The sequence below is a fragment of the Diadema setosum genome, chromosome 20 (genome assembly GCF_964275005.1).
Source record: "Diadema setosum chromosome 20, eeDiaSeto1, whole genome shotgun sequence".
Lineage (NCBI taxonomy): Eukaryota > Metazoa > Echinodermata > Echinoidea > Diadematoida > Diadematidae > Diadema > Diadema setosum.
Window position 1 is genome coordinate 895,493 of NC_092704.1, and position 144,179 is coordinate 1,039,671.

Here is a 144,179-nt window from a genome sequence, read left to right on the forward strand (position 1 = left end):
GATTGAAATGCATGTTGATAATGTGTAGATGTGGGGTGTGTCTCAGAGCATCTGTCTCTTCAAACACAAAATAGAAAAGAAAAATGAATTCCCCATTTGTTTGTGTAGTGTTTTTAGCACTCCAAACACAGAACCAGTATTGATATCATGGTTCGTGGCAAAAGTGAACTATAGTTTTCATTTTATAGGATTTTCAGAAATCATGCTCATGACCTTGACAAGTCATGACATATATTCTGAGGGTGTGCAGTTGAAATATCACACATCATATGAAAATAAACTATTCTAGTAGGGTTTTTCCCTTGCTTTCAACTCTAGTCTTAATGACAAAGATACCTCCTGTCACCTCAAGTGAATTTTTAGTAAGACCTCTAATGTTGTCAAATGTTGCTGAGCGCACAAGCACAATTGTTTTGATTTCCCTTTTGAGGCTATAAGCTGTAGTACATGCTGAACAGTGTATCGCACCTAAAATGACACTCAGAGAATCTCATTCCCTTGGACAAAATCATTTTGTACAGAGGTAAAGTTGAAAATGGTAACTGAATTAAAAAAATGTCCAATATCATGATGTTAAAAGGAGGAATGTTAATTGAAGACCAGCTGCACAGCCTGTCATGAAAATAAGAAAATACAAGTAGAAATAAACAGATTCTATATTTCTTCTTTCTTAATCATAGTATGACTCAATAATGTTGTTCTTACACTCTCCCTGAGGTCAACTGAATAGGAGAGGCAGATATATAGACATATCCTTAGAGTAGGTGCAAAGATAACCATTAACCAAACAAATGTAAGTACATATAAGGCATCCATGTGAAAAGGAGGTTTTCCCATTCACCTTGCATGCATAATGTCCCATACGTAAGCAAAATTTAATAGTTATAAGATGACCAACAAATTAAATTTCAACATGTAGTTTCGCTAATCTGGAGTTAAAATGAATAAACTAGAACTTCCTAATGTATGACTGGTCAATGTCAGAAATCTTCAGAAACAAACTTAAAAAAAACCATACTCATATCCTTACGTATGGGACACTTCGCTCTGGGAAAATGCATAATTTGCATAATTAATCTGCTGACCTTGTTTTACCAATTGGAAATTATACTAGCTCATACAGGGGTCATGTCCATAGAGGAACTAGGTCAAGAACATATTCAGCTGATTTTAGATGGATATTTTTCATTTGTCCCATCTATACGTAAGGTTTGTTTTTGATTTATGCAAATTAAGGCAGTATTTCCTGCATGAATTTGCATAATTCAAATTTGTTTTTTTTTTTTTTTTTGGGCTGGAAATATACAATTACACTCTTTAGCTACAACATGATATTAATTCTTCTTTTTTTTTCAAATTAAATCAAGATGAATTTTGAGCATCTTAGGGGACATTATCTTGGACTTGCCCACATGCTAACTTCCATTTTAATACCTTAAACGGTTGTTAGTTACACTGTCCAGTGTTGAGAAGGTATCGAGTGATACCTCCCCTGCTATATAGCTATTAAGATATAAAACTCCCTTGTTCATTCTCTTAGCTGAATTTGAATTTGAAGTAGCTGGATGGATACAGCGTATGTGTTAGCACAAACTATTCACCACATTCTAACTGTAGACAGTGTAATTATAATAAGCAATTTCAATTTCAAACGCTCTTCAGTTAATGACCATACTTTGCTGTCAAAGTTAAAATTCCTACTTTTGTCTAAAAACTAATTTATAGGATTACCACTGCACAAGCCTCAGTAGTCCAGATAGAAAATTTTCAGTCTCGGAAAAGTTGTTCTATAAGTAGGCCTATAGGCCTCCTACACGTTTGTTTATTTTTTGTTAGTTTGTTTTTGTTTTTGTTTTTTGGTTGAATCGTATTCTAGAAGGGTATTGAAGTAGATTTAACTTGGTTGCCACCTTGGTAACCCTGGAATTTGTTGTTGTTGTTGTTGTTAGCCTCATTAGCATAGTTACGTTATTATCATAATAAACTATGTAATATATTGCTAATTTGAAGCCTGAAAACTTAGAAAAACCACTTTTAAAGGGTTTCCTTTAACGAGGAATTCATTCATGATACCAAGTTTCAATTTCAAATGATGCAAGTGTCTTAAATATTTAACTGGCATAACAAATGAATTTGCATATGTACAATAATGAAGTATGATAGACGTTTATGACGATATACCATAATGTGTACCATAATATATGACCTGAAATATAGCACAAGTTTTTGTTGTTGTTGATTCATATTTTAGACACTTAGAAGGGTATTGAAGAAATTGAGCTTGGTCGGGTTAACCAGTCTCATTAGCATATTCAGCTAATTAGTGCAATTTGTAATATGTTGTTCATTATTTCACTGCAGAAATCCGAAAACACAGGGATATCTCTCTCTCTCTCCTTAAAATTTTAGGTTTACCACGTTCTGCACAAGTATACATAGGGCCTACTACAGCCCGTGTCTGTGCATGAGGATTGTACGGCTGCCAAGTGACAACATGATCGAGTCTGGCCCCATGAACGCCAACAAGTAACGTTAAAAATAAACATCCAAAGCAGAAACAGTCCAAGCTGAAGCTTTCGCGCCACCGCTGCATCACCTGATCTGATCATGACATGTCGAAACAACCTTATCAGCATGCCACCTTTCACCTCCTTGCCAACCTCCACGTTCAAAGACAATAAGATCAGAATACAGGCACTAAAAGGCATTTCATGATTCTATAGCAGATAGCTATTCTGATACATGTATATCTATACATCTATACACGAAATAATGTTCATGAGTACAAAATGAAGTTCTATTAATTCCTTGCGAGCATTCTAACGGGAGTAAAGAGCTAGCTTTGCTCCCGAAGTTGGTTTCTTTACTTCGAAGGTAAGGCTGAGAAGGGCTTAACAATAAGTAAGTCACAGAACCCGCCTTCAACTCTCATGTCCTTACCTGCTTTTGTTGTGTCTTGAAAGGATAGCACTGTCCACCACTAACAATTTGGACATCGGGGCATATCAGAAACTGAATTTTCTGCTTCTCCTGCTGCAGGTACTCATACGAGTGAAGTGTATAAATTATGTCTGCAAGCCTGATACTAGTACGCGCACTCACCGCACGATATCTGTACGACTTCGGAGGGATGAGGATAACGTGTCCGTTAGGCTGCTTTCACATAGAAGTATTCGCTATTCGGTATTCGCTATTCGAGCACTGAATACACCATCACCCGCACCGTCAACTCACCATCCCATGTAGTGAGGATTTCTTCCTCCTACATCGCAGCAAATCTTATTAACAATTTCTAAACTGCATCAGAATGTCAGTCTACATGCTTATTTTTGCTAAAGGGCAAATCCAGACCAAAATTGTCATTATTTCATAAACGAGAGACGGTATACGCTGCAAGAAAATCGAACAAGCTCGATTCCCACTTTGCTATACTTTTCGCAGCTATTCGTACTTTCGAATAGTGCCCTCTTATGTGAACCGGTGTGAGGAAATCCTATCGTTCGATTCAAGCTATTCGCGTGCCCTCGAAAAACGAGCCCGAATACCCGAATAGTATACTTCTATGTGAACGCAGCCTTAGCGCGAGTTCGTCGTGGGGAATCCCAAAGACGTTCGGGGTGGGCAAAATTGTTGCTGTTATTGATGTTGTTGTTGTTGTGTTTGAGGCGCGTCATTCACCTATGTATATTTGCGCCTTCATCTGCAATATCAATGTTTTACATGTAATTAATTCCTCAGAAAATGGACTGAATACTTCACAATTATTTTTAGGCGCGGTATCTGTCTGCTGTCATACGGTTAGGGTTAAGTCCTGGTGCATGCTGGTGACAAACTCTGGTCAGTCCGGCTCGTGGTTTATTGCTAATTGGTCAAATATCAGACGGTTTACTTCCAAGTTTGTCTAGCTCCACTATACAGCTAAACTCACTTGGTCTACTATCAATTTCCTCTACTGCTCGTTTGGTCTAATCCTCATTTGACCTAATGCCCAGTTTGGCTATAATATCGTTTTGTCTATAATATCGTTTTGTCTAATGACCAGATGGTCTATAAAACAATTGCAATTTTTTTCTCCTAGTGGATTTTTTTTTTCCAATTTTGTCCAGTAAATTGTGGGGATTAGACGAATATAATGGGCATAGCCCGCATGGAAGTAGACCAATTTCAAGTTTCTTTATTTCTTTATTTCACCAAAGTGAGGAACATATTAAAAAACAATACATATAAATATTCGGATACGATTACAAACATATCAATAATACACTGAAAAGGAAAAATACAACAGAAATAGATTGACAATATACACATACATAGGTTTAACAGATATGCTATGGTAGGTAGCAGCCAGAAAGGAAATGTCCCTTATTTTTAGCTGACCTAAAATCATTCGTTCAATTTCAATTATCTATAGTGTGTTCAAATTGAAGTAAAACGTAAGAACAGGGCAAGACAAGACAAAACAAAACACACAATGACAACAAAATACGGGATGTCTTGAATCATAAAGAATAAAAGATTATACTCTTGACCTCAATGAGTTTGGCTATAATTATAAAAAAAGAGGTTTTTTGTAACCAGATTTAGATGTATTCAAAGATTTGTAATGATAAGGCTAAGTGGTAATTGGACTATGGCCAATATAGACAAATTGTTTGTAGACAGAATGGGGTTATAGAGCATGCCGGGATTGAGACTGCATAGACGAAATGAGAGTCACCCAAGTGACAGATGGGAAAAGATGGGAGTGCATTGCCGGCTGCATGGTCCCCACCCTCTCAGTGCTGAGGGGTACTGAGCATGGTTTTCAAAAGTGAGGGGGGGGGGGGAGCACTTTCGGGTTTCGTGCATCACACACACACAAAAAAAGGCAATAGTAGAACACATCAGTGAAAGTTTGAGGAAAATTGGACAATCCGTTCAAAAGTTACGAGTATTTTAAGTATCTGCGCAGTCACTGCAGGAAGAGAAGACTACTACAGTGTATGATGTCACATGCGTACAACTATATAAGGAAAATAAAAAGAGAATTTCACAAAACTTCACTTTTTGAATGTAGTGCACATTTCTTCGACTTGCTACTGACGTATGTTAAGAGTAAATTATTCCCCCTGCCTTCTGAAAGAGAGAAGTCGAGTGTTCTTTTGTTATGCGAGAAAAATGGAAATGTTAAATAATCTTTATTCTCGTCTTTATATCGTTGTACTCCTGTGACATCACAAGCTATAGTAGTCTTTTTATCCAGCCGTGACTGAGCAGAAACTTCAAAAATTCATAACTTTTGAACGGATTGTCCGATTTTGCTCAAACTCTCACTGATGCATGTGTTCTACTAATATTGCTGCATTCACTCAACCCACATGTCTATGAAGGTGAACTTGTCCTTTAATTTCGCGAATTTCGCTAGCGCCAAGATTCACGAAATCAAAATGCATGCGAGATTTCTTGTCTACATTATATGCATTGAACACTAGTGGCTATTCGCGAAAATTTTATGCCGCGAAAAGGCCGTCTGCTCCAATTCGCGAAAATTTCGTGCCGCGAATATATTAACGTTTTATAGTATCTCAAAACAGACATCCCAGGTCCCTCCCCTTTCATCTCAAGTGCAGTATAATGTATGGGTATATCCTGGCAACAGTGGCGTAACTACGGGGGGGGGGGGGGGCACGTGCCCCCCCCCCCCCATCCGCTGGGGAAAAAAATAGAAAAAAAATAACAAAAAAAAACCACCTTACCAAAATGGTAATTCAAGGGTTAAACTGCTTTTGAAATCGACATGAAAGGGTAATCAAGAAATAAGATATTCTTCTAAGATTTCTTTTAACCGTAATTAAAGAGGTATAGAGTGTGAAACATTGTTCAAAAAGCCCGGAGCCGACAAAAGATTGTGATTCAGCGTGATTCCTGGTTGGCATTCTGAATATAAGCAGGATGTGCGCAGCGCACTCAGAACATGCGAAACAGCAGAGAGAGTCGCAGCAATGTTGAGCAATGTGATGTAGAATGTACACCTTTATACCTTACGCTTCGTTATATCAAAGCTAGATCATTGATTTCGCAGTGTTGCTTTACATACTCAGTAGGGACCTACTAGTCTATATTAAAATGCCTTGCATTGCCAATAATAAGACTTGCTCTGGGTAATTTCCTAACTTTTCCATGTATATAAGAAATACACTAACACAAACACAAACAATTAGGGGATGCTCTATAAAGTGCAGATTTTGGACATCCTTCCCCCCGCTTGGTCACTTCGATGCCCCCTCGCTTGTCATACCTCCCCCAATCATGAGCATGAACCGACACCCTTGACTACCAGTGGCGGATCCGGGGGGGGGGGGGGGGGGGCGCTTCGCGAAAATTTTCGCGGCATGAAATTTTCGCGAATGTATGGGTACATATCCTGGCAACAGTGGCGTAACTACGGGGGGGGGGGGCACGTGCCCCCCCCCCCCCCAATCCACTGGGGAAAAATAGAAAAAAAAAAAAAAAAACCCACCTCACCAAAATGGTAATTTAAGGGTTAAACTGCTTTTGAAATCGACATGATAGGTTGATCAAGAAATAAGATATTCTTCTAAGATTTCTTTTAACCGTAATTAAAGAGGTATAGAGTGTGAAACATTGTTCAAAAAGCCCGGAGCCGACAAAAGATTGTGATTCAGCGTGATTCCTGGTTGGCATTCTGAATATGGTAATTCAAGGGTTAAACTGCTTTATGCTGCACTCTCCTGATGTTGCTGCCAGTAAATTCCAGCAGTTGCGCCCGTAGCGCCCCTCTTAATTTCCAAAGCGAAAAAAATGTAGCTACAAACGGCAGTTTTTAGACTGTAAAATGTCAAAATTTTCGAGCTCGCTCGCATTTAATTGTTATGCAATTCTCCTAATGTTGCTGTCAGTAATTTGTTGTTTCACACCGTCATTCCATAATCCATGTATAAGGAAAACTTACAATGTTGCGCAATGGCAGCGCTGTGGAATGTATCACATTCCGTTATGTATTGTAGTCCCCATTAAGTCTGCAGGCTGACAGCGCACGCACGCACAAGCATACACACCCTCAAAATGACTTTTCCACGAGGTGCCCCCCAATGTCTTGACCCACGGTACGCCACTGCCTGGCAATTCAAGCTGCCAGGGGCATTGTCAATAGGAGATGTGTGTTGTAAGCAGAATGCTATGGAATTTCAGAACTCATTAGACACCAAAATGCAATATGAAAAAATAGGTTTAAAAAACGAAATCTAATGACGCTTAAAAAAAAAAAAATCATAGTCCCGCTAACAGTACGATTTCAACGGTTGGCAGCCCTGCAGGTATATATAGGCGCGCAGGTCTACTTAATTTCTTATTGATCGAAGAAGGTTCATGTGTTACATTTACCTTTGATTGTCAAAATGAAGGAGAAAAGTGAAAGAGTCTCCACGCGGGAAACACGTACAATATAAACCATCATGGGTAGGCCCTCTTATTTCCCATCTATGATGAGGTCCACTCATACAGTGGCCGTACACATTTTTGGGTCAGTGATTAGACCTAGGGAACTGAGCAGAGAGAAAAAAGTGTCTTTTGTGTTATGTTATCAGACTATATGGAATTGACTATAGAGGGAGGACTATGGGGACCAATGTTTCTACTTATCAGAATGATAAACTTGAATAAAGAATGTGCTTTGAAAACTAACGATCCGTCGATTTGGTGAATCGAGCGTAAGTTCAATAATGAATGTAAGTCCTGTTACCCTCTCAAGGACATTTGAGCTTGATTTCAGGAAAAATTAGATTGAGCGTTGCTTGCGATAAGTTGCAAAGTCGTTTACGAAACGCAATTTGCGATTGAATGCAACTTACACTTAAACATTATGAAACAGGCCCATACAGACAGCTATCGCGCGCTTTATTTTTAGCTCGAAATGTTCCGAAACGAATTTGAATTGTGAAACAGTGGTGGCACTGCATGCGCAATATCATCATCAACGTCTCTCGCTATACGTAATGACCAATCTGCGAAGAAGGAGTATTTTTTACGAATTTGAATGACGACATTTTAGATTTGATTGACATATGATAGAGATTCCACTAATCAAAAACAAATTTGAACAACAGAAAAGTTGTTCATAATTTTATAACGAAACAGATTGGACTATATTATTTGTGATAATGATAATGATGCGATGATGATGATGATGATGATGATAAACATGCAGCATTTTAATAACGCCATGGAAAACATTCAAGGCGCCCGACTCCCTCACAGTATGGCACATACTCACAAAGTTGCTGGAAAGATAGTTTATATTATAATAGTTCAAATTTGAAGGTATTGACCGATTCGGGTTCGTTGAGGGCAGCAGACATTTTATGGCACTGGGCGCAGCCATGAGCTCAAATTGCGGTGTCTCAGCCGACCCCCCCTGCTCTCCCCCACCCCCCGGGCAACATGTTTATCGCGCACTTGTAACAAAGGTTCGCGCACTAAGCAAGCATTTGCGCACTCAGTACGAGATGCCCATTGGCTAAAACAACCACGCATCAGTTTTTCATTCTGCGCGCGTAAGAGGGGTGGGGAGAGAGGAGGGGGGGTCGGATGATACACCGCAGTAATGGCGCTGCCCATGCCAAAAATACACATAGCGCGTCACAGAATCGGTCAATAGGTTGATGAAATTCCGAAGCTGGATTGGCAGAGACTTCCAAAAACGTGCCTTCAGCAACTGGAGAGAAGGCTCTATACAACATGTCCTCGTTATATCTGATTTTACGAGGGTATTATTGATGCTCACTCGAAGAATCAGAGCTGCACAACGCAGTTCTCCTGCATGGCTGAAGCTGACGTACACTGTGATTATGCTCTATTAAAGGCGTAATTTACCATTTGCAGATGAAGCAAAAACCCAACATTAATGCTTTGAAATAGTTCTAAAATGTGAGTTAGGGATAGAAACAACCACTGTAAACATGGTAAAAATTTGAGTCCGTATACGCGTATAATCGATGTTAAGTATTGTTAAATACACAAAATGTGAACAATAGTTGTAATAAGAATGCTTCCAGACTAAACCGTTGATATGTACAGTTATGGTTTATTGAGAAAAATGCTGATATCTCCTAACATTTTAGGCTTTTTTGCAAAATTTTTATATGGTAGGATGTTTTGTGATACTATTGTATCACAAAACATCCTACCATATAAAAAGTATACACATCCTGCATCATAATGTTATTATGTGGTATCTTGAACATTTTTTTAAATCACTGCTCCCAAAGGTAAACTGGACCTTCAATAGAGCAATGATGAAATATCACGGTGGCCCGACAATCTTATGAGATTTGGTAGCCCGGGAAATAAAGGAAACATCCCTTAGAATAATAATAGATTATGTGAAAATTGGCAGGAGTAGAGAGTGTAAGAGTAAGGAATATATATAAGAATAAGAGTAAGGAGTATAAAGTGCTTAATTCAGTGTGTCATGCGCAATCCAGAAAAGATAAAAAATGAAATAATTTTATCAAACATTAAAGGTCAAGTTCACCTTCATATAGACATGTGGGATGAGTGGATGAAGAAATATTAGTAGAACACATCGGTGAAAGTTTGGAGAAAATCCGACAATATGTTTATAAGTTATTAATTTTCAAAGTTTCTGCGCAATCACTGTTGGATGAGAGGACATACAGTGTATGATGTCAGATGCGTACAACGATATAAGGAAATACGAGAATTTCACAAAACTTTGCTTTTTGAATACAGTGCACATTTTCTTCAACTTGTTACTGACATATGTTATTTTAAGGGTAATACTAAGTAAGTATCGTTCTCCCTGCCTTCTAAAAGAGAGAAATGGAGCGACCTTTTGTTATGCGAGAAAAGTGAAAATAATATGATGAATTTTCTTTATACTTTCTTTATATCGTTGTACACATGTGACATCACAAGCTATATAGTAGTCTTCTCATCCAGCCGTGACTGCAGAAACTTTATAAATTCATAACTTTTGAACGGATTGTCCGATTTTCCTCAAACTCTCACTGACTTATTCTACTAATATTGCTGCATTCACTCAACTACATGACTGTCTATGAAGGTGACCTTGTCCTTTAAAACAATTAATCATGATGACTTTATGAAAACTGGCAGGTATAATGGTTTCAAATAATTTAGGCTATTATGTGACTTAAGTCTATAACGTACTCGATAATGAATGGAGGCATGATTGAACATTTTTTTCCATGACATCATCATCCATAAAAATGATTACAGGATATATATTATGAGTGGATACATTTTGTATAGTTAAAACATGGTCGCGAAATTGGTCATGAGAAAGAAAGTGTTTGGCCGAATTTGGCCCTATGAGACTGAGTTTGGCCCTAAAGATATTATACATAATATAAATCTGGCATTGTAGCGGCACTGCGAAAAAGCTGAAATACCATAAAATATGCAGTTATCACTGCAAAATAATGAGTCGGTATGAGTACGTTATTCTCCCCATTTCGCGATAAAAGAGACGCATATACAAAACATTGCACACCACTCACAAACTTTAGGTGGCCCGATTTGGCCTTCAAGACATATTCATTTCTGAAATGATAAACGTAAATAATGAAAATGATGGAAATAATGATAATAATTATATAGGTTTTCCCGATCAATTTCATACTTTTGTCATTCAAGTTCCTATTCCAAGCATTCAATTTCACGCATTCCACGCTCGCAGCACTGAACCAGCAATCAAATTCAAAATTCGGTCATTCGAATTCACTATCGGAGCATTGAAATTCACTGTCGGAGCATTCAAATTCACTATCGCAGCATTCAAATTTAAGAAAGGAGCACGCATTTCAGCAACGAGCATTCAAATTCATGTCAAGCTGGCGACGGAATCTCGTCGGTCATTCAAATTCGTAAATGGGCAACCCTGTTCCAAATTGCTGCATTCAATTTAAAAGAAGGCCGGAATTTAGTTAGTTTAGGGCCATGTATGTGTGTCTTTTTCATTTAGCTTTGAATACATCGGATGATGAATATCACCTATTTTGCAGTAGAGGTCCACCTGTTCGTTGACAAATATGAACTCGGGCTTCACGAAAAGGAATATACAGGCACATGTCCCTCTGATATAGGACGTAAATGGAGGTCCCATGCATGTGTGACCAAGGAGGTTTTTTCAACCTCCTTGGTGTGACAGAGTCACAAACTACTCATGCACGCAAAAAATCCCACTTCATTTATTTATCGCGAAGAGCAGAGTGTCTAACACGGTGAAGTGGTTCCACCTTATATCCAACTGGACCCCATAGAAGACCAGCTATTGCAGCCATCTTCTAAGATGGAAAATGAAACAAACAAACAAACAAACAAACAAACATATAGGCACTGTATATGCCTATACAGTAAAGAGCATGATACGGAAGGTTGGTTGACACCTTCAGAACAAAAAGCAATTTCGACTAGGCCTGCATTGAAACTGATAACATGAACATTGTATATACGTCTTATTTGTTGTTTATTGCTATCTTATTGGTTTACTTTTGCGGGACTATGTGAGGTCATTGTGTGTCAGTTTGTCTTTATTGATGCATTACCATTATAGTTTGGGCGTTGTCAGCATGCATGCAGTATCATCAAGAAATACGATTAGATTGTCGTTGTATTGTTTGGATGCACTGCTGATTGAACCTTATACAATTTAGCATTTTTTTACATGAAAAACAAAGAGTACATGAACAGAGAATGTAGAACCTTTAAGCATTCATTGGTTGTGTATGCCATTTCTCCTTTCTTAAAAAGTCTATCCCACTTTCCTCGTTAAATTGATCGCACGAAGTAGGAACTTGATCGCCTAAAAATGAAACTGAACGATCCAAACAAGCTCATCGGGACTATCACATGACTATCGTGTGCAAATTTGAATGCACGAGTAGGAAAGGCAATGCTCGCATTTGGAAATTGAACGCCCAATCGTGAATTTGGTTTCACAAAAACGAAATAGAACGCCCATAAATGAAATTGATCGCTCGGATTCTGAATTTGAATGCCCAAATATTTCCGCGTGCGTGCGCTGTGTGAATTTGAATGCACGTTAAATGAATTTGAATGACCAAAGTATGAAATTGACCGGGAAAACCTATATTAATAATAATAAAAACAATAATATTAGAATGATAATGATGATAATAATAACAACTTATAAAAGCTGGGGTTCCCTCCTCAAAAATAAAAAAAGAGAAAAAGAGACTCAAAAAGGAGTGGGCTTTTAACACCTACCCCCCCCCCCCCCCTCCCCCCCTCCCCCGGAGGGTGGGGGAGATTGCACATTGACCCTTGAACTTTTGAGTCTTCTGCTAAGAACAAGCTTCACCTATAAGAAAAAAAATGAAGTAGAAAAAGAGAAAAGACAAAACGACAAAAAAAAAAGAAAAAAAAAAAGCGTCGCTCCTGGGTGGGCTCGAACCACCAACCTTTCGGTTAACAGCCGAACGCGCTAACCGATTGCGCCACAGAAGCTAGATGACGTGTGGGCACATGTTTTAAAATATATACTATAAGCTTATAATTTATCTCGTTTTGCTGTCTTTGTGAGAGACAGTTATTGCGCTTGTAGGATATTTTGTATGGATGATTTATATCTGATACGGATTAAAGGAAAATCTACCGTATTTCGCCGTAGATGCTCGCAGAAATTGCAACGAACGCAGTCATACACAAAACGCAACATGCAGCAGCTTTTGGCTGCTAGATCCTGTTCGGCGTTCACTGCAAGATGCTACTATGTAGTATGTATGCTGCACGCCATGCGCTGCACTGCGCTCTATAATCTTTGCCATTACAATGTTCTAGCATTGCATCTGCAGAGATCAGTGGCTGCGTGCACTGGCTGCGTGAGGTCTCTTGTGTGTCACATACGCGCGGATAGGTAATAAACGCGCGCGGCATAAGGCAGTATGTTATCGCTAAAGAGGTTATTGCACTAATCATCATACATACTACAAAGTGTGTACAATAGTACAACAAGCAGGCTTTTCGTATCACGTCTCATTGACATTAATGATTTTTTGGAGTAGAAGGGAGGTTCCTGTCATTTGGTATCAATACCATCATTCTTCGATCAATTTTTTCTACATTTTATAACTTCATTAGGCTATATATTTACTTTTGTTTACCATTTTCTTCTTTGTTGAAATGTTTGAATATGTATATGCATGTAAATATGTGATATTTTTTCAGTTTTGAAGCGCCATGAGCACTGAAAAGTGGACCTGTGCGCTATACAAGTAGCCACTATTATTATTATCATTATTATATGGGCCTATCCCTGCATGTCGGCTGTACAAAAATGTCTTTGCACGGCGTTTGATCAGGCTCTTCAGTCTCTTTTCCTCTACCCTATAGCCTATCCCTGTCACAAAGACACACATGATACCCTCACAGCTTTCGCTCAACTTGTTCTAGTTTTATTTCGAGCCAACAGAAAAAAAAAAAAAAAAATCGAATGTGTGTGAACGTATAACAAAATCAGCACCATTGCTATCGGTAAGATGCGACCTTTATTAAAAGAAAGAGAGGGAGAGAGCCCGGGGGATTGCTATGGAACATACTGTACATGAGTGAATATACAGTAGCCCCTTTCCAACTGTTAAACTTCTTGTTTCTCATCAAGCCTAATGATTATGTTCAGCAACTGGATGGGGGTTTGTCGTGTGGTGTTTCTAGAGGATGCAATTTGTGTTATGTGCTCGTTCTGATGTAGAGCTGGTGTTGACTGAATTTGATCCATCTCTAGTTCATTTTCGTTGAGGTTGATGCACAAAACTAATATTCTACGCTGTGTCTTGGTTTATAACCACAGATCTTAGCTGTGTTGATATGTACCGGTATAATGAACGTGATGAATGAAGCAAATCATGCGTATTCCATGGCTTGTATCGGTGCGTTGTTGAGAGCATGGGTACATTTTTTTTTTAAAGTAACGCCTGTAACGACGACTAGTTTTATATTAACGATGGACTGCGTGTTTGCGAATGGAGTGCTGAAATTTTGTTCAAATGTCGTCGTACATTCGCAACGTGTTTCTTGACTTTGCAGCCGCTCTCTCCCCAATGGCTCCGGGGAACATGAAGTCTGATATCATTGGATTACAGCAGCGTTCGAAGCTCAACGGGAAATCCTTTGCAACTCGTAAATTGTACGTGAAAAACAACGAAGGTCCGCCATTAGAGCCTGTCTCGTTGGCCAACAAAATGGAGCAGCCGCAGCGTGGAAGAGATACGCTGCTAAACAACGCGCCCGACAGTGACCCGTCTGTTGTTATGAATGCTACGGCCATGAGCGACGTTTCAAACGTCGCACAATCGGACCACACAAAGGAAATGCTCATTGAAGGCGATGGAAGATGCGTCGTTCCTGAAAACATCGGATCCCTGAATAAAGTGAACGGAGAAATATCACATCTGAAAGTCCTGTCTATGCTTCATCTTGATGTTATAGAACAGCAACAGCGACAAATTCAGAGCAGTGAGAGAGAAGTGCAGAGACTACGTGCTGAAAATGAGACGGTGAGCTGGCTGTTACCATTGCGAGTTTGAACTCTTTCCCCCCTGAAATCATTGTAATCTAATGACGTAATATAAAACAGTACATGTATGATGAAACACATCGATTTCAGTAATCTGACATCGACATTTCACGCTTTCCTACATTTTACTTCCACCCCATATTGTGGTATGTATGGTACACTTTTGTTTTATGACAAAATTATGATTATCAAGAATCCTGGAATCTGGATGTGGAATAGTCAATAGTCACACACAAGTGTGTAAAACCAGCTGCCAATTTCTATTATTGTATTTATGTAACGACTCTCAATGCCGGTCTTAGTCTATCTAGGTAATCTACTCACTGTAAAATAGAAAATTATGAAGAAATACCATTTTGGAGTGAAAGAATATTATACATGGGGGTATCAACATGCACCACGCACTTGTCCCTCATGTCTAACATTTGCATGCCTGAAAAAAAAAAAAGAAAAAGCGTATCTAGACTATATGGTATACCATGGTCATGAGGTTTAGATTTTACATTGTAGCTACAAATCGGTAGCAAATGCAGCAAATTTAATGAAAAAGGAGTTCAACGATCATGAGGAACGAATGCGTATGCATGTGAATGTCCAGTCAACCAGCCAGGCGAGCGAGGGAGGGAGTCTCTTCCCACCTCGAGTCAACGGTTTGCATGTACGTAGCTAAGGCTAGGGGGGTCTGGCCCTGGCCTGGTTATAACTTATATTTACTCAATATCCCAATGTCCATGTTGAACTTGAAGCGTCTGTGTATTATTACATGTTTTTAACCCAAGAGGAGAGACTATACATATAATGTAGTTGCATTGAATGAACAGAAACGTTTATGGTTTTCATGGCCTGCCCCACCCTTCCTTTATTGACCCCCGGCCCCCTGACCCTATTGATTTCCCCATTTCAAGCAAGAGATGTTGCCATTTTTTCCATCACAAAGAGACAGCAATTTACAGGTTCACTGCACTGAGCTGTACCTTCTGGGCACAGCATAGAATATTTTCACCACATTTCTGTGAATGGAACTATTGTGCTGCCCTCTAGAGTCTGTATCGATTTAGAGGAACAATTTCATTCAGGACACTGGCTAGAAGTCTACAGTATCAGGATGATAGACTTATATGCCAGGATTTTCTTTGCAATTCTGGAAAATTCACTGCACGTCATGTACATGTACAGCAGCAGTCATCTTCTACCTTCTCTATTGTACATGTTTGCGGGGATGTAGGAATCTGTAATTACATCTAATCAAGTGAATGTGATCAGATAGTACATGTAGTTCCATTCTTCTAATCAATGATTGAACACTCATCTACTGCTTTGCTGAATATTGTTGTTTGAGCATCATGACATTTTTACCTTATACGAACAATTACAAATGTACATCCTGTAACTAGGGTAAATACATGTACAACGTACGTACATACAGAACACAATTGAATTACCAGTACTGTGCATGTCATTTACCCCACAGATTCTGATATAATAGCACAGAAGGAAGTGCATAGTGTATTGTTTTGAACAGTGTTTTTGTAATTCTGAGCATTATCTGGAGGATTTATGGTTGTGTTCAAAATTCTTTATTTAAAAGCAAAAATTTTCAGTGGACAGTGTCTGTACATGTATGTATTTTCCTTTGTGTATATTTGTTTGTGTGTCAGCATGTGTGGAAAGATTCTTAATGCAGAGATGACAATGAACTGTTTCTTTTTCCAGTATTACAATTATGTGATACATTTTCTTTTATGGAAATTCATTTTTGTACAAATTAATGATATATATGCAAGCTTACTGCAACTACAGTACAGTAAAAAAAAAAAAAGATACTGCTTGTTCACAGAAAAGATAATACTGCAATACATGTGCTGTTCACAAGGTTAGCATTTCTGTCAAGAGCCCATCAAGTCTGAGGTCTTTTTGCCTGTGACAAAAATTCTGATAAACTAAAAACTCAGGACCCCTTTGACCCCATCTTTTCCTCCACTTGCTCACTGTTATTGGATTTAAGCTTTCTTTTTTTTTTTCAGTGCCTCAGCTTTTGTGCTATGACTACACGTTTGAAATACATGCCTTGTATCCTCAGGCCCTCTTACTTTTCCCTACAGCTGTATGTACGATGAAGTACAGTTCAGTTGGAAAATCAAGTTACTACATGTGTCATTATACACTTGTACTGATCAACAACACACCATTCAATGTGTTACTTCCACATGAAAAATTAAGAAATTATTTAACAATAAATTGTTCTTGTAGAGTAAACATGGTCAAAACAAAACCATGCATTTGCTATGTACCGGTACACACACAAAAAAAAAAATCATGGTTTTTTTTATTTCACTATACTTTATGTTAGGATTACCTATTTTTATCTACTTCTTTTTCTTTTTAGCTAAAATGTCGCCTGGAACGAATGAATAGGAGAACACACCTTGCTGAGAAGAGTGAGCAGAACAGCACAAACCAACGTGGGTCTGTCCGGCAGAGGAAACCAATTGACTCCCCACTCCAGAAAAGGTGGGAATCAATACATCAGCAGCTTCTTGAATATTTCCATTGATACAAGTTTTGACAGAACTGGCAGTCAATGTGGAAGCAACTGGCTTTGCAGCTGGCTTTAGTCCAAAATTGCCACAAAAAAAAAAAAAAAAGCAAAGGAGAGAAATGTACATGGATCTATGCTAATATACTGAAGTGTACTGAGAAGTATGGATTGCGATATGTATTGCATTTTTTTTTTATTGAGTTCCATGTATATGTAAAAAAAAAGAAGAAGATAAAATTGTATTATTACAGTCTATACTTTTGAAATCACACACACACACACACACATAGATACACTTTGTAAATACCAACAACACTTGATGTTCTGCTCCAACAGACCATGGTCTCTTTCAACCCTGCACACAGTTATACAAGTGTACATTTAAAGGTTTCAAGAAGTGGTTTTACAAAGTAGCAGATCTAAACTTAAAATCAAGATGGCTGCCTAGACACTGTTTGTGGCATGGTTACTCTCACAGTAATCTTTATTTCAGAGCTGTTCCTTGTCACTACTTTTTAATGACTGTCAAATTTAATTGTGTGAAGCTTCCACATATTTACTCTATACTGTATGTTCTGATGATAACATTTTTTTCCAGAAAGCGTAGATCTGATCAGGACTCATCGGTAAACAGTCCCAGTCGTTCAGCGACCAAAGAGACTCCAGCAAAAAGTACTTCAGGTCTGAGAGAAAACAAGGACATTCTCAGTTCCAGTGGCACCTCGCAGACCAACAGCGTTGAACTCAATAAACGGCAGCGGAGGTCTGAGAAGTTGTCCAAGAAAGACGAAAAGAAAGGAGCGAACCGACAAGACAGCAAAGAGTCCAAGGAGTCCAAAGAAGAAGAAAAATACCATCGCACAGATGTGATGTATCCATGTCTGAGTGATCTCCGTGTCCACCAGCCTGACCCAGACTTCCCTGATGAAGATACTGTGGTCATGGGTGAGTATGCGAAGGGCGCCCTCTCTTGGCTGATCACAATTTTTCTGTTACAACCACTGATCTGTATGGAAAGTAAATATGGATATTGTCACTGGCCAATCACTTTGAAGCCACCATGCCACCATCTTACCACAGACATTGCCCATACACTTGTGTATGGAGCTCACAATGTCTCTGCTTGAAAGTACAGGCAAGTCCCCATAGAGTGTTTGTGGTTACATGGCGGCACGGCGTCTTCATTTGTTTGTACAGCGTGAATGGGCCAATGAGATATCTAGATACATGTGTACATCAGTTGTTGCACCACCCCTTTTTAAGTTATTTCCCATGAAGTTATATTTGTTTTGGGAGCAGCTACATGTAAGTGGTTATTGCAAAGCCTGTGTAGGTTGGACCCCTGCAGTAGGCATGCCATCCCTGGAAGACAGTCCATACCAGGCATAAAACAAAATTGGTTGAATCCCTGACATGAGTTGGGTTCATATGGTAGTTACAGGTATGCATACAATGTAGTGTTATACATTATCAAATTTACATTGACTGACTGACTGACTGCCTGTCAAGAACACAAATCTCCAACTGCCAATGTTCAATTTTCAGTCTGTGTTATTCCAGATACGGCAGTGTGGAGTTTTGATTAACCTCAGCAATATTTGATTTTTGATTGTTTTTAAATTTCAAAATGAAAGTAAAACATTGTTCATCCATATTTTTATTTGTCATTATATTTTTGATATGCTTACAGAAAGGTTGTTGAACATTTTAGTTGTGTGAGCTTAAATTGCACTTACGTCATTATGTTATCTCAAGAAAATTAATATGTGTATCAAAATGACGAGAAGAAGAGGCTCTTTGTCACACCAACAGTTTATTATGTTTCATGTGTATTGTATCAGGATATCACACCTAAATCTGTTTGAGATCTGATTAACCTGTTGAGGATGAGCTGATTTTGCGATGGCATACATTTCCCATTGAAACCTGCTTGAGAATACTCAGGACTAGTTTTTAATGGTTTAAATAAAATTGCATTCTCGTTTCAGTCCCTTCTTGGCGTGTGGTCACCAACCAGACGGGGAGCTGCTCCGATGGGTCAGAGGTAAGACCTACCTTATTAAATCTATGCTGGTCTATGTGATTGCCCAGTTCAAAAACACAAAAAAAGTAGGCTAAAATGAATGCCCACTCTTTTACATTGGTCAAAAAGAGTGAATTTCTCCCAAGAGATGTTTTTAACTTGTTGGCTCTTTGTGAGAATTTAGGTAGCAAAGGATTGACTAGAGGATCATCAGAATACTTCTGTATTTCTACTCATAGGAATGTTTCAGACCAGCTCAGAAATCTTTCATTGTCATGAAACAATCTAGAGGAGCACTCTGAGAGCGCAGACCTCCACCAAGCAGCTCATTTCCATTGCTGATCTTATCTTTTCTTCCATAGAGATCAGTGATTTCCACCCATATGCGTGCTGGAAGTCGCCCGATTTCCCAATATAGAAGCCTTTTGTTACATCATCAATTGCCAGCTGCGCGGAAACTAGCAGAAACTAAGGGAGCACGCACTTTAGTGAGCGTATGAAAACCTTAAAAATGCGCAACTTGAACTCTTAAGTTCATTGACCCTATCTGCCGAAATATCGAAAATCATTCATAAAATGCATAGAAAGTCATGGATCACTACCAAAATTGAATCATCTGTTCCTTGTGCCATTCTCAACTTTTCTTGAAAGTTTCATCCAAATCTGTTTGCAACTTTTTGAGTTATTTTGCACATGGACAAACAAACAAACCAGCGGTAATGAAAACATAACTTCCTCCCTTGGCGGAGGTAATAAACTGGTATAGATGTAAGAGTGACAAATATTTGCCATGAATTTGTAAATGATGATGCCAGCTCCCTTCCTGAACTCTTCTTCCATCTCTAGGAGTGTGACGATGCATCCTTCGAGCGACGGCACTGCAGACTGGAGCAGGATGAGCGGAAGAGGAAGAGATGGGACATCCAGCGGATACGGGAGCTGAGAGAGCATGAGAGACTTGTCAACAAGCAGAAGCAACGGGAGTACGCCCAGTGGGAACACATACTCACCACCTTCTACCCAGATGATAATGATGGTGGGTTGACACATTGACTTGGCTGAAGTATAGTCCTGAATAATGACCCGCCTCCTCTCTACATTCACTGAAACACTATTAAGTATTATCATATGAAAGTTTTATCAAGGCTGTTGATAACAAAAAGATAGAAAATATAAGAACTATAGGGCTTTCTGTTACACAACATTGTAAATATTTGTGTGAGAGAAGAAAATAGTTTTTTATAACCCCCCCCCAAAAAAAAAAAAAAAAAATCAGCAAGCGAGCACTTAAAGCAAACTTTATCAGAAGAGGAATACATTATTCTAGTAAAAAATAACACAACAAACAAACCCTCATGCTATTGGTACATATGCTACGACAAGAATATGTCATGCTTTCCAAGATGTATGGAGTTGTAACTCCCTCCATCAGATAAAAACGTTTGATCCTCCTTGTAAAATTTGTCATAGTCTCTCAATCAAAGCTTGCCTACTGATAACTTTGCTGCCTTGTCAGAAGGGAGCCATGTGGAGAAATATCACTAGTGTCTCATAAAGATCACAAAATGCTCCATCTTACCTGTTTATTAGTCAAAAAGATTTTAAGATATTGGTAAATGTGCCTTGGAATGATGATAGTTAGTGTTGCTTTTGGATGATTTGTCAATGTTTGTTTGTCAATGTTTTGGTGATTTGAGCATGTTTTTGTGCAGACTTAATCCCAGAACCTTTATTTATGAAACTTCTCAGTATGCATCCAAGAGCTGCTGTTCAATCACAACGTACCAAAGATATTTAATCATTTTAGTTTTCAGAATTCAGATATTAGTCCAATTATTTTTGATTGCCATAAATGTGACAAACTTAAGTGTGATAAAGGGGAGTAGATTCTTGGAACACAAAGGACGTCTTTTTTCAACATTAACTGAAGTGTGAAATTACTTTTATTTGACACTGACAGCGGAGTACATTGAGATGTGTGAAACCATTCCCGTCATCACATTTGGAGTCCAAATACCATCTGTCAAACCAAGGTGAGTGTTAGCACAGAGCACTATCTGCAGAACGGCCTGAAAGAAAGCAAATGATATTTCAAAATCTTTTAATGTTCTTGTTTTTTTTTTTCTTGGAAGGAATCTATCAAGCCTTTTCGTTTCTTTTTTCTTTTTCTTTCTCTTTCTTTTTTTTCTTATTTTTTTTTTTTGGGGGGGGGAAGAAGGTTAATGTCCTAATCAATTTAGAATGTAAATACTTAAATACCAATAGTATGAAAGTCACATTTTCAAGTTTCAAGATGTTTGTACATCAATCATTGTGAAAGTTTGCTTGAGACTTGATTCAATGTTGTAAAATTGCTTAACATCAAAGTTAATCACTGAAGTGTTTGTCATATGTTTTGACATTCATAATGTGAATCTTCTGATGTGGTAATAAGCCTGATCATATTGTCAATGTATCCTGATTTTTGCACTGCAGTGAGTTTGAGTTGCCGTGGTTTGACGCCAAGCAGCGAGAAAGAGATGAACAGAGGCGGATGACGAGGAGAAGGGCGTGTCGCAGATAGCATCCCTCCGTAGCCACTCATAGAAAGACTCTTAGTTAGGCTCACCGTCAGAGGGATTGCCCGAGTCAGACAATCCTTCTAACAGGGTCATCATGTGAACGAAGAAAATCAAAGTTGTCAGAGGGAGATTTGGAACCAGAACGTTTGCCACCCTTATAGCGTCAAGATTCCAGCTCTACAAATTTTTGGGAAATGTATCATGAATTTCACTGTGAGTTTTCATCCTGTGGTGTCCAGCTGTAACAAGCTGCCGAACTTCAGTCCGTCAGTTTAGCAAGTGATTTGTCCACCTCAGACAGGTGTCTACAGGGTATAACCGTTGACCTTTGACCCCAGTCTGTGTGTGTGCAGGTGTACATCAAAGTACAATGTACAGGGAAGATTCTCCCTTTCAAAAGTACTTGATGATTGTGAACAGACACATTTTGTCATGTTGATACACAATCTAAAAGTCAAGAAGAAAATATGTGCTACTTAAGTGGAATATTCTGTAAGTGGCTTAACGGTTGACTGCCATGCTACTAAAGACAAAACCCTTGCATATTCTATAGCTTGATGTTTTTGAAGATGGAGTTAACATTTCTTACATAAGATGTCCATGCCATTGTCATCTTAGAATCTTTTTGCAAGCTAGACACAATTGTAATCTGTTTCCCTTGTTTGGTGTTTGACATTTATCATTATGACAGCAAAATAATTGACTTGCAATCACATTTTAGCCATCGTTGTCTACAGGAATGGTAGTCTCTTCTAATGTTGATGTTATGTGTGGATTTGTGTCCCATATCAAACCTGCTATTCATGTATCCAGTATTCTATTTTAACTATCATGCCAAAAAGTCATTCTCTTCTTCTGGAATTGATATCACAATGTGAAATGTTTGTTCTGAAGTTTGTTGTAAGATAGTTGGTAAGAAAAATTGAACAGTTGCTTGAAGAGGTCATAACTAAACCACAACTTTAACTGATGTGAGCTTTATTTCATTTAGCACATATATAGTTCACCATGCAGTCTGAATGGGAAAATAATGCCATTGGTTAACTCTGTAATTCAAGATCATTATGAACTGTATAATACTGTCTATCGTAATGAGTGTCTAGCTAAGCACACAAAGTACCTGTCTCCTTCCAAAAGGAATGACCTTCTGGCTTTTCACATTTTATGTCTACATTTATGTTGAGCGTGCCTTTCATTAGAAAAGTTCATTTGAGTAGATAACTGGGAAATCACCATTGTGATTGGTTACCAATGGAAAATTGAGTGAATCATTATAGTATATTTCAGTTTAGTTGCACATCATTATTTCTGAGTTATTGCCAATATTCAAAGTTGCTGAGACCCAAGAATATACATCAAAACAATGCATTTACACATATTATACCCGCTTAATTGCATTAAAAAAAATAAGCCTTTACATTTAGCTTAAAAGGTTTTTTTTTTTTTTCCATTTATAGTGACTGATTCTAAACATTAAATCATAGTCATATAGTCACATCAAGACCTACAGAAACTCTTGTCCTAGGGAACATCATGCTTACGAAATAAGGTCTAGAACAATTGTGGAGTGTAAAAAAAAAACAACAAAAAACAAACAGGTGAAAATGACCTTAAAAATATTTTTTCTCTTGAGAGGAATTTGTCAAAGTCAGTATTTCTACCATTACTAGAAGTTGATAATGATGTACATCTGTATGAAGAGCAATTACAAATGCATTTTCTTTAGTTCCAGTATATTTAACATGATTCGGGTTAAATGAAGAATACCAGCAGAATCTATGACAAGGTTGTATGCACTACATGGTCAGTACTGATGGAGATCTAAATGGTGGTTTACATAGGAAAATCTTGGCACTTTGTAGAAACAGTGTTATGGGATGCAGGGTTTCTCCAGACAGTCTTATTATTTGCAGTAGAATTTGCTATTGGCTTTTCAACTGAACCAATACAGGAAAACTGCTGCCTGTTTTCATGCACATAAGTACCACTGTAAGAAGTTTATGTAACTAATATTTGGGTTACTGAGCATAAAAGCACTTTATGTAAACATGAACTGTGTGTGTGGAAAAGAAGGTTTGAGTTGTGAAAGAAGATATAACTGAATGTATTTTCACTTTCAAATAGGATTATGCAAACTTACCAGAGTTAAAATCTTGTGAACTTCTTAGAAAATTCCAGAAAACACAAGCAGTTTAGAGTCATACTTTGATTTTAGCTACAACCATTAATTCACCTCTGATAGTTTCTGTCTTTAAAGATTTCATGTTAAAGATCCAGTAGCATTGGAGTCATTGATGGCACAATGCATTCACTGCCCACCTTTGAAATTTGAAAACCACAAATTGCACTGGTCAGTGAATACATATACACTGTATATGTATGTGCATTGAGGGTATGTTAATCAGTAATGGTAGACTCCAGTAAAGATTCTTTGACTGTGTGTATACTCACGCACAGATCAGTGATAAAACTGTACACAATTTGTTACTGCGATTCTCAAGTACAGCTGTATATCTAAGTTGGCCCAGCTCCCCGACTCGATGGTGTCCCCATGTTGACTTGGTCTTTAAAATGAATATATCAATCTTCCTAGATGGTCATTGTTTGTGACTGATAGAGTTGGTCTGTGTGACATTAATGGGCACCACATGCAGTGCTGTTTCATGGTAGACAATATATTATCACTACGTGGTGTTGAGACTGCTATTGAACGTAGTGTGAGTGGGGAGATCTCCAAATTCTTTCCAACTTTGGTCTCAATGATTGTCCAAGTATAAGAGCTGGAGTGGGACAGTGGAAAAAAAAAAAAGAAGATTTTGTCGGGACCCAAAAATGATGTGAAATCATATCATTTGTGACCATGTGTGATATTTAACTCTAGATCTAGGTCATATTCAAATTCATGTAAATATCTTTGTCCATTTGTAAATATTTTATGCTTTATTTTTGTTTTTACAAGATCAAAGCTTTGTATATAAATTGTATTTTCTGTGCCCAATGAAGAGAATAGAAAAGTCATTGTACAATTAAGAGAAGAATTATCTAATCAGATTACTGCAGTATGGGACCAATGGAAAGCTTTCAAGTCAAATATTGTCATGTTATTTTTATGGATTGATTTATTTTTTATTCAGGTCGTGGCTGTCAAGCATTCATGACATCAGAAAAAAAAAAAGGATAATACAAACTTTGTTTCACAGTGCTGCTGGATATAATTCTGGTTCCCATAGTATCAACCTGGCATTAAATTTTATGTGAGCAGCTAAAAGTCACCTTCACTTGGTGTCAGAGTTACACTACTGTATACGTCATATATTCAGCGAGTCTTATTCTTGTTTAGTTTTTTTCGAAATGAAATTTCCCAACAGTTTTGTGAGTGATTAAATTTGAGATCATGGATTACATGTATGTCAGTGGACTGAGGAGTGCGTGCATCCATTCACACAGTAGGCAGGCCAAGACTTTAATACGTGTAGGCCTAGTAAATTATATTAGTATGTTCCTTGTTCATCTACTGAGCAGTATGGCTGCATAACAGTACATTTACATATACAGTTTGGATCACAGAGTCAATACAGATTTTTTTTTTAGTGTTATTACATTTGCAAATAGCACCCAGGAAACAAAAACCATGCGAAATATGTGGCGTATATAGTACTTCCACTTTCGGAAGAGCTAAAGTCCTTCAACATTAAAAGTCTTGTGTCAATCAAAAAATTGCTGATGATCCGTGGCAGTAGCCAATCAGCTTCTCATGTTGCCATGATACAGTGTAGTTTACATGTACTCTGATTATGAGTATTTATGGTTACATGCTGTTAATGCTACATTTACACCATGTTCTCAGCAGCCACAGCAGCCCTGTTTATCTGAAATGTAGTGTGTGCTGTGGGAAGGTGGGATATTCTCCCCCCCCCCCCACCATATTCTAGTCTCGTTCATTCCAGTCCCTGCTTAAGTGAATGCATAGCTATCAGCCGCAGTTGTAATGGAGTCTGGTCAGGCTGTTATGTCCGCTGGGAACATGGTTCAAATGTGGCATTGGGATCAATAGGTTCCTTTGAACGTTGATGGCGCTTTGCTTTAGGTGTTCAGGTCATGATATAAGAATGACCTTCATTAAATGTACCTTATATTCCTTAGGTAAGTAAATAAACCATCATTGCATTCACTAGGCACTTGATGTACAGATACGAGGCAGTATTTTTTGACTCAGTTGTATTTGCTTCTAAGCTGAGAAAGCTTGACATATCGCTTGTGTAATAAATTATCTGAATGTGATTTTCTAGTGAAAACAACAACAAAAATGTCTGATATTGTGGAGATGTATACACATACTTCCCAAATCTTATTTTTCTGCACAGTACTTACTAAGACTCACACTCCAGAATGTGTAATAGATTATTGTACTTTACACAAAATAAAATCTTACTGTAGAAATAAAAATGTTACTGTAAAATACCTTTTACAGTCACCTGATTAAAGTGAGGATGTGGTTCTCAGATGAGAGGATGAAGACTTAGAAGACAGTAAGAAATGTCTTTCAAGGAATTTTCTCACACTGAAAACAGGGGTGTGGAGTCCATTTAAGTAATCAGATGTAAGGCTTAGCTTGCATATTTGTAAGTGAAGCAGAGATGAGTGTAAGATTTGCACAAATGTACAGCTGAAATGCCCTAGCCAGTCTCTCAGTAACTATATCATTAGAGGAGATTGGTTACATGCTATATAAAACTCCATTTTTTCTGCTGTATTCTACCATTATGTCTCATCAAGTCTTTTGATTCATGTTCAGAGGTCAAGTAGTTAAAGTATTATGTTTTTTGTTGTTTTTTTTTAAAGCTGTTTCAGATTTTTACTTTCTTCAGTTGAAAGATATGTACATTTAGCGATGTATCCAGTAACATTCTAGTTTCTGTCAAGGAACTCGTCAGTTGATCAGCTTCTGTATTGTTTTTGATAAATGTTCACCAACACTGGCGTTGATATGTCATTAAAGTTAAGGTTGACTTTTCTTGTTCCTAGTAGAGGAAGTCTGCAGTGTCACTTTGTTTTTGCTTGTCATATTCCTTGGCAGTGTGATACAGTTCTCCCTGCATAATCAAAACCTCTAGAGTTAAAAGCTTGTAGTTTCACACATTTTCATGGGATAATGTCGTGAAAGAACGAGTCCATCTTAATAATAAACCTGAGGATTTAGTAATGCAGTCAGTATAACACATCAGTGAAAGCTTGGGGAGAATCGGACATTCAGTGTAAAAGTTACTGCTGGATGAGAAGGCTACTACACTTTATGATGTCACATGCATAGAGAGTATAGAGAATTTCACAAAATTTCATACATGTATTTCGAAAAAAGGTACACATTCCCTTGACTTGTTAATAGGGTGATATCTTTTCCCCTGCCTTTTGAAAAAGGCAAGTAAGGTGCACTTTTATTATGCAAGGAAAGTGAAAATATGTTAAATGTTCTTCATATTTTTTTAAAGCGCATGTACAGTATCATTCTGCTCATATAACATCACAAGCTGTAATAGTCTTCTCATCCAATGATAGCGACACTGAAACTTCAAAAATTCACACTTTTGAAAAGATTGTCTGATTTTACTCAAACTTTAATTGATGTGTTCTACTGATATTGATGCATTCTCTCAACCAACATGTATATTTAAGGAAGAACTTGTCCTTTAATGACCACACATGTGAACTATGTACGTGTAACATAGGCAATAATGTCATTATACAAGCCTCTCATTGGTTTTTACAGCTAGAAATACCAATAAGACAGGGAGGTGAGACAAAACATCACACCTCCCGAGTTAAAGGGACTGTACAGTTGTGGTTGAGGTGAGGATTTAGCTTTTAACGTTTTGCGAGATATTCAGAAACCACTCTATGAGATGTCAGAGAGCATGCAATTCTAAGGGGTATCATAAGTTTATTTGATGAAAATCAGTTTTGAAATAGCTGAGATATCCAAAAACAAGGTGAAACAAGAGATCCTAATAAAAGGCGTGGCCTGTCACCTTTTATTATTATCACTTTTTTGGATATCTCAGCCATTTGAAAACCAATATTCATCAAATAAACATTGAATCCTTCTTAAAATTACATGCTCTTTCATATTTCATAAGAGGTTTCTAATTATCTCACTTAGGAATGTTATAAAACTGAATCCCCACCTCAACCAGTACTGTACAGTCCCTTTAAAATAATGGTCAAAGAGTGAAGAACTACGACTGCCTTCTGAAGTTCTTGGTGATACAAGACTTTAAGAATTTGATGGAAATGATAGGACTTATTTTCCATGATTTCATGTCAAAAAGGGAATGTACTATAATGATGCTTTTAGACAGGTCAATTATCAGACCTAATGGTACCTGGATATTCTGTGACTGGATGAAGCGTTGGTTAGAATTGGCTGAGAAACTGTGTGTGTGGTCAGAACAATGGTCAGATGATAACTTGAAAATCTAACATATAACTGTTCTTTGTAACTATAACCTTGACATAAGAATTGATACATAGACATGATTTATATTAATTGGTCCTTTCCACTAATTATGTACAGTGTACATGGTGAACATAGATTTGGGGTAAAATCTTGTGGTTTTGAGAAATAGTATAACAATTAACATGGTCAGAATTTCAGCATTGGCAATAGCAAGGGGGGATTATGGTAATTGTAGTCCAGTTGTGTTTGTTTGTGTGTTGTGTGTGTGTGTGTGGGGGGGGGGGGGGTTCAGCAACAATCAAACATGCCATGCATGTGGTGAAGATACAAGTGACTCCTGTTGTAACAATTAAAGTCCCCTTTCATCATTTAAAAAAAACCCAAAAAACAAAACAAAACAAACAAACAAACAAAAAAACGCTATAGCCAATCAAATAATGGAGGACCTATGTAAAGATACTACAGGGGTTGCCTACATATACTGTATAATGAAAATTTTGGTGCCAGAATTTTTCAGTGTTATGACAAAATTTCGTGACCTTCTTCATGTTGGCTACAGCAGGAGCGCACTGTAGGCCAATCTGACAAATATCACATTCATTGCTTTCTGTCTTGTTGTACCTGCATATTATGGTACATGTATATTTTACCGGGTAGGCCTATACGGTACTCAGTATTTTTGTTTTTGCATAATGATGACATCATACTGATACTGATATAATTTGATTGTGTGTGTGCGTGAGAGTGAGTGTGTTTGTGTGTGTGTGTGTGTGTGTGTTTCTGCTTTGTGAACAAACTTGGCAAGAAATAAAAGATTAGATTTGAGGAGAATAGAATAAATATCAGTGACTGGAATTTAATCATGATGGGGATTTAATTTTTGTTATAAATATATCATATATTTTTCCAGATCAATATAGTGCTTCCTTCAATGAATGAAATTTTAATGATGAATACAGATTATAAAGATCAGGAAAAGGAATCAGTGACAAAAACTTGTAAAATAGAGTTATATTTTTTGAAATGGGAATGTAAGTGTAGTATTGTAATTTTATTGAACTCATTTTGTATTATTCTATTCAGCGCAGTTTGTAGGATGTGAAGTGTTTGAGTTTTTGTTGTTGCACATGGTTGTATGTTTGTTTGTTTGTTTGTTTGTTTTTTGGTCTTCCTACACACCCATGCTTCCCTGGCAGCAGCACTGTACCACTTACGGGATTTAAGTATTTGAGTGAATGAGAATGTGAGCGGGTTCACCGGACATGGGGTTGTTATGGGTGGGGAGTGGGGGGGGGGGGTGCCTTAATTGTTCCCACTGTTCAATTTGATGTGTTTGCCTTTTCTTCATCCTTTTTTTTTTATATATACAAAACTCTTTTTCATTCGTAATATTGACAATATGGAATTTGTGTTGTCTTAATGAAATTTGTATTATTTTGCAATTAATTAATTTGTATATTATTGTTCATATGAAAAAGAAAGAAAAATAAAAGATTGACAAAAACAAAATACTACACTATACAGATTTCCTATTTCTCACACATACCAAACAACATTGTTACAATACATCACAACTGTATAAATGCATTGGCGAGATTTTTGTAAAACGGACGAGAACCAATCATGACTTGGCAAAAATGAGGATTGGGGTCCTATCCAACGGCTTACTAGCCCCCCTCCCCCCCCCCCCCCCCCCCCACACACACACACACACACACACGATTGGAAATACTAGTAACGAAAGAGAGGAAAAATATCGAAACGGCTTGGAAAACAAATATGCTTATCACCCTGTGTGTTACGTGAGCGTCAAACCAACGAGGGTAACGTGAAACTAAGTTTTCGATTTCAGCCTGTCCCGTAAGTCTGCTTGAGTTGTTTTTAATCTTTTTGATGGTTGAAAAGTGGTCAGTGTAGCATGTGGGAACTATTATGTTATTCGTTCAGGGTTCATACATTATTTGTCAGTCGACAGTAGATCTGCTGTTGTTAGAACTTGAAGTACCGGTGACGGTGCCGCTGTTGTTTCCCTTGCTTGCCGTGGCCTTACCCCGTTGCCTTCCCCGCTATCGCTGCTGGCAGGTCCATGCCCCGTCGCGGAGCGGAGGGGATCATCGGGAGCGGTTAGGAGCGCGAGCGTAGTGACTACGAGTGCTGGGCTGGCTGAAACATACATGTAGTCCCCCTATTATTGTTTCCATGTGCAGTTTTCATCATCATTATCATCATCGGTATACGGAAGTAGTAGGTAGTCCTGTCGAGACTTCCGGTCTTTCCTTCTGGTTGTAACAACGTTAGGACCTAGATTCTACCTAACCAGTTAATAGAAGTAAAACTTGGTGTAGCACTGTACCTGTAGGCCCCTATCAAGGTTGACATGGTTGAGGGGTCTAGATATCGCGCACGAAAATTTGTGATGCTCTTATAATAGAAATTATTCCACAATCGTACCTGAATTTCTCAATAAATATCACGAAAATGCAGAAAAATCACCTCCCAGAATCTCCTGATGATACGATGACGGAGTAGTGCGCTGTTGCCGTTTGTATGTCGGACTTAATTTTATGCGTTCAATTTCTCGGGGTATACGTAAAGGTCGCGCAGCTGCCCTACACTGTATGTAGTTTCTTGCGTGAAATTGTCTGCCCCTCTCTGTGGCTGTAATGTGCTTCGGCTTTCGTAGAATATTATAAACGATTGATCGAACAAATTACGAATTCTACCGGCTACGATCATACGAACGAGACAAGCGAGACGACACGTCTAGGCTACAACATCCTTAAAAAAGATTTTAAGCCATTATAGGTAGGTAAATTACAAGGTAAAAAATTGGAAATTTAGTGCAAAATTTGTTCCAAAAAATTTGAAATTTAGTGAAAAATTTGTTCGAAATCAAAATTTCTTACCTGCTTCCTTCTCATGTTTAGCGGTTGTCAGGTATGTTTATTCCATATGCGTATCGGCAAATTTTGCGCTTAGTCCTACGCGTAATATTGCTTGCTGTAATAACAGTTATGCTATGCGCGATCATTAAGTCCCTGCGCAAGACCTAGTACCCTTACTATACATACGTGCGTGTGGGTGAACGGACTAACTTGTTGGACCCTGTTGTATAGAAACTCTAACAGTTAGATCTACATCCCTTTAAAGTTTAGGGAAGAGATTGGTGTAGACTGTAGGGAGGCCGGAGGACCAGCGCTTGTCCACCCTGGACTTGAAAGTATTGAGCGAAGGAGCTGAGATTACCGATGATGGGAGACTGTTCCAAGACTAAGAGTCGACCACTCTTTGACTGAAACTAACGTTAGTATTTCTTCTCAGGGTCGGGTCGTACTACATTTTTGTTTGAATAACTTCTGATGATGTCCTCTTGTGCTACCATGAGTCCGAAAGAAATCTTGGGCAACTAGGGGTCAACGTTCACAACTTCATTCATTATCTTATTCTTATATAGATCTACTTCTAACGTAATAGACTATATAGTAAATGTCACCTCTCCTTGCCTTCTGTAATGTTGGGAGTACATACCAAGGCTTTACGAGTCTCTCCAGAGAAGGTAAATGTGTGAGATCTGGGACTAGTTTCGTTGCTCTTCTTTGGACTTTTTCAATCTTCTCTGCTTCTGCTTTGAACCTTGGATGCCAAATCACGTTACCGTACTCTTAGAAGAGGACGTACGAGAGTCATGAACAAGATTGGTAATGTATCCCTGGAGATCCTAGGACTGAACGTTCTCTTGATCAGTCCTAACCGCAGCAGCGACCCCAACACTTACCAAGTCTGTTACTGGTTACAGCGCCCTGTGCCGGGGTTAGATCAGTCCCATCATCTGATTGGCCCCGTTCACAGTTTTGGCAACATGTTCTTGGAAGGACAGTTGGTTGTCGATGATGACTCCAAGGTCGATGATGACTCCAAGGTCCCTCTCCATGGCAGTCTCCTGTTTTTATTTGCTCTCGTTGATGTTTTTTTTTCTTTTCCACCGTGCCCGTGCATTTATGAAAATTCGCTTAGCTATTCCATTTGCTTGTGATCAATGTGATGTACAGCCGCACACATTGTTATCTAGATCCAGAGAGGTGGAAGAGAGTCTCTGTCTTTTCACCTCCCTACTACTGCTAGATCTAACTATAACCAGTGGGCATAACTCAACTGAACAGCCCGAACGCGCGCTCCCACACAGTCTAGGAGCGCTCCGGTTCCAACGACACAACGTGGGTAGAACATCCCTATTGCATTTTAGAATAGCTTACTGCTCAAGAAGAGTATCGATCTAGATCTAGATCTAGAAACATTTTTACTATTGTCTATAAACCCTAATAGTTGAGGTACGGTAGAGCCTACCAGTATCACAAGAAGATGTTGCCCTTCTTTATACAAATTTTGAAGAATTTATTAATTTTTCATCACACTTCTTTGAATGGCAATTTTTTTCAATCGTTATCATTCTAGCACCCAATTTTCTTCACTTAGAAGCATAAAGTTCCAAAACCAAGGAATTTAATTCACATCTTGTAGTTGTACTGACATTTCCACCATGTTATGCTAGTTGTGCTAACAACAGTTATTTCTTCTGTTGATTGAATTTATTCAATATGATTACGAGTGCTCTGTATTGGCCATTGCCAAGAAGACTATTAAATAATGATACTGGTAGGTTCTATACAGCAAGACTAGACTTTGCCCAAACTGGTTGCCTATTAAAACAAGCTTATGACTATGTAATGTCTGGAACTGAACCAATAGCATTTAATAACACCAAGCAATCATGCATGCACGTGGACACTGACATGCACTGAATTCCTTCACATAATTATACACTCAGACTTGTGTACATTTTAGCATACGGGTCTGTCAAGTCTATATGGTGTTGTGGTCTGACATACTGCTGGTACAGTGTACTTGATACCCTGCTCGTGACATGTTCCATTAAATGAATCTAGCTGTGACAGTTTGTTTTTCAAAACAACCATACATGATAACAAACTGCAAAATTTTAAGAGTAATATGGCATTAATATTATGAGTTTTGCAGTTTTGTTTCATGTAAAAAGCTACTCCACCAAGCAACTATGAAATGACGAATACTGGTTTTTCCAACCTGTCTCAGAAATAATGATTTTGAAGAGATTTGAGGCAATATGATATGATGAAGTATTATCTAGTAATAATGCAGGCCACTTTAGACATGTTAGAATTTATATTAAGAAAAAAAAAGAAGAAAATTTTTAAGAAGATATTTAAAGGAGAATCTAGAAAAGAAATTTGGAACTTCTAATCCCCCAAAGCAATTTAAATAATTTATGATGTCAGAGAGTGATGCAAACTTGTGTTACAATTTTTTTATGTTGTGTATTGTTGTCAGAGGAGTAGCAGGTCAAAAAATAAAATGATGAATTCTGTTCATATCTCACATTTTTATGACAGATTGCACACTCCAGCCCTGACAAGAGGTCATCTCTACTCGTCCAAGTGGCACAGTGTAGTCTCATTCTCCAGACTTTTTTCACCATCAAATCCACCATGGCGGATGCACCTTTTTGCCCCGGGAACACCAGTATGTTGCCCATTTGGGTAGACAAGGGTTTGTCAAGATGCTTCATGGAAACCCTCATCTCATCAATCATGTTCTTCATTGTCGTCGTTTTGGGAGGAATCCAGGTAATCAAATCAGTCGCAGAGCTCTTGTACACAGGAGAGGATTAATGCATTATAGTTGTATGTCCTTTTAATTAGTTAGTGCAGTCTAGGGTGAAGACTAATGTATGACCATTTGGCACAAATATTCAAATGTGAATGACGTGCCTCTTAAACGCAACAACAACAACAACATCAACAACAACAAATATTGGAAGATTGAGGGTCCGGGTCCCTTCATGGTTGGGAAGCCAGTGCATTCAGATGAACTTGTTATCAATCAAAGGGAAAATCATGTTTATCAAGACAGAAAGTATGTCTAACATTGAAAATCATCAAAACTCTAAGGAAGAATAGTGATATGCAAGAGTTTCGTCTTGTGACCAGGGAGGTGTTACAGAGATGGAGTGGCAACTCTTCGTAATTCATGCAAACACATGTTTGGGTTCAAGGCGTTACAATGGGATGTCTAGCATTCCATTACGCTTTGAAGTCATGCTCAGCACCGCTCTAGTTGCAAGACGAAGTTCGGAGATGAAGAACGCATTTCACCTTTCGTTGAATTACAAGCTTTATTTCACGGCAAAATTTTATATGAAATACTCGAATTGATTTAGAATAGTTTAGGAAAGAATTCAATATTATTAACATGTATTTCTAGTTTCTTCGTAATTCGCAAATCGAAAGGAAATGAAAATTAGGCCCTCTTAAAAACGCAATTTTTTCATAATGCATACATTTCTGCATGTTAATTTTCTATCTTTTAATAAGGGATATTTTGATCTTTCAAATAAAGTACTCCGTTAGAGCGTGTTCCAGCGTGTTTTTAAACTATTTGCTGTTAAAATTGTGAGTTTTACACTGCATTTTGATTCGCTGCTCCAATTCAAGGTACACAAATTCATTGTTGCCATCACATTGAAAGAGAGAGCGAATTGCAGTAGGAGCAAATATTTCTAGATGTTAGAGCGCTAGTCCCGATTATTGATGGTCTCTTTTGTCAAAGCACATGGGTAACACCTGTAGTTGAACGCATAACTTCTCGGCGGTGCCGCGCATGACTTCAAAGGAGAGCTTTAGTTGCCTCTCCTTCTCTAGCACCTCCCTATTGTGACTAAATCATGACAGTGCTGTGTATGTCTGTGTTAGCGTGGATGGCAGCTGAATTCCCTTGACTGCTTGGGAAGGCGTTGTCACAGAGTTGCACAGGGAAGTGAAACTTTGTGACATAAACAATCCTCTCCTATGACAACAAAGCTTATGATGTCTCTTTAAAGCTTCTGACTCAGTGATCCTTAAAGTGAAAAGGTGATGTCCATAAAGAGATCAGAAAGAAACATGGAAACTGTGCATCTCACTAAAAACAAAACAATAGAATACAAAGCATTCTAGCTTTAGCCTTTTTTGTTGCATTATTTCAGTGTTGTCAGGATCATCTTTGGTTTAGTCATTTACATTTGATGTCATGAAAATGTAAATTGTATGAGTCGAAGTTTTTGTAATTTGACGAATGATAGGGTCATTGTTTACCGGTTCTCTGTGCATAAGTGAAGATTATAAAGCTATGTCTTTGCAATGCTTATCTTTCATGACTGAGATTTAATTACTCTTTGCACATTACACAATATATTGTTCTTCATTTTAATCATCATTTGATGAAATGTGTATGATTACAAATGAAATCAGAGAGGGTGATTCTAATACTTATATTCCTGTGTTTTGTTTCCTGGTCTTTTTATCAATGCCATTAGGTGTTGGTTTTCTGGAAGCGAGCAGTGAGTGTGGAGGCAAGGTTCCGGATGAACCCCAAATGGTTCCACTTTCAGATTGTCCTTACTACAGCCATGATCATCCAGTACGTTGTGAGAATAATCCTCTATGCTGTTCTTCATGTTCCGCTGAGTGGCGACATAGAACTCGGCACCTGTTTCTACATTGCAGCCTACATTGTCTCCATTTTTGTCATCTTTCTGGAACGCACTAAAGTCCTCTCGTCAAACCGTGTCAGGGGTCATGGCTTCATCCTGCTCATGTTTTGGACACTGGCTTTCCTCAATGAGAACCTAGCCTTCATCTCATGGGAGAGCCCCCACTACTGGTGGCGACATGAAGGCAGCTTTGAACAAGGCCTGCTGGGGCTTTGGGTGTGTCGTTATGTCCTCACCTTCCTCCTATTTGTGTTAGGTCTCAGAGCTCCAGGTCTTCCCAAGAAGAGCTACGTGCTGATCATTAATGACGACGCTCGGGAGATGGTGAGTGTGGCTTGCAGGGTCCTTGTGCCATCTTCATTCATGAGTAAATCATAATAGTGGTATGTCCTGCCCATGAAATACATGTTCATGTTAAATCTTTTGTCCCATTCCTTTATAAGGGATCTTGATTTATAAGAAAATGACAATGGCAAACAAGTTGTAGATTTATGATTTGCAGTTGAAATAATGCAGAGCTAGATCATACTATCTTTATTCAAATTCATGAAATTCTTCCGTCGAGATGTTTTCATTGCAACTGATTGACAAATCAGATTGACAAATATACGTTGAGGTAAGCCAATTTGTCTTTCAGTTGCAATAGATGGTCTTTGTAGAATCAATAGAAGTTGTTATTCCTTGTACTTCTGTGACAGGTACTAGCTCACCTAGATTTCTGTTGATTGTCATTTGTTCCACCGAAGCCAAACTGTGATTTTTCAAATATGTCAACTTGTGATATACAGGGCCTCCAAGCTTTCCTTTCAACCCTTTCTTACCTGTGTAGACCAATGAACCAGCGTCCAGTGGGCCTGAAAATCCCTCCACCTGGGCCAACGTGTGGTCCAAAGTGCGTATGATCTGGCCCTATGTCTGGCCCAAGGGTAACTGCCTCATGCAGCTACGAGTCTTGGTCTGCTTCATGATTCTTGTAGCTGGCCGTGTCATCAATGTCTTTGTACCCATCCTAAACAAAGAGATAGGTATGTATCAGAGCTGGTGTTATCTTGTAGTGCTTAGATCCATCAGTTTGTGGTAGAAGTAATCTACCCCATTAGCAAAGCTCTCTCTTTCTCAAAATGAAAATATATGAATTCATTTCTGTATAATTTCATCACTTCTGATGTATTTGAATAAATAGATTTGTCTAATTTATTTGCCCATTGCAATGTTCCATAATTTTGCACTAGACAAATTGTAATGTGATGAAAAGGCTTTGCCTCCACTATTTTTACTCTAGGAACCAATCTGGAAGTGTTTAGTCTCTTGCAGTTGAAGGAGTTGTACAAATTATGTGGAATTCCCTTAGACAGTATGCCCGTCTACTCTTCAAATTAAACCCAACACTATGATAGATTTTTAATTCATGAGAAGAAATACTAGTCAGTTGTTTTGTGCTTTTTGTTATTAAACTAAAAAGAAATCTTTCAGCATTGCCGATGCATGGATAGGAGATAGGCATGGCGAGCAATTATTCAATCCTTGGAAGAGAATAGGGACTGACGTATTTATCATTCAGTAGGATAGATGTGGAGATGTGTCTTTCATCAGTATTGTAAGATACAGTCATACAGATGTAATTCACATGTCTAAAGGCCCTTGTGCTGATGTGCTGTGCTGTGGCTCAATGTACGTGTGATTTTCAGTTCAAAGTTTACCGGCTGCCTGGTTAGTTACCTAAAAGCCATCTCTTGCCGTTAAGTGCACAAACTCTTGCTACAAGTGGGTGATAGCATGTTTACAGTGACTATCGTCAGTAAGGCAACACGCGCCAGAAAAAATTAACACAGAGCTCTCAACAAATGACATTGAAAATTCTCTGGATCTGTTCTGTGATATAAGCTGACTAAACATAGACAAGAGAGCCATAAGTGTACCCGAATTCCCAGGATAATGTTACCTTGTGACTATAGTAATCTCTTCCCCTCTGTCAAATGCAACATTGGCCTAGTGTTTCTCTGAATTCCTCTCATATTTCAGTTGATGCGTTGTCTGCAACCGGTCCTGGAATGCCAAAAATGCCCCTGAACTTCATCTTATACTATGTTGCCTGCAAACTTCTGCAGGGTGGAGGTTTTGGTAAGATTTCACTCAAACTAAGTTTCCTCATCAAGTCATTGAAGACAAGAGAGACTGGCTTAACATATTGTATTTGCTTGATTAAAAAGATTCTTTGTAATGCTTGTTCATGTGGATGAGCAAACATAATAAATTTCAAAAGATTTACTAGGAAGGCCAAAATGACCATTTTTGTCCTGATTTCTGTACGGACTGGTTTGATTATTATTGATAGTGAAATCAGTTGTTGAATTATGTTTCTTCTTTGCAAGTTTCTAGTCTAAATCATAACTAAGTAAATAATTCATGAATATTAATTTTACCATTTACTTGATTGATAAAAGTGAATTGCGTCTTCAAGATTTTAAATCAAATGTTCACGGTTTCTTTTTGTAAAAGCAGAACCTAGAATCTTAGTTGCAGGATCTTTTACGTGAAATGTTTTTTGACATTTCTAGTGCCCGGAAAATTTGTCTTTGACAAATCTGAATCATTTGTTCAGTTGAAGTATTTTGAAGGAGAAAAAAAAAAGTATATATAGATACGTGTGCACATATATGGAAATAATGCGTTTGTTAGAATTGATGATTCGATGTTTTTGCAAATGTCTGTCATATATCACAGGGAGCCTGGGTCTCCTCAGCAACATGCGATCGTTGCTGTGGATACGAGTCCAGCAGTTCACTACCAAGGGTATTATGGTGCGGCTATTTGAACACCTCCACAAGTAAGCATGTGAAGATGGTCTGAAAACGGAGCAGAGCCTTCTTCTAGAAAATACTGTAAAGCAAGAAATATTCATGACATGACAGGGAATAATTTTCCTGGTATCGCATCGCAGTTCGCTATACACATTTTTATACTACTGCTACACAAACTAACTTTTGTGAAGCAGTTTTCTTCCATACAAGTGTACAGAATACCATTTAAAATATTATTCATCAGCTGAAATTGCTAATCAAATTTAAGTTGGAAAATTATTCCCTGCATGAAATTTTTCATGAATTGGAGCCAGCTGCCTTTTTTGGGGGGCACGAAATTTTCATGAATTGCCACTGGCATCCAATGCAATGTAGTTTAGACAAGAACTTTCTTGTGAATTTTAATTTCGCGAATCTAGGCTTTTGCAAAATTCGCGAAATCAATATGCACATGAACACTTCTGATTTTACAGTAAATCATTCCCACATACCCACTCTGTCTTGAAAGAAGAGAAATGCACCTAATATAGGAAAATTTTGAGTTTTGATGTGTAGATAATTATTTTGGTATATTTACATGCTGGTATATGAAAGTGATTCATTTGTCAGCCAGTGGATAACATAGACACAGGTGCTGAATACTATCTATATATATTATCCTTTGCTTTTGTTTGCAGTGTACAAGTTTAGTGGCACAACTTTGAATATTTCAGTCTTGAAAGAACCGTCAGGTGAAGAAGGTTTCTGGGCATATGATTAAAGTTTTTTTTTTTCCTTATATTGGTTTTGAGTGATAGTTGTGCTGTTATTCCTCTTTTTTTTTTTCCACCGTAGTCTTTCCTTGAGATGGCATCTGAACCGAAAGACTGGCGAGGTTCTGCGTATGATGGACAGAGGAACGACTAGCATCAACAGTTTACTTAGGTGAGGCAAAGCACGGAAATACAGTACAGTGGACTCCCATTATAACAAAGTCCTCAGGACTGACAATTTTCTTTCGTCATATCCAAATTTTGTTATGACCGAACAAATAAACAATAGAAATACATAGAGTGGATAACGTTGCGGTCTGAATTTTTACTTTATTGTAACCAAATTTTCGTTATAACCGTGTTTGTTATAACGGGAGTGCACTGTAGCTGAAATATGTACTTAGCACTATAAATGTAAACCAAAGATATTACTTAGCCCGGTTTTATCTCTGATATCCATGTAAGCACACACACTGCTGAAGAATCTTGGCTGGAGTGTGAGCTTTAGTGTAATATATTTGCTGATGGGCAATTCTATTCTAGCAGGCTTGTGCTGGTCATGGCTTTTAAATGTACCCCTGTGAAAGGCAAGTGGAAATCAATTCAATCGACCCAACATTTTTTCAATATGCTATCATCAGGTTGTTAAAGGGTATGTACAGTTCTGGTTGAGGTGAGGATTTAGCTTTGAACGTTTTGCGAGATATTCAGAAACCACTCTATAAGATGTCAAAGAGCATGCAATTCTAAGGGGTATCAAAAGTTTATTTGATGAAAATCAGTTTTGAAATAGCTGAGATATCCAAAAACAAGGTGAAACAAAGAGATCGTAATAAAAGGCGTGGCCTGTCGTCTTTTATTATTATCACTTTTTTGGATATCTCAGCCATTTGAAAACCAATTTTCATCAAATAAATGTTGAATCCTTCTTAAAATTACATGCTCTTTCATATTTCATAAGAGGTTTCTCATTATCTCACTTAGAAATGTTCAAAACATGAATTCCCACCTCAACCAGTACTGTACAGTCCCTTTAACTTAATAGAGAGCAGAATGTTTGCAGGAATAAATGCCTCAAACCCACTTTTCAGACTTTTAGCAATTCAGATGCATTGAAATTTTCACAGTTTGATGTACTTCTGACTCTTTTCCAGTAATCAAATTCATGAAATTCTTCTGTCGAGATGTTTTCACTACAACTGATTGACAAATTGCCCCAATGTTGCAATGAAAACATCTCGACGGAAGAATTTAATGAATTTGAATTATGCAGTACCCGCTGCATGCTATAAGGATTAGAACCAACACTTGCTGTTGGGCAGAAGCTCGGTGGTTCGAATCCTTCTCGAGTATGTACGTCCATGAAAACACTGATCAATTTTATTAAATAGTGCTTGTTTATGTCAATGTAGGGCAATTTGTCAATCAGCTGGAATTTTTTCCATTAAGTTTCAGATTTTTCCAGATATTTTTTCTGCAAGTACTGTCTCACCCATGTACTGTATACGCCATATATTTCGCGAGTCTAAATTTTCGCGAATCGGGAATTCCCAACAATTTCGCGAGTGGTTAAATTCGCGATTGTGGAGTCCTGCACTGACCAGAGAAATGTACACGCGTACGTCACATCCACATCGGGATCAGAGTCAATATTTTTGCGCATTTTTAATTTCGCGAATAGCAACAGACTCGCGAAATTCGCGAAAATAAAAACCTCGCGAAATATTCGGCGTATACAGTATATGACACCGATGGCACTTGTGAAATAAGAATGCTTTGTCTGCATATTTTGTTTGTGTCTATGTCTATGACAATGACGACTTCGGAGATGTTATCTGTGGTTTTTATTTTTTCCGTTGCCTAGTTACATCGTCTTCAACATCCTGCCCACCATAGCTGACATCACCATCGCTGTGGTATACTTCATCACAGCTTTCAATGCTTGGTTTGGTCTCATTGTCTTCGTCGCCATGGCTTTCTACATCTGTAAGTACTAATGAATGTATTCACAGCATCTCTGCACAGATTAAGAGCTATCTGTTGTACATGAATACAATAATTCAGACGGCCCATTGATTACAACTGCAAAATGGTGGCATAGAGGCTGAAATCCATCACAGTCATATCTTTTTGTTGGTATATATAGTCATAAGATTAATGAAAGAAAGAGCAGTACTTAACATCTCAAATCAAAGTATTTTATACCTATTAAAATTGATCCACTAATATGAAGAGACATCTATGAACATACTCCCAGTCACAGATACACATGTGCACCTGTAAATATTGTTGCACATCATGTATACTGTAAAAAATGATATATTCACGGCATGAAATTTTCGTGAATTAGAGCCGACGACCTTAATCGTGGCATGAAATTTTTGGGAATCGCCACTGGCATTCAATGCATATAGTGTAGACAAGACCTTATGTGTGCAGTTTAATTTCGGGAATCTTGGCGCTTGTAGAATACCACTGGCATTGTATCCAAATAGGTTGCTAGTACTTATAGAGTTGATCCTGTCAGTTCTGCAAGGCATCTGTCAGTTATATATTTATTCCCTTCAAGCATTGATCCAAGGCTGCAATACATTGTCATTGTCTAAAGGAGCTGCATAATCATGCGTATTTCCATTCAACTTCATGATTTCTATCATGCATTGCACTATTGTGTATAGTATGATCATTCCATTGAAATATGATAAGATAAATATCATGGTTTCTGTTACAGTTGCCACTGTTGCTGTGACGGAATGGAGGACCAAATTTCGCCGAGAGATGAATCTGAAGGACAATAAGATGAAACAGAAGGCGGTGGATTCACTCCTAAACTTTGAAACTGTGAGTCCTCAATTTACTGTTTATCATTAATACTTTCCTTATTGGAACTCTACTAGCAAAATAGTCAGTCTGTAGGAATGATCATTCCTTGCTTCCAGTGAGTTAACCCTATTCTAACTGGGGGGGGGGGGGGGGGGGTGGTCAAATTGACCCCCGCCCCTCGACGTTTCGCGCCACGATTCCGCAACGCGTAAATATTTTGCCGCGTCGTTTCATGACTTTTTTCATTAAAGTCTCCCGCATATTTTGAGACCAAATTTGCGACGTCCGGGTACACCGTTCTGAAGTTATGCAATGTTTTGCATATGCATGTCAACCCGAAAACCGCTCGAATTCATGATTTCATGTGCAAATCCAATGCAAACTGTGTTTTTTTGTTTAACTGATATAAATTAGATTATTTCAACTTTTAACCATTGAAATAAATCAATTCTAATGCAGATAAGCTTGAAAAAGTGCCTCCAACAAATTTTGGAAAAAAAACATTAGAAAGCAAAAGATCGAAAAAACAATAGAATACATAAGAAATTAACAAAACAATAAAAAACAAAAGAAAATGATTTTGTTTGCGCCATTTTTTTACAAGAAAATTGTTTGATGTGTCTTGAGGAACTCTGACACAAAAATTTAACAATCCTTCAGTCTTTTTTATGGAGTTATAGGTGAAAATATGATTTCATGCATTAATTTGCATAATTAATTCATTAAAAAATATGAAATCAACATTTTTCTATTGTATGACCATGTAATCTTGTAGTTGACATCCGGCTCTATGTTCAGGCAAAATTTTGCGGCGATTGCACGATCGGCGGCCGAGATCTGAAGGGGGGGGGTCAAATTGACCCCCCCCCCCCCAGTAAAAACTTGGTCTCAAATAGCCCAGTTAGAATATGGTTAATCTGTGCAGAAAAATAGATGTAATCAAACATCAAACATACTTCGGAAAGTCAAACCCAAGTCAGGTATCAGCCGATTAGAATTGAGCATTCAGAGACTTACGTTGGATTTTCGGACTCTTATGTTTGGTCTCAGCTCTCTATGCAACAGGGACCAGGCCCCATTTACTGTTCATTTTCACTCTTCAAAGATTATTTATCATCCAATTCCTGTCATTCCAAGTTGTTTCCTAAACAACTGTGCAACTCTAGGTCATGTGAAAGAGGAGTAGGCCATTGCTGTTACAAATTGATGTACTTTGAATGTGCTTTGTCTTTGAATGTGGTATCGACGACATATTTTGATGGAGTATGATGGTAAGTAAGTAAACATCATAATATATGTTGGATACAATATACCAGTAGATCACCATACACTAACAGCTTGCAATAATTACCTCAGTGCTGCTAGTCCCATAGTTTGCCATTTGCTAATTTGAAATTACAATATCAACATTAATAACCACTGGTAATATTTCTAATGAAGATAAAGATTGGAAACTAAAGCAGAGAGCTCCAGACTCTGTAGTGCATGCAGGCATAATTGTGAGACAACATGAAACTTTCTTTTACCATGCATTGTTAGGTCACCTGGAATATATTGCTGTGTTGAAGTTTTTGTAAATTTTGTGCTCTGCTGAACCATTTTGTAAATAATGGCAGCAAACGTTTGTAGAAATGTTTGTGGTCCAAAAATGCATTCATCTGCTGAGTAGATTGTATATAGGGTATAGAAGCAAAGTTTGTTATATGGACACAGTGAGAAAAATTAATCTTGTAAGCATTCCCTCATTTAGACACTGTCATTATGAGTGTGTCATGTGATCACTTAATCTATGCAATTCTACATCACAACCAAAAATACCATTTGGAGGGATTCCTACAGGCCATGTCTTGTAATTGTGTTTTATGACTATAAAATAAACTGCATTTGGGAATAGGAGCTCATTATACTTTTTGTCTCTCTTTACACTAAAAAGAAGGTCTAATATCTATAACTCAACTGTTTTGAATGCTTTTTTCTTCATCCATCATTGACAGAAAATATATTCTTTTTTTCATATTGCACAGGTGAAATATTACAACAATGAACTCTTTGAAGTCAACATGTACAACGAGGCAATCGTGAGCTATCAGGTAAACTCATTAGCTATTCTCTTTCAGCGATGCAAGCCCTTCATTTCAAAGAATCAAGTGGAATTCTTTATCGAAGCATTGCCAGGGAGAATCACCTTGAGAATGGATTAGTTAATGATTAGTAGGCATAATGGTATCTTCCAGTCATGGTGTCAGGTGACCAGTCACATGAGTCATGGGAAAATGTTGGCACGTCTCCATCAGAAAACATTGGCAAGTCGTTAAGCTCTACTCGAAATTAGCTTAGTGTGAGAATTTTGGCTTTGAGATACAATGTAGTAGATGGGTCACATTGATTATGATGATGTATACCAAGTAGTCCATCCAGATGTTATAAGCCTAAAAAAGAGATTATTAACTCTTTATGTGCCACGTTTGCACGTCCGACTCAGTCGACGGCGTGCCAACTTCGCATATTCTGCTCAACACACAAAGCCGCCAAAACCGATCGATAAATCGCTAATCCCGTGGTACAATGACAGCGTTTCTTGCGCTTTTGTTCCTCTCACATACGGCTTGCATTCAATGTGGTGATTGATTATCAAGCAGTGTTCCCAGCTACAATTGCTCGTACATTCTAAGTTTCTGTCACGGTTTTATGTGCAAAAGTCATACCCTTACAGTAATGTAGCAGCTGGCCATTCAAAAGAAAAATTGAAAATAGATTTGTCATACAATTTATATCGAAGCAAAGTTTGTCATTCCTCTTTGACTTTGCTCACTATTATGTCCAGCTTAACAGAATTTTGTAGAAGTTATACAAATCGGAAAAACAGAATTCTTTCTCAAAGCATGACTACCTCCGTGTCTCAGAATAATGTGGCACACAGGGGGGTTTCCACCATGGCACATGAAGAGTTCATCATCTGTGCTAGATACAATGTAGTAGTATTTTGTGAATGGAATTGCCCATTTTGTATCAGTGGGATGGAGTAATGGCAGAATATGTAAGACTAAAGATTTTGTTCCCGCCCCTTTTAGATTGAAATCCTTTATGAAAATATCCAGCTTTTCATATCCCTAGGTTGATTGTAAATCCATGGAGAAAACATAATCATCTCTGCATCCGATGTTGTTCAGTGAGATTCTCATCTCCAAACTAAAGTGAGATCCCGTGTGTCTTTTCTGCCCACAGGTGAGTGAGTGGAAGTCGACGGCGTCTCTCTCACTGCTGAACTCGGCCCAGAATCTTGTGATCAACGCAGGACTTCTTGTTGGTTGTTTGCTGTGTGCACACCTTGTTACAGAACATGAACTCACTGTAAGTGGCAAATAGCCAGCCCATCTCCGCAGGCTTCCTTATCGAGCACAAGAACAAATCAAACATACCATGGTACTACTGTAAAAGCAGAAATTTTAGCTTGCATGTACTTTTGCAAGTTTCACGAGGAGCCGAGATTCACAAAAGTAAATGCACATGAAAGTTTTTAGGTACACAATTGTGCATTACATCTCAGGTCAGTCTGAGCACTCTCAAAGTCAACTAGTAAGCATACTTTTAGGGTGTCGAGTACTCTTTTCTTCTTCTTTTTTTTACGCACTTGGCTTTATTCTTTATTCCGTGTCGACCAGCAGTGTGTGTTCAATAAATCCCTGTATCACTTGTACATGATGTATATTTATAATTCTATCATGGTTAGTGGTTCTTGAATGTGGCTCCAATTTGCAAAAGTTTCATCCAGCGAATGCTTCTGGTTTTACAATATGTTGGTAAAATCATCTCACTAAAATTTGATCCATCTTTAGGCTTCGTCATGGGTTTTTTCAAATGATCGTGGATGAAAAGGACACACTGCAATATTGTTCTCGGGGATTCCCTGTAAATATGTTTTGAGTATCGATAATTAGGGTGACTGAAGTGTTTTGTTTTGTTTTGTTAATTTATTAACACTAGCATACATCTCTTTTTAATACAAATTCATATGGGAATGCAAAAATTATGATCACTTTGTATTCATGACAAAGCTGTGTATAAATAGAAAATAGAAACATGTTATTTTCACTCCCTGTTTTCTGAACCTTTTTACCACCAGGCTGGGGATTATGTGCTCTTTTCATCGTACATCATGCAGCTGTACAGCCCTCTCAACTTCTTTGGAACATACTACAGGTGAGTGAATAAACTTTATAATTATGCCATTGGATAGTGGCATGGGAGCAAAGGATTTCAAGCAACCTCTCTCTCTCTACCTATCTGTCCATCCGTCTATCTATCTATCTATCTATCTATCTATCCATCCATCCATCCATCCATCCATCCATCCATCCATCCATCCATCCATCTATCTATCTATTTATCTATCTATCTATCTCTATATACCTAGCCATCCGTTTATCTGCTGAGTATCTGTGTCATGAAGAAACTCTTGCATCACTTAAGCTCAGTCTAACATGTAACATGCTGCTGTCAAAATTTAATGTTAATGTAAGAAAATACATTTTCACATTTGTGTACAGAGGAAATATGAGAAGTACATAACGACATGTTTTTCATAATGATTGAGATTTTGTTGTGATGTTTTCAACTAAACATTATGGCCAGGTCAGAGACAGAGACTGTTTTATTTGAAATGCACATTTTTCAATCATTATTTTTATATTTGTTTGTGTTTGTTTTTTCTATTGGTCAGGATGATCCAACAAGCCTTCATAGACATGGAGAACATGATTGATTTATTGGAGGAGAAGAAAGATGTAAGTTAAGTTCCAGTTCTATTTTCACAGTGATAAGAATGCCTTTGTTTCAGGGACTTCAAGTTATTGCGACTTAGCTCTTACAACTTAATTTGTTTTAGTCCATGTCATTTGCATTTATGGTGAGGGTCATTTTGAACAATATGTTTTTCATTGTTGTGGAATAACTTTTGCCACAAGCTTTAAAAATGGTATAAAATGTTGCAGTCTCGGCAGAATCTTCAACAGTATTGTTGCAGCTTTGAGTCTTCACCAATTGTTGCAGATATGAGTCTTCAAGTCATTTTTGGCAAAATGCGACGTTCACATATCACTTGTGGCCTGACAAAATCTTGTACATGTATGTAAAATATGTCAAATGTTCAGGAGAATGAAAAAACATGGCTGCCAAGGCATTATGATAAATGTGATTGCCTTTCCTTTGACTTGTCACAATGGCTTCATTTCTGATGGAATACAACTAGGACGTGGGCAGGATATCACTTAACTGATTATCTGACAATTAATCTAAAAAAAGAAGTGATTTTCACCAAAATTTGAGGTACAAGGTCTTGTCACCCCATTGATGTTATGTCTCTGTTGATGTCCTATACAAGGCTGATTGAAAAACATGGTAATGTTTCATAAAATGGTTATCAAGTCTTTAATTTTATGGAAGCCATTAGAATTTTATAACCCAAACAGCTGTATGATATTTAAAGGATATGGAATCAGAAGAGAAAAGATGTGTTGAGTGGTAGAAGGTTTACAGTGCACCATGTATTCTTTTTGTGGTACAGTTCAGCCAGCGATCAAGTTCCCCCTAGATCGCGATCACGGGCGATCAGTGATCGCATACGCGATATGTTGCAATCAATTGATTGTATGCCGAATTGCATACAATCAATGATCGCGTATGTGATCACTGATCGCCCGTGATCGCGATCTAGGGGGAACTTGATCGCTGGCTGAACTGTATGTACCGGTATGTGGCCCTGACCACATGCATACCCAAGAAAGAATGGTCAGGGCCACATACAAAAATGTACATATCCTAGAAAGAATATATGGTGCACTGTTAACCCGTTGAGGACGAGTCTCGTGTATTACTGGCAAGCGTCTATGGGAAATGCGTGTTGTAGCAAAATCAGTCTGTCCTCAATGGGTTAAGCCTTCTATCACTCACCATTCTACTGCCACAAAACCTTCAAAAATTTCAAAAGATGCATCTTCATGTATATGTTGATTGATAATACGATGAAGATCAAATATCATTGAAAAACAATAAGTGCATTTCCTTAGCATATTTACATGTTTTCATGAACCTGTGAGCAACTTCTTATGTACACTGAGTGAAATGACAATGTCTTCATACATGTAAACTTGCCAAGTTTTACTAGTTATAGGTTTCATATAATATAGTAAAATGCTACATTCACACCATGTTGGCGGTGGCTGTTTGCCCGAAACGTAGTGTGCCGTTGGTAGATGGGATATTCTCTCCTGTTTCCCCTCCTTATTCTAGTATTGTTCGTTCCAGTCCTCGCTGTGGTGAATATGTGGCTATCAAAGGCCATTCTTGTGGTGTCTGGTCAGGCTAGACTATGCAATATTTTCTGTTGCGTCCCACTACGGACCGCCTCCAAGTTTTGTTACGGCCTGTTATATGCTGTCTCGCTTTGCTATGTTCTCCATGTTTTATTACAGTCTACAAGGTTTCTCATTAGCACGGGGACTGCCTTGGCAAATTTTTTGACAGTTTAAAAATCTGACACGGCAATCACGCCCTGTCACATTTGCCCATCCTGTCCCATGGCGTTGTCACACATCCATTCCGTTCTGTCCATGATGGCCTGAAATGTGACCGCTGTGGCCACTGGGAACATTGTGTACACGCAGCATGACCAGTTACAGCAGACTAAAACTAATCAAAGGCAATACCTTAGTGTCCAAGGTTACCTTTCCTTTCAATTCTCTCTTGTTTGATGCCAGATTGCAGATGACCCCAAAGCGAGGGATTTGGTTGTACGTCAGGGTCGAATTGAGTTTAAGAATGTGAGCTTCTACTATAACGAACAGTAAGTACCCTGTAGCTGTCTTACCCTCATCACTGCCATTATCAGTTAGTAACCTTCTTGTGTACAATGTTAGTCGCAAGTTAAGATTGTAAGCCTAAGATTGTGTACATGGATATTTCTCAACTTGCCATCATCGTATTAAAAAAAAAAAAAAATTATTTGTATATGATTAAGATATTCTTTGATCGGAATTTCAAGCTGTATTCTGAAATGATCGGAAAATGTTCTCATGAAAATGCTATCACATAATGTGCTTTTACATACATACAGTCAACCTTGCCTAGAAGTCAAATCTATTTGGACTGAAGAAATAGCTTCAACATAGAGAAAATTCAACAGGGATTAAGATTGATAGAATATAAAGAGAAGAGGACTTGAAAAGACCTTTGACTTAGGCGATTATTTGCCTTATCCGAGGTTGACTTAAGCAAGGTTTACTATAGTTAATTGTTTAACTGGCAAGCACTATTAGTATATTGGCATGTCCACATTACTAAAGTATGAGGAGCTATAAATCCTCTACAGTTTCACCTTCTAGAGTAAGCAAAGCAATGTAACACTTTGCAGTATCCTGAACACCTTGCAGGGAGGAAGAAAAAACAAACAAACCAACAAACCAACACTGTTGTGTACAAACTTCCCATTTAATGATTGTGATAGGACAAACTTGTATGTTATTACACACATATGTACAAACTTAGGAACTGTTTTCAGTGGAAATCAAGAATAGAGAGAGAAAAAGCTGAGAATACAACAATATGCAGGGTTCTGTGTAAAAAAAAAAAAAAAAAAATATGTGATAAAATTCTTCCCCTTCACTATCACAATTACAAGTACTTCACATCACATTGTGTATCTCTGAATAAAGATAGCATGAATGATACAGATGAAGTATAAATAAGAGAAAAAAAATGTTTGCCACTTTTATTTCCAACATTACAGTGTACGTATGAAAATTGATCATTGTAGTAATGCATTATATTTTCTACTTTAAACCAATGTAATAAGTTTTGTGTGCAAGTAAAGTCATTAATTTTCACCTTGTCTTCTGTTTTCCCTGCACTGTGCAGGAAACCCATTTTACGTAATGTATCCTTCAATGTGGAGCCAGGCCAGGTCGTTGCTATTGTAAGTGTAAAATGGCTTTAAATTTTGTTTTGTTTTGTCTTTTTCTTGATCCATCAATGTTGTGTTGAATGCTGTGTGTTTTATGGTATAGTGTGTATCCTTGAAATGTTCATTTTTAGCTCATTTGTCACGATATTTTGTGAGACATTCCAATCTTCCAGGAAGAGAATGACAAAGACAGATGAAGGAAACTGAGAATTCTTTCTGTTCTTGTACAGTTGTAATACTTGGTACTCAAATGTCAAATTGGTGTCTCAATCTACAAACCAATTAAAACTTGTCTCACATTGGTCCTATAGTATGTGAAATTCCTCTTTCATTCAAACTTTTGTTTCAAAGAGTGAAATGCCCAAATGATTTATGATGAGACAGACTTCCTTTCTCAATGCAGTGTACTTCAATATTTGTGAACAAGAAAACTGTGTTAGTTTTGATTTGTATCCCTCATTTCACAGCTGTTAGATCCCCAAACAAATGTTTCAAGCTGCATGGCTGATCTCAATGTGTGCCCTGATTTAAAACTTTAACATCCTCACTTCACTAACCAGAATATTGATATTTTGCTTTGATTCTGACAGGTTGGTCCTTCTGGGGCGGGGAAGAGCACCATTATCCGACTTCTCTTCAGGTTCTATGACCTCCAGGCAGGGAGCATCAAGATTGATGGCCAAGACATCTCCAAGGTGTGTGATTGCCTCCCAGTAAACCACCTCTGCTTTTACTCACTGTTGTTTTAACCCTTTGAGGATGGACTGATTTTGTTACAACACGTATTACCCATAGACACCTGCCTGAGTATACTCGGGACTCGTCTTCAATGGGTTAAGCAGGAGAGGTTCATCCCATTGGTGTCAACAGTCTGAAATGAATCACTGGTGTGCCAGGAAAACAAAATTGACTTACAAGTTTGTCATGAGAGACTTTAAAGGCACATGGTCCCGATGGTTTAGTCAAATGCGTACGCGGGCGCATGGCGCAAGTTTCCTATAGAGACCTATGCTATTGACTCCTCTTTAGCGCTTATGATGTGACCCACTTCCCCGAGTCCAAAGAAGTCCAATCTACTGTAGTAAATGGTCCGATCACAGTTCGGCTCATGATTCGGCTGAGGGGAATGACAGCTTTAGCAAACTTCTTTTGTGATGTCATGATAAGAAGCACATATGCACGCACCCTGACATTACTACAGACTGCGTGATGCGCAGAGAAGGCAATGAAGGCAACGTTACTTAGCAACACCTACGCGCTTTACTCTTGATGACAGCTCAACTTCGGCAATCTTTGTGTCTAATGCTAACAGTGATCGGCAGTATCATCAACAGCGCCCTCTACACTACCGGGACTATGCGCCTTTAACTCTTTCTGTGTCATGTTCACTCACCTAACTCAGTCAACTGCTTGTCAACTTTACAAAATTTCACAATGTGCAACCTCGCACACAGTAAATTGTAATTTGCCATGACCGTGTATTGAAAGCGTTGTAGCCACAACTTTGTCAAGAAATTCACATCACAGTAAAGCTTTTTATGTTTTCCAAAACTCTGCTTCACTGCATTTCTAGTATGAAAGCTTCTATGAAAAGTTACATGGCTGTGGAAAACAATATTTTCTGACAGGGCATATATGTTGCAGTTCTCAGAATAATGTGGCACACAGGGTTTACACCTGTAGCACACAAAGAGTTAAGTTTTTGAGGGTATACAGATGGAGTTGAAGAATAGAAGAAAATTTTAAAAATGAGATAATGCTACTTCTACCAAAATATATTTGCTCATGATGAAGGTACCCAATTTTAAGATCAATATAGAGAGAAGCATCCTTTAGCTTTTCTTTTTCATGTAGCAGAAAAATCACTTCATATCAGGATTTGTGCATGTCACTACCCTTTGACCTCTGACCCATGATGTCACCTTTTTGATCCATGACAGGTTGCCCAGCGATCACTGAGAAAAGTGATTGGTGTTGTGCCTCAAGACACAGTACTGTTTAACAACGACATCAAGTATGTATCCTTTGTGTTGCTAGGTTACAGGATGCTCCTCCTAATTGAGGGTGTCCATGGTACCAGGGCAAGAAATGCTTCATGTGGGTAATTAGCATGAAGAATGCACCACCACATGATTTGATGAGTCGTAACCCAGGCTACCATCATACCCCAGGTTATGGCATTGTGTGGCCCCACCTCGTTTTCCCAAATTGTACAGTTACACACTGCTATCATTGTGGCCAAATTTTAGTGATCAGCGATAACGATCCCAATGCCAGTTCATGCCTATTATGACATGTTCATAGTAATTACAATGGTAGTCATTGTCTTAGTTAAGTTTTTCTAAAGATGTTGTGATAACTTTGGACAGTGATTCAGATGGAGACCATTTAACCCCCAAACTCAGCCCATGATGTCTTATTTTGTAAGTGGTGTGATTAAGCATAGTGCAGTGGTACTGGTGATGCTGCCACTGAGCACTGCTGCTGATCCACACATGCATGCGCTGCCTGTATGATGACATAAATGGTACCCTGGGGTACCGAATAAAAATCAGCCATTTTGTTGAATTATTATTATTATTATTATATTTTTTTTTATTATTATTATTTTTTTTTAAGGTAGTACCCTGGATTGCCAAAAAGTGGGAAATTATTTGGTGTGATTTTTTTCAACGTTCAATTTGCCCCATGTTCTTGCTAGCCACTGCATTTCATTGCACTGCACTGCACTGCGTTGAAGCACACGCTGTTGCTAGCACAGCGTACCATGCATGCATAGTATAACATGCAGTGGCATGGGAATGACTATGTACACGCACACACGGTGCATGCATTTATCTGTGGCTGTCCTCGAGTGGACATGAGGTGGTGCTACACAACGTGGTACCCTGAGGTACTACGGTACCCCGGGGTAACGTGTGATGCCTCATATCACCACCACTGCGGCAGGGCATTAGCATCATGCTATGGGTACCATAATCACAAAAAGTTAAATTAGGGATTCCTTTTGATGTATTAACATTGGTAACGCAACAGAATCTTCTTGAATAAAGTACTAAGAATTACTTTCACCCATTTTTTGGTAGGGTATCCAGGGTATAGTGCAAAAAAAAAAAAAAGAACAGAAAAAAGAGCAAAAAAATAATGATTCAACAAAATGGCGGATTTAGTTGTTACACCAGTGTACCAAATATTGTATCATTGGTCTCGAGGCATTTGTTCTGTGAGAGGTAGATAATGCATCTTTTTCAAACCAGCTGGAGGACTTTGATATAGTGACAACTTGAAAAAATTTGTCATCAGCCATTTTACAATCCAGGGTGAGTTTGAGATTGATATAAAAACAAAATAAAACAACAACAACAAAGAAGCCCCAAACCCTCTGAAGCTAGATGGTATGGCTTAATGCAGATTGTGTGGTTTGGGAATCATGTTAGCATTGAATCATGTAATATCAGTACAGAGGAACCTATGCATGACCTTTACTATCATTGTCACTATGAATATTATCATCATCATCACCATCATCATCATTATTATCATCATCATCGTCGTCATCGTCATCATCACCATCATCATCATTATCATCATCGTCATCGTCATCATCATCATCACCACCAACGTTATCATCACCATCATCACTATCATCATTTTCATTATCATCATCATCGTCATCATCATTATCATCACAACCATCATCACCATTGTCATCATCATCGTCATTAATGGCAGCGGCAACATGTTGACATTTAATTCCCTCTTATTGTTGCAATTAGAATAGCCTTTCTTTTTAATAACATGCAGGAATTGCATATTCTGTAGCATTTGTTCTGATTACTGGTCCTTCAGTTGTATACCTACTCCTTTGCTGCTCCCCCTTAGGTATAACATTCGCTATGGTAAAGTGAATTGTCCTGATGATGAGGTTGAAGAAGCAGCCCAAGCAGCCGACATTCATGCTCGTATCCAGTCTTTTCCAGAAGGTAAATGTTTTATAATCTACCAGGTCACACGCCTTGGGTTTCCCTATCTAAAGGCTTCTCACATTATAAACTGTAGGAGGTAAGCTGTTATCACAGTGCATCCGCTGAATTTCATCACAACACCAAGTTATTCAGATTGATGATGATGATGATGGTGATGATGGTGATGATGGTGATGATGATGATGATCCACAGCATTTGTATAGCACTGTATATCTGTTATAGAAACATTAAAATGAGTCTTACGCTAACTTGTTTTGTATTCCAACTGATTGATGAATTGCCCTTCAGCGACGTAGATAAACAGTGATTATTCAGTATTTTGTCATAGTCTTTATTAAAATCATGGACAAACATACTTGGGTTAAACTCGAACCAATGACCCTGTGATTGCTAGACAGGCATCATTTCCACCAGACTACCAAGCTTTTGCTCAACAGTTGGTGATGGTTCTTGTCCCTTATATCAGTGGGTACTCTGTGTTCAAATCAGTGATTCAAGAATCATTGGTCTAGTGGATATGACATCTGTCTGGCAATCAGAAGGTCATTGGTTCAAGTTCGACCTGTGTATGTATGCCCATGATTTTTACCATGGCTGGTGGTAAAACAATATATAATCAGGGATTATTTGTGTAGATGAAGGCAATTTGGCAATTAGTTGCAATAAAACACTAAGGTATCAGATTCCTTTATATTGTATATGCTAGTCAGTATCAGTTAGTGATTGGATGAACATGATAATGTGATAGAGGAACATTTATGCTGGTCCAGGGGCAGAACACTTTTTTATATGTGACCGTGCATCACAAAAGAAATTCTGCCATGTAACTGTATAGTTTAGGATCATAAAGTGACTGCAAAAGTGTGAAGTTTTGCAGTTTTTCTACAACACTTCATTGTAGAGTGATGTGATTATGCATACTTTTACTGGCCCTTGGCATTATGTAAAAACCCTCTACACACTTCACTTTCAACTCTAATAACTATTGAAAGGATGCTGCTACTGCTTGAAAGCTGGAAATACTTATGAATAGAGTGTACTTAATATACAGTGGGCAAAATTTCAGCTTACTCTTCATTGTGGTTACTATGGATTTGTACATCCTGTTTTTTGTCCCATTCATTGCACAGAGTGGGCCTTGATGAGGATTAAGCACTTGAAAAGTTGAATAGACCCTAGATTTGAAAGACTCTTTTTTCAGTAAACACCCCCCCCCCCCATTTTGTTTCATTCATCGCACAGCTAGCACAGCTTGGTAAAGATTAAGCGGTTGAATACACCCTGTACTTCAGAGCCTCTTTTCTCAGTTCACACTGTCCAGAGTGTGTGCTTTCTTTCCAATATTAAGATAGGATAGGAGAGTCCACTTGAATTGAGTTGTACATCATTTTAAAGCTTTAGAATGTGCTCTTTCAGAATCTGCCTTTATCTAAGAATTCATGTCTGGCAACTTCTTTGTGGTTTTGTGATGAAGGGTCATACAAACAATCACATATCCCTATTCTTTAGGAGTTTCAAGGGCTATTTTTAAATAGGGAAGTAGCTGGTCCATTTATTATGGGGTGTATCAGCTCCTGGTACTTTAGTAAAGATCATCAAAAGAAAATATTTAGTTGTCAAATTGTTGATACACCAGAGTTATAACAGAGCAGATACGGTTTTTAATACATGATTTGGTAAATTCTCTTCTCATCAGCTGCAAAGTTAGTTCAACAGAAAATAAAAAGTAGGGAATGAGTGACATCTTATTCTGAAATTAACAAGGAAATTTTACTCTTTTTCATGGTGACTCTGTAAAAATTCTGGGCCTACATATTGTATATCTTTTTCTTTAGCAGTATTAAAGTTGTTAATTGTGGAATAATTTTATTCAATATGTCATGTATGACAAAGGAAAAATGATAAGAGCTGTTACATGAAAGTGATGATTGGTTCTCACAGGCTACGACACGGTGGTGGGAGAACGAGGGCTGAAGCTGAGTGGAGGGGAGAAGCAGAGAGTCGCTATCGCTAGAACCATCCTCAAGGCTCCTGAATTTGTTCTCTTGGATGAGGTGAGGAGACCGATATCAAAATTACTGTAAAACCAGAAATCTGTGCATGCATTTTGATTCCGGGAATTTCATGAGAGCCAAAATTTGCGAAATTTAAAATGAATGCACAACTTCTTGTCTACACTTGAGTTGAATGCCAGCGGCAATCCACAAAATTTCAAGCCGCGAAGAAGGCCAGTGGCTCCAATTTACGAAAATTCCATGCCACAAAAACATCTTCTTGTCTATGGTGGTGGCAGTTTTCAGTGATAAAAACTAAATGCCATTTATCTCATGTAACTGATAAAAACTAGTGACATATTATTTCATGTAACTGATAAAACTAATGACGTATTATCTCCTGTAACCACAAGCTGACCTTGTTAATAGCTGCTGTGGTACGTCCTTGTTTTATGAATACTACAATCTATTGCACTATCCATTTGTTTGATCTTCATCATGTAGTTTATCAGGATCCTATTTTTTATCTCAGTTTTCAAGGTAACATTGTTCTTTCAAAGTCACTGCACACTACATTCATTTTGGTTCTTTCAGCATTCTCAGTCAGGGAATTATTGTCATCAATGCCATGTGCCTTTGTATGACAACACGACAAGTGAAAACTGTACATACATGTAGATGTGATAAGAACAGTAGCAGTAGCTGCTTTTTTCATTACACAAATACTTACTCTCTAGAAGCAAGAATTTGTAATATTAAAGGACAAGTTCACCTTCATTAACATAAGGATTGAGGGAATGTAGCAATATTAGTAGAAGACATCATTGAAAGTTTGAAGAAAATTGGACAATCTGTTCAAAAGTTATGAATTTTTGAAGTTTTTGTCCAGTCACCGCTGGATGAGAAGACTGCTGTAGTATATGATGTCACATGCGTACAACAATATAAGGAAAATATAAAGAGAATTTCACAAAATTTCATCTTTTGAAAAAAGTACACATTCCCTTGACTCGTTACTGACATATGTTATGGGTAATATTATTCCCATTGCCTTTAGAAAGAGGCAAGTCAAGTGCTCTTTTATTATGCGAAAAAAGTGAAAATATGTTGTATTTTCTTTACATTTTCTATATACTGTTGTACTCATATGACATCACGATCCTTAGTAGTCTCCTCAGCCAGCGGTTCCAACACAAAAATTTAAAAAATTCATAACTTTTGAACAGATTGTCCAATTTTCCTCAAACTTTCACTGATGTGTTCTTCTAATATTGCTGCATTCCCTCAATCCTTATGTTTATGAAGGTGAACTTGTCCTTTAAGGAATGCAAGGTAAGGAACTAATCTTGACAAGAGGATTGTGCTATGATACACTGCTTTTTGAAAATGCACTGATACAAGGAATCATGAAGTCTATGAAAATTAGCCCTGATAGTGTCTGTGATGTCTATAAAGTATAAGTAGCTGTATTAGATGACAGAATTTGGTACAAGTAAAAATTTTAGCTCCGGTTTGAGAAAGATAATCGAGAAATTGTCTCTTTCTTACGGTCAGGCTACTTCCGCACTGGATACCAAGACAGAACGGAATATCCAAGCCTCGCTTGCTAATGTGTGTCAAGACAGGACCACCATCGTCGTAGCTCATCGTCTTTCAACCATCATCAATGCAGACCAGATCATTGTACTCCAAGATGGTGTCATTGTGGAGCAAGGAAGGTGAGTGAACAGCCTTGTCTCTTGGCCAGGCAAACTCACCAATGCCTCCAAACCCATGGCTGGATTCACCAGGAGGCCAGTGTAAAAATCTTAGCCTTGCCCTCACCATGGGAGTTTGAATATGTGACCCTGCATTACAAAACCAACAAAAAGTCGCCAGACATGAATTTGTAGTTAACCCATTGAAGATGACTCCCGAGTATACTCGGGCAAGGGTCTGTGGGAAATGCGTGTTTGCGCAAAATCAGCCTTTTCTCAACAGGTTAAAGGGTGTGTACAGTTCTGGTCGAGGTGAAGATTTAGCTTTTAACGTTTTGTGAGATATTCAGAAACCACTCTATGAGATGTCAAAGAGCATGCGGTTCTAAGGGGTATCAAAAGTTTATTCGATGAAAATTGGTTTTGAAATGGCTGAGATATCCAAAAACAAGGTGACACAAAGAGATACTAATAAAGTTGGGGCATGTCGCCTTTTATTATTAGCACTTTTTTGGATATCTCGGCCATTTGAAAACCAATTTTCATCAAATAAACGTTGAATCCTTCTTAAAATTACATGCTCTTTCATATTTCATAAGAGGCTTTTCATTATCTCACTTAGGAATGTTCAAAACATGAATCCCTACCTCAACCAGTACTGTACAGTCCCTTTAAGGGCGGATTCTGAAAGAGGAGACTTTAACCTTTGAAATGATGTATAACTCAGTTCAAATGGACTCCCCTAACCTATCTAAATATGAGAAAGAAAGCACACACTTTGGAAAAGTGTGTACAGAGAAAAGAGGCTCCAAGTATTGGGTACAACTGTATAGGGTCTTTCAAGCGCTTAATCTTGCCAAGCAGTGCTAGCTGTGCAATGCATGGGACAAAAAACAGGATGTAGAACACTGTTGCAACAACAACGAAGGGATTAGCAGATTAAGCTGAAATTAGGCACACTCTATTAATACATTCTATCAACCACTACTACTAGCTTTCAAGCAGTAGCATCATCCTTTCAAAAGTTATTAGAGTTATTCAAATTCATGAAATTCTTCCGTCGAGATGTTTTCATTGCAACTGATTGACAAATTGCCCTACATCGACGTAAATAAGCACTGAATTGATCAGTGTTTTAGTAGTAGCCATGATAAAAAATCATGGGCGTACATACTCGAGCAGGATTCGAACCTACGACCTCCTGATCACCGGACAGGCGTCATCTCCACTAGACCACCGAGCTTTCGCCCGACAGCAAGTGTTGGTTCTAATCCTTATAGCATGCAGCAGGTACTGCTTATTATTAGAGTTAAAAGTGAAGAGTGTGTTAAAGGATTTGTGAGAAATGAGAAGGGGCCTCTAAGGCCGTGTTTATGCTTCCCCTTTTCGGGCCAGAATCAGCGTTTTGATACGCATTTAGTTCAAAATGCGGTTGCGTCCCTAGTCATTTTGATATAATTTCAAAACGTCATTTCAAAACACACAAAAAAGTGCGTTTATGATCGGCGTTTCTGACTAATCATGTTTGATGGGGAAGCATAAACGCAATTCACATCACATATGCGTTTAAATTACGTCATCTCCATCACCTTTCCAGTTCACTTGAAATTGCGCGTGCCAGGCCAGCCGACCTTCCGATTACTGTGCTACGAAACACCATTTACAGGTGCTGATCCCTCGAACTCCCTATTGGTACATTACTGTACATGGTGACAGACACATTAATGCATGAAGAGCTCACTACATATCATACATTCCGATTTTGTCAACAATTTGTCAATGATATAAATACTCATATTTCCTATCATTGTCTACAGTTCATGTACGTGTGTATTAGTAAAGCAATCGAAATTATATCAGACATGCTACGGAACATGGACAATACACACACTCATGCCAGAACTTCCAAAAAAGCGTGCACCCCAATTTGACCTGCCTCTGCTGAGGTCAGCGAAGCAATCGCAAACGCTCTTTCCAAGCTCAAAGAAAGTGAGCATAAACAGTGCTCCCGTGAACGGCGTTTTGAATCAGCATTTCAAAACGCTGATTCTGCCTTCGCAAATTGAGCATAAACACACCCAAAGACATACAGATGTACCTAATCGCACTATTCTCCCCCCCCCCCCCCACAAAAAAAAAGTGTTTTAGAAAAACTGCCAAAAACACAATTTCCCATTCATTTTATGGTCCCAAATTTTAGAATGATGTAGAAGAAGAGTGTTTGCTTTTTCAGAAAATATGCAAAACTGAAGAGGAGCTATGTTGACCTGTTTCACCCATTTTGGTCCTCGCCTTAAATCAGGGCGTGCGACTTTTTGTTGGTTTTGTGATGTACATTGTACAGTCACATATAATCCTTGCCTTATGCAAATTTGAATTGTGAAAAATGTTTGTCACACTTTGTATATGCACCAACAGACATTCTATGACGAATGTAAGCTGACATGCCCATGTGCGGGGCAAACAGGTTTCCCACTTGTAGCCCCAGACTAAATATCAATCATGGATTTCATGTAACTAGCAATGTGATTTTATATTGTAGCATTTGTCTACCTGTTTCGACCAGTTTCTACTCCCCTCAAATCCAATGCAATGTCCCCACTGATGTCAGTAGGTTTACGCATCACAAATTCAGGAACTGTTTTAACGTAATGATGCACCACAGTATCCCGGGGTACCATCAAACCTCGGGTTACAATATTTTGTAGCGCCATCTCATGTTCAATAAGATGCATAGTTACACACTGTCATCATCATGGCTGCCAAATTTTAGCAGTCAGAGGTAATGGTATCAATGCCAATTCAGCCCTGTTTTGACATCTGATACCCCTGGGTGCCAAAAAGTGCATATGTTTCACAGATTTCAATCAATCGGTCATTTTTTCCACCACTATATTAAAGCTCAGCCCCTCAAAGATTTTTCTCAAATTTTATGTCATCCTGAGAAATCCAGTAAAAGTAAGAATACCTAAGTTTAACGAGATCTAGTGGTTTGTACCTGCCCTTAACCAGGTGTTCCAGCTCATAGCAGCAAGACAGGTTTAAAACAATGCCATACCACAAGTTTACATGCTATCTAGAATAGTTTGATTTTACTTCAGTTCAAATCATATTCTATTGCCATTTTCAGAAATTCTTTCAGATACAATAATTCCAACAAATCAATGTAATTCAAAATAAATAACCATGCACTTGAAAGTGGAAGAGTAAAATGAGATTATAAGAGTTCATAACCTGTATAAAACTATTTGTTCAAAATCATGACAACACGACTAAAAGGGAAGCAAAGCATAACCTCTTCCACAAAAAGAAAACCCTTGCCAAGCTGTAATCATATTATTATCCCCAAGGGTCATCACTAATCCTAGACATCTTTCTTCCGCAGACATGAGGAGCTTCTTGATTTGAATGGAATCTATGCGGACATGTGGCAACAACAACTTCAGACTGAGGATGAGGCTGCCAATGGATCCAGCCAGGGACCAGGAGACACAAAGCAGACTCAGTCCTAGATCCCAGTCCAGGGCCAAGATACACAGATAGACCCAATCCTAGATTCCAATCAAGGACCAGGAGACACAAAATAGACCCAGTCCTGGATCCCAATCAAGGACCAGGAGACACAAAATAGACCCAGTCCTAGATCCCAATCAAGGACCAGGAGACACAAAATAGACCCAGTCCTAGATTCCAATCAAGGACCAGCAGACACAAAATAGACCCAGTCCTAGATCCCAACCAAGGATCAGCAAACACAAAATAGACCCAGTCCTAGATTCCAATCAAGGATCAGCAGACACAAAATAGACCCTGTCCTAGATTCCAATCAAGGATCAGCAGACACAAAATAGATCCAGTCCTAGATCCCAATCAAGGACCAGGAGACACACAATAGACCCAGTCCTAGATCCCAATCAAGGACCAGCAGACACAAAATAGATCCAGTCCTAGATCCCAATCAAGGACCAGGAGACACACAATAGACCCAGTCCTAGATCCCAATCAAGGACCAGGAGACACAAAATAGATCCAGTCCTAGATTCCAATCAAGGTGGTAATAGGTAGTTAGTAATTGTACATGTAGTGTATTAATATTTGTGATAATGTCCGAGCTTGGATAGAGGCAAGTATCACCAAACTCACAGACGCAGCACGGGTGAATTTCCTTGAATGCCTGGAAGTCATTGCATTTTGGGTTACTCTGTACCTGTTGCCAAAGAATTGTCTTGCTAACTAAACTGCCTACCTGATACAGTGTAGAAAAAGAAGCCAAATCTCACAGAAGCATGATAGTAATGAGGGTAGAAAGCACCAAGAATTATAAAGTGAATCAGAGGAAAGTCATGTGTTTGACTCTTTCTGTGCTTTGGCATGTACACTTCAAAGCATCGTACATACCGGTACTCCTTCAAAGTTGCTGGTACAGTAAGGGTGACCTTTGATAACTTATTAATTAAGCAGGGAAATCTATTACAGTCTCACATGAAAGCTTTGATACAAAGCTGTATATTTCCTCAAGCAACCTTTAGATGTCCTTGAGGTTAGACAGTTTCTGTGAGAATTCTTGTACAATTTGCCTTGGATGAATAAGGAAGATGTGTAAAACTGGACTGTGTATGAGTCCAGCCTCTAAAATTTGTACAGTTCTATCATAGTGTGATGTGGCAGAGTGTTATTTCTCATATCTTTCTTGCAATACATCATGCTAATGTTTGTATTTATTTGGAATATTGATGAGAAACACAATGAAGGGTCTTCATCAGCTGCCAGTAGGTTTTAGACTTGTGTGATAGTCCCATCAACCTTCTTTGTGGCAAATCTGTTTTGCTTGAAATCTTTTCTTCAGTTTACCTTGCTTTGCCTGCATTTAGAACAGAATTGTCAAGGCTAAGTGCTTGGCTTATGTAGGATTGTCTCAACATAAGGTTGATTCAATATGAGGTAGACTCAGTATGAGGTTGACTAAATGTGAACTTAACTCACCTGTGGTGTAATGTGAGTTAACTCACCAGTGATGTGCTTTTTGAAGCACATTGGGAAGTGGTCCACTTGTGGCGTAGGAGGATATGGTCAGTACACTTTGGAGTGCTCCTCTGGCACGGGTATGGTACTCTATGGTGCCCTTTAGGAGAGCATTTGAACACACCCCTAGTGAGGTTGACTCATTATAGGGTTGACTTAATGTGAAGTAGATTTATCTGCTCATTATGTGAAATACTGGGATTTACTTTTTTTTTTTTTTTAGCATAGAATATATATTTTTGCATCAGTTGATTATGTCCTTTGTCTTTTGCTCAAAGTTTATATTTGATTTGCTTTCCACATTTACTGGATACTTTTGCTTTGTTTCTGTTCAGAGTGATGGTTGCATCCAGAAATCTACCAGTTCTACTAATGTGTTGTAGTTATGTATTTATTTGGTAGACTGAGAGCTTATTGGACGTCTTAATAGTCACAGCTTTCTTTTGTGTGTATAGTTATGTGTGCCAAGTGAAATCACTCATGTTAGGTTTATGTAGAAATTGGTCAGTGAAGTACATGTACATGTAGTATTAAGGTTGATTATTGTTGGGAAAAATGAAAGAACATTTCATGTCATGGCTTCTAGATAGAATGCCTCGAATGCATTTTCTGCAAAATTTTATGGTTCTATGAGTATGAGGATATCATAAAACATTGACGTGTAGACACCTCGAAGCATCCATTGTAATTTGGTATCCTTTGTGTGTGATTAGCAGCTGTAAAACAGAAGTGCAATTCCAGATCATGTTGAACTTGACTTAGGTATGAAGAAGAAGAATATCCGAGTCGAACATGAAGTGAGAAAGTTGTGGCATTTTGAAAGATTGGTGTAGTTTTGGTTTAGATGCGGTTCCAGGTTTCCAGCTATTTTGTGAGATAATGAGAAACCTCTTTTGAAAGAACATACATTCTAAGAGGTATTCAAAGTTTATTAGATGACAATTGTGTTTGAAATGGCTGAGATATCCAAAAACAAAGAGGTCTTGATTAAAGGTTGGACCCACTCTTTATTAGGACCGCCTTGATTTACTTTGTTTTTTTTTTTTGTTTTTTTTTGTATTTCCTCCATTTTAAAGCCAATTTTCATCAAATGAACCATGAATTCCACTTAGAATTGTATGCGCTTGCATATTTCATGAGGGGTTTCTAATTATCTTGCAAAAAGTTGAATCCCCTATCTCAATCATTAGAGACAGGTGGTCTCTATAGACGGGTTATCTCTCTCTTTGTGTGTATTGCATGCATGTACATGTATTATCATTGTTTACCTCTACTTTTGTGTAAGTACTTGCATTATGTGTACATACATGTACATATATGCACATGTTACATGTATTGAAGAATGCCGTTAGTGATCGAGTTATTACACTGTAATAGTCTGCGTGCATACGGCAAGGAAGCATTTCCCAAGTTAATCATTATGCCCGGATGGTGGGTGAATGCAGCAGTGGCAATCACTAAATTGTTGGTCATAAATGACTGCCACAGCTGCAAAGCAGAAAAACTCGCTGAATTATCATGTCGGCTGCAGTTGCGTGCGGGTCTGTGTCCACTATAACGTGGGTTTAATACAATGCACTGCAGCAGGTGGCCGCTAAAGCAGGTTAGACGGTTTAAATATTTGTGATTTATACGTGTACATAGTAAATCACTGATGAGTGACGATATTGGAAGGTTAAAATTGCATGCAGTTTTTCTTTAAGTCCAATTCTAATGAAACCTCCACCACTCTTTGATTTACTGTAATCAGTGAAGCCAACCCGAATATGATATGGAATTACACTTTAAAGGTAGACACAGGGTATTGGTGTAGAACACCAGTGTAATTGGCTGTGTAGGAGACAACAGTGGTGTATGTCTGTAAAGATAGGATGGTGTAAAGATTTGACTGTATTGTGTGATGGGCTTGTTGTATGACAAGACAACTATAATAGCTTGCAGTGTATTCTGTCTTTCATAAGGTGTATCATTGAGATGACTGGTGTATGTATGTGTGTATGTGTGTTCAGGTGTAGAAGATGTCTGGAGCCAATGTGGTATCGATGGATGTTTTGTATCGATACCTACTGTAATTTACTTTTCATATCTCATCCTATCATAAAATGATATTACAGTGCACTCCCATTATAACAAAAACAGTTCTAATGAAATTTCAGATACAATGAAATAAAATTCAGGTCCCAAAATTATCATTGATGTATCTTTATGTATTATTTGTTCTGTTATAATTTAATTTCGAAATAATGCAAGAGAAAACACTGCCGGTCCCAAGGACTTTGTTATAATGGGAGTCGCCTGTAAATGGTGCAGGTCTCATTTGTCAGATAACCATACTCTTATGTACATCTCAAATTTACTTCACTGTGTACAATGTACATGTATTACTCACAGCCATAGAACAGTCAATCCAGTGGGCGTGGTTGAATGATGATTGCTGATACCATCCCAGACTGACTGTATGATAACCAGAAATATGTGTAATTAAGTAATGTAGTATTTATACATAGTGGTTGACAATATACACATGTGTGTGTGCACATACTGAATGAATGTCTGAATTTGTGTATGGATATAGTGGATTGATGGAAAAAGTGAGGAGAATAAGTGATATTTAGCTCTGAAAAGTCACTTTGTAGAGCACCTTGCTATTATGGGCATACATTTGTGTTTGTGATTTGATATGCAAATTTGTTATAGATATTGACATTTGATATATTTTTTCCATGGAATTAATAAATGTAAAATTTGTGTGATGTTTTGAAAGGAATGATTTTCTCTCGAGTCCTGCATATAGAGTACCAAAGTGATGATGCCACAGTCTTTTGTCATAGCTTGGATTGGAACCAGGTGCCAGCATGGTTAGCAGCTATAGTCTTGAAGTTGTTCCATGGTAATGAATAGCTATGACATCACACTTTGGTGCTCTATAGTGTAATCATGTGGACAGAACTGAGAAGTTGTAATGATTTGAAAAAAAAAAAGAGAGAAAAGTACTATGTAGCAAACTACATCCTTGGATGGATGGTTAAGGTTGTAGATAAAAGAACCACCACATTTGATGCATTTGATTTGTGCATTATTCCTGATCAATGTCCAATGTCAGAATATGCTGGAATTCTGATTGAATGTTCAATAAGAAGGAACTTTTCAGCACCATAGTCATTTAAGAAAGAAGTCTTATTACATTGTATTTGTACCTGAAGCAATTCGCATTAAAAGCAGACTTTCTCGAAAATGCAAAACTGGAATCACACGGTGTTCATGTATTTCATTGCGAGTTTGCTACCAAGACGAAATATTGAACAAGGCTTGAAATTATGATGGCATGACACTCTCAACCATAAATACTTAGTACATATTGTTTTATTGTCAACTCACCTGAGCTAAAGTATGTACACTCACAAGAGATAGTGTCGGACTCTAGCAGGTTGATGTGTTAAGATCTCCTACATCTTTATCAGAAGAAGGTACAGTGAAATTGGAAATGTAAGATTTCAAATACAGTTGTACGAGAAAAACAGAAATCATGGTAAACCAACTCAGTGTTGCTTATATATCAGTGTGAAACAGGAGTATTCCAATCTTTTCTTTGTGTGGTGTTGCCAGTTGTGCCATTTCTCAAAGCAAATATTTCCAGTGATTCTGTTTTAGATGTATCACTGACAATGTTATAACATTTTACAAAAGTTTATTCTTCCCTTCCTTCATCGAGATTATACTTCACTTGAAATAAATATTGTACACCAGAAGGTTACTGTATGATGGCAGTGTGAACAACTTCATCAGGAAATAATCAAAATTTTCACTGATACCCAGAACCCAAGTTTTATTGTGAAGTTTGCTGATATTGTTATCATCGACAATGTGTAGTTAAAACAATCATATGTAAACAGAAGCATCAACGTTGTTTGTCCTGTATCCATAATGATATTTTTTTCTCGAGCTGCGTGTACTCCTGAATCGTAACACATCACAAATTTCAACATTCCTGTATCGTCAAAGTGGCTTCATTCATCTAATATACATGCTCGTTTTGTTTTTGGAACATTTTCTGTTTACTGTGTATTCCCTACGAAGCAACAACAAAAAGGAAAGTTAACCTTTTGTAGGCAATAGTTCTCTCTTTTCATAATTCCTTTTTTAAAATGTACAGTCAGAGATACTATTTACATACAGGTATAGCCTGGCACACAGAACCACTACTTACAATCGACAAAACATAGATCATCATAAGGCAAAGTAAACTGGGTCTTTCATATGGTGCTCAGTAACCTGGATATAAGATTTACTGGTTTACTGGCAAGAATAAAACCTACTTTAAAGCTCTGAATCTCATTTTGTTATAAGACAAAAGTGATTCCTCATCTCTACATTAAACTAAAGAATCACCCAAAACATGGAGCAGATCGATTTTTTCTTCAGAATTATTGCTGGAGAAAATATCTGCAACATGCCCTTATTTATGAGCAACTTCTCACTTTTGTATCTTATCTATATTCTTTACATAGAGCACAATGTCCTGTCCAATAATTCATTTACATACACATTAAAACAAATTAGTACATTGAGTACACACAGCGATGCTGACTTGGAATTACTTCATTCTTTCTTACAAATGCTACTCAAATGCTCCACCCATGAAGTTTTTCCTGACCATGAATGAATGACAAAACAGCCACCACTTGTGACTAGAAAGATTAGCTGATTTTTTTTTGGCTGTGTCAAATATGAAATAACATTTGTAAGTCCTAAAATTGGGACACTTTCTTACCTTTACTTCTACCTGTGTACAGAGTGCGAGTTATAAATTAGACTTGTACACAGAAATCAAGAAGTTTAGACATGTATTGACTTTTACCCAACTCGGGTACATGATACTTCAAACCAGTGGTACTGCTTTTGTAATTAATTTGTTTTAAAAAAAAAGAGCAGCTACTGTATATTTCTTTTCTAGTCTTTAAAAAGAAAACTGATGAATTATGCTTTCATAAATAAGGTATCATTTTTATCACTTCGTTTACTTGTGACATACTATGCACACCATACCTGCCAGAGTTGTAGCAATACATACTCAGATTTGTTGTTCAAATATATATAAAATACTCTTATGAGATTTGTCAACAGTCTTTACGACAAAGCTCAAAGACAAAACAGTACTTACACAACATAAAGAAAAGTCTGTTTTCAAAAAACAAACAAAAGTATTTTCCACACAACTGTGCATATAAAGTCCAAAATATTTGCAATGTCACATCCATTCCCGACTGAGGGCGCTACCACCAGGGGGCGCTACCGCCTGCGACTGTGCCTCGACGTCCTCGCAGACTGGAATTGGAAGTACCAGAGAGTCATGGGAAGGTTTTGGCAGCCCATGTAGGTGACACGGAGTTCGTGTGGGGTGAGGAAGGGAAGGGTGTCACAGGGGGCGCCAAACAGAGTGGTGTTTGCTGCATTCCATGAACTTTCAAACATGAGAGGCGTCGACGTCAGGTTCTCCTGATAGTCCTGCTCGGTAGACATGAAACAAAGGGGAGAAAAGTGATCAAATTCAAGTTTTAGGACATTAATTTAGCAAAGATCACAGAGTAGAATGAATGGAGAACAGTCTTAAAATATCTTTTATTCTTGTTAAATATTCAACCTGCCTTTTTATCAACTTAGAATAAAATATTGAACAAACAAGTTCAACTTCAACATGTTGAATTTGAATGTGAATGATGTGCAAGAGGACCTGAACTTCCTGACATGCATTGTAACTTTTAGTACACTGCTAAACTATGTCATAATGAGCTTTTTTTAATGACAAATGTCCACCAGGATTGGAACCAAGTGAGATACGGGTGACTCAAAAAGTAAGTCACAAAATCACACCCAAGTAGGGTAGGCCTATATATAGAGTTACAAATGCCCTTCACCAAGCATTATAGAGTTGATGTCCTCTAGTTGGGCTCACAAACACAAAGTGTCATGCGGAACAAAGTTAATAGATTGGTATGTGAATATTTGGAAGTATTTTGCCTACCACTTGAATGCTTAGTAAAACAATGCACTCCCCTACATGGTATGCTTGATTGGTAGAATGTGATGGAAGCTGCAGAACCAAATGAAATTATGATAATTATGCAGAATAATGCTTAATCACATAAAGAAATTTTGACATGTGTCATGGTCAAAGTTTGTTAACATACTGACCCTATAGATGTCGTCCACACACATCGTGGTGTGGTTGGAGTTGACCCACTGGCTGGTCAGCTCGCTGTTCCATGAATACTCCAGACTCCCTCCGCTGGTGAAGATGACCACATTCGGGTGGTGTTGCTCAGGGGCAGACTCCAGGGCACTGACTAGTCTTCCCGAGAAGCTCTGGTCAGCAATGATATAGACTTGTCTTGCACTGCAGTCTGCAATATCATGGAGGAACTCGGCCACAGTGTACTGCTCATTTTCATCAGCCTGCAAGGGTACAAACCAACCAAAAACACTATCAATATGCTGAGAAAAAAACACAAACCCATAATTTATCAATACCTCTCCTCTTTTAGTTTTTAACTTTCTAATGATATTTGGGCAAATTTCAATAATCGATGGAAACAGAAGCATAATTAGTTTTAATCCAGATTGCATAAATTGACTACCCTGAGGATACATCACATGGAACTCCTCAGGCTCAGGATTGGATCTGTTGAATGGCCCTCTACAAGTCTTTGACTTACTTGATGTCATCATAAATAATTCAGATAAGCTATCCAACATACATGGGTGTGAATCGTAATCTGTAATCTAACATTAGAGTCAGATAAGTTCAAATTTCAGGACTCCTTCTTAGAGGCATGGTATAATGATATCCTGTCTTCTGTATCCAGGGTAGCCTCTTCAGTGTCGCCACTGTTCTAGTAGACGGTCCTGCCATTGTTATTACCCTCGCTTTGCCAAGTACCAAATTTTACATCTGGGTCGAGAGGGACATGGTAAATAAAAACATCTTGTCCAAGGACATAGGCACTTGACAAAATTTGAACTCGGGACCTCCAATTCAAAGTCAAGAGTCTTAGCCACTATGCCACAGTGCCCCAGACTACCCAGAGTACAATGGTTCCAACATACTATTTCAAGAAAATTTGGAGGGGTCTTTGGAATGACAAACTAAAATTGTACTGGTAGAATAGAAATAGAAAGATTATTATATTAGTATTATGTTGTATTATAGTATTCATGTCAAATATCTGTCATTATTCTGAGTCTGTATTTGCTCTTGGTGCATTATTTACATTGTACATTATTTAGACATTCTCATTATTATATTCCTTACTATAAGTACTACATTATTACGATTATCTTTATCTATCATCTCCAGAGTGTCTGACTCACGATGCCATCTTGGTCTAGGTCCCATAGCAGCATAGTACCATCCGCTAAGGTGGGGCTGTTGAGGTAGATAACCAGACTCTCCACACAGTACGGATTCCTGCACAGTGCGCTAAGGTGATTCTGGATGGCTATCTTGTGGGTGGCTGGATACGAGTGACGTAGTCCCTCCTCATCAATGTTTTCTGCATAATATAAGTGATTCAAGATAGACCATCATTATCATCGAATCTTTCATGGTAGCTTTCTGCAGATTAGAGTAAATCTGTTGATCTGAATACTTGGTAATACATGCCAGCTTTAGATTAATACCACCAAGCATGGATGCCAACCTTATAAACAGCATTACAATTTCTTTCCTTCTTTAAGGCTGAAAGGGTCAATTATTTTCTGTTTGAAAAAAAACAAAACACAATATTTATTGTTCACCTTTCTTGCTACAGATATGTGTAGTAATAGAATTTTGGGAAAACTTTGCATTAAACCTGCAGTATTTTTGGCATTAATGAAGTACAAAATACTGTAGAAAAAAAGTAAAAGATGACAGCTCTGAACCAAGCCAGCAAACACTTCTTTCTGTCTCTCTCCGATCATTTATTTCAATTTACTATTGGCCCCAGCCTCCACACGACTCCTCTTCTGGAAACATTACAACAAAGAAGACATGGATGGGATGCAGTCTGTTTTGGTTACCATGGTAATGAGGAAGTGACGTTGGTAAATACCTAGCACGCTGCCTGTATCAGCAAAGAACGTCTTGATGCTGGGCCGCCTGAATCCATTCTTACGGAGGGCGGTGTACATGTCCCGGATGTTGTCTGCCTGAGCCTGCTGACTAATTTGGCGACTCCAACCTCCCGAGATGAGAACAGCTTGGTCACAGATTTCATACACTTTGCATCTTGCTTTCACCTAGCGGTGAGAAATTACGAAAAGTGACAGAAATTTGTCAATTATTGTCCACAGATTTCATACATGTTGCATCTTGCTTTCACTTAATCTGCAGATAGGAGGCTTAAATAACTTCAAGTGACAGAACTTTGTCAGCTATTGTCACAGACAGCTATGCACATCAATCATCACTGAGATTTATACCGCTTTAAGTCACTCGCCGGTTTACTAGAATACGGCTTGTATCAAGAGTTCACACGTCACACTCAATGATTATTATCATTATTGTTGTCAATATTAGCAATATTATTCTAACATTAATGCAAGCTCTCTTATCATCATTATGATGACCATCAGAATCTTGATGTGATAAAGCTCCTTTGTTACTACAACAACTGTCAATATCACCAGTAGCGTCAATTATATCATCATTAATTTGTATGGTTTCAAACTTGACAAATTGATGCGTTCTGTGTTCTGTGTTCGACATTTCGTGACTATGGCTACTGACTTAGTCATAACTAACCCTCCCACTGGTTTGCAAACGACCATAATACTTATAAGAATCATGATTTTCAGAATTTGCACCTACATCCCAACTCGTTGTGATCGGAAGTTTTTGAGTGTTTGATTTTTTAAAGATTATTCGACTTAAAGGGTCCAAGTGACTCTACCTGATTTTCTGTGAAAAACACAATTTTAGCGAATATTCGGATGCCTTGTGAAGCAATGATATAATATAGTTTGCATTAATTGTAGTTGTGATAAACATCACATTTTAATGATTAAAACATGTGGAACTTGAAGATTCCGTTACTTTCAACGTTTATGTCTAATTTTGATGAAACTTCTGTCATTGCTTGAGATGACTTTTTTTCTGCACATTTTCGGCTAATTTGAGAATGGGGTGAAACTGTGCTTTAAAATAAACACATACATACACACACACACACGCACACACACACACACACACACACACACAAAGATAGGAGTTTCTTACGTCGTGTCCCGCACCCACCTTGAGCGAGGGCAGCTCGCACCGTCTCGTGTTCTTGTTCAGCTCACAGTTCATCGAGTAGTTAGCTGTGTGTGTGCGTTGGGTGGGGCACGGTCCGAATCCTAGGATGGCGTCCTCTCGGCATACCAACTGCTGCTCTCTCGTCTGAATGGGTGAAGAGGATGGAAGAGGGGTGGGGCAGAGGTGGGGGGGGGGGGCAGGTGGATGGGACGGGTGGGAGGATAAGACACGGGTAGGCAAGGGAAATATATGAAAATAATTTTGTTTCATGAAGAGTTTGATTTAGATAAAATTCTCTAAACACAAACAAAACAAGTTGTGTGAGAATATACACACAAAATTCAACACCTTGTTCAATGTACTTCGAAAGAACGAGTGAGAGAGAGAGAGAGAGAGGGAGAGAGATGGACTGAATACAAGAAGTTGGGACACATTTTAATAGGATGCTAATAAAGGTTGCGGTGTTTTAAGTGTGTATTTCCGTCGATAGTGTTCGATTTTTCAATTTCCATTGTACAATCCTTTGCGTCAGCAAGATCTACCGCAAAGGAAGGACAGCATTGAGATCTGAGAGCAAAAACAAAGTGTTCCTGAACAACTGCTGTATGATCACATTCATCAACCAGCGATATATTTCAACCCATACTCTTGCGGCTTCCTTGATTTGTGTATTTGTTTTCAAAACAACTCTGTTATGAAAATAGGGGCAAAATGAGACTTCGAGTGCCTATATATCACAAACGGCTATTTCCATCGGTGAATGCAGTCATTTGAAATTTAAATGAAGCCGAAATAATTGTAGCACCCTGTCGAGGTATGCGCCCACCTCATCACAAAGTGACCGACAAGTAGACTTATGTTTCGCATGGACGGCATTCACGGGGACTTCAAAGGTAACGAGAAAAATGTTTCACTGGGGCATAAAATTACTGAGATGTGAGTTTAAACGCAGCGTAAGGCAGTCAGAATAACAGTCAAACTCTTGTCGATAGCATCCTAGTTCGATATTAAGTGATGCTCTACCTAAATCAGCGGCTTCTTTTTCCTCACCACGTGACAAAATTGAAAAGCCGAGAGAGGTACAAAGGATAATCGTTACAGTCCTTAATTTCACAGTTGGGTGATTGAGTCGGATTGCGAAAACTGTATTAGTTTCTTTGAAAATGTTTGTGGGATTTCGTTATTTCCTGTTGCGGCTACTTCTTTCGGCCAAACGAAACCTGGCACTGCCCATTTCGTCCTCCTCCATCCCGAAAGAAAATTGAAAACCTGAAAACGCGCGATAAAACGCAAGAACGCGCACCAACCGGAGTCACACTCAGGAGCATGCAGGAGGCATTTGTTACTCTGTCAATTCTAAGAGCGTTTCCATCTGTTAGAAAAAGGTACTTTTGAATTGAAACAGTTCCATTTTTGTAGCGGCGATCGACAAGAATCAGAGGTTAAACGTCTCTGTTCTTAACACCCTGCATAGAGCACGCTGCGCTCTACACAAGCGCCACAATAGCGACAATAGGTCGACGTCAAGCCGTAGCTATAGCACGGCACACATCAAAGAGCGGGCCGCTCTCGGGCGGCCCTTTTCCTTTGATCTGCGCTCACCGCTGTTTTGTTACTTCGCCTTCTTCTTCTGCTATTTAAACTGCCCTTCTTCACAATATCCACGCTCAATTGATTCCAAAGAATACAGAATTGCATTACCACTATTCATTCTAATATGCTCACAAATGCGGTGAGTTTGCTCCCCAGTCTAGCGAGATTTCTTTGGCAGCACAATAGCGGAGAAGGGTCTCCGTGGAGCAGCTATCTTACGCCCAATAAAAGCCGCCTCTTTCAAGTCGACTGCCCAGACTCGTACGTTTCGCATCAATTTCTCCTTCGTTCCCGATAAAAAGGACTTCATCACAAAATGCCCTTGAAACTATTCTCATATAGTATTTAATCGGGATGATTTTTTGCCAATCTATGCGATCAACTTTCCTCGCTTGCCGTTCCCTGTTTTCAGAGTCAACACAAACACTCGTCTCACTGCTCAAGGGACTGCTTCATAATTGTCGTTTTTCCCAGAGCTGTATAAATGAGAAGTTAAAAAAGATCGTCCAATCATGCAGCCCTCGAGAAATAGACACCTCTTACTCAAGACAGATGTATCAATACTTCATATTCACAATTCCGCGTTATTTGGAATAGAATCCCCCGGGGCGGTTAACACCCGTTCTCAGAAATATTATTTCAAGATGAGCTTTCGCAGGGTTTAACGGCACCATTTCTGTTTTAACTTCAGTGCTTTAACATGAGTGAAGAGTGGCGTGAATTTCGTTCTTACTCCACACGAGTATAGACCTGCAAGTTCAATTCTTAATCTTTCCTAATCTTCCACTAATTATAGCTTAAACAGAACTTTCATAAAGCAAATAAATCGACGTCCCGATTTGCTGGATATTCTAGCATCTCCAAAATGTTGCATTCCTGACAGAAGATTATACAACCTGACACTGATTTTATATCCTCCCATGATGACATGTCTGCCCAATACGATATGGAAATAAGTTGTTCATTCAAATATTATTAAGGATGGACAACCTTTTCTTTGTTTGTCTGTTTGTTTGTTTGTTTTCTAGAGGTCCAGTTTGTAGATTTTTCAGGGCGTGATCTGCCCCCCCAAGGAAAAACGCAGTATCTACATCCAGCTCCATTTCTAAACAACCGAGATATTCACCATTTTATATTTTTGCCAAAGCCCCTGGAAAATATGCTCTTTTGAAAAATTCCTTCATTGTGGAATTTTAGTCTATCTAGCTACCAATTTTCCTGGAAAATATCATTTTGTGTTTTTGTTTTGTTTTTCAGTTATTGATGAAAATGTAGATACTTTGGGGAAACCCCACGCAATTGACTGATTTCCCCAAGGAAAAACGCAGTATCTACAATGGAACGAATTTCCCCAAGGAAAAACGCAGTATCTACAGCGGAATGGCTAGGATTAATCTTCTGCCTTAATTATGTATGCATGTATACATCATTGTTCCTGGGGCCCTGAGGGATGTATCCTCCACCCCCCCCCCATTTATGCCCTAATTACAGAACAGGCTTCATAAGATTATTAAATAACAGATCGTTCTTGGAACGTTTTGCTTAAAAGTGTATCCCAGACCGATCTTGCTGTAGGCCTAACGTTATGTCGATACGTGTTTAATATGAAGCTTGCCAGGGCTGTAATGTGATGCTACATGGCCTAGCCGCTAACTAGCATCTAGAATACTAGATCTAGATCTGTACAGTCTAGGTTACAGTCTGTCTAGACCAAAATAAATCTAAATCGGATGTCTGGACCTAGATCGATCTAGACTAGGTCTAGTTTTTATATTGTTTATTCTAGGCTGGCTACGTAGCAGGCTACACGAGTCTACTGCCTCAGGCTATACATGCACGATGCTCACAGAAAAAACAAAAATAGCCTAACGTTAGAACTGCAGAAGGTTTAAGCCCTACACGAGCCAGGACTCTTTGATTAGAAAAAAAAAAATACATCTAGAACCGGTCTAGAATGAAGTGACATCCGCTCTCTAGGCCTATTCCTTCTGGATTGAACCTAAGTTTAACGTCATGTAAATTTGTAATGTAACTTTTTTTTTTAGTTGTAAGTTATGTAGCATGCAGCATGGGATCATGCATGCATTTTACGCAACCCAGTCTCACTAGGGTCTAGACACTGTCTAGATCCGATAAGAATTAAAATACAACTTATTCTTAACTGTCTCTATTTTGTCCATTTACCGTGGTACCTATTTTTCACATGGACCCTAATCTATTGTCAACTATGTAATTTTAAGACAGTATGGTATGGAGTAGATAATTGAACATTGACACTTCACTAGACTTAGGTCTAGGATTCTAAAAAGTGGTTAAGTTTTAGACTTCTTACTACAGGCCTGCCCTAGAGTAGGCCTATTCAAGTCCTACACTAGATCTTTCTTTAGGCTTTCGGAATACGGACCCTGAAAGTTCTGATTAACGTTAAGTCTAACATTAGAAAAGAGACGCAAGACTCAAACGTTACTGTCTAGACAAGTCTAAAATAGGCCTAGGCCTACTTAGACTTAGATCTAAGGGAGGGTGTAACATGTTACATAACCTGACGTTTATCCGATACAACACAAATAGATCTAGATCTATTGCCTTTCGACGAAACTTTCGGATGCGGAGCCTGAGGAATTTTGACAAGGGTCTAGGCATAACAAAGTTACTTCACAACAAGTTAATATTGAAATAGTACGGATAATGTTCATCATTGAGGTAGAAAATATGAAAGAATAAAGCTGATCGTTTATCACACGAAGCGAAGTAAACACAAATGTATGCATTTGTGTTTAGGATACCTAGGCCCTACCTCGCTTCGTGTGACAAACATGCATTTGTGTTTACTTCGCCTCGTGTGACAAACAATCAGCTTTATTCTTTCAATATTGAAATAGTTTTGAATAACTCACTCATTATCTGCAGATAAATTTTTCTTGAGGGCTAGGCTCACGAGCAATTTTCCCCACGACAGCATTTTGTTTTATTCCAAGTACACACTCCCACTGTATGCTGACTAGCCGGGCCCTGTGCTGACTGTACTGCTGCACAGCATCAGTGCATGCAGCTAGCTGCAAGCTGTCAGTGTTGTGTTGTATTGTTTAATGTGCACTCGGTTAGTCTTAATCACACACTGTGTTTTATATTAGGATCACGATCTCATCAAAATATTTACTAATCAGTATTGTTTCGGTTGGATATTTTGAACATTATGTCTTATTATTGAGTAAGTATATCTAAAGAAAGTAATTTACGTTCAAATTACAGAATAACCGGCAAAGTGTTCACATATATAAATAACAGTGTCTGGTAATTAAGACTAGCTTTGTAGATACTGCGTTTTTCCTTGGGGAAATATTCATCATGTAGATACTGCGTTTTTCCTTGGGGAAAGTGCAAGTTAAGTGTAGATACTGCGTTTGGCAGTTACGGAAAAGTGGCTTTCTAAACATTTTTTCAAAAATCTGAATATGTCATATGAAGAAGGATTGCCCACTGACTATATTTATGCAAAAAAGTGAAAATCGCCAAAAATGTTAGATACTGCGTTTTTCCTTGGGGGGGCAGTGATACTGTTTTGGTAATAAACACGTGTTGCACCAACATCACTCGAGCCGCTAGAAATGAAAATGCTTATCAACACTTTGTATTGTGACCTTTATCAACAAATTTCATGAAATTTACTAGAGCACACAATCACAATCATTTCCGTTTCCTAAATACAATTTATCATCTTCATTTATAAAATAGTACGATCATTTCATCTTCATTAGGTTCTTCCTATTCAATATGATGGCTCACAATCTCTATCGCTGAACTCATCATCAGCGGCACGACATCAAAGGATGATTTCCGTCGAACAATTTGTGACTAATCAGTCCCATCATGTCTACCGCTACCCTTCACAATGGAGCAATAAAACGAATTTCTGCTGTATATCTCCCTAAATTTAATCATCATTATTAATCCCAGATGTATGGAGGAAAAACCTTTATTTTCTTCTTGTTTTTGTTTCATGCTTGTGTGAGCCTTTTCCACTCTTCTACCGCCAGATATGATATCTGTAATCATGCTATCTCCATATAATTGTGGTGCACTGGAATATCTTCAGATAAGATTGGGTGCATGCAAGACAAACTGTCTGAAAGGGACGCCAGAATCGTGAATTCCTCTAAATTTGCTGCGATATTGATCAACTCATCGAACCAAAAATTAATGTTCATGTCACTGTCCGCATTACGAGAACACTAGGATCGTAAGAATGTCTATATCAATTTTTGTTCTTCTTTTCTGAACACAAAACTTGAGTCATTTATTCATTTAGTATCCACAACGAAGACATTTTAGATGTCATTTTTTGCTAACAAAACTAAGTATGTGAAAGAGTTTCGGCATGTGGGAATGCCCTCTTTGATATGTACTTGTCTAAATTTCTTAACGGATTACATGCTTAACTCATAGATGAACATCTCATTTGATAACTGGTGGCAAAATGACCGAAACATTGTGAGTTCGTGCATATCTTATACTTATTGATAGATGCGCCAAGAAAAGAAGAGAGAGAGAGAGAAAAAAGAGCTCTGTGAAATGATAATAGTGTCAACATGGTAGGCCTATTGCCTTGCGCCTTGAAGTAGTATTTTCATTTCCGTGGTTTAATGATAAGAACATAACTATGATAATACTAGTGATAAAGATGATTTAATATGATTATAATAAAAATAAAAATGATAAAGACAGTGGGAGCAAAGATGAATGCAGAAAGCATACTGCGTTTCTATCTGATCATCTCCTTCACAACTGAATTCTAGATTAAAAAACAAACCAACCGAAAAACAAAACAAAATTCGTGGAATTACGCTATTGAAAGAATCGTCAACAGTAATGCTCAATTTTGTCATCAACTTTACGTAATCTTGTTTACAAACATTCCTCCTACACAGCTTCTCTTTGCCTTCTCTGAAACTCAAGAGCCATCAATAAGGTTGGATGCATTGCCCCCTTTTAAGGCTCTTCAACACGCGCAAGTTAGAGGAAAAATGGGTCATAAACTCCTTCAATCTTTGAAACTCCCTAAATGAACTCGGCAAGTCACGTGACTAAGGTGGTTAGGGTTGAATAGTCGAGCTCTAAACAGAAGGAGTCACAAAGGCTACTTTAGACAAACCTGGGCGCATAATAAAAGTTGCGAGGTGTGAATTACTCCCTTTGATGGTCGCGTATGAATGCCGGGAAATAAAGCGGGTTTATTGAACGTTTTAAGCCGAAATATAAAACATTACGGTCCGGCGTGCGTGCTCCAAATAGCCATTTGTTTTCCTGAGATAGAGTCTGTGTATGTACACCGAGGTGTTCAAGAGAAAAAGAAATCCGTAGAAGATGACAAAAGTGAATTGGTCCACTGTACATGCACGTTGTCTATAGCACTGTATAGATTCCACGAAAACCGTCAACTTTAAAAACTCTGTGTTGAATCTCGCCAATAACGTTGGTAGAAGTGGGATATTACAGGAGTACATGTTTCACACTTCATTAGTTTTGATTTGTATCACAGACATATATTTTTAAAATGTTATCTATCTAACACGACGTACACTGTACTCCATTTACAATGTCTCACAATGTTTATGTGGAATATGAATACATTATAGGGTAAGATTAGGTAAACAGTAGCTTTGGCCCCAAGGTGGCCGGGGGGGGGGGGGGGGGGTGGAAGCACCGGTCCCTCGCATCGGCCATGAACAAACCTGAAACTACAGTCACCAATGTACTTACTCATACAACTATCTGCTGATAAGCTCTTTCATTTGTGGCGAAGAGCATCCCTCAATTTAGGGGCTTTGGGGCCCCTGGGGGCCTCCCTATAATAACGGAGGTGATGGTGCCCATTTGCACGAATCAAGATCCTATCCCTCCTTCGGATGCTACCTGACAAGTTTAGTGAAAAATCTGCCATGTGGTTTACACGAGGAATCTGAAAATGTGGGAGACATTTGAGTAGATGATATGGGGTCATCCCACTAGACCGACACCCACGAGTCATACAGCCCACGAGTTCGACATTGGAAACAGGTCCATGAGTCATACAGCTCACGAGTCATACAGCCCATGAGTTCGACACTAGGTAAAAACAGCCCACGAGTTCGACAGATACAACACGGGGCTTAATGTGTCGGTCTCGTGGGCCCTGTTAGCTTAGTGTCGAACTAATGGGCTGTATGACTTGTGAGCTGTATAACTCATGGGCTGTATGATTTGTGAGCTGTATGAATCGTTGGCTGTATGACTCGTGGGTGTCGGTCTCGTGACGTGCACCCGATGATATTACCTCTTTAGTCTGCCAATTTGCATGATAGGTGCGGTCGATATCAATATTCGTTGAATATACATGTGGGACTTAAAATCTCACTTCTTCTTTATTTTGAGTCCTGTTTCACTGAAACTTGAAAAATTATGCGTCTGCTTTACACTATTTTACAGTCAACATGAACATGCATGATGTGTCATAACATTCAAAGTGTAATGCCTTTTTACTTTGCAACGATAATCATATAATTGGAGTCATGAGGTCAGGAGTATAGAATTAGAATTATACTGATGGACATATCTTATTTCGCCTATATAATTCCTGTTGAATGAAAAGCGCGTTACGTCCAGTTTATTACTTTATCTCGTCTGTAATTATGGAACTCGGATTCCCAAGAAGAAGGGGACTACGAACCTCGTCAAACGGAGCGTAGACCAGTGGCAGGAAATTAATGTCACATCGCCGACGTCCACTTCGAGGCCATAGTCGATTTCGACAGCGCTGTTTCTCAGCTAGTTGGAGACATTCGCCGCTATCTAGGTAAAACAGAGACGAACAAAAAAAGAGATGCAAAGGAAACAAAGTCAATTCTTAGAGAATATCGTCGAAATTTTATTTGTAGCAACGCATATTGTATCTTATACTCCATGTCTGTATCGTTCACACTGGTCATACTGGTACTCACTAGATTGACTGCGTGAAACGCTAATAATCGGATCGTCCTTATTTGTGTGCTTAAAATGACTTTAACTGCGCCTTTTTTCCTATAAAACAAACTATATGTTTTATGGCATTAATATTAATCCTTTGAAAAAAACTCTAGCATTTGTTGTTGTTGATGCTGTTTCACAGCAAATGTAACTGATTACTTTACACATTTAACAAACAAATACTGTTCCAGTGACACAATAACTGCTATTTTGGTGTCAAGGCCACGCAGTGCGGCAAATGACTTGGAAAACATGTTGACTTTTGTTAGTGTTAATCATATTTATTTGTCCGATCTTGGTCAAACTGGTTGAGTCGCTCACTTTGATTTCAACCATTTCAGAGAGGAGTTTCATTTTTGAAGCCAAAACAATGTCTCTTCGCAGAGGACAAAAACCGTCAGACCGAGAAGGGGAAAGACAACCCATTTAGATGATATGAGACTGGTGTTTGTAAGAGGGACTATGAGTTGAATACACATTCCGCAGCGTATCTTGGTAGGAATTCTATCGCTGAAATGTTCCTCGTTCCCAGTTCACTCTCTTTCTCGGCCACACATCGGATACTTGTTACAACGGCCACGGCCTATTAATGACGTCAAGCGAAGTGCGTGTGCGTGATTTATGGGGCGAAGCGCATCATATTCGCGACCTATCTGGCCCACTGCTATATTACCATGATTTCAATTAGCATCGTCGAAGAACAAAGGAATCTTGTGTCGAAATATATATATCCCAAATAGGCAGCTGGATGACAGTATTGACAGAAACCCAAAAAATAGTTCAAATACTTTGGTTGACTTCTTTTATTGCAGACTTTTTTAATGTTTCAATAGGACATTGCAAATGATATAAATATCCCTTCAGCAAGTATAGATGGGAGACGTGATATATGACTGAAGAAACGAATAATCGGGGTCTTCCAGGTACAGCTACTCACAAATTTAACGTTCATTATCAGAACAGCGCGTTCTTTCTTTAGTATCAACAGACCCAAGACAATAACTGAACGGCCATTAGTTTTCATAATGCCCCGATTATGATATCACCCAGCAATAATAATCCCTCGACGATAATGACACATCCCCGATGTACAATCATACGATTATTCGAATGAAGCAAAGTTCACCAATGTAGAATACCCAAGGGTCCACCTTACTCACAGCCCCTCCTGTTTTTAATTTTCCCCGATTTCAGTGGCAAAAAAATGGAAAGAAAAATTTGTTTACCTGATGACAATTAGCTTGGTGTTTGCTGTTTTATCATTTTAAAAAGAGGTTATTTTGGACTGTGCAACCTGCGTGTCTGCGTGTATATAATAGACGATGACGAAAGTGAGGACATTCTGTACAACGTTTCGGCTAATACTTTTGGGATTCTGAGAAAAAAATTTGATCCAGACATCAGTTTTATGATGAAAATACATACAAACAAATGAAAAATTTTTAGGAATTCAGGGTATGAAATAATTGCATGATTGTTTTCAAAGAAAATTGAAAAAGTTAACGGAAGCAAAAGTTGGAGAAATGATTCCACAATAATAAGCAAACGCAACCACTCAGTGACAGGGGAGTAAAGAGACCCAACTCTATTAACGATTTAGAGTCATATGGCACACAGGTACCGCACCAGTCTATTTCCGAGTCCTATCTGTCCAGAATGATCACGTTTATAGCTCGTTTCCTCATAGTCCTGTTAGCGAAGCTACACGCCGGGCCAGCCGATGGCATGTGAACGAGATCAGCTTGCAATCACTCAGATTTCCCGGGTATAAAATTTCAGGGAGAGAGAGAGAGAAAAAAACTCCCTCAAATTCCAAGCAGAAAGACATTTTCTTTGACATACACGTAGCAAGAACAACAAGAGATGTTGTTCCCGATGCCACGCTCATTTCAAAAGTAAGAAGTTTAAGGAAACATTTATCTAGAGGAGCAATTTCTCTCCAAAACACGCCTACCAGCTCCAGAAATACCTTTACCAGGACTGTCTACGTTAGGCCTCTATTGAAATGCATAATTTCAAAGTAAAAAAAACAAAAACATAACACTATCTGCGACTTACCCAAAATGATTGTAATAACATCTCTACACGTGAAATCCTTAACTAAACCAACGCTGACAAAAAAAAAAAAAAAATCTCCATGCAACTCTGATAGGACATTTTCCGTGTGATGTAAATTTAGTCAGTATCCACGTTTGAATTGAATCATGTAGAGCCACATCAACTGTCAGAATTGTAGCAGTTGCATAAGAATCAAAAGAGACTAAAATGAGGAATTTTATATTTGCTCTTGGATTTTTTTTAAAGACACATTCACTACAAAGTCACCACCAGATAAATTATGGAAGTTAGATAAGCAATCAATTTTTACTGCGCTAAAAGAGTAAAAATCATGTTTTTCGTTTATAGCATCGGAATCCTTTCTTTCTCAAAGACACCATTGTAAGTTCATTACAACTGTTCAATCGTTTGACTGGAGGGATACAATATTATTCATTCTTTTCGAGCTCATTTCTGATTGAAAAATGAAATTAAAGATTTCCAGGAAATAATACTGTATAAAGAAGGACAAATCATCATGAAGAATAGTCACACTATCAATCAATATTGTAAATAGATAAGATTAGACAAAGTATGATACGCTTTACAAGGTAAAATGAAAATAAGAATCTACGTTAAACACTTTATTTTGCATAACACCTTCAATTTAATTCCTAGTGTATGCGATCAAGAATCATGATATCGAGGTCTCGTCATCAGCTAGTTACAACAAAGCCTCGAGGTATCATCACCAACCCCAACCCCCCCAAAAAAAAGTAAATAAATGAATTAAAAAAGAATGTACCGAAAGTGCGCTTCAGATCTCTTTGGTTTCTGCACGTTACATGTACAGCTAACTTTGCAAGACCATTTCCAATCCATACCGCTAATATGAGAGAATATCCAATTAACGGAATATCCAATTAACGGACAACGAAGAAAGCAAATATAAAAGAAAGATCTACAGAGGTGAATACGAACATTCTGTACTTATAAGTTTATCAATCAGATGCTCCCTATTCGAAACCTTTAGTTGCCATATGAGATACTTCTTGTCTTTGTGTAAAATGACCCGCTATTTAAGAAGACTACGCTTATATAGGTTTTGTACGTGAGACGATCACAGGAATGTCTTGAATCCTGCCGTGGCGGCGTCTTCTTTCAAGTCCGCCAGTCATGCCAGTTGACTTACCAATCACGGACTGTCTGCAAACCAGTCAAATTGTCATATCTGTAGGTCAACCCTGCCACTGGATTACCTCCACAAGCCTTTTTCTTATACCATTATTTCTGGAACACAGTAAGTGGATACGACATCATGTTCTGAATATCTGCACACTGGGTTACAGGCTGCATGTCGGATTGGACTTGAAATACGTTCGATTTCATGCGTCTACTCTTGTATACTAAATATGTCTTGAAATAAGGTTTGTGGGACGAGACTCTTTTCATACTTGAACAATGCATACCAATGTTTGCTTCAATTTCATCCGTCCTGATCAATCCAGAAAAAAGGACTAACAAATTCTCATGTCTTTTCAACGTGGCATTGAGAACAACAAAACAATATTATTTAAAGTGAGCTCTTTTCATTCACTGACTCGCTGCACAATTAACGTACCGGAGTTTGCAGCAAGAGTTGAATGCGAACATCGATACGACATACGTAATTAAATTAGTCACAGCTTAAAGCCATGATTGTTTTCGTTTGTTTTGAGCCATTTTAGTTTTGAAGACAACTTTATCTATCAATACTTGGTACACCATTCCTCTATCAACTGAATTTTCACCATAAACTCTCATTTGTGCCGTAAGCAAAATTTCCCTCTCGATCTCCAAAAGAGCTAGAGAGGGGAATTACGATTAGTACTGACATGGTAATTAGTGAGCAGAAAATGAGTGCAAAAGTTCATGACTCGTAACAAGGGTAAAACACTGTGTTTATTTCACGATGTCTCGCCCGCAACGTTTCTGACGAGAAGTCATGAAGTCAACGACATACGTTGATCACTTATAACCTGCGAATTTCTTTGGCTGATTGTCATGTCGTTAACCGCATTTCTTTACATTTTCAATCATGTATGTAGATAGGGGCAACCGCGTGAAACTTTACAATAACAATGGTTAACTGTCACAACTATGTGAATTGTTCTCCGTTCCTTCACCCTGTCTAATCCAGAACGATAAAAAAAAAGATAATAAAACAGCAGACTAGAATATCATAATTCAACATGTTGTATCAATCTATCTGTATACGTCTCTGCCCCCTACCTTTGTGTCTGTATATGCGCACATTCACACAAAGACATGTCATATGTTCTTCAATAGAAATTATCTTTTTTTAATATCTATTCTGCATAAAGTTTTTATAAAGGAACGGTAGCTTCAAAACGGTCACAAAGACCCATTTAGTTTGACAGGGAAACAAAACGGATTTGTCACGAGCATATATAACTCCAATTTCATACAGGTGGATCACAAATTCCTCTCCAATTCCTCTCCAATACGGCGTTATACATTTATAAAGACCAGTAAAAAACCATTCCTCTTCTTCATCCATTACCATTGCTGTTACCGTTCAACCCGGGCCTCTCTATCGCAGTGCACCCATAAAAATACAGAAATTGAGGAATGAATGCTTGTATCTATGATGAATGACTGGGTTGTTTTATTTGTTCTGTTTTGTTTTCGACACACATGCCCCCTTCATTTAGGGTGCACGTCACGAGACCGACACCCACGAGTCATACAGCCCACAAGTCATACAGCTCACAAGTCATGCAGCCCACGAGTCATACAGCTCACAAGTCATACAGCCCATAAGTTCGACACCAAGCCAACAAGGCCCACGAGACCGACACATTACGCGCCGTGTTGTATCTGTCGAACTCGTTGGCTGTTTTTACCTAGTGTCGAACTCATGGGCTTTATTTGCCTAGTGTCGAACTCATGGGCTGTATGACTCGTGAGCTGTATGACTTATGGACCTGTTTTCAATGTCGAACTCGTGGGCTGTATGACTCGTGGGTGTCGGTCTTGTGGGATGGCCCCTTCCTTTATGCCTTCTCTACTGCCCTACTGTGAAGACGCATTCAGTGCTAGACGTTCTCATTCTCAAGTCTTTGCAAATCGTCTCAAGTATCACACACACGATGGTAAGTACCATCCAATCAAAATCATGGTTTGGATTTCAGATGACAAACCTATAGCAAAGCTTGATTTTCGTTTACTACTTTTTTTTTTCCACGTTCTTGCAAAGACGTAATTTGTCATAAGCCCCTGTCTCTGATTCACATGAAACTTAAGATCCTGAAAGAAATTTTCCCGTCTTTACGGAGAATAGTGTGCAAATATATCGGTTCTAATATTCGTGATTACATGCGTAACAAAGAGTACAAAAAGCCCTGCAAATATTCTGTTCTTTTTGCTGAATAATTTTTGATTCTTCGTTGTTTTATATTGCTTCTCATCGTTTTCATTCAGATGCATTCCCCGCGTGTGTGTGCGGAGTGTGTGTGGGTGTGAATGTTTGTGTGTGTGTGTTTATCGCGAGTCCTGTTTGGATGTTGCAAAGATCAGCAATATCATTTCCCGTTCATATTTTCACATGTGAATGTCAGAAATCAGTATAGGATCAAGGCTTCCACGTGAGAACGCGGCTAACCGCCGACATGCCTTGAATATCGCCAGTGACCCGGATGTCAGCTGAAGGATGGTGCCATTTTAAAGCTCAAATCACGGTTTCACTCCGTCGAGTGCTGAGCGAATTCATTGATACGCGAAGCGCTGAAAATATTGTAGAAAATATCGATATGTACCGAAAATGTCATAATGACAGCATTTAACATTTATCAGTCAAATAACTCACACACGTTTTCTTAGAAGTAAAAAATGTGTTAGTTGCCATCAAACCCTCATAGAACTGTCATGACAACTTTTCTTTCGTACAGTAAAGTCACAGTACAATTTTACACATTATTTTCCTTTATTATACATGAGCTGAATTGACCTTGTATAGCTATGTATACGTGTTGTGCTATGATTTTATTTTTGTTTTAAATGATATAAATGAAATGAATTGAAATGAAATGAATAAACATTCATCTCATAAATTCCAATAGTTAGTCTCGATAATTCGCCTATAGACGGGCTACACGCCAGCAAAATTTTTAGTAGGCATCATTTTCTGTTTCTAATTTTACTTGTGGCTATCAAAAAGAAATAAACAACAGACGCTGAGATGGTCTTCCACACAAACACCGTAACCTTTTGGGTGTATCCATGTAAATAATAGCCATTGAATCATTGCCTTGAATATCATCTTAGTGTATCTTTAACTGATTTTGACAACCACGCCCTTACCAATAGGACATAATTCTGTCATGAAACATGAAAGCCATTTCTTCTTACAAGTGACGTAAATGTTTGAGGGCTCGACTAAAATGCCCCTCTGAGCGACATATTTCCTTTAACTCTTGATGGGAGAGGTTCCCTTGGCAAAGCAATCAAGTTCAATCAAATTTGATAAAGTCAAAACAAGGACACCAGCCACATTTGTCGCAAACACCGCAACCCATACTCAATGACACGATGCGACAACGAGCGGGGAATGTCGGAATATGTCTCCTACTTATAATTCTTCTTCATTGCAATCTGCATGTATATTATTCATCTCTTTCATTCTCTATTTTTCTTACGCTGTTCTTTTTGTCTTCCTTTCTTTATTCATTGTTCTATCTTTCGCAAATTCATGAACATGTAAATCTCATATATCATATACATAATTAGGGAGGGGGGTACACATAATGCACACACAGCAGTTGCACAGCAAAGAGATGTAAATAGAGAAAAAGAAACAGCTTACATCATCGAGCATCAATATCTATGCGCGATATCATTGTTTCGACAACCGTATGTCATTTACAATGTTTATGTCACAATCACGTCCGGGTGATTTTTGTGGTTCCACTGGCTCTCATACGGACGGTTTTCACCTCGTTACTCTGGCCAAGGAGGCATCACACACCTCCTTGATCTGACACTAAGCAACGAACAAATATGACAAAGTTCTCTAGCGTAAAAACTCTCGCGAAGTTCATCCTCTGAAGAGAGTCTTGCGACTTTCTTGTATGGATCTTTGTTACAAACTGTTGATTTACAATTGAACTATTAACTCTTAAATCTAATGGCACTAGAAATGAGTTTTGCCATCTATAAGGCATTGTCAATTGTCAAATCTTGAATATATAAAAGTAGACCAGGGCAGCATCGAATGGGCTTTCTAAGAACCTTCATAAATAAATTTTCGACTGAAAGGCTTGGGAATAAACTCCCAATATGGCTTATCTCAACTGCGTGTTCAGTTTTCGTTGATCTCTATTATGATTTTCTAATTGTATCACTGAAACCATACCCTGAAACAAGATATAAGCGTATGCATTATCTGTATGATATAATTACCCCACACTTTAGTTTCATATCGAATTTGTCCCCCCCCCCCCCCGACTAAACAGCACTACTCGAATAGGGTAGAAAAGTTGGTTCACATACATTGAACTTGGCTGCCCCCTGCTGCAACAGGTCAGGTACCAGGCTTACTTTGGCCGTGGACTCAAGCACGAGAATAAACCCACACTATCGACGCCGATGTGTATATTTACCCTCCTATTTACCCATCAAATAATTTGTGTGAGCACATCAATTTAATTTCCATTTCCTCTTTTCTCTCTTTTCCCCCACTCTCTTGCCTAAGTTCCGGAATTTCTCTAGATGGTTACCCCACATTCAGCAGAGGCGACAAGTTTCGTTTCTCGAGTACTTCGTCAAATTTGTTAAAATAAGAATTCAACTGTGGGGCAAGCCGCGGTGCTAGTTGAGCGTGTCTGTAAGTCAGCGGAGATCAAAGACTGGTGTGTCCCTGGGATCCGTGGAGTGTGAAGAGGGTGCGAAGACATGTAGGCTAAGGACGCTGTAATCCTGCACAATTACAGGACAAAGGGGAGATTTCCCTGGACTCTGCCTCTCTCGCCTAATCGTTGAGGGCGTTCTCCCAAACTTTTTCTTAACTCCTTGAATACTATGAGACGACACCAACGAACACAACTTATCGGTGAAGCATTGCAAGAGTCGGACTCTTTGACAGACACTTTGTCTTCCAAATATATAACAGGGACGAGACAGATTTCATCCATGAAAAAAAAAATCTTTCTTTTCAGTAGAAGTGATACGAAATTATTCATTGCAGAAGCATTAGTAAACGAAATAGCTTAATCAAATACGACAGGATGACATGTTTCTGTGTTTTGTGTACAGCAAAGGTATCATAGTCACGGCATGTTCATGTCAACCGTTATTGAAAGATTTCAACATGACGTCATGTACGATGACTACTTGCTATCAAAACTTTCTTCACTTACCCAATATTACACATATTAGTTCAAAGAGTTCAAAGCTGTTTTTTTTTTCTTTTAATATCCATTACTTTAGTTTAATGAATTTCTATTCAGGACAATTTCTGTAGGTCTGCAAGATAAAGCATCGTAAAGACTTGTGTACCTGATCCAGCAATCACCCATTCATTAAACAGATACCTTAGTGGGGTGAGTTTAAGTTTGACTGACAAGCGGTACGGGGATAAAGAGCCATTGAGATAGTTTCGAACATACGTTTCCTAATTCCCCAGTCAGCCGGGGGATCTCATTCATTGAACCGTCGCACCATATGTTAGCAAGATTCTGGATCCAATCATGCCTAGGCTCTCGGTTTGTTGATTTGTAATGGGGCGAGTCTCCAAGCATGGCTGTAGTTCCATGCTCCAAGGATGTACGTACTGTGTCAATACAGTATGTAATATGACTGGTAAATCTTACCATTACGTCATCTCATTGAACTGCATCATTGGTTTAAAAAAATACCATTCTCAAGAGAATCTGTTTATGGGTGACTTGCATCTCATGGACTACACTCCTATTGTGCGTGTTCATCATGACGGTAAAACAAACCGTTCCCCTATCTGAGGTTTATGGAGAGTCATGTCTGTGATCTACGCGAGTTTGGGTTGAGCAGGTGCCATTGATCCACCACCTCACTGGGCTGGCCCCGCGTGCAGAACTCTTCCAGCAGTAGCACACTAAGTTCACTTCAAATGTGTGCTCACTTCCCATTGCAGTAACATCCATTTCATTGTTTGAGAAGGATTGAAAACGTGAGACATACACTATCTTTTCATTTCATCTACCTGTTCTCACACAGAGACGAGGGATATTCAATGAGAGGAACGGGAAGATATGACACAGTTGTGGCAAGGCGATGTGACAGATGCCGAGGATTAGCATCGCGGCACCGTCTTTCATCCTCGCCTCTTTATCGCCAAGGTGTGTTGACTGTACGCTCTTTAATTCGTCACTATTTGTCTTTCTCAAGTGGGCTCGGGACATGTGGGTGCCCGGGGTCGTAAGAGGTGAGGAGGCAAGATTGGGAGTGGGGTGAGCTACGGCAGGGGTGTGAAGGAGATGGGGGTGGGCGTGGAAGAAGGTGTAGGGTGTGGAAGGTGTAGGATGTGGAAGAGCTGGGGTAAAGTGTGGAGGAAGGTGGGGATGTGGAAGAGATTACGTAAGGTGTGGATAATACGGGGCTAGGGGTATGAAAGATACGGAATATGCTGTGGATGAGAATATTAGTGAAAAAGATGGGGTAGAGTGTGGAAGAGCGGGAAAGGGTGTGGTAAATATGGGGTAGAGTGTGGAAGACATTGGGTATAAGGTGTGGAACGATTGGGGTAAGACGGGTGTAGAAGTGATGGGAAAGTGGTGGAAGAGATATGATATGATCATGGAAGATATGTTATGGGGTATCGTACGGTTTGGAAGACATGGGGTGTGGTGTGGATGAGATGGGGTATAGCGTGTGGAAGATAGGGGTAGGTGTGGAAGATTTAGGGTATGGTGTGGATGAGAATGGATAGGGTGTAGAAGATAATCATGGGGTAGCGGTTTGGAAGACGTAGGGCATATAGGGGTGGGGGTGGGGCAGGGTTGCAAAAGAGGGGTAGTGTAGGTTGTAAAGAGGGAAAGTATGGGTGTAGATAGGGTTTAGGTTGGGTACCACACAACTGTGGGATTACATGGTAAATAGTAAGACGCCATGGGAAGACAACGTATCACCCCTCTAAAGATTGTGTCAGAGTCTGTATAGGATTCATTACACGGATTACTCATGGTGTACGATTCAATCGATTAGGAGGTTGTGGGATGTAATGAGGGTGGCCCCATCTACTTTTCAATCGAATGACTCAGGTTCGGGCGCGGGTTCGAATCCCACGGAGTCTTACTGAGCAATACTGTGTGTTATCGTGCCGTCCCTTCTAGTAGAGGCAGGACACTCTGTCCATCGGATAGGACACAAAATAACGGTCCTGTGAGAGAGTCACAACCAACACACGATTGCTAATGGCAATAAATGTCACGTAAATATCGGGACAATTTATCAGCATTTCCACAAGAAATGGGGAACTTCATAACCTCAGTTCAACATTTTTAATGAAAACTTAAACGACAATGACGTTTTATATTTACGCACTTTGTTATAGTAAATTGATTATATGGTTGCCAAAGTTGTCCGAGTTCACAAACGCCATACTATCGAGATAATCGAGGGACAGTGATATTACAGGCGGAGTGTATTCAATACGTTTCTGAAATCTCGTAGATGATACTGATCTCTTACATGTATTGTCAAACTAACATATCAAACTTGTGACATATCAAACTTCTAACATATGAGTATCTGGTACAAGTAAGTTACGGCTATCAACATGAATCAGATTAATGCAGATAAATAATTATTACTGCCATCATTATTGATTTAATTATCTTTAATATAAATGCAACTACTATCAGCGATAACAAATTAATTAGAATTTCAGTTTCGCATGTTAACATGACGTTACATTTTGACCTGGTGACAGATTGATACGATATTCATTCTACAGATTTCAGAGCCATCGTAATCAGTAGAACCAGGACCATACAGATATGTGAATAAAATGAATACACAAGAAGCAACACAAAATCCTCTAAACCAGTGCTCGAATATACGCTGGTGTGCGTGTCTCGTATAAACATACTATATAGTGCACGAGTGTCGTTATTGCTTAGTTCATTAAAACTCGACATCAAACGTCTTTTCGTTGTTATCTCTTTCCAGGTGTTGCTATTCTTTTGATATCACCGTAATCCCGTGTGGTGAACGGATTATCACACCCTCTGTCTCAGGCCGACAACAAAGTTCAACAAATGCGTTGCCATGTAAACAAACATGCAGGCTTCGTCATTGCAGCATGACAACGGGAAACCATGTACAGAAAGTCCCGTTACTACATGTAAATATTTTCCCGGCCTTTTACCCAAAGTAAGACCCAATGTCGTGAACTTCAACAAGGCATTTGTCTTTTGAATATCTCCAGTTGGTTACATGTTCGTTAGTAGGCCTACATCTATTTATAGGATTCTCATATTTATGCAGACATAACAAATCCCTTTAGTTTGCTGAGAATAAGTAAGCTCCTGCCATACTACAATGACAAAGTATTGTTTTACTGTAAGTTTGGGTCATAACAGACATAATTTAACAGAACAGGCCTACATGTAGCTGAAAATGCAGGCAAAATTTCACGCCCATAATCCTTCCCGTCGGAATGGTGTCACAGAATGTGACACCATGCATAACAATAATGAATTATAGTTTTTGCTGTGTGTTTTTATAATGAAAGGTATGATAATTTTACTTGAATTTCATTCACAACTTTTTTTTTTTAATAAAGAGTCTGAATGAAATCAGAAGGTCATTATGCCATGAGATTACACATGACTATGCGTTACTAACATCTGATGGATATGTGTGACATGGGTGTTACCTCTCAAAGTTTATGATAAAACCAAGGAGGTATCTCCTTGATAAAAACCAATACAATCAACTGAACGTTGATACATCACACGTAACACGTGAGTAGCATCATGAACGAAAACTTCAAACTTCGAAAGCTAGTCACTACACACCACAAACGATCGATCAGAGATGTTTGACCTTCACCCTAGAAAGTTGGTGTTATCGCATCTTGAACGCACCCTTAACACAGACGGTGCAATAATCAATTAGTTTTTGTTTTGCTTTGTTTTGTTTTTGCCGGCAGCACCCACGCATCTTGTTTTAAATACGAATAGTAAACACATTAATTAACACCTACGCACTATTGTCTACGGATGACACGAATCACGTGGCATTGATAGTTACTGAGCTCTGAGGGCACCAAACATGCCAAATCCTGATTGGATTGTTGTATCTATACATCTCGTGACCGAGAATGTAAGGTTTACCGGAAAACGAAAATCGCATAACCTTCATTACATAGCAGAAGCAGAAAGTAGACTTGAACAGTATCGATAGTGATCGATGACGACTGATAACCGAAGAGGCATCGGACTGGTGTAAGATAAATTTGGTATTAGATAGCGTCTATACCAGCAGCTCAAATCCCAGAGAGTGCTCAGCCCTTGGCTACATGCACCGGGCCTGTACAGATCGCGTTATGTATTTGTATTTTCATTTACAGAGACACACTAACGTGTCTGGTAGTCACTTTATAGTGAGAATTTTCATGATGCAAAACAACACATCCATTCGTCGTCACCAACACGTTAGGCGTCGAGGCTCGTTCACGTTCTTCTTCATCTCCAGCAGAAAGTTGGACTTTGTAGGGCAACTTCTCAGGCTGCAGTTTAACTCTACACGTTATTCACAAGCTCACGAAATTTATAGGCCAACACGACCTCGTGTACATGTATCATACTCCTAAAATAAGCATGGTGTGAAGGCGTTACTACTCATAAAGCTCAAAATGGACGAAAACACACATGATACTCATTTTAGAGTGTCTGTAACTAATTTGTATAACCTGTTGCCCCATCGACCGCGCTAAGTCACGGTCTGGAACGGAGAATAGTCTGCTTCTTTGGAGTGAACCGCGACGGCATGTTTCTTACTTGCGGGTGCAATTAAAACCTGGCATTACAGAACTTAGTCAGTTGGCCGGCAGCCCTGGCGTACTGACTCCCCGGAGGACCGGTATTCACACCCCGTGCCCTCTTAGAGCCAGCCCGGTGAAATCCAGTCTAATCGGGTCTATTTAGACTGAATTCCCGAGCCCCACATATACAGTTCGCCTATCTGGTAGCCACAAAAGCACCGCGTTTGCAATTAGATACATATCAATACCAGAGCGCCAAGTGTGCACAAAACCACATAGACTCGATGCCAACAAATTTCTATTGAGGAGTCGTCTCCCTTTCTCCCCTCAGCTCCGAAACGGGCGAGGTGGCTTACTGGTAGTAGAAGGCAAGACAAGCGGTGTTCCCTCTCGGCTAGTAGCGGCAAAGCTCTTTGGAAGTCATTTTACACCATTGGGAGTTAGCGTGACCTGAGCTTGACCTCAAGTGTACCCGATATCCAGACACGCAATTAGGCCAATTATCAGGCGAGGCCCCCGGGGACCAGCTGCTAGACCAGGGACCCAGCTCCAAGACCAAAGTGAGGTAAACCCCCGAATTATGAAAAGGGCTCTCCACGGTAAAAATCCACAGCAACTTGTGCCGAGAAAGAACAGTTCAAATAGCAGCATTCGGCAAACACGGGCACATATCGGCACGATGGTTATTCAGAGTTTTAATAATACCGTATATCAACAAGTGCAAGGCTAGCCGGCTTTTATTATTTTGGCACCGGAATCCCCCAGAGAGTCGGCCGAGTTTATGGGTAATTTTACGGCGCATAAAGCGATTCCTCTCCTACTGGCAGTCAGGTTTTTTTCTGGCTGTCACGATGCTCGACAGGCTCGGGCTTTCCACAACCCCTGGCCGCCTAGTCATACCAAGCAAAGGGTAATACTTGCCTCTTGCATCCATGGACACCGTGGACAAAATTTTTCCAGTTTCACCGGTCTGAGTTAGGAATAAATCTCATTCAACCCTTACTGGGATGTCAGAGAATCGAAAGCTGGTTTAGATGACCAGCCATATAAGGTATTAGATCCCAACTACCAAAGCAAGGTCGAAGACCATCTCGATCCTATATTACAGACAGTCACAAGATCGTGTAAACTAAATAGCCTAAACATTTCTTGCAAAAATATGAATAGCCAAATGAATTTTGCCATGACAACCGAATCCCTGCTCTCCTGCACGCCCCATAACCATAACCCCGAAGACGTACACACACCGACAAGCAAGAGAATGGCATCATTGTAAAAGTTAGAAAACTTAGGAATGAATAACTCAAGCGGCTGAAGACGACGAGAATGATGATAAAACTGTTTTTGTTTTTTAATAGAATCATAATTCCCAAGAGTGATAGATGATGGGGGGGGGGGGGGGAGTGGCTGGGCAGGCTGGGCAGGCTGGGCAGTCTGGGTTGAGAAAACGCTGCCATTACTTTGGAGATTTTGACCGAAAAATCATTTGGGTCTCTTTTCTATTCCTCAAGGTTTTCGCCATGTTCTATAACTTTCCATTTTAAACATCTTCGTAAAGCAGCCCTCCCCCGTTATGGTTGCACGCGAGCTTACAAAGGTGAAATCACTGTTATAGGATAACCAGGTAGCAACGGGTATCGAGATTTCAAGCTGAGCTTGCTGAGGGATATTCGCCCTCTCTAGTCCAAGTTATTTTGCTGTGGTTCTATACTCCAAAAACCAAAGTTTCGGAAACACAAGTAAAACATCAATAAAGGCAATTAGCCATATAAAGGACTAACATAACGTTACGCTGTGGGTTCAAACAAATTGAAATGTATATATGAATGATATGTTTAATTTGCCTTATGGAGAAGCGAACGCCATGTAATATTCGGGAAAATGTTATCTCAGTGATGGAATTTGCCGTAAAAACTACACCCCTCCCCCAATTCTACGTTAAACATATGCGGGATTCTGGTGGTTTGATGGAACTAAACATACGGGATTCTGGTGGTTCGATGGAACTTAGCATCGGGACGTAGCCCAGTACCCTCATCTCTCTCTGTGGCGGATTTCTTACCCTGTCTGTCAGATTGTGACCAAGTGGCGCAAATATCAATTGACAGCACTATCTAAGAACACTTCTCCACCATTTAATCTTCTTTGCCTTTTTTTTTTCTGCCAGCTAGGAGAAGCGATGACATATCAGGATAAAGATATGCTTGTAAAATTGCAGGACTATCAATTATTGATCTTGCAGAACTGCTCCTGTCACATGTCCCCAAAGAGATACAATAGGCGAGCTCCTTGTCTTACAATGGGGATAGCTCCCTGGTCTTTTATACTATTTGTAAGAAGGTTTACCTGCATGGCTATATTACTATCTTAGTGCATACTGAAATATAATAATAGTGCATAATAAAAAATACTAATTACCAATTAGACGCCTGGACACGGTAAGATATACGGGATGTACAGATCTGATGATCACAGTTCGTTAATTTGAAGGCACGCTATTCCGACGATTCGTAATTTCGAAAACGAAAGAAGGCTGCTATTCGGAAGGTTTGTTAATTCGAAAATGAAATGAGGTTTGTAAGTTCGACAATTCGATTATTATCCTACAATAATAATTTTTAAAAATGGTCGTAATTCCTCATGTCGTTAGCATACGCACTTTTTCTTTTTCTTTTTTTTTTCGGATTAACGAAATTTATTCACCTTCGGACTATCGAACCATGAAATTGCTGCAGCGAAACAATATCAATTTGCTTTCTACACACGCCCCAAACTAAGGCATAGTCACATCTGGTATGTTTCGTCCACTCATGATACCAGTTACCAGGGAAACAATATGACAGGTGGAGTGGGGAGGGGGAGGGGTTAAAGATGCGGGAGGAAAGGGGAGGAGGAGGAGGGCAAGGATCAATTCATCTCGGAGGTAAGATGCTGTGCAGCTGAGAGCAGAGACAGAGATAAATAGCACGACTCCTACTGCAAGCATGGCAAGTGTCGAAACTGTAAATGGTTTGAAGAGCGTTGCGCGAGCGAGGGGCAAGAATGTTGATATCATTAAATCGTGCACACCCGCCATTACTGTCACTTCTGACAAGCCGCCGCTGGGGAACTGACTATATATTCGTATAAAATGCACTATTCCTCCACTCCTTTCGCGGCTTGCTGGAGTCATGGAACCATGGGATGGTGGCAAGCTAGAGGGATTTTCGTCACGGACCATGTGGAAACGAAAACATGGGGACAAGAAATTCGGTGGAAGAGTTGGCATGCATTGAGACTAAACAGAGGCGAGGAAAGACGATCTTTCGCGGTGATGAAAGTCTCAACATTACATAAATATACTACAGGCATCGGTACGAGAGGAGACGTATTTAAAAGGAAATGTTTGACTTTACCCTGGCCCAACAATCTAGTGCAAACTAAAGAGTCTTAAAAGTTAAACACAAATTCCAAAGAATAGGGTTAAAATACTTCACAAAATACTTCATTCCCTTTCACTCCCAACAAATTTCCTGGACACCTCAGTTTATAAACGAACGATTGAATATGAGACAATTTTCATTATGTCCATCGCAGCACTATTATTAGAACACATCACATCTTTTTTTAACCCCGAGAAGCTTTACGTTATAAGTTTGAAACTAAACATCCTAGCTTAGTTTTTGTTACAAAGTTTTATTTCATAGAAATGAGGAACTGGCGGAATCCTAAAATTGGTGACATGAAAAGCTGAAATAACTGATTACATTAATGGTCCAGAGTCTGAGTTTTAAAATATGGAAACAAAATTCTATGATTTGACAGTAGACGCTGATGACCTACATCGTGTAGGACCCTATACATGAAATACAAAATGTGGTTCTGTAGGAAAAAAAAGTAACCTTAGAAACAAAATATGCAAAATTTGGTCCTAGTCTGGTGTCTTTTCTATAGTATCTTACTTGTCATACTGCCATGTTACCTTCTGACATGTAAACAAAACTAAAACACAGACTTCGGAGGGTGTTTTTTTTTTCTGGTGGTAACACGAGCTGAAAACTTATGCCTTAAAAATGGCATCTTACCAATGGAATGTTCTCCAAACATTAGAATCTTAACATGATAGAAACATTCTTTTATTATTAAAACCACAAAATCATGACAATATCGTGAAACAAGACCAGTGTATGAAATGTATCAAGACAGACTTTTTTTTTAATATCCATAAGGCACAAAACTAGGAGCAAATATCTTCTACTTTCATCCAAATGGTCTCATCTCGATTTTTTGTGAGTATTGCAAGAGTTAGGACGGATAGGAAAGAATTCAAACTAAAAACGCCCAAGTATCGCATAATTTTACGTCATTATGTAACAGGTTTGTCCCCCAAACCCCTTGAAATATTGCTGTGCAATAGTGCATGAATACATAAGATCTGCTCAATCGTGTATACACAATGCTATAGCATTGCCGTTTGATATTACCGGTACAACATTGGGTGTCGAGTGTGTGAAAGGCGTACGAAACTGTTCTCTTTATCTACCCATCAGGATACGAATTATCTGGCAGGGATGCCATCTTTATCGCAAAAACGATACCTCGCATGGTTGTCACGGCAACGGTCGTGGATGTCAAATCGCCATTGTGGCGTGAGGAGCGCAGTGATAACCGAGAGAGCAATGACCTTGTCGTTCAGTCTTCTCCCAGCTTCCATTTATGAGCGTACATTTTTTTTTTTTTTTGGCTTGATGGGTGTCACGTGGCTTGCACGAGATGACAGAGGCAAAGAGTTTTCTCTTGAATAGTGCAAGTCCGTTTCTCGTTTATAAAATATACAATGTTGTTGATTTTTGTTGTGCCTGGTACATACTTTGCTTTGGTTTGTTATGCCATTTTGTCGGAATGTATTTTGCAAGCGCGTTTTTTTATTTCGATATGAATTTTCTACGTTTTAAGTGATTGTCTACTTGATTTAAACATGAAGTGTCAATCTATCAGGAGACAGAATTGTGCAATGGGCAGGTAGAGATTCATATTGCGCTTAATATCAAATCTACTATCAATTTGCTTTATTAAACACACACGCTGTTAAATGATCATAACGTAAAATGTTACGTTGCGACAACCTACCCGCGGCGAGATGATGACTGTATAATTTGTGATAAGACTGCAATTTACCATCTTTACCACCACAAGTTATGGGGGAAACATACTACAGCTGGCTGTACTCACACAACAGCGTACCGCGAGAGCATGGTTACAGCTAATGTTGATTCTATTGCAGCTACTGAATGAATGCCACGCGACAAGGTATGCGCACCATGGGGCGAGTTGGGAGCTGAACATAATATTATGGAGGTCGAACATAACGTCACATCAGACTCCACGCGTACGTAATTAAGAGACAGACGCCTCTATAATGTGTACGGGAGCATGCACGTTGTTAACTGATTATGACCTCCGCTCCTTTGTGATGTCATTTATTTGACTGGAATGATTAGTGTATGACTTTAAAACATGAACTGACGCAAATTCACACACAACACTCACACACACACATATATATACATATATATATATATATATATATATACATATATGTATATATATATATACATACATGTATATACATATATATATATATATATATATATATATATTCATATAGCTCGGACATGTTTATATACAATGTACAGCTATACGTGCTATGTAGTACATGCGCTGTTGTTATTTTATGTGGCTATAACCCCTCCCCTCCCCCCACCCCCCAAAAAAAAAGGTCAAGTCGTTCACAAGCTTTCAGAATGACAGTCACTCAGTTTAAAGGGAACCGTTAACGTCCATCAGAGGAATAAAACGTTCTATGGAACATAAACAACGATGAACAACATTATTTCTCTGTTTGGTTGGTTTTATCTCTGTTGTACTGAACAATATCTCTTGTTAGGGCTATTAGCTGCGCATACTGTACATGCTGTATAAAGTTAAATATGATGATATCATGATGATATCAGATTTCATTCCACCCCAGCCCGATTCCAGAATACATCTTGAATTCAAAGTTCATACCATGACTGACACCAAGGTTTGACTAGATCACACCTGCAAAAGAAGCAAGATATTTATAAAGGCATTGTACAATTCTGTGAAGTTCACTTCCGACGAAGCTGCATGGGTAAATCTAACCCGAACCCAGCGCCAAAACTTCATAGCTCGCGTCTAGTTCACCTGTTCGCTCCCAATGTCAAGATGCCTAATGTTTGATACTGACATGACGAAATTGATGTATCGTGACTCTAAATTGCAAAACATAGCTGGGAGGTCCGACTAGACTTGGCTTCAGAACGGCTTAAAAATGTCAACTCGTGATGTAGCTACACATTCCACAAAATTTAAATCACGACCGTAGCATATCACTGCGAGGGTAGGTCATTTGATCAAAAAGCAACTAGCAAAAGCCCGAGGGATTGAAAAATTGGAGGGAACTTCAAAGAATGTGTTCAGTCGATTCTGTTCGAGATGCCTGTTGTGTGAGCTGTAATCCGACACACTCTGTTCAAACTCCGAATGTGATCTTTGAACAATATTATTGGCAATATGGGAGGACCCGCAAATCAGAAAATATTTACGAAGTAATCTTTTATTACTTTTCTTCTTTCATAAGGGGTCTGTATTCGGTACATAAATCAATTTAATGGTCAAATTACATCTTACCACTGCCTTGAGTTTTTGGCTCAACTGAATGCGAAATGTATTCTCGAACTCTGTCTGACTCACGAACACATGTGATATGACGAACTGGCAATCAAAAAAGAGGGGAATTTCTGCGACTCACCTAGGTATTTTCCGTTTCTCTCCTGGCACTTTTCTTGACCTAAATTTAAATCCAGAAAGAAAATAATCACAAGATGGCCAAAACTCGCTTGTGGGTACGGGTCTAAAGCTATCACTGCATCATGCGTGCCCCTGCCACTTAACCCGCTATCGGGCAGAACGGAGTGATATCCACCGGGACGAGGCGGGGCCACATAGAAGTTCATTTCCGATTGTGGTCGCTGTACGAGCTCCAGGCACTCACGTTCTCGTATGAATGGGACTACGCTACAGTCCAGAGTTCGTGGATACTCCACCGCCGCGAGTGCCCACTGGTGCAGCTGCATTTCTGCTGCCGTGTGATGTGCGCGGTTCGATAAAAGATCTGTGCGATATGTGTTGCTTACTAGTGTCGATGACAACTGGAACAGACAACACAAAACATGGAATAATGATATGTGTGTCCTGAAGAACAATTGATAATCCACCAATCCCATGTTGGATGGCTCAGTTATTCCTAGGTGAATTTCGAAGGAGGAATGATAACGTGTTTCGTGTGTCTGTCTGTTCACACATAGACACTGGAATTCACCACTCACGAAGATTATTCAAATGATCTCGAGAATCTATAGAAAAAACACACTACTAGAATTTGTCTTCGGCATCTGTTCCGTTATAGATCATAGTGTTTCTGTAAGTATTGCATATCTCAGATAAAGACAATTGCAAAAGTGATGCTTCTTTTCGCTGTTGTTCGTCCCAGAAATGGTGGTCGTCTTTTCTTACAGTGTGCCAGCTCGACTACGCGAGCAAACTTTGATCACATCGGATAATACACATCTCTACTCGATCACCTTTCACGAAAAAATAAACAGTTAACTTGAGAAGAAACGTGCCGCGCGGACATCCAAACCTGATCGTCTGCTCCTGATCTCGGTCTAGCCTCCGATGGGAGCTTGCCGGTGTTTAAATTCCATCTTTTAGTTACGCGGGGTGTCACGGAAGCGGCCTTACTATGTCAAGAGTAGTAGCACAAATCGGGAGAAGAACGAAGCTGGGGTGCACCAGCAAGAAGAAAAAAAATCGCAGCGCTCAAAATAATAACTGCCGCGATGAATAAATGCGACTGTCGATTACTTCGATAGGAGGGAAAAAAAGAATCGTAGCTCGTTTGTCGGTGAGATCAAACGACTGGTTTAATGTCCGTGAAAACAAACATAAAGCTCAACGTTCTATCTCAGCTACGCCTCGCCGCAGTTTCAAAGCTGACCGAACAGTAAACGCCCGCAGTCATTAACCAGGCCAGCCCTCTAGCCAATCACAGACGACGTCTCATTGCTCCATAATGGCAAAGGAAATGTAGAGAGACTACTATCGTGCGCTAGCCAATCGGACCTCTCGTCACATACGCGTATGCACGTGCTTTATTTTTGTCTCTCGATGTTTATAGTTGTTGTTTTTGTTCAGTATCCTGGCCTATGTACAATGCGATGACATACCAGGATGGCAGCAGCCCATGACACGGTGTCACGCCTTCTCTCCTCTCATCCTTCATTTTCTCTCTTGTTTCTGCTCATCACTCATCTCACGATTCCAGCTATCAAACGCGACTAATCTTAGAATAGGTCCATGTTCATCATGTCATAACATTTGACCAGATAAAACGACTGTGAACGTGATCCAGACAGACAAGCTATTACCGAGGTTTGGTTGATGGGTTATCCCGACATACGACCTGTAATGCGTCACAGTAAACTCCTGGAGTTCCGTTTTGTGTCGGATCGTGATCGTGGAGGCCATGATTTTCATAAAACCAGTCATATGAGCAGGTTTGACGAAGATCTTTTGTCCCCTTTCATATTCTTTCTCTTTGTTTTATTTTATCAAACATTACGCACAATAAAACATGAAGACACGGACGGATAAACGAGAAACATCCCTACTTCTCTCGCAAGCGGGGACAGCGGAGTGCTAAGGGGGCGTCCAACGAATGAGGAGAGGGGGTGGAAGTAGGCAAAAAAGGATGAGTTGGTGGATATGAAGAAGGTAGATAGCAAATAGATTGATAAGCTGCAGAAGAAGGAGGAGGAAGGACTAGCAATGAAAGAAAAAGAAGAGATAAATTAAAAGAATACACAGAAATTTAAATTGGACGCAATCAATTTCAGCTGTAAAAACCTTGGTTGACAGCTAGGTCAACGGAAATGTGCTAACTAATGAATGAACCAAAATGATCTCGTTATCATGCGAGATATCATGTCCTATTTATCGATTATCTTCCGTCAACTCTATCTTTCTTTCATCCCGTCGATCACTGTGTATCCTGAAGTCGGAAACTCTTAACTGACCAGTCGGCAGTCAGCCTGACCAACTCAGTGACCGGAAGAAAGTGGATCCCAATCATCCCTACAATGTCAAAGCACGAGAAGCCCCATGCACATTAATTCTCCGAACCACAATGTGTGACATTAAATCTTTACCTCTGCAAAGACGCCGGATATTACGACAGTGGCTTGATTAGATTGATTCAAGATTCAATCCAAGACACGATCTCGAACAAAACATCTTTCATGTACCACAACACGTTCACTGCTGAAGTAGGGATGTTTTCAAGCAATACCGATATCAGATACAGGAAATGTAGTTTTCTAAGCGTAAACTTTCTTCGGGGCCGAACGATAATCCGAACCATGTCCATCAGAGGAAATTCTCTTCTAAGAGTACAGAGAGTTCTTGTTAAATATCCTGGTTCTAATTCGTTATGAAATAATGGGATCATTTTGGTTTAGCAGACAAGTTGAAAAAAAAAATAAAGTAATCTTCACTGATCATTACATTTAGTCAAGATAAGGGTTATTGATGAAATGTGTGAAATTTCACTTCTAGCAAGTGACGAGACTGTATGATGTGTGTCTGACTATTCAGTGTTGTATCACTAGGTTAAAAAAACAAACAAAAAACAAACAAACTAGGATTAAATATTTTTTGCCAAGCTATTGAAAGCAAACTTGGTTGACGGGCAATGACAGATCACGCTACGTCTAAGGAGGGTGTGTATGCGGAGACTATGGAGACAGTTGCCTAGCAACGGTGGACCGATCCAAGATGACGGCAGAGAGATCAAGCCAGGGATCCCTCTATCCCATCCTTGTTAACCCCAGAAAAAGATTAAGTCGTTAAGCTGCCATAAATACACAGCGGCTCGAAGGAAGGGGATGGTAGGTCAAAGGTCAAGGTGAGTTCCAACCAAGGTTTAGCCGAAAGCGGCTCGTCTGCAAAGCCTTATTCCTGGGCTTGCTTGTTAACATTTGTGACTTCGTCGTGACATGTCAAAAAGGATTTTAGTTACGGAGCGGAAGACGTTAAATATTTCGCTTTTGAATCTTACTTCCGAAAGAGAAATTTGGCAACAGACGCAAGGCTTTATGGGATATATCGAACAGTACTTGAACATCACGACAAACTCCTCCCTTTCCAAGAACTCGACACTGTGAAGTATCAGTTTGACGGGGTATGGCCGAAAAAGAGACAGTCCAAAATTTTCTAAACGGGCAATTCAGCTATCTGATGCCAATTTCCATGTTTATCAGAGCTTTAGGTCACGGCTTATCATCAGATAGTATATGTGATAAATCATTCCATTTAGACTACAATTTAGCAGACACAATAATGACTCTTTTGCGCCTGATTGCCCCCGTTGTGAATCAAGTTCAGTTCGAAGTGAAGTACCTGCCTTTATCCTATTCTTTCAACTGGTTCCGACACACTGGTCGTGGAATGTCCTTTTAACAGCTTTCCACAATGCAGTCGAATCGTCTTTTTCTCCAAGTTCAATATGAGAGGGGGTGGGGAGCCTGTAGTATTTTTTTTTTTAATGATGGCACGAATTATGGCAACTGAGTGTAGTAATTCAAGCTGCGACAATGTCAAACTATTCGAGATGCGGATTTGATAAATTGGCGGAGATATATCACCTGCCGTGTCGAACAAAGCGTTTTGTACTGAGAACACGGAGCGTGGAGTGTCACGGGGAACTGGCTACAAATTGTTCATTCATCATTTCTACACAGCCGCGTTGATGCGGGTGTTTGATACAGGCTGTCTGGTTTGGACTTCTTTTCATCACTGTGTGTTCATCTGAACTCAAAGCACTCTTCAGAATATCGTGTTAAGTTTGCTTGACATATATAATGACTGTTTGATGGGGCCAAAATTTGTAACGTACATTTTCTTCATTAGAAATCTATATCAAAGGACAAGTTTTCATTGAGTTTTTATTTTCTTCCAGCAAAATGAAAGCTAATGTTGAGCGACAACCCACTGACTAAACTTCGTCAATATGAAATTTGGTAGATCATTATATCCTTCAATGTGTTCTGAGGATACACTGGACCACCAAGTCAAATGACAGTGGTATATATCGATTGTATATGATTCGTCCCTTGTTCACGTATCCGGATCACCAGAATATGTTTGTTGTGTGTTAGTTAAATAGTCAGTTAGTTAGTTAAGTTAGTTAGTTAGTTAGTTTGTTTGTTTGTTTGTTTGTTTGATTTTAGAGGGTGGGGTTAGGGATTCTTTGCGAAGAAAAGTAGAAAGAACCTAACTACATTTGCCTTGCCTCACATTCAGCAGTATGTAATGGGGGCACTGTGGCATGGTGGGTAAGACTCCCGACTCCCAATCGGAGGACCCGAGTTCGATTCCCGCCCAGTGCTTACGTCCTTGGACAAGATGTTTTTACCCACCATGCCCGGGCCTGTCGACCCAGGTGTATGAATGGGTAAGTGGCAACGCTACTGTAATAACAGCAGGGCCCTCTGTTAGAGCAGTGGCAACACTTAAGAGGCTACCCTGGATAAATAAAGCATTATTATTATTATTATTATTATTATTATTATTATTATTATTATTATTATCGTTATTATCATTGTCGTTTTTATTATCATCATTATTGTCATCATCATTATCATTGATACTATGTAGGCCCTATATGAGCCAAAATCATACAAAGAGACCGAAAAGGAAAGTGAGTGTTACAAGGAAAATTGAAAACCTCAGTCAAATCACATCACAGGGATATGACCAATGTGAAAGTATATTTGAGGAGCAAATCGATCTTTAGTAAAATGATTTATCAAGGATACAATAAAAATGTTGTCCTGACTTTCTGTTAATTTGTTTCTTTTTGCATCATCGATAATCATCTCATTTGATCCGTTCACTTCCTGCAGCTGCTTATGATTTTTTTCTTTTATCAACTTGAAACATATACATGTATATTTGATTATACATGTATCTTTGATTATACATGTATCTTTGATTATACATGTATCTTTGATTATATTTGTATCTTTGATTATACATGTATCTTTGATGATACATGTATCTTTGATTATACATGTATCTTTGATTATATATGTATCTTTGATTATACATGTATCTTTGATGATACATGTATCTTTGATTATACATGTATCTTTGATTATACATGTATCTTTGATTATACATGTATCTTTGATTATACATGTATCTTTGATTATACATGTATATTTGATTATACATGTATCTTTGATTATACATGTATCTTTGATTATACATGTATCTTTGATTATACATGTATCTTTGATTATATATGTATCTTTGATTATACATGTATCTTTGATTATACATGTATCTTTGATTATACATGTATCTTTGATTATATATGTATCTTTGATTATACATGTATCTTTGATGATACATGTATCTTTGATTATACATGTATCTTTGATTATATATGTATCTTTGATTATACATGTATCTTTGATGATACATGTATCTTTGATTATACATGTATCTTTGATGATACATGTATCTTTGATTATACATGTATCTTTGATTATATATGTATCTTTGATTATACATGTATCTTTGATTATACATGTATCTTTGATTATATATGTATCTTTGATTATACATGTATCTTTGATTATATATGTATCTTTGATTATACATGTATCTTTGATTATACATGTATCTTTGATTATATATATGTATCTTTAATCATATATGTATCTTTGATTATACATGTATCTTTGATTATACATGTATGTTTGATTATATATGTATCTTTGATTATACATGTATCTTTGATTATACATGTATCTTTGATTATACATGTATCTTTGATTATACATGTATCTTTGATTATACATGTATCTTTGATTATACATGTATCTTTGATTATATATGTATCTTTGATTATACATGTATCTTTGATTATATATATGTATCTTTAATTATATATGTATGTTTGATTATACATGTATCTTTAATTATATATGTATCTTTGATTATGTATGTACATGTTTATTTGATTATACATGTATCTTTGATTATGTATGTACATGTTTATTTGATTATACATGTATCTTTGATTATATATGTATCTTTGATTATGCATGTATCTTTGATTATACATGTATCTTTGATTATACATGTATCTTTGATTATATATGTATCTTTGATTATATATGTATCTTTGATTATACATGTATCTTTGATGATACATGTATCTTTGATTATACATGTATCTTTGATTATATATGTATCTTTGATTATATAATTATGTATCTTTGATTATATATGTATCTTTGATTATACATGTATCTTTGATTATACATGTATCTTTGATTATACATGTATCTTTGATTATACATGTATCTTTGATTATATATGTATCTTTGATTATACATGTATCTTTGATTATACATGTATCTTTGCTTATGGTTTTTCGTTTGTATGCCAGTCTTTTCTCTTTTTTTTTAACTTTTCTCTTTTAATTCTCATCAAAAACTGCTGAGATAGTCAGCTTCCCTGGTTATTTAAAACCTTGGTGCCTGGCAGCTTGAGTCCGTTTGCGTCACTCTTTTAAAATGTTTGGTTGTTTTCAACAATTACGTTGATGCGGAGCGGAAAAGGTACCGGTAATATCATATGAACACACGAAACTAAAAAATGACAATACGTATAAACTCCTGCATCTAGTTCCGTCATCAGAATCTAGGCAGGTAAATAAATTGATTTTCAGCATGCCAAACATTCGATTATCACGTGTATGTGAGGTTATAAGTACATCGAGATATCGTCCTTGGGGTAGTGACGTCAAGATGTGATGCAACGAGTTATTTGTTAATTCACTTAACGAGTCTATAATATGACTACGAGATAATGTTTCCATTACTCTTTTCTTTGAGGCCATTTTCATTCATCTTTAATTGATCATGGTAAAGGGAGTGAGATCTTCTAGTCTTGATGCACTCCAGAGGTCATGCTGATTGTCCATCAAGAACCTGACCCATCACATCTGGCTCACCAACTCCTTGTCTTCCGTTAACATGGTTCACGGTCATTGAGGAAGATGAGCTGACGGCGGGACAGTATAGGAGTGGTATTGATCGAAACCTGAATCCCGTAGGCAGACTTACAGTCGATGGACCATGCGCCCCCTATTTACATTTCTTCACAAGTCAGTGATTTCAACACCCGTGTCCTTCGTTAACTCCAATCAATAGGTACGAGAGGGCTTTTTACGTGGAACACAGCTGGTGGACTGGCGTTTCCGGTCTTTGCGGATCACGTACCCATCACACAATCTATTATTTTCCATCTATTACAATCGCATCATATTGTCCCTCAATTTTCCCTTCATCGTAATCGATGGAAATCACCCTGAAATTCTAGGATATTGAAATGTTGTGTTTTAATCCCAAGAGAAAGCACAGGTGACAATCCGTTTACGTCGACGGATCTCGTTCAGGCCACCCATAACATATCCCGCTTCATTCCAATTGACTTCCTAACTGGCACATAGACAATGTCAAATATTCCTCATTTACGTTGGTCTGACATCCGGTATCAGTTTGGCTCGGTGGATCGGAAGTTGGTGGAGGGAGGCATGCGATGGAGGGACAGGGAGGCGGAGGGGGTGGGATGGAGTAGGGGTGGGGTGGTCTTGTTGGATGCACCCACGTTTTGAGGGCGATCTACAGTGATCATTCCTCAAAGCTGGGGTTTGTGTTGCGGCGTGTCGGATTTCGGTGACAAGTCGGTGAAGGAAATCACTCACCATCTTCCTCCAACTGCCCGAGTTATTTTGGCGATCAGACTCGCCTCCGTTTACCCTGTAAATGCCACGTAACGTGAGCTGGATGCGCTATGCACATATTTTGATTTGGTATGACAGAAATACGACAACAATCATATCTTTGTGGGTGAGACCGTCCCTTGCTTAACGTAAACCCATAGGATTGCTGTAGTCTGCATCGCTTAAACCCTTCTCCTCCTCCTCTCCTCTTTCTTCCGGCTTCTTCACCACTTACAAGGCGAGTAACAATGGAGTATTTCAGAGCTACGCTGGAATTAGCAGCAGTGTACCAAATATCCCTTTCCAGAGCGATGTCCATCGATATCACTTCTTAGAAAGATTCTTAGTCAAACGAACGGGAGATCGATTTCAGTTTTTCGTGATCTGAAAGAATTAAGTATTAGCAGACGTTGACCGTTTGTTTTTGAAAAAAAAAATGGTTGGATGAAAATAAAGAATACATAATATCATGGAAAACGGTGCGATATGCTAGGATTTCATACAAACAGAACACAGGCAGTGGATCACTAACGGTATCATAAGTTTTTCATGAACTGTCCTGATTTACCTATAACGGAGGTGAGCAAGTAGGCCTATTATCAGGGTGTCCGGATGTGTCTGATGTCGACGAGATAGGGGATAGGGGATATCTACGCTGCGTAACATTGATGAACGAATTTATCGACAGGAGATGATTAAGTTGAAGTATAACAGAAAATACTTTATCGATTTTCACTTCGGTCTAAAAAAAGAAGAAGAAAAAAAGACAGAATAGACAAAGCGATCTTGTTGAATAAAAGATTTGCTCCCTGTGAATCGGAGCAGCCCCGTACAGAAAAACAGCAAACAAACAAAGAAAACTATTAAAAATAGGTCCTACTGACCCGTATCGCGTCTGTAGCTGAAGACTAGTGTTGCTAGGGAACGACTTTGGGAGGAGGTTGTGAGGAGAAGGATGCGACAAGATACCAAGAAAAAGGATTCGAAGAGACAAGAAGATGACAACCACAGGATCCCAACAGATCGAGAAGCACAGGATGTTTAAATATAAACCAGGCATATTAGCAGATATATATTTATCATCATCGGATTTAGAGTGTTTGTGTTTCGCGATAAATGAATGTGTGAATGAGAGAGAGAGAGAGAGAGAGAGAGGATGAAGAGAGAAAGAGAGAGGATGAAGAGAGAAAGGGAGGGGCGATGTAGGAGGATGTTTGATTCGGGACATCGTTACCATGGTAACAAACACGGGAACACAGATGGACCTGCTAAGCATGTAAGCTAGAAAGTGATGGAGGCGTAGACTTAGCTCTATATATTACATGTGACTCATAAGATGATTAAACAAAGCAAAATTTGCCTTACTAATTTTTTTACTCCTCCTTTGCTTGAGTGGTTCAATTCAATTCAATTCAATCATTTTTTTTTTCATATTTATTGAAAGAAGAAAATATGCAAAACGCTTACGTGAATAAAGAATTGCAAATCACGGTTTTTATTTTATTGTCAAATCACACACAAAAGCTAGTATACTGAAACTAATTGTAATTCGTTTACTTAATGATGAGACCTTCATCATTGCTTAATCCTTAGAGGTTTCGGTCCCGGGTGCTGTTCGTTATTCCGAAATTTCGTTAATCTGAAACACACAAATTTCGTATACCTAGATGTTCGTTAATCCCAACATTTGTGGCTTGTTTGTTATTCTGAAGGTTTGTTATTCTGAAGGTTCGTTATTCCGAAGATTCGTTAACCCGTTCAGGACGGTTTCATTTTGCTAAAACACGCAATTCCCATAGACAATTGTTGTATCTATAGCAACTCTTTTTAGCCTCTTTCTAGCAATTGATGATTTGCAAATTATCATTATCAGCTTCCAAATTGGTAGTTCAGTTTGCAAACTATACATATTTTACACATTCTTATTTCGTTTTATATTCTTTGCCACCTCCACTAATCCAGCCCTACTTCCGATCTGAAATAGTGAGTAATGATATCAGTATTTGTATATTTTTTTTTCTTTTAGAAGCAAACATTAGTTTTGTTTGAAGGTTCTGGAAGGTTTAGGACTCTAGATACTCTCTGGTGCCAACTTTGCCCGACTTTTCATCTTTTGACCAAAGTGATGAGCTGTAATTCTAGGACACAAATCTTAAGTCAATTTTTAGTGTTTTTGCAGACACATTAATTGACTCATTGGCAACTCTCCTACTTTCAGTATGTACAAAACAATACAATACAATACAATATACACATTACAGATGTATGTAGCGCTCTGACAACGAGTGAACACGTATCACATCGCTTCACAAAATAATGATAATAACTTACCGTACATTAAGGGGGTCAGAAAACAAATGGGGAAAAAAAACTGTAATGAAATTTTGGCAGGATGCTTAGAATGCTACACTTCTTAAAAGTGTTAGCCAAACCTTCACTGGCATTGAGCATCAGAGACTTTGTGACTGTGTAAGGAAATTTATTGTAAAAGAATATATATATATTTGTGCACTTTATAGCAGACATAGATGCATCACAGTTTGTGTAGTATGTAATTTCTTTTCAATGACGTTTACTGCTATGGGGAGCAATGTGATTGGCACACAGATAGTCATTTTAGACTATACTTTAAAACCCACTCTGACCTACAAATCAAAAGTTTCAGCAATCATACGATGAAAGCTAAGAATGCCACATTTATCAAAGTACATCAATACACTGGTATCTGTTGAAACCTATCGATCTGTCATACATACCTGTGTATTTGATCCATTCTAGGAACAAGCCACTTGACGGAAGACTTCGCTTAAGATTTCTCAGTATCAAAGACTTCATCTTTACGACTGCACAAACTGGTGGCATGGACCACCAGGGCACCTTTTGATACTTCATCGAACCAGGTAATCAAACCGTTTTTCATCAGTACGTGTGAATACTTCGATAATGATGATCTCAACAAACTGAGGTGACCAATGTTAAGGTACTAGCTTTCCTGGATTACCTCCGAACGCCCCATCGGCATTAGATTCTCTGAAAGATGAGCCGTACGTTTGCTTATCACACCTCTTGTCTGTAGCCTCGTGTTTGTTCATCTCATGAAAACAGCGTAATATCAGTGTCCTTGACTATTTAACTGATTTCACTGAATGACTTTTAATCTGTAGCTTCTTCGGTGATCAGGCCGCATTCAAAGCTTGAACAATATTTCAGCTCGATGGCGCCTCCTTATACTTATTGACTTGTGTGACACAGCTAGTCTACTGAGAACTGCTCAATACTTGTATATCTCCGCTGACTAAAAGTCATGTCCAGAGTGACTAGTGTTGTCAGTTCCAAGGAGGACACTATACAACCCTAGTCGTGTGAGAGATTGTCTAATTCAACACGATATCGACAACCTCCAGATATCACTGTAACTACAATTTAATACTCGTTATTACGTCATTTTGTAAGTCTACTCTGGTTCCAACAATGGTTCCATAACGCAAAGTTGTTCAAAACGGATAAAACCTGAACTAAAAGAAGTAAATTGTTGATATTATTACAATTGCAAAAATGTCTTGATACATTTTAGTAGTGATCCTTTAAGTGACAATTGTTGCGTGTATATAGGACTTTACATACTGATTTGATTTTAGAACTTAGATAGTTAGGATCAAGAAGACTGGTTATCAACACATCAAAAATCAAAATTACAAAATCAAATGATTTTTGTTCCATAATATGACTTTATTTCATTTATCAACGCTTAAAAAAGCAATTTTTTGTATTTTTTTTTTTTTGTGATCAAGCCCACGATCTGGAACGCTGCCTCTCCCTGCTCCACCTGTGTGTAGGCCGTTCAGAGCCTTCCTTTGGGCATGGATTGTAGCTCCATGCTTTGGGCTTTGAGGCGCTAATTGGGAAGATGTGGTAAATAGTTCATGCTTCTTTGGGAACGACGTCATTCAGAATAGCGTGGCTTTGATGTATGCCGCTTGCATACCTTTTCAGGTGTGAGAAAGACGCGAAAGGGGGCGCCCGGACAGTCCTGTGTCGTCTGCCGTTCTACTCGAGTCCCCAAGCTCCTTCTGCATAAAGGGCCGATAGGAAATATAACTGCCCCTTGCGAAAGGCCGAGCTCCTCTTGTCGCCCTCCTCTTTATATATCAACATTCCATTCCTCAACCGTCATATTTTAAATGATTCCGTCTTCTTATCGATCCCTTCTGGCGCGATGTTTGTGTGTTTCGTAGAAAGTTTGTGCCACGAACAAGACCCACGTGTTTCCGGCCTATTGTTACGATGTCATCTCGATCAGGAGGTGTGAAAAGATGCTTCCTTGTCTCGACATACCCTTCACTTCCTCTTTAGACTTCCAGACGTCAGGTTACTATCGCCTCGGGCCGATGTCTGCATCAAAGTATTTATCGATATATTAAAATCTCGATCGTCACTCAAATCGACAACATACTGCAAGCACATAGCGACGCCGTAAGTTACCAATTAGCTGAATGGAACTTCCGTGTTCATGAATTCGTGGCTAAAACGAACACCTTGAAAGGACCCTAACAAATGAAAAAAAAAACAACAACAAAAACAGCTATTCCGTATCCACCAAAGTCAGAAAAGGAGAGAAATATCAATGACAATGATTCATTTTCCAGATGAGGAAAAAAATCTGTGGAGTAAGAATGCTTTGAAAAAGATAAGCTAGACCTCAAATGTTCAGAGTTCATCTGACTTTGCGAAGGATATCTCGATCCGCCGAGATGTGACTAATGGAAACAAGTGTGCCTTTGACTTCTGACACGGTTACTAGGAATCGTAGTTTCTATCTGCAGTCCCCGAGTAGCAGAACTCACTGGGCCCGCACCTGCTATGCTGAGTTGGTATAGGTACCCCTTCGAGACCAACCATTCACCCCATGTCAGAAGGGCGAAGCTGACTTACACTGACACTCGATACTGGCACTCCGTCGAAGAAAACTCGCTTTAATACAAGCACAAACATACAAGAACACACACATGAGTAAAAACACATACACAAACACACACACGCACGCACACACAAACAGGTGCTTAATGATATGCACACGCACAAATAAAACACAATTGGATAAAAACAAAACGAAAGCACATTGAACATGCAATAATGCCCACTGCTAATAATCATAGTAATCGTATCCCTTATGATAAATGTGAGCTCATTGTTGTATGATCGAACGATGTCAAAGTTCAGTTCAGTTCAGTTCAGTTTTTATTTCTGCATTTCAAAATCAATACAAATCAACAAATCAACAAAATACTTAAATAGTCATTTACAGAGCTAATATTCGTAAGTCAAAACGGTTGACCTGTCTGATTTGTGCAGTGTAGCTCCAACCCGTTATAACAAACGCGGTTATAACGTAATTCTCGTTACAATGAAGTAAAAATTCAGGTCTCAAAATTATCATCTATGTATCTTTACATACTTTCTGTTTGGCTGTAATGAAATTTCGATATAACGCCAGAAAACCGCCGGTACCGAGAACTTCGTTATAACGGGAGTGCACTGTTATATGGTTTTCCCTAGAATCAAGCCTCGAGGATGGATATCATAGCTTCACAAACTTTTCGAACTTTTTTCATGCTAACTTCTATTTTCCAGAACTAGAAATTAGAATAGGCAAAGAGAATAGGGCCGAATTTGAGACAGTGCATAGTAATGACTTCGTGGGCTAGCATTTACCGAATTAAGCGTGCGTGTAAACGATCCCCTCCCTCCCAAAGTTTTAAAGAGCACATTTCATATGTTTTATTGCATACATGTAAATCCATTTTACATGCGCTAAGTTGTGGGTGAAGCATCTGCCATGCTTTCTGGTTTAAAGTGCATGATAGGTTTGCGAACATACCTTAACATCTATTTTAATGCTGACTCTCCCAGGAATAGCGTGCCAAACCGGTGGAATAGATAAAAATATTGCTACTGTTATTTCACACCGTGGAATCAGTTTTCCCTCGCTGAACCCTTCATACTGATTGAAATAACTCTTTTCTTAAAAAAAAAAAAATATTTCATGTCGTTTCTATTCTTCTGTTTGTGTTTCGGGTAGATGGATCCCCAAAAGGGTTGTTGCAGGTGGAATTTTACAGATAGTCATCGTAAATCATTTCAGCAGGTTGTTATATTGTGAGATAAGATTAAGAATGTACTCTCCTGGATTAAGTGAACCTTTAACAATGTTTTCAGTTTGATTATTGTTGGTATGAAAAATTTCATGTAATCAATGTATGTCAGTGGAGTAAGGCTAGGTTTACTCTTTGCTCTATTGAAGAAAATGGTTTAAATCAGTGAGAAAGAGAGGTGAGAGAAGGTTTGGAGGGATGCTATGAGAAGAATAGAGGAAAGGAAGAGATAGAGAGGGGGGGGGGAATCCACACATTGCTGATGGGTGCCACCTAGCTGTCTCAGAGCCATGTTTAGTAACGGCCCTGTGTATCAGGTGTACTTGTGGTCTACTTTTATCCAAGGGTAGAGGAAATGACTACAAATTCTTCTTGTTGTTCTTGTTTACCTTGTTTCATATCGTTTTCATATCAAGACCATTTCAGCACTGCACGACTTTAATGCGGAGATAAACAGATTTTGTAGAAAAGGCAGAAATCGTGTATATCACAATGAGTCAGAAAGCCTCAGGGTGTTGGTTGAGTTGTGTTAGATTAGCGAGTAAAAGTTGAAGATGCGTGGACTTCTGTGATGAACCTAGATCAAAGAACTATGATCGTGAATCTACGCTGAAGAAACATCACAAAAAGAGGGAAAATTAAAACCGGAAACCTTTCTTCTGAAATTCCCTGTTTTCTATAGGTCTTTGCGGAACTGTAGCTTTTTAGTTTCCTTATGCGAACCGAAATACTTCAGACAAGACACGCAATGGGGAGAAGGGTAAAGATCTAGACGAATTGGATGGGGAACCGCTTCAAGAGAGGGGGCGAAGCTTGAATTAGAATGGTGCTGACATACACATACACATAATCTTATGTTATGATGGGACGAATGCCACCTTACAAGTGTTGAAGCTTGGGAGGACCGGACTCGATCTTGTTTGGATCCAACCCACGCGGCTTCGGGCTATTCCGGTCCCTTCCCGACATCATGGTTAGCCATAATAACACGAAAGGCAGAAGTCAAAAACACTGGTGTTTGTGGACTCTTGGAAGCCCAAAACATAACAGTTTGGGGGCTTCTATGGAAATTAAACACATTTTTCCGTTTATATATTGGTTTTCATTGAGGACTCGCCCTTTTCTTGACTCGTAATCGAAGTTGTGACATGACGAAAGAGGCGATGTTTTTTTGTTTTGATTTTTTTCTTCCTCCTCGGGGATAATCTGAAAGTATGATGCTTCGTACCTACCAGTTTCGAGTTGTCATTCCATTCTACCATTCTAAGGATTTGATTTTCTTTGAATTTGTGAAGAGAGAACATAATAAAACAGTAGGTAAGAATAGCCTCACGAATGAAACAAAAACATGAGCATGATTGACTGAGCATTATCTTTTGAAAATTCCACATCCACAATTTCCTTTAAAGTCAGCTTAAAAGGAGAAATATGGGATCGGCAAATATGGATAATGGTGCGCTTTTTTGTTTTGTTTTGTTTTGTTTTGTTTTGTTGTTTTTTTTTTGGGTGGGAGGGGTGCTAATATGCTGATATCTTTTGTTGTCTGCTTTTCGAGTTCTACTCTTCCTTTAAGTCTGTTTATTCTTTTTCAGAAAGATAATAATGTAATATTGTATGCATTTTTTCTTAAACTGCTAAACTGATTTGGTTTGATTTTAAGGAAACTTTAGTTTCCTCTTTGGCTGCTTTCCTTCAACGTTTATCAAGCATTATGCATTCAATGTCGTTTATCAATACTCTACTTTGTCAGGATTATTTTTATCATTGTTGTTGTTTTTATGTTATCAAAACAAGTAAATCCAATGCAATTCTCCTTTATTCAATTGCCCTTCATGTAATACACAACTTTTTCTTTTATACACTAATGTATTCTTATACAATTCCAGACAAACAACGAAACTTTGTTATATTTCTCTTGCTTTCCTCTAACTTGTGAAGTAAAGGTGGAACGAACGAGGAAATAGGAGAGATGACATATTTTAAATTATGGAAGTTGAAATAAAAAGAAATATGAAATCATGAATATAAAGTAAGGATTTTGACTTTTCTTAAAGAACAATAGTCATACCACAAATAAGGACAGAAAGAAAGTATGGAAACTTGGGCGGATCCCAAAGCTGTCTGGAAAACATAAACCTTAGAGGACGTTTTGTTTACAAAGAAAAGGAAAAGACCAGCAGTGAAACTCAGAAGTTAAGTGATTCTCTGAGAGGCGCAACCGAGAGAGAAAAATGCCCTCCGGACTGAATCTCGTCTTTTTCTCGCCGAAAAGCCGGGAGAAATCGTACCCGCTGACAAAGGTTACCGCAAATCTAATAATGCCAGAAATGAAAAGGATAGAAAATGATACCGCTATTCTCGTGCCCAAAATCCACGTTATGTAAAAACCGGAGAACGAGAGAGAGAAGTCGCAGCTAGCCGCCTTGCCGATACCCTCATGTTCGAGGTCGGTCCATGAAATGAATTGATTTCGGCAAGAATTTTGCCCATTTGGATTTCAATTGATGGCTTATGTGAAATGTGCAGATTCGAAACATCACCGACTACGCAAAATGTTTTTCCATCAGATAGGAGAAAATGTGCCGACATTGCGAAAAACAAGACGACTGTATAAAAGCAAATAGAAAGAACCAGCGAAAGTGTTTCACGACGCATGGTTAATCATGCCAATTATATGACATGGTGTATTCAGAATCGTCATAAAGTGAATATTTGCCATTTCGAGCGCGCTTCAATACATCCATCTTATAAGAATACCTACATCACATCTCAGGGTCAGCGTCATGCTCATTGTATGTTACTATATGCTATTCATATTTATTTTCTTGTTCACATGGAACTCTTCAGACTTCACCTTAATACTGTCGAAGATTATTATCACAAGAACTCTTTTGCTGTTGCATAATTTATCCCTTATTATTATAGAGATCAATGAGATGTGATATTTTTCCTTTTGTCATGCATTCAGGAAGACCTTCTGGAAAGAAAGAGCATAAACCATGTCAAGAAAGATCGCAGAATGTTATCTTTATAAGGTAATATCCGCCGTATAAAAACAAACAAACAAACAAACACACACACAAAAAAATATCACATATTTTGTTGAACACAAACAGATCCAAATGGATCCAACCGTCCCTTTAAGACAAATGACGAGACCCTCAAAATGAACTTAGGATACTTATTACAGCTGTATCGTTGGGCTACATAGAGAAATGTAGACGGGTAAGATGACCCATAGTTCAGCGAAAGTGACATGATAAACGATGCAACAGAAGCACCAATGCTCTCACATCTATAAATAAGTGGACCAGCCTGAGCATCATCACGTTCCTACCAAAAATACTAAAATAAGTCCGGGAAATTGTAATATATATATATATATATATATATATATATATATATATATATCAAGTCGTCCACGTGTTGGAGTGATAATATCATCAAAATACTCAACACCTGAGAAAGAGCGAATCGCTCAAAAATGTCTGTGCCGAAATAAACTGTTGGTGAATACAGCATGAACTTTGTTTCAGTTTTGTTTCTGATGATGATGATGATGATAATATATTATATAAGATATATACATGCCATACAAGCCTGTAAAAACTTAGTTATGCGTGATTGATGAGGAAGAAACGCTTTACAGATTACACCTCATTTAGAGGCTGGGCACATTTTCTTTTAAAGGTCCTGTTTACCTTTGGGAGCAGTGATTTAACAAATGTACAAGATATCACTTTTGATGCATATGTGTAGGTCAGTAGCATCACAAAATATCCTACCATATAAATTTGTTTGCAATAAAGCCTAAAATAGAAGGAGATATCACTTTTTTCTCATTAAACCATAACTGTAGACGGTTTAGTCTGCAGACATTTTTATTATAACTATTGTTCACATTTTGTATATTTAACCATACAATATATTGTACTGCATGGTTCAAATTTTCACATTGGTTGTTTCTATCCCTAACTCTGATTTCAGAACTATTTTGAAGCACTATGCTGGGTTTTTGTTTCATCTGCAAATGGTAAATTATGCCTTTAAATCTAGGAGACTACATAATTTTGTTTTGGCGGATATGGATTCAAATAACAAGTTACTTTTTTTTTACGGGTTAACTTGCAATTTATCATTATGAACCTCTCAGCGGAGTTTGCACAGAAAAAAAAAGATACTAGTATAAAACTCGTGCAAATTCAAGACTTTAGTGAAATAAGTCAGGCTACTTAGCTTGAAACATAAAGATATTCAATTTTTTTCGTGTATCTATATTATTTCATGTATTTTATTTCTAATGCATTTGTCTATGGAGAAACAGTAAATTGCAGGGGTGCGACCCACTCTTTGTTAGCTGCACTTTAAAAAAGCCCTCGTCCAACAACTGCTCATTATGCATACATACTGGATACATAAATACGTACACACACCATACATTTTATTATTTAGGCATGTATACATACACGCATACATGCATATGTACATACATACAGACTTACATACAAGCAAACATATATACAAACGTACATAGGCCTACATACAAAATCAATATGAATACAATGTTTGTGGTCATGTGTAGTAATATTGTGCAGCATGTCAAACGTAAAAGAAACAGATATTCGTGAACATTTGTTAATCACGATGAAAATAGGCCTAATTTGTTTTGATTGTAATGGAGCATGTCCAGAAAATTAAGTGGAATAATATTTTTCAGTGTCTCCTGTTCGTATATCCAAGCATTGGTACAGATATTCATTACAAACATAATAATTTTAGTTTCTCTGATATGTATTTACCGCTTTCCTCGCAGTAAAACCTTGTTCACGAATACAACCAGATTTAATGGGACCATATCATAAATGACACAAGTTTTGACTTTTTAAAGTTCATGTAATGAACTTAACATGGGTTAGTTTTCATGCAAACATTTTCAATTCGTATCAGTTATGAAATGTATTGAAAATGATTAATGAATAAATACCGAGATATACGCATTTCATTGCGCGATTCGGTTTCTTTTTGTTGTGTGTGTGCATAATCGACTTATTCCGTCACTGCATGTTACATGGATCAACTGATTGATGATATTGGAAAACGAAAACTTGCCGAAATCATTCTTCTCAAATTTTCGTAATGTAGGGAGTTGCTTGATGCAATTACGACAAGTCGAAATGTCTTTCTAAATTTAAGAAATGGATAAAAACACTTGCCGATTTAAACCCATTATTGTATCGAATATGGCTAGCCAAAGTGAACATGATTGATGAATTATAGTGCTTATCATCGCTTTGTCTTCCGTCTAGAACAACAGTCTTTCGAGATCACGTCAAAAACGTCAGGATGGAAAATATTTGTGATCTCTTTCAATGAGAAAAGTGACAGATATCGACTGAGATTCACCAAACGAGAAATTGTATTCTGTTCCGCGCCGGTCTTTCGTCTTCGGGAATGGGAGCGCGCCCCCCTGCGGTGGGCCTAATGAGCGGCACACCGCGGCGCGTTTGTCGGGAAAGCCTCAAATCACCGTGCATCAGTGGCGTGCGGGGAGACGACAGTGTTTGGAAGGGGGAAAAAAAGTTAAATTGCTTCAAATCAAAACGTCTTCCGACAGGTTTGTTGAAGCAAAGAGATTATCGTCTGCTTAAGAAGGCTTGTTGCCTGTCAAGTCTGCTGACAGACGGTTTGAATCAGCATGGAGTTTAGAGCGGGTCTTTAGCCTGTCGTATTCTATTTAGCGGGAAATTGCCTGCGTGACGCGAGGCAGAATCCTAACGACGAAACACTTGTTTACTCAAGGCTTTAGTTTAGAACTACGATTGACTTGTTGCAAGAATTTCTCCCATACATCCATTCTACCAATATTTCTGTCATGGCGGAATTGTATACAAACGAAACAGCGTCTTGTGCGGCGTTTTTCTTCTGCTCCCTCTAACCGAGTACATGACTAGAATATCTTAATTTCCTATTTCTTGTGCTACTAATCTTTACATACATAGAAACCGTGGTATCTTATTTCAGCTTTTCACGAGAAACAGAACTTGGTATGCGAAGGTTGACGCCAAGGCTACAAATTGTTTCCATGTTTGGTACCCAGATCCCCAATAAGCACTGGCGTCGTGTATTTGACGTGTTGTAATTGTTTTGCTCTGTGCTCCTCACTCATTTTGTCGGTGTCTGAGAGGAAGAGGAAGACAAAAATTGTCGTCTGCGCGACGTAATGAGTACTGTCTATCCCCCTCACCCCGGATACACATTTGAGCGCGCTACTCTTGGAAACCCTCGAACTCTCAGCGGTCATTGCGAACATCCCGCTGGGGCGCCCCCTTTGAGAACTCACCGCATAGTCACACGGCGGTGAGCCCTGAAACGCCTTTTCCCTTTTTTCCCCCGACATAACCGGATTTTTATTTCATAAGGATTTCGGGTCTCATTTTCGGCGTCCTTTCATGTTGAATAAAGCTGATATTAATTATTATTCGACGCGTTTCGGCTGCAGTACGTTTTGAATTAGATCTGACCCGCTGTCTCGGCCTTCATGCTTGGCAAGCCGCCACTAACCCAAAGCATCTTATTGTGAGAAACGCTTTTATTCGAAGAACAAAACAAGACAAAGAAAAATTTGGAGCGAAGACAAAATGCCGAAAATCACAGAAACGAGAGCAAGAGAAAAAGCCCCCCCCCCCCTCTCCCCACGAAGATATCACATGTGGTATTCATGTACAGATAATTTAATAATCAAAAGACACCACTGATAAAACTAATCTACACCGGTGGATCCCTAACATCTACATAATATTATGTGGAATATATCGACCCATCTGTCTATAGCATCTATCTATCTATCTATCTATCTATCTATCTATCTATCTATCTATCTATCTATCTATCTATCTATCTATCTATCTATCTATATATCTATCTATCTATATATCTATATAAAATTATCTATATATCTATACATCTATATATCTACTATATATATCTGTCTGTCTGTCTGTCTGTCTACATGATAAGCATTTGTTGTCCTCAGAAGTCTGTTGTGTTCAAATGAAATCTATGTGGACTCTTATCAAAGCCTTTGGATGCGCTTGTTCATTTTATAACTCCTTTTGTGAAAGGACGTAGGTCGGTTTGGAGGGAAGATCTTCATCTGTATTAACTTCATTCATTCATTCATTCATTCATTCATTCATTCATTCATTCATTCATTCATTCATTCATTCATTCATTCATCCATTCATTCATTCATTCATTCATTCATTCATTCATCCATCCATCCATCCAATCTTTCATTCATTAATTCATCCATTCATTCATTCATTCATTCATTCATTCATTCATTCATTCATTCATTCATTCATTCATTCATTCATTCATTCATTCATTCATTCATTCATTCATTCCTTCATTCATTCATTCATTCCTTCATTCATTCATTGAATTCGGTTTTTATTGTCACTCATCAAAAAGTCCGAAGACTAACAGAGTGAGCTTAAAGAATGGTATATATTCAGTTCAGATGGGGCTTGAAGTTCAACGTTTTTTTATGATAATTTTTTTTTGAGATAATGAGAAACCTCTTAATGAAATATGAAAGAGCATATTAATTCTAAGTGGAATTCAGAGTTTATTTGATCAAAATTTGTTTTGAACTGGCTGATATATTGAAAAACAAACACACAAAGGGATCCTAATAAAAAAGTTCGACCCACAATTCATTAGGATCGTTTTATTTCACTTTGTTTTGGATATCTCAGCCATTTCAAAACTGATTTTCATCAAATCAACTTTCAATTCCTCTTAGAATTGTATGGTTTTTCTTTTAAACATTTTCATGAAGTGGTTTATAAGTTACTGGCAGAAAGTTTAAGGCTGAATTCTCACCTCAACCAAAACTATACCATCCCTTGAATAGTGTGAGACTATCACTGTAACATTGACATAGAAGTAAAATAAAAAAAAGTGAAATTCATAACAGCATTGCAAAACTGTGGAGAGAGAGAGAGGGAGAGAGGGAGAGAGAAAAAGAAAGAGCTAATAGAGAGGGGTGACTACATCCAGTCTATTTCGACTACGTCAACTACTTCTTTTACTGCTACAATGAACAACAACAACAACAACAACAACAACAACAACAACAACAACAACAACAACAACAACAACAACAACTACTACTACTACTACTGCTGCTACTACTACTACTACTACTACTACTACTACTACTACTACTACTACTACTACTACTACAACTACTACTACTACTATTACTACTACTACTACTACAACTATGAATGAACATGCTGACTTCATGTTTACGAGTGTGAGCCTGTGTGTAGAGAAGAAACTCTGTACTTCTTCTCAATGATGCATTAAGGCGTTGACACACTGTGTGGGCCAACGCACTCCGCTTTGAGCTTTACAGCTGCGCGGCCAGTCGGGGTTGTACGCTCGCTTCATTTGGACGCCGCAAGGCAAAAAACTAGCTAGCGCCATCTGTGTGTTAAACGAGAAAATGTTCACTCCATGTTTGTCAAATCGTCTCAATGTGTATTGGGGAAGGATATAACAAGAAAGCCCAAAGCAAAACGCTGAAAGGAAATTGTTCACGCTGCGAAAGAGTTAAATTTCCACTGTGTCACTAGGGAAAGAGTGCGAAATGTTAACTCTTTCTGTATTAGTGACTTTGGAGAGTATGAACAATGTATAAGGTTTTCTGTTCCAATAGCCATGTTCAAAGCAAAGAAAGGGTTAAAATGGCAACGTCCGCTTACAAACAACATCTCTATCAGGTGAAGAAGAATCTGAATGAATTATAGAGAGATAAAAACCACTCAGTGAATATATCAGAACCTCTGGGTTACATCATTGCATTTCTGCCTCAGACATCTCATCAATACTTAATGCACGTCATCTTGAACGTTCTTCGCTTCTCATTTAGTGACATACAAGTCATTTCATTTGCCCAGTTGGAGTCAGCGTTCTGAAAGGCAATACATTGAATCATTCGAGCACTGAACTCCTATTTTAATTAGAAGTAAGAACATAGGTTTTTTCCGCCCGTTGTTGTCATATTTCATTCAATTTTCAAAAATGTGTTTTCAATTTCGTCCCGGAAACTCCAGAATGTGCGAACGCTCGTTTCAATTTCGTCTTTTGTCTATCAATTTTGAAACACTGTCGTTCAATTTCGTGGTTTGTTATCCACTGTCGTCAGTTGCAATTCAGATTTGTCGATTACAGGAGTTGAACACTAGACAGAAAAATCAATTTGTCTGTTGGCATTCATTTCCGTCAAAATTATTCGTGGTATAATGCTACAACATAATTGAATCGTTTACTCATCAAATTCATGACGCTTTAATCATACATAAAAACACATTTACTTTTACAGCACTACTTATTCACACCTATCCACTCGACAGACACTAAGGAAATTACGTTCATACAAACATAAAGATAATACGAAAAATGTTGCTGAAGCATTATATTCGCAAATCAAATAAATAATTACATAAAAACGAACTTGTTAATATTCTTAGTCATTTTAGTGATCAAAAGTATCCATTAAATGCATTTTTTTTTTTTGAAGGTGCGAAACATCGTTAGAGATATTGTGGATGAATTACTCTTCGTTGTGTATAGGGCCTACAAAATGATGCAGTACCTGACGAATATGAATATGATTTTTTTTTTTCTTTGACAAGCGAAGCATCGTTAAGGTTAAGTAACTCTTCATACAGTGTCTACAAATACAATATAACACTTGACGAATATGAATATTTTTTGGTAAAAAAAAACCCCGACGAATTTAATCCAATAATCCTAATTAGCTAAGCAGCGAAAATGAATTTGAGCGACAACTTATGAATTCAAATGATTAATGTTCAAATTTGAAACGAATAGGAACGACAATTAGCAAGGATTTGAAGGTATTAAGCTTTCCGGAAGAAATTGAATTGAAAACTAATGATATTTTGAAAACTTATGATATTTTAAATGACTCACTGTTTTCATCTTGCCTTTGGGGTTCAGCCTCGAAAGGTCAATGGCCTATTGCTGTTCCCCTCCACACTCGTCACTTAACCTGAGTCACAGATTTTGATTTTTATGTTGCATTATTTTCCTAATGATTGTTTTTTCTGTATGTATATGTTGTTATGCTTACATGAAATCACATTGATTTCATTTTCTTTCTTTTTTATGAGATGTGGAAAATAAACTTGAAACTTGAAACTTGAATATTGAATGAAGAGGTGACGAAAAAGGGCGGGGAAAATTGGACAGAATCATTAAAACTCTCTGAATGTTAAAGGGTGTTTTAAGTTACCCAAAGTTTCCGATTTTTCTATGATTCAAGTCATTTTGATTAATATAATATCATCTTTCTCTCTCTCTCTCTCTTTGTCATATGTATGTAAGTATGTATGTATGTATAATTATATATATATATATATATATATACATATATATATATATATATATATACATATACATATATACATATACCTATATATAAAGTATTTTAAAGCAAAAGATGTCTACCCCTTGTGGTTCGCCCCAATTGACTAGCGATAGTCTGCAAATTGTATCGACCAGGCAAGTGGCGCCGTTCTAGAAGGGAGGATGTTGAAATATAAAATTAATATATATATATATATATATATATATATATCTATATATATATATATATATATATATATATATAAGATATCAAGAGAGTAATGCTAATATCAACAAAGTCGACACGTGAATTTATGGCAATAGGTGTATAGTTGTGCGTCCACCTAATGGGTATATGTAGTAGATTTCTATAATACATGTGATGATAACTATATACAGGTAAATGTAAACGTTAACATATTCAAGTGATAAACGGGGTACGAATATATCGTCTCTCTGAAAAAAAAAAAAACGCAATTTTTTTTTTTTTTTTCGCTTCAGAATATAAGGTCTAGAAATGCTGCTGGAACGTGACCTGGTGACTAAAAAAAAAAAACAGAAGGCCGACATTGACGCTTGTTGTAAGCTGCATTGAAAAAAAAAAACAAAAAACAAAAAAAAAAAAACAACAAAAACAAAGAGAAACGAGTGAGGGCGTGGGAAGAATCAGACACGGGCTGAAGAGGGCAGCATACAATAAGACTGATGTTAGGTCTACTTACGTTTTCTGAGGATTTGATGCACACAATCGGCAGGGGTAATTATTGCTCCTTATGGTTATTCTGGCGAGATCGATTTCCCGCAGTTTAACCGGTTGCAGCCGATGGAGGGACGAAAGTCACGTTACAACATAAAAGAGATACCGAAAAAAAAAGAAAAAGAAAAAAAAAGAGATAGATAATAGATATAGAAAATACTGTATATAGAAATATTTGGTATCTAAATAACTGATTGGTTGTTTGTAAAAAAATGATTGTTTCTTTGAAAACTTACTTTTGCCATAAATTCTTTGTTACCATTGTTGTGTCCGTTTGCATATTGCATTCTTGAGAAAGATATGGAAATAAATTGAATGAGATTTGATAAGAAAATAATCAGGAATAGAAAAGAGTGGTTTAAATTAGAAAAAGAGAACAGAGAAAAGGGTAGATAGATAAACTGACAGAGAGAGAGAGAGAGAAAGAGCTAGAGAGAGAGAGAGAGAGAGAGAGAAAGAGAGAGATAGAGAGAGAGAGAGAGGGGGGGGGGGGGGGGAGAAAGCCCGAATGCGGGTAATGTGTGCATGATGCAAACGTCACAGATTTTACAGATGTTTCTTGAAATGTGACTAGAGTTAATCCCTTCCAAACGACAATGTGACTTTAGTCCAAAAGTATATAGGTTCCCGTATATAGGTGTGGTCCAATTTCGGAGAAGCAATACAATTTTTGCTGACTTTCTTAATTTTTGAAATGGGACGAGATTGACATTGGCGTACTCGAAGTGAAACCATCGGGTACAGGACAGAAATATCGGCGGATCCCTTTCCGTAAACTAAATATAATAATTATGTATCTTTTTCTGTTTGTATGATACCTTTACCTGTAACACACAGTAGTATCAGCTAGTTGATATCTTCTATGTCCAGTCTAAAAACAACTCGACGTCTAAATTACACACAAGAAAAATTATTTTCTGAAAGCGACAACTCTAGTCCAATGTCGTAGTTCGTGCTTGACAATGTGTGGCATGGTTATGTTGTGTGTAGTATGTATACGGTTTCCACTCGCCCTCCAACGAATTAAACGTTTTGTTGTTGTTGTTGTTGTAAGCGTCATGGCTGATATTTTATAATTTTATAATAATTTTTATATTAATTTTTATATATAAGTATATATATACATATGTGTGTGTGTGTGTGTGTGTAATACACACACACTCAAACACACACACACAGATAATGTATCACAAATATCCATGTAAATATCATTGTTACAAGTTTTGATATTTGTAAGACTTTGTCGTGACTTTGTTTTTTTTTTCCATCCCGCTCAGTTTTATAAACCGATATCTTTCGTTTCAACTTTTCATACTTTTATCTGAAGATTGGGTATATACTGTTGTTGTTGTTTTTTGTAGACCTGAACGACTTGACTGTTAGAAGGATACTGTAAGCATTGTGTACATGTCTTTTGGTTTGTTTTGTCTTCGTTTCACGCAAACAATCAGAAGAACAAGACGCATGCAGCAAGTGAATAAGATTTCTTTCATATTTTTAATTGATCATGACAAACATTTTGTCCCATCTGACAGCATTCGCTTACACACAAAACCATGACTGACATATTCCAGTTTTCTCTTGTTTCAAAGTACATCGCACCTAAGTAACATATTTCCATTTTCAACCCAATCTCTCCAGTATCTTTGCATACAGTACTTTTAATCAAGCGCAATTGCATAATCACAATCGGAAATTTGATAAACGAACCAAGCGCAAATTGTTATTCTACAAATTAATGGAAGACCCACCGGTTTTAAATTTTTGTTCAACGCAGCACAGTAAGTTTGGTTTATACTTTTATTTCTGATAGAGCTACACGGCAGACGCAAATAAACCAACAATGACAATGACGAACGCGCCTCGGTTGAGAATATGGCGCGAAAATGTCAGGAACATACATTTGCAAACTGACCTTCCGCTATTCAAAGGGGAATTTTAAACAAGTTGAATTTAAGTCCAAAAAGAAAGAGTTAAATATGACAAGCGCAACATTGAATATTTGTTCAAAATCGGATTAAAAGTAAGCAAGTTATGACATTTCAAAGATTCGCTAATTTTACAAATCAGCTCGTGAAACAGTTGATATAATACATGTATGTGAATGAGTGAGCTAATGATGCCATTAAATCACAAATTCCACATCGTTTACACAATATGACGAAAATTCAACTTTTCTGCTGTAGACTTGTAAAATATATTGCCATTCCTGATAGACCATTTTCCAAATAATGATCAGTCAGATATATCAGGATTTTAGACGGGGGCATGATTGCATTTTAACCAAAAACTGAAAATTTCTAACCTTCATGCACATTATTGTATATAGCAAGTTGTGAGGGAATGACACCATCAATTCATCATTTTCATATTCATAATGACTGTTCAAGAACTGTTTCGTAAAAATTAGGTTAACATAATAGTTTCACAACATCCTTAATTTTGACCCGATTTGGATCATAATTGCCGTTTTTGTGCTTAGAAATTTTCACTCTTTCTTTTCAGACCAAACACTACTTTCAAATGGTCCGGAATTTCCCTTAGAGCTAACTTGTGGCTCATTTGACATCTTTATCTACGAGCTTTGGTAGATTATGTCCCCTAGCCTCTCAAATTTTCACCTGTTCGCATTTTACATCTAACCTGACATATCTCCTCCGTCTGACAAAGGTACTTCTGTTATGGTAGAACTGTGACTCCTTAAGCTTTTATGACGACTTAATGCCGACGTTGAGAATCTTTCAATGAACACAGCTTGTCATTTTGAATACTGGCCAGTCTGTTCTCGTCAGTATGATGGATAAAACACACTCTACTTCACAGCGTAACTACAGTGTTGAGACACATTGCACAGTTGCAGGGTGATAGTGATTACAGGAACATGTGCAAATTGAGTGTCAGGGAAATAACATTTTGTAAGCAGCATAGCGGATTAAATGAAAGAGACATGAGTTGTAGGCTCGTTAATCATTTAAAGAACGGCCCCCCAAAAAGAAACAAAATAACTAAACAAAACATCTCAATCACCGTGCATTTAAACAATGCCTATCTCGGGTTCAGGATGTTCTTTCGGAAAGTATGATATTCAGAATTATTCCATAAAATAAGCGTGCAGCGTGTTGGTTCATGTACACCATGTCTGGGTTAGAAAGGGTTTCCAATTATTCACAGGATGAGTGACAGCCTACGGGTGTATGGAGTACTTAGCATAACATTGTGATTTATCGCAAATCAAAGGGCATACCTTAATAACAATATCAATAATAATATTACAATATCAAGTCGGGAATTCTAATGGTAGAGCACAAAAAACACAGAGGCAAACAAGACATATATATCGATCCATTAATCGCATGAGGAATATTATTTTATTGCAAATATGGTCAATGATATATATACCCTAAAGGTTTACTTGTGACGTTTAACTCTTGTGTGCCATTATGGACGTGAACCTGCACTGAAAAGCTTAGTTTGACCATCAGAACGAGTCTATGTGGGTTGGTCACTTCATCTGTAGGTGACTCGGTAGAGCCTTTTCAGATGCCTGAAATGTCATTTATTGACCTTTGCCGTTTAGGGACGATCTTCCACTCTCTTGCCGCATCAGAAAAGACGAGATGTAAATGGTATTTGAATGCGGAATGACAGATTGAGCTGGCCCACTGATTCTGATCTAGTAATCACCAGCGTCACACGAGTGCGTGATGACAGTGCCCCCTTCCAATCTGATACCGTGTTTTAACAGACCCTACCCCGACAACGTCGGGACAACGTCCGGAGAACCAAGTTTCTCGCCTCGGGCAAACAACCGCAGGAGACAGCTAGGGGTACCGAAAACCTTCTTCGAGTACGTTTCCACAACGATCTACTGGGTCATGAGAGAAGGGGAGAGGTTATAATCCATGCACGTGATCGGCGTGCGGTGTGTCATTCTGTCTGGACTTTTTCCGGATGTTGAATGTCTCAGTGAATGTTACCGCGAGAGCATCTTAAAAGAAGAATGGTCAGGACATTGTCGCGGTAATGTCAGGGTAATGTCGGGGTAATTACTCTAGCTGGCTAGGGTATAATTTGGCAAAAGTTACCGCGACAACGTCCGAGCAACGTATTTCTCTTCGCATCTTAGCAGGCAGAAGAAAAAAAATGTCCGGACATTGTCGCGATAACTCTGATTCGAAAGGCTTGTTAAAACGAGGCTTTGGAAGTAAAGGAATGTCCAGGTCTGACATGAATACATAGAAGGTATTTATGAAGCAATTACCCCTCCCCCCCAAAAAAAAAAAAAAACCAACAACAAAACAAACAAAAACAAAAACAAAAAACAAAAACAAAAACAACAACACCAAAACAAAACAAAACAAAACAAAACAAACAAACAAACAAACAAACAGCATTTCACGTCGAATGAAGTGCATTCGAGAAATTCTTTTTTATTTGTGATTTACAATTGGAAGGATTATATCCTGTTTATTCTAAATGACCCATCAAGAATATCCATATTTTCAAAACGACGAAAAAAAAGTAAATATGCCTCCTGTGCATTATACATTTGATGACTTTAAAGGGCACCCTAAGTAAACAAAGTGAAAGGTTCAAAACTGATTTCATATCCAATAATGGTTTATTGTTGTTTGCCAGCAGCGATGACTGCTATCTCTTTGATGTACGAAGCTGACATTCCATACTTTAAGACAATTTGAATGCAAACGTCATGAATCATCCGATGCCAGGACTTTCATGTCTTAGAGTAAAACGTCTAAGGTGGATTTGTGTGCACTTAAGGGTAACGGATGTGTTCCATTAACCAGGCAATTCCAGTCGGCAAGGTCCATTTTCATTGTTTGTTGGACGGATCAGACGCTAGTGGTATGGACAGGCAATGATGTTGATTTCTATCATACGTATCTCCTACAATATAGGCAATGGTATAATGTGTAACAAAAATACATTTCATGGTTTCATGAGCAGGGGATGGGGGCAGGGTCCGTTTTGATTTTTGTAATTGTCAAGTTCCATAGAAGTTCTGTTGGCGTTATTACAATTGTCATTATGATTATGCTTCAACAATTATCATAATTACCTTTTATTAATATTTTATTTGGTATTTTTCTTACTATTACAAAGTAGTAGCAGTAGTACGTAGTAGCAGCAGCAGTTGTGCATGTAGTAGTTGTGGGGTAGCAATTATGATATTGATGGTGGTAAGAGTTGTTGGAGTTATTCTTGTACATGTCGTTGTGTCAGTGTTGAAGCAAAAGTCTTAAAAGTACTGACTGTAAAGAGAAGTAATAAAGGTAATATCATCAGTCAGCAGTGGTAGCCTTTGCCGTATTAGTACCAAAGGAAGAAGAAGTACTGGCAGTATCAGGAAAGTCACAGTGGTCGTGGTTGTAAATTAGGAAAAAACCAGTAGTCGTGGTAGTGTAGATTGACTTGCGATCAATCGACACCTGTTCGTTTCACTGGTAGAAGTCATTACCTTGACTATACAGTAGTGCTGAAGTACTTGTAGGGGATTCACTTGGAGTAAACGTTTACCAAGTAACGGTAAAACGAGTACCGAGAGTAGAGGTCGCAGTCGTGAAGCAGAAAATGTTTGATTAGTTATCATTTCGCATTCAACGGTTGCTGCAACAGTGTTGTTGGTGACAGTAACGGTAATAGTTATGTTGGCAGAAGATATAGTATGGTTGGAACAGTGGTAGCATCGTCCTGAGTTTTCAGGTGAGACTAGGAAGAGTAGTCGTAGCTGTAGTAGCAGACGCATCGTATGGTGATGAAATGTGAGATAATAAGAGTGTAAGGTGGATGTGAGCTGTATAGTCATGGTGCCATCTCTCAAAGTGCTTGTTGCAGAAATAAGCAGTAAAAGTAAAAGTGATACTAGTAGGTAACAGACGTACGTGTGGTAGAAGTAGTAGTAGAAGTAGCTGTAGCAGTAGCAGTAGAGTAGTCGTGATTGTAGTAGTAGTAGTAGCAGTAATAGAAGTACACTGTAGTAGTAATAGTAGCAGTAGTAGTAGTGGTAGTAGTAGTAGTAGTAGTAGTACTAGTAAAGCAGCAGCAGTAGCAGTATTAGTGATAATATTAGTAGCAGTGGTAATAGTAGTTGTAGTTGTAGCAGTAGGGGTGGTGGTGGTGGTGATGCAAGTAAAACAGCACCAACATTAGTATTCGCTGAAACAGTGAAAAGTAGCATTTGTAACAGTCGCTGCAACAGCAGTAATAGTACACTTACGTCAGATGTCGCTTTTGCCATGGTATAGTTATCGCGGTTATACCATTGTCCTAAATATGGCCATTGGGGTCATTGATATTATAATTATTGTCTACTATTACCAAAAGTCAGCAGAATTAAGTTGCGGTTTAAATGAGAAGTGGTAGTGGTAGTAGTGCTACTACTAACATCATTGTAATGATGATTTCTATGGTGATAGTGGTCGTAATACGCGTTGTAGTAGTGGAAGTAGTAGTTGCAGAAGTATGAGTTTGAGTAGTAGTTGTAGTAGTAGTAGTAGTGGTAATAGTATGAATGGTAATAGTAGTAGTAGTGGTAATAGTATGAATGGTAATAGTAGTAGTAGTAATAGTAGTAATTAGTAGAGTAGTAGTAGTAGCAAGTAGTAGAGTAGTAACAGTAATAGTTAGTGTTCTTGTTGGAGAAGTGGTGGTAGTTCTTGTTGTGGTAATAGTAGAAGTAATAGTTGTAGTTGCAGTAGTAGCAGTATAGTAGTAGTGTAGTAACAGCAGCAGCAGTAGCAGTAGTAGACGAAGTAGTGGTAGTTTCGTAGTACCAGTAGCAGTAGGAGTGTTATAGGGAGAACAGTTGCTACTGTGTTGATTTGATTGGAGTAGCTACGGTAATCTTTGCAGAAAGGGCTCAAATGCTTACTAAATAATAGCCGCTGCTTGACTGATCAAAGTTGCTTTCCTAGTTACGGCCTTTTTGCCTTTTCCATTCGCATGTCAGACGACAGCGAACAAACGAGATGATTTAGATATAAAATCATTATTTGAAAAAAAAAAAAAAAAGATGCCCAATGTTCAGCTAGTGTGGTTCCTTTTCCGGGAGAAAACAAGTAATCATCTTTCGACGACACAGAACATTCTCTGTCAACATATTTGCAACCAGAGCAGAAATAAAGCAATTTCTGTTTTACCCAAGATGGTCAGATGATTGCAATGGTGACGATGAGACTTGTAGAAAGTCTGACGTCAATGAACACGATGACCACGATGATATCTATCTTTTAGATCACCCATTGGTCATATACGATGCCTTATATGTTCGGAACGCTTTGACTCCATGCACCTCGTGTCGCTAAACTGCGTTCGTCTAGCAAAATTCACTTTGTCAACTTTTGCATTCCTTCCGCGAATTTTCATATCGAGGGGCAAAACGGAAGATTTCTGTGTGTGTTAGGGCGGAAATATTATATTTATCATTTTTTTCTTCACACTTGACATTTCCAGTGGCCAATTCGAATGGCGTGCGCCGCGTAAGTACAATATGTCTACTCTTGCCGACTTGGTCAAACATTTAAATTGTCGTCGGTGAAGGGCAGATGGCGCAAACAAGTCCGCTTGATTTGTTGTCTGTTTAAAGTCCTCCGCAGGGCATCTTAAATGTAGGAGAAGAAATCCTCCCGACGGCTCGTGGACGTCGACTATGTGATTAAATCTAGAGTGTGACTGAGACTTGAGAGGTGGGAGTGGGAATTTGAAAGTTTTTTTTTTTTTCATTATTTGCTAGAAGCATTAAAAAAAACATTTTCTTTAATAACTCAGCTGACAAGCACTGACAAGAGTATATTTCCGAATGAACGCCGTCCTTTATAGGAACATACATGAGAGTTGAAATCACAAAACAGTGAAAGCCCATGACTTAAGAATAACAAGAGACGTTTTCTTTCTCTATAATTATCATCTATCAAGATATTATTTGAAATAAAACATTCCAATCTTATTAGCAGTGCAGTATGTTGTGTGTATGTGTGTGTGTGTTGGGTGGGTTTGGGGTTGAGATAGTCAGCCTTATGAGACGTGTGATCCTCTCCTTTCCTTCGTCTGATGAATCTTGGTCCCCTCTAACGAAGATAGTGGTGTTGATCTATTGAATGTGACAGCCAGTCCGAACATTGGTCATCCCAATAGCTCAATTGCGTTTTCGTTTTAGGGCATCATTCTGAAACACGCAATTTCTAAAGATCAAACACGGCAATCGAAAAAAAAAAGAGAGACGTGTAGTAGGGTACATGAATTAGCCTTCCTGAAAAAAAAAAACAACAACAACAACAGCAAACAAACAAACAAACAAAAACCAAATCAAACAGAAAAGCAATTAAATGTCGTCGAGTTCGAAAAAAAAACACACAAAAAAACAAGAAAACGAGAGGAATTAGATAATAGAAGTGCGCCACCAACGATGATGGTGGCTTCACATTACGCCCCGATCACTGGCTAAACTTACAGTCTTTGTGATAAAGCCGGTAAAGCTTCTAACAATATGATATATCACAACTGAAGTATGATTTAAAGCTTATAGAAGAGCGAGGCTACACCCTCGATTCACTTATTATTATCCGAAGATTATCATGAGTAACTTAATGATGACCCAATCCCAGTTAAATGGGGTTGCATGATAAATGGAAAGTCTTAAAATCGCGGTATGTCAGCTATAATCATTATAATGTTAACTTTATCACTGCTTGTATGGTTATTCCTTTAAATTTTCCCCAGATAACAGTCCATTTGCTGATGCAAAACCTATCAAAATATAGCAGTATCATAATATTTATAAAAAAATAAATGAGTGACGAAACCGAAAAGAAAAAAAATCACCCTGACTACTTTGGGCTAAATGTTAGTGTGAGAGTGGTTGTAAGTGTAAGTGTGAGTGTGATTGTGATTGTGAGTGTGAGTGTGAGACTGGGAGTGAGTCCATGAGAGTGTGAGTGTGTGAGTGTGTGAGTGGGAGTGTGTGTGAGTGTGATTGTGAGTGCGAATGTGAGTGTGAGTGTAAGTGTGAGTGTGGGTTTGAGTGTAGGTGTGGGTACGAGAGGGGCTTTACCTGTTTAAAGTTGTAATCTGTCAGATCTGGCACTTTGGTACCACAGCCACAAATTAAGGAGAGGCAGGTCACTGTCTAATTTAGCAGCCATTTTGTCAATGCAAATTAGATGGTCAATATCAATGGACTCGGATCGCTTAGGAACTGGACTTTTAGGATTCACCACACTTAAATTAGGTCAAGCTTTTGTCAACAGATACCGCTGGACTTTCTAGACTTTTTTCTTTCTTTCTAGAATCCCTATAAGCTTTCGGTTGCAGACTGGTACGTTAACACAAGACATCACATCTGTGAATTGGAGCTAATCTGCATTTCAGGTACTGGTGACTCGGATGCAATCAGAAACCCCTGTAGCTATAAAGAAGACACAACCTGAGTGATTTATAAACCTTGACTGACCCAAATATGGAACATATAAAAAAAAATTAATAAAGATTACCCCGTGCGTACGCTGACATTTCTCACTGTACGATGTGGCACGATCAACAGACTGTACGGTACTTGATACTCAACACCCATGCTCTTAATACAGCAACGCGTAATATTGTACCTACGGATTGCTTACGATTTCCTGAATTCAAGCACTAAAAAGCATGACAATCGTTAATCGATTTGAAAGTAATTAATTTCAAAGTTTACGAAGGGTTCAACCCGGATTTAATTGTATTCCTTCCCAAAGTTTCAGTACATTTAGGTAATTTCATGTCTAGTTTTCCTAGCAATCATTAGCATTCATACTGCTCAACCCAAGGTAAAGCACCGAAAGATTATTATTCATACAAATCATGAAAATGCAAACATATTTCTTCTTGGAATGACCCGAACACATGATGAAGACACATTCTGATGCACAAACCCACGTGATCCAGACGTAAAAAAAGAAATACAAGCAAATTAGATGAAAAAGTAGAAATTAAAACTAATAAATATGGCCAGCAATTCTTCATGATTTATAAAATATCAATATACTCTTTTCAGAAAATAAAAAATCATATCTATGACCTCTGTATTATTTCAGGCCTATGAGAAATGCAGATAAAGCAGTAAATGTCCAAGAGTCAGATTGCCTATGTCAAACACGACTTTCGACCACCGTTCCATTGCCGAGTTCGTTCACGACCTCATCAGTTCGATCATGGATCCACTCAGAGGTGTTGAATACCTGCTGGACTCGAGCCGCTTTGCGGAAGAGCACCTTAATGGCGTGCCGAAACTCCGGGTTCCTGGCCGTGTAGATGAACGGGTTGGCACACGAGTTCACATAGGCAAGGAGAAGGAACGCCATGTAGAGAGGGCTATGTAAGAAGTTGTCATCAAATACACCGATGCTGTAAAAGAGATAACACAACTGGTCCGGAGTCCAGCAAATAATAAAAGTCATCACGACAACGAACAACATTTGGAGTACTCGCTCCCGTGCTTGTAGCAGGTTGAGAGTCAAGCAGGACGAGTCCATTCGACTGTTTTTCAGTGCGCGGGCTTCTCTGTGAAGCTCTCGTATCGTCCTCACGTGAGCAAAGAGCATCACTCCGATTGGGATGACGTACTCGAACACGAACAGGACAATGCCTTGGAACATCTTACCAAGCTGATTCGGAAATTCTACAACACACTCACACGTTTCTGGATGTACTGAATTGACGACGAAACTACCGATATTAAAGACGAAAGCGAGAAGCCAGATTGGGATAAAGACATATTTGATTCGTGAAGGCGTGATCTTTGCGCGATACACAAATGGATAAACTATGGCAAAGAACCGTTCAAGCGATATCATACAGAGCGTGTACATAGACGCAATGAAAGGAATCCACACGAACACATTGGAGAACACGAGCTTACAGTACATGTGGCCAACCCAGTTGTGAGATAATCTAGCTGCGGTTGGTATCGGCGTCAGGAATATCGAGCACAAGAGATCGGCGACGGCTAATCCAGCGATTAAACGATCCGTTCCGCGAACGTTTTGCGACTTGTAGTGAATCAGAATGACCAACGAGTTTCCCATGATTCCAGCAAGGGTCAAACTAAGGCGAAGAATGATGAACCAATTCCATTCTATAGCTTTCCAGGTCCAGGCGTCATGAAATCCTGGGCACGAGGCGTTAGTGTCTGGCCTGTCAGTCACCTCAGTAATATTTCCTTGTACGTACGTCAGCATGCCTTCTCCTTCTGTGTAGCGTGGGGGCGTCTGTGAGCCCACCATGTGGTACGTTGAATTCACGCTCAACAATTGAAATACTGCTTCATGCTGCTTTAGCGCCATTGCGCGCTAAAATGTATCCTTTCCCCACAACGTCTCACGCCAAACAATCCAAGCTTTGTTTTTGATATCCTCTGAAATACGAGGAAGGCAAGGAAAACAGGGACCTGTCTGCAATGGATTTTAGCAACATACAGTCCTTGATATTGCATAAGACAAACTCTCGCATTAATTCTGGATCATTAGCTATCTTACATCAATACTGTATGTTCAGTATTGATACTTGTTATGACTATAGACAACACTAAATGCGAGAAAATATCTTTCCCTTTGTAAACTGTTATTACGGGTGACCTTTTAGCTGAGCAGTTTTTTGTTTGCAACATTTGTCGAGGATTTACGTGTTTCAAACAAAGCGGCGATAGAAAAGCATGTGCTAAGCATCCAAATAAGATTGAAAAGACGACCAATAACAAAACTGCTGATAACACAGCTCGACCTTTCTCTCTCAATAAAAGCTGATGTAGCAGACAAACACAAGGTCGAAAAGGGAAATTTCCACGGCGATGATAAATTTGGGCACACGCGAGGAGGAAAACAAACGACAAGGCATTTTGCTCTAAGATTTCTGCTTCAGATTTCTGCGCGTGAATACATGATGACTGCCTTGATTAACACGACCAGCTTGCTTCATGCGAGATCGATCCAGATTGATCGAATTATATCAGCGTGAAATCGCGAATGCCCGTGATGTTGCCGATCTTACGCGCTTGGGTTCGGCAAACTGATGAATTTCCCCAGAAGGCCGAGGATGGGCGGAGAGTAAACAGCGATATGCGACGAATCAAACTGCACTCCTATCCTCGCTCGATCGTTCACGTCGCCTTTATTTGATTGTAACCATCTGTTAAACACGATTATCGCAACGCTTGTCACTCCATGTGAGAGTGGGAATAGAGGACTGCCTCAAACCACTAAATAGTAGGGAATACTGGTCGAATCGTGTTGATTGAATTTGCGCAGGGCGAGGTAGCATACAGCGAGGGAATTCCCTGTCACCACTGGCTCTATGAATGCAGCCAATCACTTAATGTGGCATCCAACGTCGTTCATTGATCTTCAAAATCACTGCCGCTGCTATTATTAACGCATACCCAGCAGCTGCCGGACCAGACCAAAAAGATTCCCAAAATTCCATGGGGCATACAAGTAGTAAAATAGTCCACACGCTGAAAGATGCATGGTCTGACCCAGGGAATTAGAAGTATTCATGGAATCAATAAGTCATTCCTGCTGGAAGATTAAAGCCAACACATTGAGGTAATCCAACTAGAAGCAAGAGATAAAGTTTGTCTTGCACGTGTTTTCTTTGCGAACATCAACTGTTTTTTTTTTCTTCAGATTTTCAGAATGAAGAAACATTTCTGATAAATTGCCGTCTCTCTTTCATCCCGGAAGTCACCACTTAGATGAAAATAAAGAATGTTGGAGTAGATCCGGCTTATCTTCCATATGATATGATATGCTGGGAAGGCGAACGAGCCAGATTAAATGTTTACCGATCTTTCATTCTCCCTCAAGAAGGCCCATCTCTGGAGATGACAAAACACGTCCAGTCAGGAATGTCAAGCTCTCGAAATTTTCTCCAGTGTTTGCATTCTCCCCCGTCTGGCGACTCGCGAGTCTTCTCTTTAGACTTCTTGTTCCCCTACTACGTCTGCTTTATACCGTCTCAGTGATCTGCAGAAAGCAAGAAAAGGAGAGAGATCGGTAAAAGATGGTGAATGAATCGTTCATGTCATCATCAATGGAAATAGGCAGATTCTACTCTCGAGGGCTCTCCTAAGCAATCTTGCTATATTTCTTTTACCTGCCACATCTTCGGGCTGTTTGACGTAATTAAGGAAATATCGCCTGAGCTCAAATCAGCAAGCCTATCGTCCTACTCCCTCATATGTTTGTAACTGGAGGCCGGGCTGCTGCTGTGGGAACATAATCACACTCGCTTCTTGACATCAGTGAAGCTTAAACGTCTTTCTGACAGTATTCAGGCGGCATTTTCTTTTATATCAGAGAAAAAGTTAATTTAGCATCAAATCATATTGCTACCTCGGTCTACTTTCTACCCGAAGCAAAATAAACACTGATATCGAGTAATGTCGTGAACTACGGAAAAGTACGTTTCATTCATGTTTCGTCCAACTTTGTCAGCAGAGTTTGAGTACTTTCAAATTAATGCACTATGCATTACACGTGCTACGCCGGAACAATCGAACAATGTATACGATGTATTTTGTACTCAAATTCTTTGGCCATGTAATTAAAATGAATACCTCCTGCTCCTGTAAAAGCAGAACAAGAAGGAAAAAGTGATTTCAGCGCCCCTTATAGCAGCATTGCTTGTGTCGTGCAAGAATTCACCACGTAACCACCAACTGTGAATTACTTTTTTTTCCTGATACAGAGCACTTTCATTTGTCAAGACATTAAAACATGAATCGTAAACTAGAATACTTTGAACCCCTTTTTCTTTGCCCCATATGCAATATTTCATGTTAAGAGCATATATAAGGGGTTACACAGCTCGTTATTCCGAAGGTTCGTTATTCCGAAGGCTCTTTAGTCCGAAGATTCGTTATTCCGAAGGTTCATTGTTCCGAATTTCATTTTCAGATTAACGAATCTTCGGAATAACGAACCTTCGGAATAACGCCACAAATGTTCGGATTAACGAACCCTTTTTCATTTTCGGATTAACGAACATCTAGGTATCGGGAATTTGTGTGTTTCGGATTAACGACCCTTCGGAATAACGAACCTTCGGAATAACGAACCTTCGGAATAACGAACAGCACCCATATAAGGTATACTGGTCGAATAACTGTGAGAGGACTTGTGAAAGGTGACTGGAATGAACGCAAAAAGATTTGAAATGTTCATGTTAGAAGTAAGAGAAAGATATTCCGAGGTTACTGACATGTTATCCTCATTACGTGAAACAAGAACAAAGGCACATCAATATGAAGACAAATTATGCAGCCTTAAAAAACTAATGTAGTAGCTAACCGAAAAAAAGGGGTTATGAAATCTATCATGGATGTAAACAAGTGCATTGTGCAATTCCAAAAGTCGGCGTTTAACAGAAGATTAAACTGTTTGAGTGGTATCAACATGTTTTTTTTTTTCTCTCAGGGCAAAAATGTGGATCGTCTGCTGAAATGGATGTCTCAACTTTGGTCTTCAAGTACGAATTTAATTGAAGACCTGGGGCCTCAGTGAATCAGTTAAATTCGTAAAAACTTAATTGGATTATTTACAGTGTTTTGATATTACAATCAAATCCCAAAGTCACCACGATATGTTTTACAAAATCAGATTTTAGGGTTTAATTGTGATACTCTCTGTCTCTCTACCTATCTTCTTGATATGCTGGATTACTAATCCAGTTCATCTCTATTTGTTTTCTACACATCTGATTTAGCCACTACATTCTAACATGTTCATATTTCTTTCAATTGTTAACGTTTCACATTTTTTACCATCGATCAATGCGTCAGAGTTTATTTCCGTCTGTCTAAACATTCATCTGTCATTGGGTTATCAAGTTGATTTGATGCATGCCATGCATTCGTTGAGAAAATTAATGCGAGAGTTTGAGAAATGAAATGGAAGAGAGAAGGAAATAGACATAAGGATAGATGGAGAGAAGAGGAGTGAAAGAAAGAGAAGGGAGGATAGAGGGAAGGAGAGAATGGGTGTGGGATGGAGAGGGGTGTCAACATATGACTGGAGGAGAAGATTTCATCCCATGATGGAGCTCATTAATCCCACGCACTGTAAACTTTCATCTCATTTTCAAACTTTGCACCACGCAGACATTACACCTACCATCATCTTCAAGTACCCCGCCTCCACAAACCCATTCGGGAGCGACAGGGAGGACAACCCGACAGATGGGGCGAGTAAACGTCCTTTGTAGACTCACGATGACATTTCAGTATCACCATCATGAGCCTGACTTGCTGACTGTGGAGATATTTATGAAGATGGAATGATTGTATGGTCTTTGAAGGTGCAATAATGCACACCAGCCTGGGCTGAGTCCTGTAGAGACTTACGGACAGACATGACACACTGAAACGCAAACCTGCCCTGCTTGAAAGAACACAGTGTTCCACAGTGTGAGAAACACAGAGTAAACACAGTGTGAACACACGCATTGTGAACACATTGTGAACACAGTGTGAAATTTCTTCACACTGTTAAATTCGAGCGTTTTAACAGTTAACATGTGAACACAATGTGAGTCTTCAATTCACAGTGTGAAACACAACATTACTATATGAACACTCTGTGAAAACCACACCACAGTGTGAAATCATCTTCACACTGTTAAATTCGAGCGTTTTCACATAGTCGACAATGTGAACCACTGTGAACACACTGTGAACACTCTGTGGGACACTGTGTTCTTTCCAGTAGGTTGGTCACTGAATACTGACCTGCCATGTAACAATTAAGGAGAAACCTCATAGCTATAATCATCTCACTTTAATCATGAACACAACGCTCTCATAATGGTATAGATACTCTTTTCTTTTCATTTTTTTTACTGAAAAAGTTTTTGTTTGCCCATCTTTTGTAGTGGCTGAACTTAACCCACGTGGACCATAGATACCTTGTTAGTTATAACTTGTCGAGCTGAGATATTATCTTAAACTGAACTAGGTGAAGGGTAAAATCACCTGAAATCAGCCTTTCATATTAAGCACTTGCCAAAAGCATTTGCTAAAAGCACCTGCTGATTACATGTCTCACATATCCCTTTAAAGTTCTTGTTTACATTTTGGAGCAGTGATTTAAAAAGTGTTCAAGATATCACATTTGATGCATATGTGTAGGTTTGCTGGGAATGTTTGAAGCTAGTGTTTCGTTCCTTCTTCACTCGTTAGGCATGTTAGAGGTCCTGTTTGCCATTGGGAGCAGTGATTTAAGAAATATTCGAGTTACCACATTTTATGCATGATATGTGTAGGTCAGTTGTATCACAAAACATCATACCATATAAAATTTTCGCAATAAAGCCTAAAATATAAGTAGATATCAGTATTTTTCTCAGTAAAACATAACTGTAGACGGTTTAGTCTGGAAGCATTTTTATTATAACTATTGTTCACATTTTGTGCATTTAGCAGTACTTAGCATCGATTATACGGATTCATATTTTTACAGTGGTTGTTTCTATCCCTAACTCACATTTGAGAACTATTTTAAAGCACTTATGCTGGTTTTTTTTTGTTTTATTTGCAAGTGGTAAATTATGCCTTTAAGAATACACAGCGAACTATGTCGTATGTGTATGACAGAATAATTTGACGTCAAAAGCCATATGAAGTTGAGTAATTACCGAAAAAGAGAGCGTGCGAAAACCATAGAGTTCATAAAGAATACGGAATGCAAAATGACGAGAAAAAAAAAAAAACCCAACCAAACCAACAAGTGATCACAAAGAGAGATAATATGCCGCGCCACAAAATCGGTGTGCAAAAGCAATTCAATTCTGTGGAAATTTAAGTGGAATAATGAAATCAATATTTCTGGCCTGACAACACCAGGGCAAGTAGTGAAGTAAGAGAAGAAGGAAGATTTGCCTGTACATCGGATTCTCCGATATCAGTAATCGGGTTATCGATATACGCGCTTCTGGGAACCATTGCCAAGAAAAGCTGACGAATCGAGATCCCATCTCCTTGGCATCATGTTTGAAGTTTGCAAGGCAGGAAATCGAGATAGCCCTGAGTAAGTGTCTCCGTGGACGTGATAGAATCAGGAACTGCAAGATTTGACCCGCGGCAAGGAATAAAAAGCTCGCCAAGACTGCTGGCTTCCTCTCCATCCTCGCTTTCTCCGCAGAATCCAAAAACGTCCTCTACTCAAAATTTCCCGAGTTTTACCGTTCTAGTTCCAGTTGAAGTACATCTTCTGGGAACGGAGTTTATCAAGCCAATCCTTGCTAGAGGCAATGTTTATGAAGAGTGCTTGAGGGAATTGAATACCAAACATGGGGAAAATCAAACTTGAACAGAGTCATAATAATCCATTTTCATGTTCCTTCCTTTGCCTTTTAATTAGAGTAAAGGTTACAGGAAAGGCGAGGCCCTGAGAAAAAATATCGCAGTGTATAAGGAAACAAACAAAAAATAAGCGGCATGAGGATACTCTCAACGATGAATGCAAAACCCGTAATTAGACTGTTATTGTGTAAAATATACAAGAGGATTTTTTTCCTCTAATCTGCTTTATAATCCCTGTTCGTTACTATTTTGAAAACAACAATTTTAAGATACCCATGGGAGGAAGTATTAGGTCTAGCATTGCAATAACACTTGTATATCTCCATTATTTTTATCTTACTTTTTAAGCCGCCATCTCCACATAAGTGTTCATTCAGAAAGTTTTAATTCTCAGAGGAATTTCTGACCTATTTAACTCGGGAGAAATAGGAATCTTTAATGTATATTCCATTTCATGAATATGAAAAAGGTTTAAAGGTCCGATTTATCTTCGGGAGCAGTGATTTCAAAAATGTTCAAGATATCACATTTGATGCATATGTGCAGGTCTGTTGTATCATAAAACATCCTACCATATGAAATATTTGCAATAAAACCTAAAATATAAGGAGATATCAGGGTTTTTCTCAATAAACCGTAACTGCATACGGTTTAGTCTGGAAACATTTTTATTATATCTATTGTTCACATTTTGTGTGTTTAACAACACTTAACATCGATTATACGGATTCAAATTTTGACAGTGGTTGTTTCTATCCCTAACTCACATTTTAGAACTATTTCAAAGCACTAATGCTGGGTTTTTGTTTCATCTGCAAATGGTAAATTATGCTTTTAATGGTATTCAGTTTGTGCCCTTGTGAATAAGGTAACATGGAAT

At 38.5% G+C, this 144,179-nt stretch overlaps 4 protein-coding genes and 1 non-coding gene across 5 annotated transcripts; 2 read left to right on the forward strand and 3 right to left on the reverse strand.

Moving 5' to 3' along the window:
- Positions 1–12,436: 12,436 nt before the first annotated feature.
- Positions 12,437–12,510, reverse strand: Trnan-guu (transfer RNA asparagine (anticodon GUU)). The gene has a single exon. It is a non-coding gene; the product is annotated as a tRNA-Asn (tRNA).
- A 1,506-nt stretch (positions 12,511–14,016) lies between these two features.
- On the forward strand, positions 14,017–26,728 carry LOC140243303 (male-specific lethal 1-like 1). Its single transcript, XM_072322976.1, has 7 exons — positions 14,017–14,558; positions 16,965–17,089; positions 17,716–18,062; positions 19,106–19,161; positions 19,987–20,176; positions 21,101–21,173; positions 21,616–26,728. The coding sequence occupies exons 1-7, from the start codon at positions 14,049–14,051 to the stop codon at positions 21,701–21,703; spliced, it is 1,389 nt and encodes a 462-aa protein (XP_072179077.1). The 5' UTR covers positions 14,017–14,048; the 3' UTR covers positions 21,704–26,728.
- Positions 26,729–33,600: 6,872 nt separating this feature from the next.
- LOC140243864 (ATP-binding cassette sub-family B member 6-like) lies at positions 33,601–61,732 on the forward strand. The gene is made up of 20 exons (XM_072323537.1): positions 33,601–33,815; positions 35,543–36,043; positions 36,549–36,744; positions 37,742–37,840; positions 38,444–38,546; positions 39,355–39,444; positions 41,137–41,258; positions 42,004–42,113; positions 44,120–44,185; positions 45,321–45,446; positions 46,219–46,295; positions 46,816–46,879; positions 48,851–48,936; positions 50,007–50,064; positions 50,643–50,747; positions 51,993–52,066; positions 53,935–54,035; positions 55,980–56,092; positions 57,587–57,750; positions 61,115–61,732. The coding sequence occupies exons 1-20, from the start codon at positions 33,678–33,680 to the stop codon at positions 61,239–61,241; spliced, it is 2,520 nt and encodes an 839-aa protein (XP_072179638.1). The 5' UTR covers positions 33,601–33,677; the 3' UTR covers positions 61,242–61,732.
- Positions 61,733–66,077: 4,345 nt separating this feature from the next.
- LOC140243863 (uncharacterized) lies at positions 66,078–100,969 on the reverse strand. The gene is made up of 7 exons (XM_072323536.1): positions 100,495–100,969; positions 80,325–80,446; positions 72,026–72,169; positions 70,842–71,028; positions 70,120–70,301; positions 68,944–69,204; positions 66,078–68,256 (listed from the first exon to the last, which is right to left on the reverse strand). The coding sequence occupies exons 1-7, from the start codon at positions 100,967–100,969 to the stop codon at positions 68,041–68,043; spliced, it is 1,587 nt and encodes a 528-aa protein (XP_072179637.1). The 3' UTR covers positions 66,078–68,040.
- A 33,969-nt stretch (positions 100,970–134,938) lies between these two features.
- LOC140243766 (galanin receptor 2a-like) lies at positions 134,939–138,955 on the reverse strand. Its single transcript, XM_072323435.1, has one exon. The coding sequence runs from the start codon at positions 137,286–137,288 to the stop codon at positions 136,095–136,097; it is 1,194 nt and encodes a 397-aa protein (XP_072179536.1). The 5' UTR covers positions 137,289–138,955; the 3' UTR covers positions 134,939–136,094.
- Between the last annotated feature and the right edge of the window lie 5,224 nt (positions 138,956–144,179).

Excerpts from the sequence above, each read along its gene's own strand:
- LOC140243303 (XM_072322976.1), top strand. The coding sequence starts at position 14,049 with ATGTCGTCGTACATTCGCAACGTGTTTCTTGACTTTGCAGCCGCTCTC. Across the intron at positions 17,090-17,715 it reads GACTCCCCACTCCAGAAAAG|AAAGCGTAGATCTGATCAGG; the intron begins GTGGGAATCAAT and ends ATTTTTTTCCAG. Across the intron at positions 21,174-21,615 it reads ATACCATCTGTCAAACCAAG|TGAGTTTGAGTTGCCGTGGT; the intron begins GTGAGTGTTAGC and ends TTTGCACTGCAG.
- LOC140243864 (XM_072323537.1), top strand. The coding sequence starts at position 33,678 with ATGGCGGATGCACCTTTTTGCCCCGGGAACACCAGTATGTTGCCCATT. Across the intron at positions 42,114-44,119 it reads CACTCCTAAACTTTGAAACT|GTGAAATATTACAACAATGA; the intron begins GTGAGTCCTCAA and ends CATATTGCACAG. Across the intron at positions 57,751-61,114 it reads GTCATTGTGGAGCAAGGAAG|ACATGAGGAGCTTCTTGATT; the intron begins GTGAGTGAACAG and ends TTTCTTCCGCAG.
- LOC140243863 (XM_072323536.1), bottom strand. The coding sequence starts at position 100,969 with ATGGGATTGGTGGATTATCAATTGTTCTTCAGGACACACATATCATTA. Across the intron at positions 70,302-70,841 it reads TGATACAGGCAGCGTGCTAG|AAAACATTGATGAGGAGGGA; the intron begins GTATTTACCAAC and ends TATATTATGCAG. Across the intron at positions 68,257-68,943 it reads GTGTGGACGACATCTATAGG|GACTATCAGGAGAACCTGAC; the intron begins GTCAGTATGTTA and ends TCTACCGAGCAG.
- LOC140243766 (XM_072323435.1), bottom strand. The coding sequence starts at position 137,288 with ATGGCGCTAAAGCAGCATGAAGCAGTATTTCAATTGTTGAGCGTGAAT.